This window comes from Dama dama, chromosome 28 (genome assembly GCF_033118175.1).
Source record: "Dama dama isolate Ldn47 chromosome 28, ASM3311817v1, whole genome shotgun sequence".
NCBI lineage: Eukaryota > Metazoa > Chordata > Mammalia > Artiodactyla > Cervidae > Dama > Dama dama.
Window position 1 is genome coordinate 28477974 of NC_083708.1, and position 144179 is coordinate 28622152.

Below are 144179 nucleotides of genomic sequence, written 5' to 3' on the forward strand. Positions count from 1 at the left end.
CAAAAAGTCATCAAGATAATTTTTTGTTTGTTGTTCTTTGCATTTGACATGACTCTCCTTGGGACTGTGTAGGGCAAGGAATTGTTGTCCCCTTTTCATTCAACTGTCTTCCTATTGTTCCTAAGACAGTGACCAAAATCATTAACATAGTGTATAAAGCCCTGCCAATTCTGGCTCCAACTTCTACCCCAATCTCATCTTGCTCCAAACTCCACACTGTCTTCCTTTTAATTTCTTGAATGTTCTTTCCTTTTTTCATATAGTTACAACTACCTGCATCTTCTTCTCTGGTAGCTTCTTTATTTTTTTAGTGAAGTGAAGTGAAAGTCGCTCAGTTGTGTCTGACTCTTTAAAACCAAATGGACTATAGAGTCCATGGAATTCTCCAGGCCAGAATACGGGAGTGGGTAGCGTTTCCCTTCTCCAGGGGATCTTCCCAACCCAGGTCTCCTGCATTGCAGGCGGATTCTTTACAAGCTGAGCCACAAGGGAAGCCCAAGAATACTGTAGTGGGTAGCCTATCCCTTCTGCAGAGGATCTTCGTGACCCAGGAATTGAACCGGGGATCTCCTGCATTGCAGGCAGATTCTTTACTGACTGAGCTATCAGGGAAGCCCTAATCTTTTAGTACACAACTTAAACATTTCTTCCTCAGAGAAGGTCCCCCTGATATCATAGACTATATCATATCCTCCTGTTTTGTTCTATTGTAACAATCTAATTTTTCATCATAAAACCTACCATAGCTGTGATTTAACATTTATTCATGGTGCTCTGACAGCACTCCCCCCCCCCCCCGCCCCGCCCTAGTCCCACCCATGGATTGAGAGCTCCATGATGACAGGATCTGTGTTTTGACCTCCTGGTTCATAGATGGTCATCTTCTTCTGTACTCACAGGGTAGAAGGCTCAGTGGAGCTCACTGTGGTCTTTTTATAAGGACATTAATCCAATCTGAGAGGGCTCTGCCCTCATGACTTCATCATCTCCCAAAGACCTCACCTCTTAAGGATTAGATTTCATCATAAGAATTTCAGGGGCCACAAACATGCAGTCTATGGCAAGAACTAAGATCTGAAAGGGCAACCCATTCTAGTATTCTTGCCTGGGAAATCCCATGGACGGTGGAGCCTAGAGGGCTATAGTCCATGGGGTCACAAAAGAGTCAGACATGACTGAGTGACTAACTCACTCACAAGATCTGATTGTAAATCTGAATTATCTGTAATTTAAATACCTATTTCAATGGGTCTTGATTTGAATTCCATTAAATTTAGTACTGAACACTAAATTTGCAGCTTGCTTGGAACATATTACACGGTTTTGATGATACAGTTTTAGTGAAAGAATTTTTATATTCCTAAAGAGTGGCCCAAATGTCAATAGCATATTCACAGATATGTTTTGCTGTTCCTTCCAGAAATGACTGCTGGTCTAAAAATCAAATCTCAAATTAGTGGTATTTACTCATGGCCAACTATATATATTATACTTGACAAAAATGATATGCTTTAGAAAAAGGACTGAAATTTCTGGGTAGTCTTTAAACAAAACTACAACTTTTTTTTTTTTTGAGAACTCTCATTCAGAGGTCAAAAAACATGTAATCAGGAGACAGTCTTCAGTTTCCAGAAATAATCTTTAGTAGCTGTTTCATTAAAGAATGTCTATTGAAGAAAATATAATAATTTCAAATTATAATTTGCTCAATATTGGCTCCTTTGAACAAGGAGCCAATTATCAACTTAAGTTTCAAATCCTACACAGCTGTTCCCTCACTTTGAGCTAGCTGACCTCATTGTTAACTTGAAAAATTTGATGTGTTCGTGTCTGTGTCTGCACAGCTAAAATTTACATTTCCAATTAAAACAATGCCCAGACACCCATAAAATTTAGGTAAAAGAAAAGGTAATTATGTAAAGTATGCTTCCCAGTAGGAAAAAAAATCACAACCACTTGGCAATAATGTAATATAAAAGTATATGTGCTAGAGAGTCTTAGTACCTGAGTTGCCTTCAAAATTACTAAATTGTTTACTCTTTCTCCATGGGAGGCAGGATTTAGAGTAAGGAAAATCTGGGGTTGTAGAATTAAGCCAACCTTGGTTAAAAATCTCAACTCTCACTTTCTACTCATGTGACCTTGGGCAATTTAGTTAACATCACCGACTCACCTTTCTTCCCTGAAAATGAGGATGTTTTAGGACCATCCTCACAGAAATACAGTAGAGCTTAGTGGGACAATGTGTGCAAAAAGCTCAGTGCCTGGAACATAGTGTGTTTGCAATTAAAGTTATTGTCATTATTTTGATTACTCTTCAGGAAAGAGATTTTCAGTGTTTTCTTAGAGTAATGATTAGATTTATCAATGTGAGGCTTCAAGGTTCCTCTATTTTTGCTTTATATTCCCTTTTCCCCTTCTAGTTATTTGTGAAATAGTGTAAGTATACAGAAGGTGGATCAAGTGTCTTACACAAAATAGAAGCTGTTTCTGACATGTGGTAATCCAGAGGTGGATGGGTGATAATTCAAGGCGGTGGTTAGCCCTGTTCAATGATGTCATCCAGGAACCTGATTTCCTTTCCTTTCCTTTCCTTGTCCACCAGATGAAGTCTTCTCTTGAATGGCTGGAGCTGCTTCACTAGCACCTTGCCCATGTTCTAGCCTTTAGGATAAGGGAAGGAGAAAAATAGAGATCAAACATCTTCCATTTAGAAGACTAGCCCAGAAGTAGCATATTTCAATTCTCTCCGTATCCCACTGCTGAGGATAGAGACATATGGAGACACCTATTTGAAAGGAAGAATGTAAAAAATAGTCTGTTGTGTGATCCTGTGCCAGGAGGAAGTGCAGAAATTCTATTCCTAAAGCAAAGCGGACAGTTAGCAGTCTCTGCCAGAAATAATGAATTATACTGTGAAAGTATTATATTATATTATAATGTATTGTACTGTTGTACTGGGGGCCAACATAACTTTGAACATGACTTGGATCAGCTCAAATAGTCCTGTGACCTTTCAATCACTGAGCTTCTACCAGGCTCAGCTTTCTCTAGGTCTCACTCCCTTTCTTCTTCACTGTTAGGGTACTCCTTAACCCTTCATCACATGGCATAACAACAAAAATCTTCATTGAGTGCTTGCTATGTACTGGACACTAATCCACATGTGTCACATGTATTTGTTATTATTCATTCACCAAGTCGTGTCTGACTCTCTGCGACCCCATAGACTGGAGCAGGCCAGGCTTCCCTGTCCTTTACTGTCTCCTGGGGTTTGCTCAAACTCATGTCCATTGAGTCAGTAATGCCATCCAATCATCTCATTCTCTGTCATAATAATAACAAACTTTATTGAATGCTTACTATGTACTCAACACTAACCCACATGTATAATTTCATTTAATATTCTCAACAATTCTGTGAGGTCGGCACTATCATTATCCTCACTTTATAGACAAGGAAACTGAAGCATGGAAAAGTTAAGCAACTTGAACTGTTGAGGTCTGATTTCAGGTTTCTTAACTCCAGAGCCTAAGTGTTTATGAGAAGAGTGGCAACTAGTTTTTTTTTTAACTAACTTCAAAAAAATTTTTTTAATAGAAGTATCATTGATTTCCAGTGTTGTGTCAGTTTCCTGTGTGCAGCAAAGTGAATCTGTTAAACAGAGACATCTATCTACTCTTTTTTAGGTTCTTTTCCCATATAGGCCATTTCAGAGTATTCAGTAATAAATTCAGACAAAATATAATTATGCCATGCTTTACCCCAAACAATCTAAAGGTTGTGTGTATCTGAGAAGTCTACTTCCCTCCCTCAGCTGTTCAATTTGCTACTTTGAGTGAAATATTTTCCTTTTTATAATTTTAATGCCTGAATTACATGTCAACTACACAGACCATATGAAGATGCATACTCCAGGAAGAAGTGGAAAAGCATCTGTTTACACTCTAAAAAGTAACTCAGTACTTGTTAGGTGAGCATTGCTAGGAAAACAGTATATCATTTGTGAAAAATTTCCATTTTAAGATGAAGGTTGCTATTGAAAGATTGTAATTTGGTACTATGTGTTCATATTCATACTGGAATTGAGAGTATCATTTTAACTATGCTGAAATTGTTAGGACTAACTCAGATATGCAGTTAGAATCATAAAAACTTTACATCTGAATGTACATCTAAATCCAGATATGACCCAGGCTCTGTAAATATTAAGTCGTGGTTTAAAAATTCAGAATGTACTTGCAGAATGTAAAATGCTAGCCTCTATAGACTATAATGACTTTTCCTTTTTCCTTTTCTTGTCTCATTTGTTTTCAGATTACAAATATGGAATTAGACTTTAGCCTTTACTCCAATTTGGCTAGGGTAACTTGCTAAAGAATCAGGCTTGTAGGAATCCCCCCAAATTTTAAACTACAAATTAACAAGCTAAAATACTTCAACCAAATAAGCAGGTATGCTTTAGTGATAGAATCCTCACTAGTGGTGTTGCTGATAGGTAAAAACAAATATGATTTTTTTCCAATCTGTTGTCAAAATGTGCTAACAACTAGGAAAATGGTTTATTTTATAAATGTTTTCAATAGAGACATAATTGAAAAACAATATATATGACATCATAAAATTAGCTACACAGTGATGAATATCATAAGTTTTTGACATGTGCATATTTGAAAGAATCTATGATTTAATTTTTTTATATAATAAAATTGTAAAACTGAATGTATATATAATACTGGTTCTCAACTTTGGCCATACGTTAGAATCACTTGGGATGCTTTGAAAAAAATGGCCTATGAACAATCAGAATCTTGGAGTGAAGCTGGGCATCCACAGCTTTTAAGATTTCCCAAAGATATTACAATGTTCAACCAGGTTTGAGAACCCCTGGAATAAATACTTTGGCTTTACCTACTATGTTGACATGTGGGAATATAGGTAACACCTCCATATATATATGTGTGTGTGTGTGTTTGTGTGCATGTATATTTGTGTGTGAATACATAAATTTACATACACACATAGAGATAATGATAACAAAATCCTATTCCTTACCTTTTAATATGTAACTTTTATTCTGATAACAATAGCATTTATTATGATGAGGTTAACATTTAAAGAGCTAAATGTCAGTGACTGTTATTAGTGTCCTTAAATTTAAACCTCACAATGCCTTATGAAACAGATATTTTTTCCACTTTCATAATTAAGACACTGAGACTTACTTGTCAGTGTCATTCCACTGGTAAGCTGCAGAGCCAGAGTTGGAAGATGAGTCTTCTCAATTCAGATTCTCAGCAGTCAATCATTTTACCTCATGGCATTTAATAGTAATTTATATGTTACTAACTAAGAGGTTATAAGAGGGGAAAATTAATTGGATGATGATGAGGACCACTGTGAAAACATAGATAAGGTCATAAGATAATGATGACTGTTTATGTATTACTTGGTACAAGAAAGCTAATTTACTAAAATCATTCTAGGTTTTAAAATATTTGTTTTTAAATATATTTCATACCCAGAATCTGGGTATGAAAGATCAAGTCCAACTAACAGGAAGAAATCTCAGAGATCATTTGGAAAATTTTAATGAACAGGGTGCTTTCTTATGTATTCTTTTTTGGGAATGCAGGCTGATACATTGAATCCGTTTAAAATAGGGACTTTTTGTCCTTAATTTCAGAAAAAATTTTAAATATTTAGGATAAAGTTTCATGAAGCCTGTAGATGGCAGCAATCCTCTGTTACTGAGTATTTGCTGTTTGGCTGGAGAGCTGGCTAAAGTTAGACGTAGGACTACCATCTGTGGTGGCTATGTACTGAAGTACTCAAGTGAAGGTGTATTCTCTATTTAGCTTTCCAAAAGCAATTTTCTGTTATTGGTTTTGAAAGACTATCTCATACTCTTTATTTGAATAAATATTTGAAACATATTTGTCTGGATCTGTAGGAAAAGCCAAACCAAAGGCAGGTCATTCTCAACTAAAGTAGTATCAGGGAGCATTCGGTTAGCATTTTTGGACACTGTATTTAGGCAGTATGTACTTTTTCTAAATACAGTGACCTGCATGATTTATGTGGAATTCCAAAAGCAATGATCCAGTAAATTTACTAACAGTTTCAGTAAATTTGCTTCACGGATCCCGCATCTGATGATTGCCTTCTGCTCTTGGCATTTTCTGCCTAATATGCCATGTAATATGGTTCAAACCGAGTCTTATTTTGTCAAATCATTCACAGGAGAGGCTAGTGAAGGCTTTAACTATATATTAAACAAAATGAAGCAACTGATGGTTTGGGTTGCATTGCTTTTGAAGGCTTTATTAGAGTTGTCAAGGAAAAAAAAATCGTCCGTGCTCCCATTGCCCTTCAAGCAAATCTACTTAAATATCTTCTGCTCAGTCGCTCAGTTGTGTCCGACTCCCCATGGATTGTAGCCCTACAGGCTCCTCTGTCTGTGGAATTTTCCAGGGAAGAATACTGAAGTGGGGTGCCATTTCCTTCTCCAACTTAAATATCTTGGATGACCCTTATTTTTGTTTTAAATTATGTAGGAATATTAAGATTGCTTTAACTGAGGTAACTGCTTGTGATCAATACCTCTCTTTGCCTTGATTAACTGGTATTGATGAGAAAGGATAGTCCTGTTAATACGTTTTAATAAAATTAGAACATTAAGCTCTTCAGACCCCAAAATATTTGGAATTATTCCAGCACCATTTGAGCTTAAAGAAACAGAGAAATGTTTTGTGGATCTGACCCTCCGTGGGCTGCCTTCTGACAGTCAGATGTTTTGGCATAGCTGTACTATCTAGCTTGGTTTCTGACATCTTTTCTGTTTTTGTCAGTGGGCCAGAATCCAAATAAATATTTTTGGAAGCAGGACACCTTGTTCAAAAGTTGACAAATCCAAGTAAATATTCGTGTTTACCAAGACAAAAAGAGAGATGAGATGAGCCCAAAACACTTACTTATAGGCACTTATTTTCTTTATGTAATTGATCCTAAAGGGAAGATGAAAGCTAATGAGCTCCAGGGACTTGCCCCTTAATTAGTTTTACACTGTTATGGATACAGTGAACATAAAGTGATGCAAAATTTGTATAAATGAATGCCTTTGCAATTCTGACCTGTAAGGGCAAGAGAAACATCTGCTATCTGTTGATTTAGTGAAGAAGTTTCTTTATATAACCATCTCTTGGGATATGATTAGTACCACAGAATCATTTTATAGTGAGATGCTTAATGGAACAACCTTATTCTGTGACAGAATTGTCACCAAACCATTTTTTACATTGTTTAATATCAAAGAGACTATCATGGTAGTCAGTTTGTATCATTTATAGAAATGTTTAATGAACCAGAAAAAGTATCTATTTCTCTATCTTTGCCAGCATTATGTTCAATAATAACACAGCTGAGATAGGATTACGGGTTTCAAATGAATTTTTTTAAAGCCATGAGTCATTTTCTAAAAACCATTTTCTTTTTTTGAAAAATTTACTGATGTATAGTTGACTTACAGTACTATATTAATTTCAGGTGTATAATATAATCATTCAATACTTTTTAGGTTAATACATAAAGTTATTATAAAATATTGACTATTTTTCTCTATGCTGTATTCTATATCCTTATGACTTATTTATTTTGTAATTGGCAGCTTTTACCTTTTAATCCCCTTCACCTATTTCACCCTTCCCTCAATTCCACTCTCTCGAGGTAATCACTAGTTTGTTCTCTATACCTGTTAGTCTGTTTCTGTTCTGTTCTGTTCTGTTTGCTTTGTTTTTTAGATTCCACATGTAAGTGAAAACATACAGTATTTAGCTTTCTTTGTATGACATTTCACTATGCATAATAACCTCAAGGTCCATCCATGTTGTCACAACTGGCAAAATATTGTTCTTTTTGATGGTTGAGTAATATTCCACTGCATATATATATATATAAACCACTTCTTCATCCATTCACCAACTGATGAGCAGTTAGGTTGCTTCCATATCTTGACTACTGTAAATAATACTGCTATGAACATAGGGATACATATACCTTTTCTAATTAGTGTTTTTGCTTTCTTTGAATAAATGCTCAGGAGTGGAGTTGCTGATTCATATGATAGTTCTAGTGCTAGTTTTTTAAGGAAGCTCCATACAGTTTTCCCTAGTGGCTGTAGCAACTCACAATCCCACCAACAGTGCTTGAGTTCCTTCTTTTTTCTTTTTTGCTGTTCTTATTGGAAGGTTTCCACTCTTCTACTCTCCAGGTTTTTTATGCATTCTTTTGTACCACCTAGTCTGCTGTTAATTTCTTCTACTGCATATTTTATTTCAGTTGTTGTATTATTCAGCTCTGATTGGTTCTTTTTATATTTTCTAATTCTTCACTGAAGCTCTTACCAATGATCGTCTATTCTTTTCCCAAGCTCAGTGAGCATTTTTATGACAATTGTTTTGAACTCTTTTTTGGGTAACTTACTTATTTTCATTTCATTAGGATTTTTTCCTGGGTTTTATCTTGTTCTTTAGTTTGAAATATATTCCTCTGTATTCTCATTTTGTTTTATGTGCCCTGTTAATAGGAAATTAGGTGAAATAGTTACCTACCCGAGTCTTGAAGGTGTATTTCTGTGTGGGAGCATTCCTATTTTGTCAGAATGTGAGCATTGACTTTGGGGAGCTGGGTCTTAGGTCAGCTGGGCCAGAGCTTCTCCTTAAGTGCACTGGTGGTCGTGGCTTTGGTGGGGGATGAGGCTGGAGCCACAGTCCAATACAAGCTTTTCCCATAGCACAATAGTAGTCACTGCTCTGGCTGTGGTGGGGTTGGACCTGGAGGGAGTGGAGCTTCAGCCCTGTGTGGTCTAGGAGGTGTGCTGGGGAGGACATAGCTGGTCAGCCAGGGCACCAGGCACTTTTCTTTTTTTTTAAATTTATTTATTTATTTATTTTTTCAGTGGGTTTTGTCATACATTGACATGAATCAGCAATAGATTAACATGTATTCCCCATCCCGATCCCCCCTCCCACCTCCCTCTCCACCCGATTCCTCTGGGTCTTCCCAGTGCACCAGGCTCGAGCACTTGTCTCATGCATCCCACCTGGGCTGGTGACCTGTTTGACTATAGATAATATACATGCTGTTCTTTCGAAACATCCCACCCTCACCTTCTCCCACAGAGTTCAAAAGTCTGTTCTGTATTTCTGTGTCTCTTTTTCTGTTTTGCATATAGGGTTGTTGTTACCATCTTTCTAAATTCCATATATATGTGTTAGTATGCTATAATGTTCTTTATCTTTCTGGCTTACTTCACTCTGTATAATGGGCTCCAGTTTCATCCATCTCATTAGAACTGGTTCAAATGAATTCTTTTTAATGGCTGAGTAATATTCCATGGTGTATATGTACCACAGCTTCCTTATCCATTCATCTGCTGATGGGCATCTAGCTTGCTTCCATGTCCTGGCTATTATAAACAGTGCTGCGATGAATATTGGGGTGCACGTGTCTCTTTCAGATCTGGTTTCCTCAGTGTGTATGCCCAGAAGTGGAATTGCTGGGTCATATGGCAGTTCTATTTCCAGTTTTTTAAGGAATCTCCACACTGTTCTCCATAGCGGCTGTACTAGTTTGCATTCCCACCAACAGTGTAAGAGGGTTCCCTTTTCTCCACACCCTCTCCAGCATTTATTGCTTGTAGACTTTTGGATAGCAGCCATCCTGACTGGCGTGTAATGGTACCTCATTGTGGTTTTGATTTGCATTTCTCTGATAATGAGTGATGTTGAGCATCTTTTCATGTGTTTGTTAGCCATCTGTATGTCTTCTTTGGAGAAATGTCTGTTTAGTTCTTTGGCCCATTTTTTGATTGGGTCATTTATTTTTCTGGAATTGAGCTTCAAGAGTTGCTTGTAGATTTTTGAGATTAATCTTTTGTCTGTTGCTTCATTTGCTATTATTTTCTCCCAATCTGAGGGCTGTCTTTTCACCTTACTTATAGTTTCCTTTGTTGTGCAAAAGCTTTTAAGTTTCATTAGGTCCCATTTGTTTAGTTTTGCTTTTATTTCCAATATTCTAGGAGGTGGGTCATAGAGGATCTTGCTGTGATTTATGTCGGAGAGTGTTTTGCCTATGTTCTCCTCTAGGAGTTTTATAGTTTCTGGTCTTACATTTAGATCTTTAATCCATTTTGAGTTTATTTTTGTGTATGGTGTTAGAAAGTGTTCTAGTTTCATTCTTTTACAAGTGGTTGACCAGCTTTCCCAGCTCCACTTGTTAAAGAGGTTGTCTTTTTTCCATTGTATATCCTTGCCTCCTTTGTCAAAGATAAGGTGTCCATAAGTTCGTGGATTTACCTCTGGGCTTTCTATTCTGTTCCATTGATCTATATTTCTGTCTTTGTGCCAGTACCATACTGTCTTGATGACTGTGGCTTTGTAGTATAGTCTGAAGTCAGGCAGGTTGATTCCTCCAGTTCCATTCTTCTTTCTCAAGATTACTTTGGCTATTCGAGGTTGTTTGTATTTCCATACAAATTGTGAAATTATTTGTTCTAGTTCTGTGAAAAATACCGTTGGTAGCTTGATAGGGATTGCATTGAATCTATAGATTGCTTTGGGTAGAATAGCCATTTTGACAATATTGAGTCTTCCAATCCATGAGCATGGCACCAGGCACTTTTCATTCAATCTTCTGCCTCTGTGCTGGGACCAGGAGTGAGCAACTCTACATTCATGCCTATAACAGCAGAGTTTCAGTTTCCTTTAGTCCTCTGCTAAGTCTCACTGGTTTTCAAAACCAGGCCAGTGCCCTCATGTTCCTGAGTCCAGACCCTAGGCCACAGTGCCCAGTGTGGGGCTAGAACCCCTTGTTCCTTGGGTGGTCGCCAAGTCTGTGACATGTCCCTCCTCCTCTGGGTTACCTGCAGGGTGGTGGTGGTTCCTGTGGGTCCCAACTGGATTGCTTCTCTTCTCCTTCTATCAGTCTCAGTTGCATTCTTGGATGTAGAAAAGGCTTTCTGTCAGTCCTCAGGCCATTCTCAGAGAGTTGTTCTATGTGTAGTTGTAGTTCTGGTGTGTTTGTGGGAGGAGCTGAGTTCAGGGTCTTCCTACACTGCCATCTTGATCTTGCCTTCCCTAAAGGCCATTTCTCGGAGCCATGAGAGGTTATTTCTAGTTTTAATTAAATATCAGAAACTTGAAATTCATGAATTAATTCTTTCATTCAACAAATATTTCAGTGCCTACTTTATGCAGCAATGTATAAGAGAAACACAGGACTCACCCTTATGAAATCTGGGTTTTACCAAGTAAGAGGAATTAAATAACTAATTTCACAGAGTACTTTAAAATTATAACTGTGCTTTTATGTTGAAGGAGAAGTACAATTTATCATTAAAATATATAAAAGAAAGATATAATCTGGGATTTCTAAAAAAGAGTCCCTTAAGAGTTTATTTTTACTTCTTTATCTAAAATAAAATAAGATGTGAACACCTACATAGTTTACCTGTTTCCACTGGTAAATGAAATCTTTGCATTTACATAAAATGCTTATATAGCAACTCAAAGAGAAAAATATATAAGAAAGTAGGAAAAAGAAGTTGGCATATTCTGTTAGCAAAAACATGGATATGTTGGTGTTATGATCCTTAATAAAAAATCTTATGCAGGTGAGATGGATATATATTTAATTAAACAGGAGAAGATACTTTTGTTTTTAAGAAATGAATTCAACTTTCATTAAATCAAATTAAATCAAATTTGATTTTTTGTAAGATGATTCTTATAAGTGGATTAAGCTTTTCCGAAAATGAACAGGTTGAAAATTAAGTGAATATTTCCTTAAAAAAACATGCTGAATTTGAGTGACTATACATTTGTAGAGAAACAAAAACAAATCTGGAAAAAATGTGATGCTCAGCCCTGTGTATAAGTTTGTCCAACGCTTGTGAAAACGAGATCAGACTCATAAAGCATGAACACTTCATTGCCCAAGGGATATGGAAAGCTATTTACACTTTTTAGATTGAATTCTAGTAACTTTTCAAATATAAGGGATTGTTACCAGTAATAGAATTTGATTTTAATAATGGAATAGTTTTTTAAAGCCCCAAAGTTTCTGGAAATGTTTGAAAGCGAGAGAGAGGGAAAGAAAGAAAGAGGCTATCAACAACAAATTTAGTGGAGAAAAATAAAAACATTAAAAGGAGAAACACAAAATGACAAAGCAAAACAACAAAATTCAGTTCCTGAAGATATAGATGAATGAATTGTCCTTTTGATGCCAGAAATGGTTTTTTCACTCTTTAAATATTTGTAAAAAATGTCCTGTCTACGTTTTAGATATGCTACTTTTAGTATACATTTCTATTTTCGTCCACTCAGTCCGTGATGTGTTCTCAAGTCTTGTCAGCCAAGTAAGCAGATTTCTGCTTTTCCCATTAGTCTTATCAAAGATTCTTTAATGATGTATGCTGTCTTATCCAGAATGTTGTTGATTTGGCTGCCAGGCTCCTCTGTCCAGGGAATTCTCCAGGGAAGAAAACTGGAATGGGCATCCATTCCCTTCTCCAGGGGATCTTCCTGACCTAGGGATTGAACCTGAGTCTCCTGCATTGCAGCTGGATTCTTTACCATCTGAGCTACCAGGGAAGCCCCCTATAAAATTTAAACTCTATAATTTGTTCTGAAGTTTATATTAGCCTAGGTAAATTAATCTAAAGCTATTCAAATCCCTCTTCAATTGAACATGAGTTTAAAAACATGGTAGAATTGATCCCAATCATCTTCAATTTTTTTGTGCGGAAGTTATCCTAGTATTGGCTTCTTAAGAATTTTCTTACTTTTATTTTGTATTTAGTTCCTAGAAATCTTTTCTTCAAAGAGATCTTCAGAGAAATCACTTGCTATCCTGTTTCTGTATGATGTACACAGATGCTTGCTCAAAATAGCCAGATTTGAGGATGTTTTGTGCACATAAATAGTAATGGATATCTTTTCTTGATATTTAACACTCATCTTTTATATGCAAACAGGTGCTACTGTTGGTGTTTAATTAACTAGACTTATTTGTTTAGTGAAGAAAGTAATCAAGAAAAGATTTACTAAGTCTTTGAACCCACAGAACATTTTTCTACTACTATTATTCAAAAGATAGTGACCATCTGTTCTCTATCTTCACTGAATCCAGAACATGAGGAAATAAACTTAAATTGCACCATGAGGTAGTTAGGTTAGAATCATTGAGAAATTTCCTGACAGGGTTGTTAACACTAAAACGAATCAGGGAGAGAAGTTGTGAAATCCTCTTAGATTCTTTTTTCCCCCTTATTATTATGCTATTTTGGTCTGTAAGTAATAGACTTCTCCAGATTTAGCTGTCTTTACCTGTGATTTCACAAATGTGTTTCAAGTTTAACATCAGAGGGAAGACCGTATAAAAGTAACAATGATTGAACAATAGTAGAGATTTTTTGGTTTTTTACTATGTAGTAAGCTCTGTGCAAAGCACTTTGAATGCTTTTTGCCATTTGACTACAGTAACAAATCAGATAGTTCAGTTCAGTTCAGTCACTCAGTCATGTCCGACTCTGCGACTCCATGGACTGCAGCACACCAGGCTTCCCTGTCCATCACCAACTCCTGGAGCTAACTCAAACTCATGTCCGTTGAGTTGGTGATGCCATCCAACCATCTCATCCTCTGTCGTCCCCTTCTCCTTTTGCCTTCAATCTTTCCCAGCCTTAGGCTCTTTTCTAATGAGTCAGCTCTTCGCACCAGGTGGCCAAAATATTGGAGTTTCAGCTTCAACATCAGTCCTTCCAATGAACACCCTAGGACTGATTTCCCTTAGGATGGACTGGTTGGATCTCCTTGCTGTCCAAGGGACTCTCAAGAGTCTTCTCCAACACCATAGTTCAAAAGCATCAATTCTTCAGCACTCAGCTTTATAGTCCTACTCTCAAATCCATACATGACTACTGGAAAAACCATAACTTTGACTATGTGGACCTTTGTTGGCAAAGTAATGTCTCTGCTTTTTAATGTGCTGTCTAGGTTGGTCATAGCTTTTCTGCCAAGGAGCAAGCATCTTTTAATTTCATGGCTGCAGTCACCATTTGCAGTGATTTTGGAACCCCCCCAAATAAAGTCTTTCACTGTTTCCATTGTTTCCCCATCTATCTGCCATGAAGTGATGGGACCAGATGTCATGATCTTAGTTTTCTGAATGTTGAGTTTTAAGCCAACTTTTTCACTCTCCTCCTTCACTTTCATTGAGAGGCCCTTTAGTTCTTCTTCACTTTCTGCCATAAGTGTAGTGTCATCTGCATATCTGAGATTATTGATATTTCTCCCGGCAATCTTGATTCCAGCTTGTGCTTCATTCAGTCCAGAATTGCTCATGATGTACTCAGATAATTCAGTCTACATGAATTCTGGGATTAGCTCTTAAGTTGGTAATACCTACCACACACCAAAGAACTCATTGCTGCAGTAGATTTGTCTATCTCTTAAACTTACTATAAGGACTGAAGAGTCCCCTTCTACAACTGTAGTATTCACTTATTTTGAGAGGGACAGAAATGTCACATGGGAGATGACTTGGTCAGGTCACTTTGGATATGTTAGAATGGCATAGAGAACCTATTAATCTCATGGAGATATATCAGGGAACTTGTTATTTCCAATGTCCTATGTTGCCTCTGATGATAATATGATAATGGATGCTCCTAGGTTCAGAGTGTGCTGTGAATAATTCAGTGGGCTGGAGATCATCGTTTTTCCTTCCAAATGGCAGACTGCACTTGAAAAAAAGAAACCAAATGGCTCTCAACGTCATAATGTAGAAAAGAAACCCATGCTTTCAATGGGCTCTAGACATTTGAAGCCCAAATACCAATATCCATCTCACTGCCATTTCTTCTTCTTCTGAAGTAAACCCTTCCCATTAGGTTTTCACAATGGGTAAGTCTTAGATCTTTCCTAAGTTTGTCAGTCCTGTGTGATGAAGCTTATTTTTGTATTTTTTCTTTGTTTTCTTTTGATTGTGAAGTTTAGCAACAGGGATGGGCTTTGATTACACAACCTTGTATGCATGCCCAGTGATTTCATTGATGGGAGATGTAGTAAGACCAACTGAAAGAAATAATTATGATGGAAATATGTAAGTCGGCAGACAGTTTTTTTGAATCCCCTGAGCTGATGAAAAGAAAGAACATTTTCCTTTTTTTTGCCAAGGCTTCCGAAATGCACTCGTTTTCTTCAGCTATGCTTGCACTACTGTTGCTGTTTCCATGAGTGCTAGTCTAAGTTTCATGAATATTAGTTCCCAGAGTAGTGAACAAGAAGTCCAGAACTCTGAGTTCTAATCAAGGCTTACCATTTGAGTCACCAAGATAAAACTGATACAGTTCTCAAAATTGAAACACATTTTCTTTGTGGCTTCTAGGTAATTATAAAAAACTTAAATTTTTTTTTCAGAAGAGCAACAATAAAAAAGTGTACAGAGATATCTATAAGGCCAGATAGTTCTTACATAATTCTTAGAAGGTAAATTAAGCACCTTTAAGTGAGTAAATAATTTACTAGGTTTTGTCATTGATCTTTTGCCTTTGTGTAAATTTTTCTTTTCTTTTTTTCTTCTTTTTAGAATTGTTGATAGAACACTAATTCTCATCCACATGGACATGTGGACTTAAAACTTTTTGGCTTACAAGAGGGCAGTATAATATAGTGCACATTTGTTTGAGCTCTACAGTTAAATACTCCTGGCTATCAGCAGTGTGAATTTGGGCAAAATACCATGCTCCTTTCGCTTGACTGGGAAATGGGAATAATAAGGATATTTAGGAAATTGTGAGGATTCAGTGAGATAATTCAGATAAGACCATTAACACAGTTCCATCCCACAAGTTTTCACTCCATGAATACTGTTTCTCTTCCTCATCTTACTCCTAATCTTTCTCCTCCTCTCAAGGGTACTTTAAGTCATAGAACTCTTAGAAGCTGAGAGCTCTGACTCCAGCAAATGAACATGTGACTACATATCTTAGATAACTGAAGAAAAATTATTCAAATGATTGATTCATAATGTAGATGACACGGTAGAAAATTTTATACTTTATATGTTGTTTAGTTGCCTCAGTCGTGTCCGACCCTCGCAATCCCATGGACTGTAGCCCACCAGGTTCCTCTGCCCATGGGATTTCCCAGGCAAGAATACTGGAGTGGGTTGCCATTTCCTTCTTCAATACTTTATATATATATATATATTTTTTTAATACTTTATATATTTAAAGTCTTTTATTTTGGTTAAAATGATGGTAAAATGAAGACAGGACTTTAGCTGCATCTATAGCTATGCTTTATGATTATTTTAAAAATTAATTTTGTACTAAACTTTTTCCTTTGAAATAAATTCAATTTACAGAAAAGTTGCAAAGATAATACAGAGAGTCTCCATATCTTCATTATCTATTTTTTTCTATTACTATTTTATCTAAATAAATGAGGAAACCAACACTGATACTTTGTATTAACTGAACTCTAGATTTGATTCAGCTTTAACCTGTCTTCCCTGAATTTTTTTCTATTCCAGGATTCAGTTTTGGGATAGAAATTGTTCATAATTTTCATGTCTCTGTCATCTCTGCTAGTTTGTGAATACTTTCCTTATTTTCCATGATCTTCACTTTTTTGAGGAATACTGGTTGGAGATTTTGTACAATGTTCCTCAATTTGTGTTTATCTGTTATATTCTCATAATTAAAAGGAGCTATGGTTTTGGGGAAGGATACTAGAATGTAAATGCCATTCTTATCACATCCTAAACTACATGCTATCAACACAGCTTATCACTGTGTGTGTTGGTGTCGATCACCTGGCAGAGTACTGGTTTCCCTCTTTCTCCATGGTAAAGTTACTTCCCCCCTTTTCATATTCTGTTCTTTAGAAGCAAAATTAGAGAGTACAGCCTACCTTCAGGTGACAGGGGGTATATTTCTATTTTAAGATCATTTGTTCAGCAGATGACTACACCCAAAACACAAGAAGAGTGATTTTCTTAGAAAAAAGATATAAATAAGTTAAATGAAACTGTGGACTTCTCAACTTTAATTGAGTCCAATAGTAAAGTATGACATTCAGAGCAGAAATAATTATTTTCCTGTCCATCAATTGGGGTGAATGGAAGCAAAGCTGATGGAGACCAATTTCACACTGATGTGATATAGTAACTGCATCCAAGTAATTGTGAAGGCATTGAACTAGATCTTAAGAAAGTGGGTCATTATATCCCACCATCATGCTGGCCATATCCAGATGTGCAATCCCATTTAGTGATCAGTTTACACTAATCTTGGAAGAGATTCAGAAAACTAAGATCATAGCATCTGGTCCCATCACTTCATGACAAATAGATGTGGAAACAGTGGAAACAGTGGCTGACTTTATTTTTTGGGGCTCCAAAATCACTGCAGAAGGTGATTGCAGCCATGAAATTAAAAGATGCTTACTCCTTGGAAGAAAAGTTATGACCAACCTAGACAGCACATTAAAAAGCAGAGACATTACTTTGTCAACAAAGGTCCGTCTAGTCAAGGCTATGGGTTTTCCAGTAGTCATGTATGGATGTGAGAATTGGACTATAAAGAAAGCTGAGTGCAGAAGAATTGAACTGTGGTGCTGGAGAAGACTCTTGAGAGTCCCTTGGACTGCAAAGAGATCCTAAAGGGTCTCCAGTCCATCCTAAAGGAAATCAGTCCTGGGTGTTCATTGGAAGGACTGATGTTGAAGCTGAAATTCTGGTATTTTGGTCACTGATGCGAAGAGCTGACTCATTTGAAAAGACCCTGATGTTGGGAAAGATTGAAGGCAGGAGGAGAAGGGGACGACAAAGGATGAGATGGTTAGATGGCATCACCGACTCAATGGACATGAGTTTGGGTAAACTCCGGGAGTTGGTGATGGACAGGGAGGTCTGGCATGCTGTGGTTCATAGGGTCGCAAAGAGTCAGACATGACTGAGCAACTGAACTGAACTGAAATGGAAGAGATAGCAATGATTTTTCTAATGTAAACAACCTTTGACTTGGACCCAACAGCTCCTTTTTCCTGCACTATTAATTATTGAGCCTATTATGTGCCTGGAGTTTTTCAGCATTTTTAATACTTTACTTTGCTAATTAAATAAGTTTTATAAAGTAAGTGTTAACATCTCCTTTTTATAAGGAAATTGAGACTTAAAGAGGTCAAGTAACTTGATCATACAAGTACAAGCTGGATCTGGAACTTAAAATAAGTTTTCTCCATCCCAAAGTATATGGTTTTTCCACTATATATGAATTATATATATGTATAAAATATACTTAGAAGTTTTGTCATAATAGCTAAAAGTCAGAGTGAGGGACTTAATAGTTATTTTAATAATCTCATTAAATTTTTTCTATAATAATTTAAGATTAATAGCTATTTCACATGGATGCAAGAGTGATTTTGTGGTCACAATATACCTGCATCCAAGTATATTCTGAATATTATTATATTTCCAAAATTTTCCAGGTTGATAAAAATTCGTTATGTTAGAAGCATTTAGCTGAAGGTACTGCTGGAAACAATCTTATGTTATTTTCCTCAGAGTTCACATTTGCTGCTAATTTTATTTTTATAGTGAAAGTAGCAGCAAAAAAATGTTTGATAGGTACAGAGAAAAATCAAATCAGAGTCTTGTGAATATTGTTTGAGAGAAGTTAATTTTTAGGTCTCCAGTTCCTAATTCTCAAAGATATTTAAAATATTATTAAAAGCCATCGAGTATGGAAAAATCCATAAATTCCTGTAAACCCTTGTAAAATAAATTTCCTGGTAGCTGAACAAAGAGCTGAATTATACCCAAATATGCAGGTGAAAAGTCCACTCCCTGTACCAACTTGGATAACCCTAACTAGTTGAACATGAACCAGAATAACTGGTTACTTCTCTATTCCTGTGTTTCTTCTGGAATAGTTTTATATGGCCTGTCACTATTCAAATTCATTATAAGCTTGCAGTAAAGTTTGCAACTCAGAATACAAGTGATTTGAGGTACAAGGGAAAGGGGAATGCTTTATACATTTCATGGGAAGTTATGACAAAAGACCTGGAGGAGGACAAGGTACCCCACTCCAGCATTCTCGCCTGGAGAATCCCGTGGACAGAGGAGCCTGGCAGGTTACAGTCCATGGGGTTGCACAGAGTTGGACTGCACTGAAGCGACTTATCATGGCATGTTGTTCAGTTGCTCAGTTATGTCCTACTCTTTGTGACCCCAGGGACTGCAGCACACCAGGCTCCCTTGTCCTTCACCATCTCCTGGAGCTTGCTCAAACTCATGTCCATTGAGTCAGTGATGACATCTAACCATCTCGTCCGCTGTCATCCCCTTCTCCTCCTGTTTCAATCTTTCCCAGCATCAGGGTCTTTTCTAATGAGTTGGTTGTTTGCATCAGGTGACCAAAGCTGGCAGGGCATAGGATATGATAAAAGTAAAACAAATAAAAACAATCGAGTAGGCTTCAAAGTGGCAATCTGGAGAAATCTTGAAAAGTAGAGTAGCTTCTCATTGGTTTATTATGGTCCTGATTTTCAGTGTCTTTTCCTAAATCACTCCATTTGGGATTCAACAAGAGAAAACACCAGGCAAAAGTTTAAAGTATGTAACATTCCTTTTTCCATCTCTCCTTATTGCATGTATTACAGTTTTTCCTTCACCCAAATCACTTTCTATTATTATCTATCTAGGCCACTCTTGCAAGTAAAAAGATAGTTTTAAAATGTTGGTATATGTTTCTTAGAGTCTGTATTTCTAAAGTCAAACCTTTAATAAGAATCTAGATTAATGATATGTTTTCATACATAGTGGCCTCTGGATAAGAAAAACTTTTCAGCAATTAGCCTGTTAAATCATTCAAAATTTATCTATTTCTGCCTGGGACTGATATTTTAAAAGTTGTCTACTTTATCTACCAGAAACAAGACAATTTATTTATTCAATAATATATATCAAATACTTACTATATAAGAGTTAGGTATCAACTCACAGTGATCAACATCAGACAGAGGTCCCTTCTCTCATGAAGCTTATATTCTAGGGAGGCTGCAATAATAAAACATATTTGTTGTTTAGTTGCTAAGACGTATCCGACTCTTTTGTGAGCCCATGGACTGTAGCCTACCGGGTTCTTCTGTCCATGGGATTTCCCATGCAAGAATATTGGAGTGGGTTGCCGTTTCCTTCTCCAGGGACCTTCTCAACCCAGGCATCAAACCTGTGTCTCCTGCATTGGCAGGTGGATTCTTTACCACTGAGCCACCTAAGAAAGTCCAATAAAATATACACACACAAGTAAACATTTGTGTGTAAAGTGGAAAGATTTAAAAATAGGAAAGCAAATTGTACATGTATAAAGTGATGGGATTGTAAACTTTTATTCCCTAAGGAATAAGTTTGGATCATACATTATAAGAGTGAAGAAATATTGATTGTTCATAGGTATTTAGGTTATTTTTTTTCCAGGCAGAATATGTGGTCCTCTCTGGTGTCTCAGATGGTAGAGAATTTGCCTGCAATGCAGGGGACCCAAGTTAAATTGCTGGGTCAGGAAGATCCCCTGAAGAAGGGAATGACTACATACTCCAGTATTCTTGCCTGAAGAATTCCATTTAGATTATTTTTTCCAGGCAGAACATATAGCTGACTTCAAAATTCTCTTTTAATTCTGTATTCCACTTATGCTCAAAATGGCACATGGAGTTCTCCAAATTCAATAGAAATTAGAGTCTCTTTCTGGAACAGTGACAAATGTGTGGGCACTTCTCCTAGGATTTGGCAAGTTTTTCTTGGAGACTTTTGATATTAGGGTAGAAATCAAAGAGTCCTACATTTTCCTTAATTTAGTCAGCAAATATTTATTGGGCTCCCTTTATGTGCTAAGCACTGGTTATACACATTGTGAAGCATGGTGCAGACAGAGCTCCTAAGTTCATTGTGATACAGAACTTATAACCTGGTAAGAAATATAGATAATAAATCATTTCAACTGTTAAGAGAATCAAGAAAGGTGAAATAAAGGGCACAATGAGAATACATCACAATATATGACACAGAAACCAGTGGTCATTTAAAGACTTTTGGAGAGGTAGAGTTAATGCTGAGACTGTAGGAGGAGTAGAAGTGAGCCTGTAAAGTGTTGGAGGGTTTCTGGAAGATGGAGTACGTGGGCAAATTGAGAGAAGGCAGAAATAATCAGTACGTCAAAGCATTGCAGGCAAGAGAGATTGTGGTGAATATGAGGAGCAGAAAGATTGGGAAAGCAGGAAAAACCAATGATGGAAATGTAGCCCTGATTCTCTTACACTTTATAATCCATGTTAAGATTTTATTTAACTTTATCCTAGGAAGTGGGAAGTTAAGCAAATGTCTTAATGGGTAGAAACATGACACAATTAAAAAATTAATTTGCAGAGTAAAAAGTGGATGAAATTGGCTATGATTGGAGAATAGGAATCTGTTATTAGGATATTGCAGAAATACAGGAGAGAAATCCTGTTAAGTTGTTTGACGATGGTGGAAGTAGTGGAAATAGAGGGATAAGAAATAGAGGAATAAGAAAAGCAGGAGCTTGGTGATGGTTAATATTTGTTATGCTCAAAATGTCTCAGTTTGGCCAGGGTCTAAGAGATAACTTAAGAATCAAAAGCATTCCTGGGTATTAGAGAAGGAAGATGTTTCTCAGCAAACATGTGTCTGAATACTTTAAGGCAGGTAGGCAAAGAATTTAATAGCTTTTGTCACAAATTCTGTATGTGTTTTGAGTGGCTCCATATGAGCTCAAACAATTTTATAGACATAATCAAATAAACACCAGAGAAGAATTTTGAGTGAAGTAAACTGCCAATAGTATTATTTGCTCCCTTTTGAAAGACTATATAGCTTCTTTACTTTTCCCTGACTTTTGAGAAGAGATGCTAGTCTTGGACCCTCTGATATCAATTAAATAGGTTTTATAGCCTTGCTGAAACCTTGGTTGCATCCTCAACCCCAGTTCACTAGGATGTGTGAGCATGCATGCAGTTGGCTGTGGGCTTTTGGAAGATGGCTTGACTTAGAAAATGTTAAGAACAAATTGAAGAGTTTCTTAACAGCAGTATCATGCCTCTTATAATGTGTGAAATCAAAATTTCTGATGCTCTTTTGCCGCCTTTTGCCAAAAATTTAATTTGGACATCAGCTTTTCAATTGATGACACCTGTCTACTTTACTGAAGACATTCGACAGCTTCTTTCTTGGGCAATGGTGTGTCAATCTTGGCAGGGATGGTTTGCAGACAAGTGAATATGGGAATAGCATTCTCATGAAAATAAACTCTAGCACAAATGGCAAGAGATACAAAGCTCATTAAAAAGATATGGAAGCAGCCTAAATGTCCATCCAAGGAGGAATGGTTAAGAAGATGTGGTACGTATAAGCAATGACATATTACTCAGCCAAAGAAAGGAGTGAAATAATGCCATTTGCAGTGACATGGGTGGCCCTAGAGATTGTCATACTGAGTGAAGTAAGTCAGATGGAGAAAGGTTAAGTATCATATGATATCAGTTTATGTGCAATCTAAAAACAACGGTACAAATGAATCTATTTACAAAGCAGAAACAGAGTCACAGAAGTAGAAAACAAACTTACGGTTACCACAGCAAGGGATAAACTGGGAGACTGAGATTAACATAAACACACTACTACCTGTAAAATAGATAGCTAATAAGGACCTATTGTATAGCACAGGAAACTCAACTCAATTCTCTGTGATGGCCTATATGGGAAAAGAATCTAAAAAAAAAGAAAGAGTGGATATAAGTGTATGTATATAACCAATTCACTTTGCTGTACGGCAGAATCTAACACAACACTGTAAATCAACTATACTGCAATAAATTAATTTAAATATAATTTTTAAAAGGCCATTATAAATCAGGTTATAGACCAAAAATGACTTGAGCATGTCAGTAAAATAAATGGAATATTTTTTTGCGATTCTTCCTTTTGCTTGGGTATCTATATTCTTAAAGCTGTAAGGTATGATCTCAGTTTAGTGCTTTGAGAAGCAGAGATAAAAGTGAAGAGATTGCCTCTGAAGGGTAAAAATGTATTTGAGATATGAGGACAGGACATTAAAAATATTATGGTCTGAATAAATTTTTTAAAGCAGATGAAATATAAAAATAATTTACAACACTTTTTTATCACATACAATTTGAGATTTTACTGATCATTCATTCCAAATGTTTGCTCTTTTAGACCTTCTTTACTTAGCCCTGGTTACTTTTTCACAAAGTCAGCAGGCCTATAAAGCACTGCAGAGTTGTTTATCTTTGGCAGGTATGTGGCTCAGTGAAGTGAGGGCAGAGAGGAGAGCTCTTTGTTTAGGTCAGTGCAAACATATTGCCATTCTTATACTTTTGGGGGAGATTCACCGAAGGTTTTTTGTCCCTATTATTCTACTTGAACAATCTTGTACGTATAGTTAATGATGGACTGACAGTGGCTAGATCTGGCTTACATAGCAGTGGACGGAGAAGCTTACACAATAGTTATGACAAATGTCAGAATGCCTTGACCCAAAATACTGCCCTTCCGTAGACTCTCATGCCTCCAACTCCACTGACATATGTTTAGTTTGTAACATTTATCCTGCCCCTAATTACCATATTGTAATAACTATTTTAAATGGTAAGAATACTACTTTCCCTGAGAAGACATTGACATTCAATATGAACTCATTGATAATGATTAATTTATCTGATTACCTATTATCATCTGTTGTTACAGATCTCAGTTTAGGTCATAAGAAAAACAAAAGCTGATTTTGGTTTGGCAGAGAAGAATAGAAATATTTGAAGCTAGAGTTGGCATGATCTCATGATGAGAGTTATAGGGGGTGCCAAATTAGGCCACGAGGGGGCAGCTTGCCAGCACTTGTACTATGTAGTTCTAACAAACTGTGAGTTGGGCAGAAATGATGGACTAAGGCAGGGTGTTATTGTAGCATAGCTAGCTAAAGCTAGTCTTTGGAATACAATAAATCTGGGATAGCATCCCAGTTCTGTCACTTAGTAAATGTGTGGCCTTGGGAAAGTCACTTAACCTCTCAAAGTTTTGATCTATAATTATTTTATGCATTTTGTACAGAAATCCCTAAGTATGCTTTGAGACTGGATAATTTAAGTGACAGTTCATAAAAATATTTAGCCATAGTATTCAGAGAGTGATCCTCCTCCCTTTTTAGACCATTACTTTGTCTCCCAGAGACAGAATCATGGCTTTTTAGAAGTAGGGACTTTATTGTTATCTATAATTCTTGAGAACTACTGAAATACATCACATTTAGAGTGACCACTTAATGCCTCTCAAATAAGGACATCTTTGAAAGTGAGAGGAGGCACTTAAAACAACTAATACATAATAACTGAACTAGAACAGGTATAAACTGGAACTCCCTCAGTTAAACCATTTCAATCTAATGATCTCAAATGCTTGCATAAGATAGAAAGGTTTAGAGAAAAATTGCCTAGGGATCTAATAGAATCTGAAAAGAATAAATAATTTCGCTTCTCTTTCTTCCTGAACTGTTAATAAAAACTGTATCAGCATAATGCATTTTTGACTTATCCTCCTCTATGTAAAATATTGTTTAAGTGATTCATATATCTATACAAATATTTTAGCAGATATACTTTTCTCTTAATTCAAGTTGATTTGTAGTAAGAAACTGAACCAATCAAAACACACTGGTATGGTTACATTTAAATATATCTACACTTTAAAAATAATAAAGCTGATTGACTTTAATTTTCATCCTGTTGATGAATAACTGACATGTCAGTCTGAACTTGGAGGCGATAACAGTGTTAATATTAACAGCATTAATATCAGGTTTCTAATTTTTGAACCATTAGACTTACTTACTTTCTCATATCTGTATTTCTTTTTGAGTTAAACAGAATTTATACAATTGACAGCTAAGGACTCCATAAACATTCTTTGATTATTGATTAATAATTTCATAGAGGTAAGATGCTGGTGTAAGTATCATTCATATTCTATTCTAATACCTATATTATTTTAAGTGTCTTAAGCAGGTAACTAAATACAAATATTAGCATAATTTACTAGTTAACTAAGAATTTGGGTTGTTTCAGAAATGGTTTTAAGAAATAGTACAGGAATATCTATATTTTAAAAAGATGATTGAAAACAAACAAAAGGAAATTAAGATTAGAAAGAAAAGATGACCTCTGGAATGATGGTAGAACATAAAAACATAGGTCATGAATGTATATCTGCTTGCTAGAAGGGGTACATAAATATGTCCCTAAGCTTTAGCAGTCAAAAAAAAAAAAAGAGCAAAACATCGTGAGGTCCAACAATGAGAAAGACAATAAGCAAAAAATAAAACCACTGGTCCCCCAGACTATGTACTCATACTGAACATAGAGAACTGTTTCTCCCATGAGAAATGTATATACTATGACTTCCTTCCCATTTCCACAAGATTAGTTATATTATCATCTAATAATACCAGGGTATCTGGTCCTATCATTTCATGGCAGATAGATGGGGAAACAATGAAAACAGTGACAGACTGTATTTTCTTGGGCTCCAAAATCACTGCAGATGGTAACTGCAGCCATGAAATTAAAAGATGGTTGCTCCTTGGAAGAAAAGCTATGACCAACCTAGACAGCACATTAAAAACAGAGACATTACTTTGCTGACAAAAGTCCACAAAGTCAAAGCTATGGTTTTTCCAGTGGTCATGTATGGATGTGAGAGTTGGACTATAAAGAAAGCTGAGCACTGAAGAATTGAAGTGTTTGAACTGTAGTATTGGAGAAGACTCTTGAGAGTCCCTTGGACTGCAAGGAGATCAAACCAGTCCATCCTGTAGGAAATCAACCCTGACTATTCATTGGAAGAACTGATGCTGAAGCTGAACCTCCAAAATTTTGGCCATCTGGTGCGAAGAGCTAACTCATTAGAAAAGACTCTGATGCTGGGAAAAATTGAAGGCAGGAGAAGGGGACGACAGAGTATGAAATGGTTGTATGGCATCACTGACTTGATGGACATGAGTTTGAGCAAGTTCTGGGAGTTGGCGATGGACAGGGAGGCCTGGCATGCTGCAGTCCATGGCGTTGCAAAGAGTCGGACATGACTGACTGACTGAACTGAACTGAACTAAATAATACCAGACAACCTTATTTTCTCTTCCTTAAGTTAGTGATTCCAAAACTAAAAAAAAAAAAAAAAAACATCCGTTACATTTTAACCCACTGATTCAGGCAAATTGCCTGATGCTTTAATTGTACTTTTCCTATATGAAAATATGTGCACAGATTACAATGTGAAGTAAATATTTATGAACTTCCATCAGATTGTTAAACATAAATGCTCATATGAAGGCATAATGTTTTAAAATGTAGGCTTCAATTCCTCTCATATAAGTATCTTTTGTAATTTATAGGCTACTCTAGCCTTCTTCCATATAGAAAACACTATTCTTCTTTTTTCAGTAGCCTTAAGATTGAAAAAGCTGGTTTAGAGAGCTGTGTTCCATGGTATATGATATTCCAAGGGGATTAAAGGGAGAGAATCTTGGCCTGTGGATCTTTCATCTGTGAGTATGAAGTAGATTTGTCCTATTTGAGTATCAGGGTTGCCTCTGATAAAGAAAAGTCACCTCTGTAAATGTGAGTATGACACAAAGTGTACTCTTAATATGCATTTAAAATCAAGACTAAGCAGTTTTTTAAAATCATGCATAACACAAACTGAATTGGAGAATGGACAATCATTTGGCAAAATAAAGCTGAAAATAAATGTTGGCATTTAAGAACTTCAATAAATATCACCCCTGTCCTCCTCTGGGTTTGTAACTAGTGGAAATGCAGACTTAAGACTCCAGTAGATGAAGATTTTGGAGAACTAAGAATTTGAGACGGCATTCTGACCTGTGGCCAGAGTTAAAGCTCTAAAAATGTAAATAAGCTATGATGTCTCCCTGGGTCTGTTAAGTCTGCTGAAGAGATAAGTAGCTATGTGTCCTGAGAAAACGATGCTCCAAATAGGAGGATCCAAAATAAATGCTGTTAGATTTGGTTTCATATAGCAGAAAACTCAAAATAATAGAAGCTCAAACAAATGAAGGTTTATTTTGCCCTTATGAACAAGAAGTATGGAGAGAGGTTAAGTTAGGTTGTGTATGGGGGGACTGTGTTCGTTATGGAGCTGGGGTTCTTTGTTTATTTGCTGTGTTACCCTTGAAAACGACTCCTTCTTACAAGTCTTAAGTTTCTCATATATAAAGTCAGTGTGGTAATGCATGCATCAGAGAATTGCTGTCAAAATTGTTAGATTAAACAAGATATAAAGCGACCCTCAGAATAGGCACAGTGTATGTTATTTAACTTTTAGGACTAACTGATGAAAGTAAGAAAGTAAGAAGACTCAGGAATAAAAAGTATGTAAGGAAGCAGAGGTAAAACTACAGTGACAGAAAATAGAGCAGTCACTAGGGAAAGCGGGTGGTATGGCGTTGACTCCAAAGGGAGGTGGGAATTTTGGGGCATGATAGAATTATTATAGGTCTTGATTTGGGTGGTGATTATGTAACTGTAAATGTTCATCAAAGCTCACAGAACTCTACATTTAAAAGGGTGAATTTACTGAATACAAATGATGGTGTAGTTTAAAAATAGAAAAAAAATCCATAAAGTAGAGCCATAAAATTAAAAATTTGATGAGTCCTTTGATGTGTAAGCATATACTGATACATGCATATATAAATTATGCACTTTTTATAATTATACACTTTTTTGCTTAATCTGGAGATGGACAGAATTAAATTATAAGATAGTCCTAGATTTTTAGATCTGGAAGAAAATTCATAAATTGTATAGACTAACCACATTAAAAACTAAGAAATTTGAGGTCTGTTAAGAAAATGTGATTGGCAAAGAAAGGGCACCAAGCTATTTCTTTGTTGGCAGAGCAGTATTTAGACTCATGTTTCCTATTAGAGTTTGATGCATTTTACTATGTCATAATTTCCTTCTTCAAATTTTTTTTTAGAACAGTCATAATTTTTTAAGTTAAAAAGTTACTTTTTCTTTAATATTTAGAAAAATATTAATACTAATCTTAATTGCTGTATACAGAAATTGAAACATCTATCACTATTCCTAACTACAAGCCAGATGAAAAATATAGGGAAATTTGAAGTTGGTATTGAAACTCTTATAAGTCACATGAATACCAGAGTAGCTATGCCACTTTAACTATGTGTGACTGAGTGCCCACACTTTATTAAATCATCTCTCTAGCTTTGGTATAAAAATTCTGGACAAGATGTCAAAAGACTAGGATCCCATCTTAGCTTCATCACTAGTCAGCTCTCATTTCATGAGTAAATCTTACTCTCTTGAGCTCCTAGTTCCCTCATTTGGTTTGGACTAGATCAGCACTTTCCAAATATTAGGAAACATTTTAAAAATGAAATCTAAATCATAACCCTAACATCTTAATGATTAAAGAAAATAAAACTGCTTAATTTGAAGCACAGTGAGGAGTTTCTGGTCCCTACCATTTAGCCTCCTCCACCAACCCCTCTTCAGGCTACTTTGAGATATCTTTCTGTTGTCCTAGGGTGCCAGGAACACAGTTCTAAAACTCCTACAGAAGAAGTCCTTACGGTTCTTTTCTCTTTTAAAATACTCTAATTTGTGAGACCGAGAAATGAAAGGAAAAGAATAAGGCATTTTCCCCCCTAGCTTTAAGAAAGATGAGAAATCACAGATATTATGCAGGACTTTTTCAATGCAGTTGTGGATTGTTTCATTGAGACTTTAACCTTTGGCTTAAAAAAAGGATAAAAGAACAAAAGAATAACTATCTTTTTGTTTGTAGTATATTTGGGTTGTAGAATGTTATCAACAAAGTTTGCATCAGGGATATGTGTATACTGGGGCCACAGTAACTTGGGCTAACACCTGCTGCTATCAGTCTTGTATATCCAGCATTAGTCCAATAAGAAAGCTTGGGAGGATCTATCAGGAAATTTGCTGAATATCAGTGAAATCAATACTTTTGCCTGATTGTCCTTGGTCAGACACATGTTGATAATGGATAATAAACAGACACACAAATAAATGTTCTATGATGATAATCAAAAGTTAGAAGTGAGATTCAGTACAAGAACACAGTGAAGAAAAATTTCAAATAAGTTGATGGTGTGATAAAATGATTAAAAAAATATCATGGAACTAAAGGGTAACAGCCTAGATGCCCCAAGATTGTATAAACCCAGTAGCTCAGATACATACCACAAAATTAGCTTGTTTGTCCAGAGAAACAACACTGACCCCATAATAGTCTTTTGCTACATACTTGGGCAAAATTGTCACCAACAACAATGTTTTAACACAGATGAAAGTAGTAGAGATGAGATGAAAGAAGTTTTAATTTGAATAACTGTATTTTGAGACATAGACAAAAGGCTGTGACAAGGAAATCCTAAAACACAGTGACTCAAAGTAGATGTTTAATGTAACTAACCAGGGAGGCTGTTCAGTCATTTAGGAACCCAGGTTCCGTTTATATTGTTGTTCTGCTATTCCCTAAAGTTGTCCTCAGCTGCTTGGTGGAACTGGACACTGTTTGCTTTATAGACTATGAGATGTGGAAAGAGAATTAGAAAGCAAGTGATTTTCTCTTTTAAAGACAGAAGACCGAAATGGCTCATGTTACTCTTGCTTAATTACTATTGTGATGGTTAAGTCACTAAGTCATGCCCGACTCTTGTGACCCCATGGACTGTAGTTTGCCAGGCTCCTCTGTCCATGGGATTCTTCAGGCAAGAATACTGGAGTGGGTTGCCATTTCCTTCTCCAGGGGAACTTCCCAACCCAGGAAATGAACTCAGGTCTCCTGCATTGCAAGCGAATTCTTTACCAATTGATCTACAAGGAAGCCCTTAATTGCTATTAGCAAGAGACAAATCACATGGTCACATGTAGCTGCAAGGGATGCTGGAAAACTATTCGGGTGATCATATCTTGAGGAAAAGAGTGTTCCTAAAAGGAAGGATAAGAGAAAGGAAATTAGAGGATAGTCTCTGCCACTGAATGTAAACCCAGTATGTAATGAAGTTTCATTTTGTAATAGAGGAAATGCTTCTGTGATAGATTAATGGAATAAATGAGGCCCTTTGACTGAAGGAAAATGAGAGACATTTGTAAGAGAGAGATAGGACTTTCTATTTACTTTGTAGCATGATTGTTACAAATGGAGAGCAGTGGAGTTCTGATGTTTATATCATCTTGGTGTAGAGTTCCTTTGAATCATGTGTGGGACTCAAGATCCACTTCAGTTTGTATTTTCTGGTAGTTTAGGGTGCAACTGGTTAATTTCTTGCAGAATCTGACAAGGCCAAAAGGAGATAAATTTGGTTTTATCTTCATCAGACTTCTCTGAGGGAATGATAATTACACAAACATGTTAAATTGACTATTCAAATTCTTAAGTATTCAACTTCCTTTTGGAAAGAAGACACAGAATAAATCCAATCCATTGGGGGAAATGTGTAAGTTATCAATATTTGACTACAGGGATACCCTCAGTATTACTGACTTAGGGTTAGCAGACTAAATACGGTATATAGGGTTGGCACTCATATAGGGTGCCCCTTGAACAACTTGTTCCAGGCTTCTGACAATTTCTTTTATAGTATAGCTTGTACCATATATTTAGTATAGGATAAATTTTGGTAAATTAAACTTTGTGTATTTGAAGTGCTATACAAGAGTTAAGTAGAATCTTTTATACGTGAATTTTAATCACTTTTTAAGGTCAGGTTTGCAAAGAGCATAAATGCTACAAACTTACTCTCTCACAGAGCTTCTCAAATTCCTGCACAGACTCCTACAGAGTTATTTTGTTTGTGTTTGAAAGATCATATCTTGACTTCTCCTATGAAGACTTTGAAAATTTTTGCAGCTGGGGTGAACCTATAGCTTGCTGGGGAAAATCAACATGAAGCAATTGCTCACTCATCCAAAAATAAGAGTTCTAACAGAAAGGGGTGGTAACTGCTGAAAAAGTTTGCTGCCATCAAATGATAGATGTGCAGGAGAAATAATTCTGCTGATACATAATAATTTTTAAAAGAAATTCTTTGTGTTTAAGGATCATTTTTTTTTTTTTTTTGCTTTTTCTTAAAAGGAAAATTGCTTTCCTAAATGAAAACAAATCTCAACTTCTAAGGGTTAATATCCTGCTGTTTGTTACTTACACGAAGTTATGTTGAGATACCATGTTGCGTATGGAATTTCTTCACTTAAAATCAAAGTTCTGTGAGTGAAAGAACGAGTAATAATAATTAAACATATAAACATATTATATATTTGTAGAAAAATTTCTAGTAAGTGAATAAAAGAATAATCTTTGCGATCCCAAGGACTGTAGCCTGCCAGACTCCTCCGTCCATAGAATTCTATGGGCAAGAATGCTGGAGGGAGTTGCCATTTCTTTCTCCAAGGGATCTGCCCAACCCAAGGATTGAACCGGAGTCTCCCACATGGCAGGCATATTCTTTACTGTCTGAGCCACCAGGGAAGCCACAAAAGAATAATCACAAAACCCCAAATGGCCAATAATTTTCCTGCAATTGAATGGTTTTCAAGTGAACTCCAAAATTTGATCCTGATATGTAGACTAAATCTACAAATCATGTCCTTATTTATCAGAGATATTTTCCCTGTAATGCTGATAACAAGAGTCTTTAATTCATCTGATTATGGAAAAGACCACCAGAAATGCTCAGAAGGTGCGAACAAAACCTTGTGTGCACCAGGACCCAGGGAAAGGAAAAGTGACCCTACAAGAGATTGAGCCAGACCTGCTTTTGAGTGTTTGAGTGTCTCCTGTGGAGGCACAGGTCAGCAGGAACGTGCAGTGGGGACAGGGGCCCTGGCCGCAGCAGACCTGAGAGGTGCAGTGTGTGGCATAGGTCCTCTTGGAGGAGGTCACCATTAGCCATACTACAGAGCCGCTGAGCAGACAACCCACAAACTAAAGAACAATTATACAAAAGAAGTTCTCGCACTGTTACAAAAGTTCTAGAGCCCATAACAGATTTCCCAACCTGGGGATCTGCAAAAGGACTGAGAACCTCCAGGGACACAGACTCTCAGAGGGCACAACGAAAACTTGTGTGCACCAGGACCCAGGAGAAAGAGCAGTGACCCCACAAGAGACTGAGCCAGACTTGCCTGTGAGTGTCCAGGAGTCTCTGGTGAAGGCTGGTGGGCTGACAGTGGCCTGCTGAGAGATCAGCAGTCCTGGGAGATGCAGCGTGCTGGCATAAGTTTTTTCTTTTTTTTTTTTTGGCATAAGTCTTTTTTGAAGGAGGACACCATTACCACCATTACCCCTATCATAGTTTGGCCTGGTGCCAAACTACAGGGAGGGAACACAGCCCAACCTATCAGCAGAAAATTGGATTAGAGATTTCCTGAGCAGGACCCTGCCCACCAGAGCACAGCAAGACCCAGTTTTACCCACAGCCAATCCCTCCCACCAGGAAGCTTCACAAGCCTCTTATCCTTATCCATCAGAGGCAGACAGAATGAAAACCACAGTCACAGAAAACTAACAAAACTGATCACATGGATCACAACCCTGTCTAGCTCAGTGAAACTATGGCCCACTGTGTAGGGCCACCCAAGATGGATGGGTCATAGTGGAGAGGTCTAACAAAACATGGTCCACTGGAGAAGGGAATGGCAAATCACTTCAGCATTCTTGTCTTGAGAATCCCATAAACGGTATGAAAAAGCAAAAAGATATGACATTGAAAGATGAACTCCCCAGGTTGGTTGGTGCCTAGTATGGTACTGGAGAAGAGTGGAGAAATAGCTCCAGAAGAAATGAAGAGGATGAACCAAAGTGGGGAAAAAAACAAAACAAAACAGTTGTGGATGTGTCTGGTGTGAAAGTAAAGTCTAGTGCTATAGAGAATAATATTGCATAGGAACCTGGAATGTTAGGTCCATGAATTAAGATAAACTGGAAGTGGTCAAACAGAAGATGGCAAGAGTGAACATCAACATTTTAGGAATCAGTGAATTAAAATGGGCTGGAATGGGCGAATTTAATTCAGATGACCATTATACCCACTACTGTGGGCAAGAATGCCTTAGAAGAAATGGAGTAGCCCTCTTAGGCAACAAAAGAGTCTGAAATGCAGTACTCGAGTGCAATCTCAAAAATGACAGAAGGATCTCTGTTCATTTCCTAGACAAACCATTCAGAATCACAGTAATGCAAGTCTTTGCACCAACCACTAATGCAGAAGCTGCAGTTGAACAGTCCTATGAAGACCTATAACCTTCCAAAACCAACACCAAAAAAAGATGTCCTTTTCATCACAGGGGACTAGAACGCAAAAGTAGGAATTCAAGAGATACCTGGAATAACAGGCAAGTTTGGCCTTGGAGTATAAAATGAAGCAGGCAAAAAGCTAACAGAGTTTTGCCAAGAGAATGCACTGATCATAGCAAACACCCTCTTCCAATAACACAAAGGACAACTCTATACATGGACATAACCAGATGGTCAATATGGAAATCAGACTGATTTTATTCTTTGCAGTTGAAGATGGAGAAACTCTATACAGTCAGCAAAAAATACAAGACTGGCAGCTGGCTGTGGCTCACATCATGAGCTCCTTATTGCCAAATTCAGACTTAAATTGAAGAAAGTACAGAAAACCACTAGGCCATTCAGGTATGACCTAAATCAAATCCCTTATGATTATACAGTGGAAGTGACAAATAGATTCAAGGGATTAGATCTGATAGAGTGTCAGAAGAACTATGGATGGCGGTTTGTGACATAGGAGGTGGTGATCAAAATCATACTCAAGAAAAAGAAATGCAAGAAGGCAAAATGGCTGTCTGAGGAGGCCTTACAAATAGCCGAGAAAAGAAGAGACGTGAAAGGCAAAGGAGAAAAATAAAGATATACCTATCTGAATGCAAAGTTCCAAAGAATAGAAATGAGAGATAAGAAAGCCTTCTTCAGTGAATAATGCAAAGAAATAGAGGAAAACAGTAGAATGGGAAAGACGAGATCTTTTCAAGAAAATTAGAGATACCAATGGAATATTTCATGCAAAGATGTGCACAATAAAGGACAGAAATGTTATAGACCTAACAGAAGCAAAAGATATTAAGAAAAGGTGGCAAGAAAACAAAGAAGAACTATACAGAAAAGATATTAATGACCCAGATAACCAAGATGGTGTGATCACTCACCTAGAGCCAGACATCTTGGAATGCAAAGTCAAGTGGGCCTTAGGAAGGATAACTACAGACAAAGCTAGTGGAGGTGATGGAATTCCAGCTGAGCTATTAAAAATCCTAAAAGGTGATGGTGTTAAAATGCTGCACTCAATATGCCAAGAAATCTGGAAAACTCAGCAGTGGCCACAGGACTGGAAAAGGTCAGTTTTTATTCCAATCCCAAAGAAAGGCAATGCCAAAGAATGTTCACTACAGCACAATTCACACATCTCACATGCTAGCAAAGTGATGCTCAAAATTCTCCAAGCCAGGTTTCAACAGTACATGAACCGAGAACTTCCAGATGTTCAAGCTGGATTTAGAAAAGGCAGAGGTAGCAGAGATCAAATTGTCAACATGCGTTGGATCATCAAAAAAGCAAGAACCTTCCAGAAAAAATCTACTTCTGCTTTATTGACTACGCCAAAGCCTTTGACTGTGTGGATCACAACAAACTATGGAAAATTCTTCAAGTGATGAAAATACCGGACCACCTTAACTGCCTCCTGAAAGCAACAGTTTGAGAACCAGACATGAAACAACAGACTGGTTCCAAATTGGGAAAGGAGTACGTCAAGGCTGTATATTGTCACCCTGCTTTTTTAACTTATATGCAGAGTACAATACATGAAATGCTGGGCTGGATGAAGCACAAACTGGAATCAAGATTACTGGGAGAAATATCAATAATCTCAGATATTCAGATGACACCATTATGGCAAAAACAAAGAGGAACTAAAGACTCTTGATACAGGTGAAAGAGGAGAATGAAGATGGCTTAAAACTCAACATTCAAAAAACTAAGATCATGGCATCTGGTCCTGAGAGGGTAACAGGCAGGAAGGCCAGGGGTCGCTAAACTAAGGAAAGAGGCTGCAAGTGCCAGACATTTTTATCTCTCTTAAGCGGCAGGAGGAAACAAACCAGCGATATTTTTTCTTCTCTATACAAATTTAAAAGGAGGTTTTTCTTAAAATGCTGTGTTGCCATGACACGTGGTTTCACCTGAAGCTAACTACTCTCAAACCTTGAGTTAACCAATACATTTCTTTTTCTTATGGAAATGTTGTCTTAAGCTATGACTCTATCTTCAAGTTGGTTCCGCCAAATGGCCCAACCTACTTACTCAGGTATCGTTCCCCTAATCTATGTAAACAAAACTATTTGTTGGTAATCTGCCCTTCTACAAGATTCAAGTCAATCGTTTTATGGCCAGAGATGAATTATCTGGTGCCATTCTAAGTTTTATGACATTCCTTTCTTTTCATTAACAGATTGTGAGTGACTATATAACAATAATGTATCCTGCCTAAGGACAGTCTTTGGATTAAACCCTCTGGCTAATTCTGTTATCTTAAAACACAAATTATGGGAGTAGGTCTGGTCTTTACAAGGATGTATCTTGCCTGAGGACAATCTTTGGATTAAACCTTCTGGCCAACTCTTAAAATGTAAATTATGGGAGTGGGTCTGGTGAGGTTTTTGCAGCCTCCAGACATTCTTTGGATTCATTGGAGAGTCTATAACTCCATTGCTAATACTAGCAAAGGGGTACTCTTTTGCCCCCTTCTGATGCCTATGTCAGAAGCTTTCTCTATCTCCTTTATACTTTAATAAAACTTCATTACACAAAAGCTCTCAGCGATCCAGCCTCGTCTCTGGCCCCGGATTGAATTCGTCTCCTCCGGAGGCCAAGAATCCAGCGTCTTATCGTTCAGCAACAACCTTTAAGTCCCACCACTTACTTCATGGCAAACAGATCGGGAAACAATGGAAACAGTGACAGACCTTATTTTCTTGGGCTCCAAAATCACTGCATCTGGTGACTGCAGCAATGAAACTGAGACGCTTAATCCTTGGAAGAAAAGCTATGACCATCCTAGACGGCATATTAAAAAGCAGAGACATATTCTGCTAACAAAGTTCCGTTTAGTCAAAGCTATGGTTTTTCCCTTAGTCATGTATGGATGTGCGAGTTGGACTGTAAAGAAAGCTAAGCACCGAAGAATTGATGATTTTGAACTGGAAAAGTGTCTTGAGAATCTCTTGGACTGCAAGATCCAACCAGTCCATCCTAAAGGAAGTCAACACTGACTATTTATTGGAAAGACTGATGCTGAAGCTGAAGCTCCAATACTTTGGCCACCTGATGCGAAGAGTCGACTCATTAGAAAAGACCCCGATGCTGGGAAAGATTGAGGGCAAGAGGAGAAGTGGACAACAGAGGATGAGATGGTTGGATGGCATCACTGACTCAATGGATATGAGTTTGAGCAAACTCTGGGAGTTGATGACGGACAGGGAAGCATGGTGTGCTGCAGTCTGTGGGGTCACGAAGAGTCAGACACGACTGAATGACTGAATTGAACTGAACTGAGGCAAATGAAGAGAAACTACTGCATCATTATTATTGCTCATTTAGCACTATGTGAATATATTTCTTCATTTGGTGATGGTTTATTTATACAAAATACTGGAAACATTTATTTGATTATCATCGTATTAATAATTGCAGACAGATTTAAATGATCATGATTGTCATCTTGACAATGTGTAACTTCATGTAATTTGACCAGGATCTTCCTGTCAGGAGCTTTGAAAACCTTTGCACCTGTTTAATACTCCAGAATAGTCTTTCTTTAAAGCTCCTGGATTTTGAGCTTCCTGCCAACTGTTTGTCCCTGAGGCAGTCAGTGTTTTATTTTAATTCTGTGTCTTCCTAGTGCTCATTGAATTAGGTATTCAGAATTCCAATAACTCGAAAGATATCAGACATAGTGGGTCATACTGAAACTTGAAAAATGACACATTAATATTAGTCAGAAGAGCTGTGGCTTTGAATCCCAGAAGAGTGAAAGGGTAGCAAACTGGAAAATCCTCACTCATCCATTTTCAGACCCTCCTGTCTCTTTCTTCAAAATCATTCTACAATTTCTCTGCAGTTAGAAGGATGACAGTTCATGTATTTTGCAAAATGAAGTAGTAGGCTCTGGTAGCTTGTGAAATCCATTTTTTTTTTTTTTTTCAAATTTATAAGCCAGTCTTGAACAGCAGTTGCTATTAGTATTTTAAATGTCCCAAGATCTTTATTGAAACATGAAACTTAAATGCTTTCACGGTTTTTCTGCTCATAGTTTAATTTTTTACTTTTATTTCCTAAGTTGAATCTCGAATATGGAGTGATGTTTGTACTTTCTCTTAGATATAAAGTTGAAAGGCGAGGGGAAATGGGGGCTTGATTAATTTATATTTTAAAATTTTGACTGTATAAAGAAAAATAATAATGCACAGAACAGGATAACAGTGGACTGTCTGGACTAAATCAACATTTCAGCAAAAAGTAGTGCTTTAAGTTAATGATTTCAAAGCTCCAAGAAGACCCACTGAGAAAATTCAGGCTTGAAAATATGACACAAAAGTGCCAAACTAGTGGAATAACATAAAACCTGAATGTTGGAGTAGGCATTATCACTGATGGTAAAATAGCCATAACTGAAATGATTAGAAGGGATTATGGGCAGTCCAGAGAAATAAAATTAAAATGAAAGGACTATAAACATTAGACTTTAATCTTGTGGTTCCAAGTTTAAGCCAAAGTAGTAGCCAGGCAAAACTGTGGAACTATTGTGGGGAAAAATAATTTTTCTGAAATGCTTTTTCCTCAGTACATGCCCCAGAATAAAAATATTCTTCTTTCAATGGAGAATTGTCAACTTGAAAATTCAAACGTAGTGTGCAACACATGGGCCTTATAGGTAGTACATAATTAAGGAGTTATAGTTAATATTAGACAACACTTGAATTGTTGTATATCGGGTCATGGGAAAGCTTTTTATAATCGTACTTCAAAAGCAGAGAAGCATGCAGAAGCAGAATGCTGACCTATTTAATTTTAAGTTTAGTCAATTTTGAAAGGAGTCTGTTGAATATTAAACAAGATTTAAGGTTGTTTAAAACGCACTTTACTTGGAGTTAGAAATATCTGTGATTTTAAGAGTATTATAATGTTTACTTTTGTTGAGTATTTTTATCTTAGCAAAATGCACAAACCTGTGACTTAATAGCTTGGAGTTTCCATTGGAGTTAATTTCCTCCATGTCTTCATGGTTCTTATGTACTGTGCTAGGATTTTAGTGACTTGCATTTGAATCAGATATCTTCCATCAACTATACATGATTTTGACAAGTCTTTGGCCTTTTGCACCTCCATTTATTTAAAAGTGCTGGATTAGATTTTTAAGGTCTCTTTTTGTTTGAAAGTTCTATTTAAATTTCTCATAATTTATGATTGCTGACATTAAATATAATTATGAAAGTCTGAGTATGGCATAAGAAAACAATTTTTAGTTATCTGGAATATAATAAGAGAAAGCCTTTGAATATTTGGGTGTACCTTGCAAATATGAGAGATAATTTTGAATAATGCTTTACCAATTTGCCTGCCTTTAACTCTATGATTCTTATTTGGACTTAACTGAAGCATTCTTTCAGACATATAATAAGAACATTAAACAATCTATAATTTATGAAGAAAAAAACAAATGTCGCTTACTTTAAAAAATATCAAGATTATTTGCTTTCTTCTATTTGTAATCTATCTATCTATCTAGAGAGAAAAGAGAAAGAGAGTAAGGAAGTCTAGGTAGACAGTGTTGAAAGAGTTTAGGGTTAGACATAAGAATCGAAAAAGGTGTAAAGGTCTAATGAGTCAGAAAAAAACTTCCATGGTAAGACATGGTCACTGTGTCCTCTTTTGCTTTGGAAAAAAACTTCTTTATATTTTCTTCAGGTCAAATATTAGGTATAATAAGTTTGTAGGACTTAAACAACTACTACAGTATTATTCTGAGTCGGGTCAAGGAATGAGGTAAAGGAAATTAAAAATCTGGGTTTGACTTCTATGGGAAAGAGTCCTGGTTCTGGGAGCCAAATTGGACTCAGTGAGAGAAATTAAAGTATACATTTTCCTCCTGATTTATAGATTACTGAAACCTAAGAGAAGAGCCAGTTGCTAGAAAGAAAAGACTAAGCAAGAAAAAATTCCAAGTTTCATAAATTTTGAAACTGATATTCTAATTGGTTCAAATTTCTTGGTATATAAAGAGGTTCTTTAGAGTGAATGAAAACCAAGTGAATACTTACAAAATCATAGGTAAATCATGGCCAAAAAAGTGAGTGCTACTGATAATTAAAAAGAAAGACAAAGCCCATTAAAAATACGAAACCTCAGAAGAAGTTAAGCAGATTAGGGGAAAAAAGATGTTTCTAAGCCATAAGTAGGACACTCAAGAGGAAAGTCTCAGAAATCCAGTGGGAGTGATGAATAAAAAATGCCTGGTGGATTTTTATGCACATTTTTTCAGTTAAATATAAAGACAGCAACCTATGCGGCTGTTACAATATTCTTATAAGTAATTCTACTAGTGTTCTAAAACTGCCACCTTAACTTGCAGGTAATAACATGGCAGTTTAGAGAAAGATCCAGTTTTCAGTAGCGAGAGTTAACAAATACTTTGAAATTAAGCAGTCATGGCTACTTCAATTTTTATTATATTTAGTATATTTTGTTAGTGTTTTTTCAGATATTTTAAAAATAGTTGGACATTTTGAAAATTATCTTTTTCTGAGAAGATGAATACAAATACTTCTCGGAACATGTCACATGTTTAACTCTTTGCATACTATTTCCCCAAGGGATATGAGCCAGTACAAAATGCAATAAAGTTGAGAGATTTGTGAGAAAAGTATATATATATATAATAATAAGAGATCTATCCACCCACTTTTATCACATTATTCTGTCTGTCAGAACACTTTACATGGTCTAAAATCTGTCACTGTTTCCCCATTTTCCTCATTTATTTGCCACAATCTCATGGAACCGGATCCCATGATCTTAGTTTTTTGAATGCCAATTTTTAAGCCACCCTTTTCACTCTCCATCAAGTTGGTGATGCCATCCAACCATCTCATCCTCTGTCATTCCTCTTCTTCTCCCACTCTCAATCTTTCCCAGGATTGGGGTCTTTTCAAATGAGTCAGTTCTTTGCATCAGGTTGCCAAAATATTGGAGTTTCAGCTTCAACATCAGTCCTTCCAATGAATATTCAGGACTGATTTCCTTTAGGATGGACTGGTTGGATCTCCTTGCAGTCCAAGTGACTCTCAAGAGTCTTCTCCAACATCACAGTTCGTTCAAAAGCATCAATTCTTTGGTTCTCAGCTTTCTTTATAGTCCAACTCTCAAATCCATACATGACTACTGGAAAAACCATAGCTTTGACTAGATGAACCTTTGTTGGCAAAGTCATGTCTCTGCTTTTTAATATGCTGTCTAGGTAGGTCATAACTTTTCTTCCAAGGAGCAAGTGTCTTTTAATTTCATGGCTGCAGTCACCATCTGCAGTGATTTTGGAGTCCCCCAAAATAAAGTAGCTCACTGTTTCCATTGTTTCACCATCTATTTGCCAAGAAGTGATGGGACCGGATGTCATGACCTTAATTTTCTGAATGTTGAGTTTTAAGCCAACTTTTTCACTCTCCTCTTTCACTTTCATGAAGAGGCACTTTAGTTCTTCTTCACTTTCGGCCATGAAGGTGGTGTCATCTGCGGTTATTGATATTTCTCCTGGCAATCTTGATTCCAGCCTGTGCTTCATCCAGTCCAGAATTTCACATGATGTACTCTGCATTTAAGTTAAATAAGCAGGGTACAATATACTGCCTTGTAATACTCTGAAACATCTATTTCTGCTTCATTGACTATGCTAAACCCTTTGACTGTTGGATCACAACAAACTGTGGGAAATAAAGAGATGGGAATACTAGACTACCTTACTGCCTCCTGAGAAACCTGTATGCAGGTCAAGAAGCAACAGGTAGACACCGAACAACATAGTGGTTCAAAATTGGGAAAGGAGTAAATCAAGGCTGTATATTGTGACCCTGCTTTTTTAACTTACAATTCATAGTAATTTAATAAATATGAAGTATTTGTTCTTTTAAGCTGGTAAAAATAGAGCCATGAAAATGATTTGAATTGGCAAAAAGATTTTATAATAAACCTGTATATTTCTAATATCATCTATGACTTTCAGTTTGGCCAGATTTTCTCATTTTTCTTAAGTCAGTTTACTCTGTTCACCCTTCTACTTCTTTCTTTACTTTTTCAATAATTTCAATTACCTTTTTATTGATGTCATTATTTTACTTGTTTTGGTTTATTGTTATTTTGCTTTTCCTTAACGTCTGCATGCGTGCTTAGTCACATCTGACTCTTTACAACCCCATGGATTGTAGCCTGCCAGGCTCATGTGTCCATGGGATTTCCCAGGTGAGAATACTGGAGTGGGTAGCCATGCCCTCCTCCAGGGGCTCTTCCTCACACAGGGATTGAACCCGCATCTCTTGGGTCTCCTGCATTGGCAGGTGGATTTTTTACAAACTAGGCAAACTGGAGGTCAAGGTGAATATTTATTTTACATTAAATTGCTTTTGTTTGATAACAGATACTTTTCAGCTATCATCTGAGCCCTATTTTAGTTGTGTCATATGAATTAGTAGAATGTTTCTAATTGCCTCTAAAATAATTTATAATTTGTTTTTCTCTTGGATTCATGAAAGCTTTTTAATTTATCAAATGTTTATCCTTTATTATAAACTTTCATTGAATTATATTTAAGGGATGAGACCTATGCAATATATCTTTTAAAAACTTTTAGAATTTTTAAAATGTGACGTAAAATTGGTGTATAATTTTCAATGAACACAAGAATGTATTTTCTCTGTTTTGAATGTACTGTTATATATATATCCTATCAATTAATTTAATTAATTAAATAATTAATATTCTCAATATTTTAACTGCTTACTCTGTAAAATTATGAAAAAGATACATTTCTATATTTATATTTTAATCAAGTTAATCTTTTCATCTCAGGAGTTCTTAATTTTAAGAAATTTTCATGTTGCTTGTTGCTTAAAAATGTATCTCTATTTTATCATCTTGATGAATTACATCATTTGCCAGTATGTTGCAATATCTCCCTTTTCTGTTTCAATGTCATTACTATAAATTTTACTTTATTTAATGTTAATTATTTAATTATGACTGTGCATGTGTGTGTGTGCTCCGTTACTCAGTCATGTCCAACTCTTTGCAACCCCAAGGCTCCTCTGTCCATGGAATGTCCCAGGCAGGCAAAAATACTGGAGTGGGTTGCTGTTTCCTTCTCTAGGGGATCTTCCCGATCCAGGGATCAAACCAGGATCTCTTGTGTCTCCTGCATTTGCAGGCAGATTCTTTACCACTGTGCCACCTGGGAATCAAATACTAAACATCTAATCTTTTCATTCTGTTTGCATTCACCCAGTTTTTATTTTTGATGTCTCATTGTCACTGACTTTGTTGTAGTTTTCAAAAACAACAAGGATGTATTTTAAAAATAAAACATAGTTTGATTATCTGCCTTTCTTTAGGAGAAAACAATCTTCTAATAATATTTATCAAAATGGTTGATGTGTGTGCTAAGTTGTTTCAGCCATGTCCAACTCTTTGGAACACTATGGACCATAGCCTGCCAGGCTTCTCTGTCTGTGGGGTTCTCCAGGCAATAATACTGTAGTAGGTTGCCATGCCCTTCGCTGGCAGATCTTCCTGGCCCAGGGTTCAGACCTTGGTCTTGTTTCCTGCATTGAGAGATGGCTTCTTTACCATTAATACCACCTGGGAAGCTTATATTTCTTCTATCTCATTTTATTTTTGCTTAAAAATTTTCTGGTTTGGTCAAGTTTTAGTTTATTCCTTTCTTTTCTTACCTATTTGAAGTTTAATGGCTGTCAAATTTGTTGCTGTAATGCATTCACTGATTACCAAATTAAAGGTCAATTATATTCTCATCGCTGAGGACACATGGTGAACAACAAGAGTTAAGGTGTTTGCCGTCATGAACTTTATATTCTGGTGAAGGCAGCTAGATTATCAACCAACCAGAAAATAGGCAATAATTTAATAAACAAGAAACTATTAGATGAATACTGTAGAGAAATCAAATAGAGAAATATACTAGGTGACGGGGAGGCTTAGAAGTACCTTCTGAGTTCTGCCACCTTCCCTGCTCTGTCAATAACACCTTGATAAAAAAAAGGCAGTGGCATGGTCACCAACTTCTCAGAATTCCCGATGCTTTTCATTAAAAGTGTTTCATTAAAAGTGTTACTCATTTAATTAGTTTTTTTAGGCCACACTGGTTGGCACGTGGTATCTTCTCTGTGACCAGGGTTCAAAACTGTGACCCCTGCAGTAGAAGCTCAGAGTCTTCATCACTGAATCATGGAAGTCCCCCAAAGCTTTTCCTTTGCCTTTCTAGACTGGCAAATGCACAGACTCTCTCTCTTTTTTCCTCTCTTTTTAACATAATGTACATATGGAACTTGCATTGGGGAAAAGAGAACATGTGTCTTTCGGTAAGACTAATTTTTTTTTTCCCTTCAGCAGAACTGAATGTTTTTCCATTCTGACATTTCATTAATTTTGCTTCAAGGAAAAGAAATGAGTTGATTAAAAGTGGAAAAAATGACAGTAGCATATATATTTATTTCATGTCAAATTAAATCAATAAAAGATGTTAAGATTATCCTGTAATACTTTCATCATTTGTTGAGATCTTGAAGATTTTTTTAAAGAAAGATGGCCAACAAGATGATTTACACCATAGTTGTAAAGTGCTGATTGATACCACAGCTTCTATTGTGACAAAATATTGTTATAATTTTAAGAGAATGATTACATTAAGATCAGAGTAGTATAGTTAATGGAGACTTAAAATTTATCTACGTAGCACTATAAGAAATCTTGACCAGTTGAAGCTCTCATGTTTACCATTAGTAAACCTTAATTTTTTATAGTGTTTGCAATAGTGTTAAACAATATTTGCAAAGGTTTAACTATTAATTTTCCAGACAGTTGTCATTAATGATTCAGTTTTATGAAACATTGTTTTTTTTTAACCCTTTAAAAAATCACTGGGATAATTTTTAGAGTAAAATAATATAAGAGCAATTAAAATTATCTTAAATTCTTACCTGGCTAGCACTCAGTTCAGTTCAGTGCAGTTGCTCAGTCGTGTCCGACTCTTTGCAACCCCACGAACCACAGCACACCAGGCCTCCCTGTCCATCACCAACTCCTGGAGTTTACACAAACTCATGTCCATTGAGTCAGTGATGCCATCCAACCATCTCATCCTCTGTTGTCCCCTTCTCTTTCCTCAATCTTTCCCAGCATCAGGGTCTTTTCAAATGAGTCAGCTCTTCGCATCAGGTGGCCAAAGTATTGGTTTCAGCTTCAACATCAGTCCTTCCAATGAACACCCAGGACTGATCTCCTTTAGGATGGACTGGTTGGATCTCCTCACAGTCCAAGGGACTCTCAAGAGTCTTCTCCAACACCACAGTTCAAAAGCATCAATTCTTTGGTGCTCAGTTTTCTTTATACTCTAACTCTCACATCCATACATGACTTCAGACAAATATTTGTATGTCTGTGCAACTCTTAGAGAAAATCCAGATTTGGCTTTACTCACTGTATTACATGATAGTTGGTTTGATGTTATTGAAAACTTTGAGATACTAAGTGTTTAGAGGGGTTTTGATTATTAACGGGCAAACTTCAAAAGGCTTGGATGTTTGGTTTGGATAAAGCTTGATTAGTTTGAGATGGCTATTCAGATCTCCCCTCAAATCTCTTAGGGCTACTTTCCAGGTCCTCCCTATTCATTCTTCACCTGTCTCCCAAGAAAGTTGAGTTTCATGGTTTTAGAACTGCAGTTCCTAGATAAATATTCTTGAAGATTGTCTTTAAAAAGATTGACAAGTCATTTGATCCACTATTTTTTAGAACCTTTATATTCATCGTCTTCATACGCAGATAATTTTCTTTTCCTGTTATCAGGATCATGGAGTTTTAGAACTCTATGGGAAGCTTTGAGATCATCTAGTCAATGCAGCTACGTGCGTGTGTTAAGTCACGTGTGTTAAGTTTACTTTAAGTCATTTCAGTTAAGTCCGATTCTTTGCGACCCCATGGACTGTAGCCTTCCAAGCTCCTCTGTCCATGGGATTCTTCAGGAAAGAATACTGGACAGGGTTGTTATGCCCTCCTCCACGGGATCTTCCCGACCTAGGGATTGAATCCAAGTCTCTTAGGTTGCATAGGCGGGTTCTTTACCACCAGCGCCACCTGTGAAGACCAGCTAGTCAATTCAGTTATACCTGTTGGGAAAATGAGTTCTCTAAGCTACTTGGGGGCTCAGATGGTAAAGAATCTGCCTGCAATGTGGAAGACCTGGGTTTGATCCCTGGGTCCAGAAGATCCCCTGGAGAAGGAAAAGGCTACCCACTCCAGTATTCTGGCCTGGAGAATTCCATGGACAGAGGAACCTGGTCCATATGGCGTCGCCAAGAGTCAGACACGACTGAGCGACTAAGCACATAGAGCTACTTTAAGATCAGTTGTCGAATGGAGTACAAGTAGTTCAAATAAGAGGGTAGTAAGGGACAAATCAGATAATATGTTAAAAATATCTGGCCATATTAAGCTATGCACAGTACACACAGAGACACTTTTTACTTCCTCCTTTTCACATAGAATGAGTTAGTAGATAAACGTGGACTGGCTTCTGCCTCATGAATCCTCTTTTGACCACAATTCCTAAAATCCTCTTCCTTAACTCTCTCTTGATCTAAAACCATTTTGTTCTTTTTTCCTCTTTCTTTCCTTGATAATTATTTTTCTCTTTGCCTGTTCAATCTTTGCCTTTCTAGTCATATGGATTTTTGTCATATATCATTTTCCAGGATTAATAGCCAGAATTTCAGGAATACAATCAATACTATATACTGCACACTTCTTAATAATCCATCTCAAAGAGATTAGCATAATGGAATTAAATTATATACTTTGTAATTTTTATGTTCAAATGTATCCCATATAGAAATTATGTATATTATAGAGATCATTGAAAGCAAATATTTTCCCTTTGATTAGACTGACTGTAGAATATTTTCTATATATCAGCTATTATGTTAAGCCCTTTCTTCAATCATTTTTAAAAATCCTCATAGATTTCTAATGAAACACATATTTCCTCTATTTGAAACACTCTGCTACCTGATAGTCACATAGGAGGTTTTTCCTCTGGTTTCACCTCAAATATCTTCTCAGAGAAGCTTCCCATAATATCTCATCTAAAATGTGTCCCAGGCTCTCTTTAACATGTCATTTACTTTTATTTCTTACTACCTGTCATATAAATATATAAAATTATCTTAGTTGCTTCTCTTGTTATTATTTCCCTCCCCTGACAACTGTAATTTAAGCCCCATGATATCATAGATCTTGTCTGCCTTGTTCATTGCTGAATTTCCAGCACCCAGTATGATGCCAAGTACAAATGGATGTTCAATAATTATCAATGATTTCATGTTATTTCAACTGAACCACATCTAGTAAGGCTGATTAACTCACTCAGTTAAAGAGCTAGTGAGGGGCAGAACAGTCTGTCAAACTCATGTTTCCATCATTTCAACATCCATGTTTCTCACCACAACTTTTGATTGCTCTCAGACTATTTTTAGATTTTACCTAAAAAGAGAATGAAAACAAAAGCCATTGCATTCTTGTGTAAGCCAATTCAGGATCACACACTTTCAAATATCCTAGACATAACTGTTACTACTAAACAGCCATGTGTGTTTTCCAGATTCTCGTATTTATTGCATATATACGTGATGATTTAATTAGAAGACTTTTGAGAGTCCCTTGGATGGCAAGGAGATCAAACCTGTCAATCTTAAAGCATATCAATCCTAAATATTCACTGGAAGGACTGATGCTGAAGCTGAAGCGCCAATACTTTGGCCACCTGATGTGAAGGGTTAATTTACTGGAAAAGACCTTGGTGCTGGGAAAGATTTAGGGTAAGAGGAGAAGGGGCCCACAGAGAGTAAGATGGTTGATGGCATCACTGACTCAGTGGACATGAGTTTGAGCAAACTCAGGGAGATAATGAAGAACAGGGTATCCTGGCATACTGTAGTTCATGGGGTTGCAGAGAATCAGGCATGACTTGGCAACTGCACAACAGTAATTAGTCATTAATGGGACATTCATTTCTTCCCTTAGTTAGTAGGAAACTTCAAGGAGATATTTTGGATTTTTTTTTCATTTTGTGACCAGTTTTTGAACTCCTCTTATGTTTAATCATTCAGTACTCTGTAGCTTACAAAATAAATTATAATAGTTAATTGGTCCAATAATTTTTGCATTTAATGTTTATGACATACATTATCAGGTCTGACTACAGTATTTGAATAATTTGTGAGGTACCCAAGCTTAAAATAGTTTCTTTAATAGTACCCTTAAAATAGTTTCTGATTTATTGTTATAACAATCTGGGAGCTGGAATTTATTGGTATTATGTTTTCAACATCTCTGGTACCACCATGTTATTACTCAAAGAATTAAGATTTTAGTCCTTGAAGGAGAACAATGTTGACATTTCCTTCTCTATAACTCATCTGTGAATGAGCATCAACCATTTATAAGGAGAAGGAATAAATTAGAAGTGTTATATATTACCATTAATTGAAAAACAGAAATATATATTATTTCTTTTTTAAAGGAATTTTCTATACATTTGCTTTATATTTTGCTAAGTTGCTTTTTCAAAACTGGAGATGATGTCATAGAAGCAATTTTAGTTTGAGAGTCTTTTCTTAGGTAAACTAGAGAAGTTTATTAACAGATACAGATGTATAGGAAAATTAACTATAACAATTAAAGCAGTTTAAATCTATCTTATTCACAATATTGGGGTGAAAGAAACTCAGAAAACATGTAATTCCAGTGAGTCAACTATATAAATATTTTCAATTGAGTTGGTAACAAGAGATTTTTAAATATAATCTAAAAATGAAGACTGTAAAGAAATTTACTTCTGATCTCCTTTTCTGAACACTGATTTTATATAAAAGTTTCATGAAGAAAACATTTGGGTATATGTTATTAGGTCATTGTTTTTACATAATTTGTGGTTACAATAGGTAGATTCTGTTAAGAAAGATGCATGCTAAAGGCTATCTACTACAGGAAATAAAAAGCCAAAAACTTGAAAGAGGCTTCTACTTTATCAAGACAGTCATAACCCTGGAACTACAAAGTTTTCAGAAAGATTTAAAGGTTACATTTTACCCTAATTGACATTGATATTTTCCTCAAAATATTTTTAAATTTTAAAAATAAATAAAAATCTATAATATACCTTAGCTATTTTAAAGGAAACTAATACTGTTAAAAACTTATATACATGAAAAACATTTAAAGTATAACAATGATGGAGCATATTAGAGTGTTCTGGGCTTATTCAGTTTCCTAAAATAATTTAAAATTCATTAACCTGATTTTACTATGGAGATCTTTTTTTTACATGAACCTCTATTTTTTGATTTTTATAAAACCTATTTTAGAGGTTAATGTTACTCTTTAGTGCATGTAGTTATATTTCAATTATATATTGTGAGTTCTGCCTCTTTGTGAGGTCGACAGTAATATTTTATAATTAATCCTGATGAAAAGTTATTTAATTATACTTCATTTGTTTTGTAAACTAGACTTAGCAACTGAACAACAACAAGCTTTTCTTAGTAGTAAGACAATTTTAATTTATTTAAGTACAAGAAGATATATATTTGCCAGCATAAAACAGAAGGCCAGTCATACAGGATTCATTTTACAAGCAGTGTGCTCATAGAAGCTATAGAAGAATTAAGGCCAACTAAAGTAATTTTCATTAGTTTTCTTGGTTCATCTGTATTTACACAGTAGCCAAACCAACTTTGTTTATAGCAGTATTTAAAAAAATTTCTATGGCTCACTATGGGACCTGCTCTTTCAAAGAACCTCAATAATAATGTAGGAGATTACAGGTTATTTGGGATAAACTCATTCTTGAGAAGGCTACTCTCTTTATGCTGAAAAGCATATCTCTCTACCCATGAATGTCTGAAAATCTGCTCTTTGCACTTCTATCTATAATGCTCAATGTTGAATGTATACATATTGAAGTATTATCTCCTCATACCCGTCAAAATGATGATCAACAAAAAGAACACAAATAAATGCTGGTGAGGATGTAGAGAAAAGGCAGCCCTGTTCCCTTGTTCCACTCTTGGTGGGAATGTAAACTGATATATCCACTGTGGAAAACAGTGTGGAAGTTTCTCAAAAAACTACAAATAGAATTACCACATGACTCAGCAATTCCACTCCTTTGTATATATCCAAAGAAACCCAAACACTAATTTGAAAAGATACATGCACCTCAAAGTTCACAGCAGCATTATTTACAATTGTCAGGATTTGGAAGCAACCTAAGCATCTATCAACAGATGAAGAGATAAAGATGTGGTATATAAAACACAATGAAATACTACTCAGTCATGCTGCAGCAACTTGGATGGACTTGGGGGGATTTATGCTAAGTGAAATAAGTCAGACAGAAAGAGAAATACTGTGTGATATCACTTATACGTGGAATCTAAAAAATACAGCAAACTAGAGAATCAAGCAAAAAAAGAATCAGACTCACAGAGAACAAACTAGTGGTTACCAGTGGGGAGAAGGGAAGCGGGGAGAGGCAATATAGAGGTAAGGAATTAAGAAGTACAAACTATTATATAAAATAAGTTACAAGGATATATTGTACAATATTGGGCATATTGCCAATATTTTATAATAACTATAAAAGAGCATTAGCTTTAAAAGTTGTGAATCACTATAATGTACACCTGTAACATATAATACTGTATATCAACTATACTTGGAAAAAAAAATGGCTGTAAAGCTTAACTGAACTGAAGAAAGATAAAACTGACCACTTAGAGTGTTCTGGTTCCATTGCTTAAAATGATGTTACACCATTCTAAAACTGTTTGATGCTGAAATATGTTCAACTTCAGTATACACTTGTTGAATTTTTCTTATATTGGGACACTAGATGAAAAGGAAAGGTCAAAGATGGCAAAGTTAGTCAGCACATATCTTTAACTAGAGTTGAGCATGTGAGTATGAAAAACATCAACTGTCATTCTTGGAAACAGAACTAACTGAACCATCTTAAGAGGTAGACTCAGATCAAATCAATGACAGCAAAATCTTATTTCAAATTTAGTTTCATTTGCAACTAGGCTTTTAGATTTAATTCTTCTTTGATTTCTATATTGTTTTTTGTTTTTTCCTTAGTTAATTTAATTATTATGCATCTTTCTTTGTTGCTTCTTGCAGGGGACTTTTATGAATGATCTAGTTCTGATTTTCAGTGCACACCGTGTTCTTTTGAAAGATTGGATTAGTATGTGTTATATTTTCTCCCTTTCCATTTCTTGAAGCTTACTATTTTAAAAGCTTTTGAAGATAGAGAAGCTAATGATTAATTACCTTGTTTATGAGTAAGGTTTAACAAATGTTGGCTGGTAGTAATAACCCATAAGTTATTAATGATAAAAAGTTGAGAATTTATATACCAATATCATGAATGCTCACTGAATTGAGAATGATAAGAGTCCTGAGGTTCTTATAGCTTTAAGTTATTGTTGTGTCAAGTAATAAGGATCCCAGAATGAAAAATATGTTACTTAATTCCATAAGAAAGACAAGTTGAAGCAACCAATTTTGTACGGCCTAAAACATCTGTCATTAATAGAGGCTATAGTAATTTTTAACTAGCTATATTAGTTTTTTAAACAGTTTCTAGAGATTAATTAAAATGACAAAAAGAGACTTACATTGCCAGAAAAAGATATGTTAATTAGTGTCTAATGAAAAGCTTTTGTTTTTAAATGCCAAAATATTTGAGCCAAGATTAAGAGATTTTCAGCCAAGATTAGATTATTTTCCAGTCATAAAATGTGTCAAATTGTAACTCATGTTTATTAGTGTAGCTTTCATTTTTTTATAAACCTGAATAAAATCTATGTAGAATTGGCAAGTAATTTTAAAAGCTAAATATAACTCTATAAATTGTGATTTGGAATTTCATTTGGATCTTATTTCTTAAAGCCAAATAAACTCATAATTCATAGCTTTTAGAATTTATGAAATACTGGTTTAAAATTGGACAGCTTTTTGATTCTCTTTGGAATAATCCAGATCTCAAAGTAATCTATGTGTGAGAAAAAATGGACTATTTGAAACATTATGAAAGCTTTACGAGGTTTAATTTTCCAAGAGGAAGTAAGCAAATTTAACCTTGTATATCTAGTTGGCTGGACTATATTTAAGATAAATTTCCAACCTCATAAAGATGTATCACATTAAAAAGTCCAACTTTTTTGACAATTAGCTTTTTTAATAGAAATTCTGTCAATTCTATTTGTTTCAATGTTTTGAATGCTGATGAGCATAAAGAAAATCTATATTTGAGAATAAAGTAAGTACTTTGAAACAAAATCCACATTCTATTACCAGAGATACTCCAGAAATGTATCATAATAATTTTACTATTTCCTTCGGCTTATTTTGGCTCCTAGTTTGGTCTTCTATTTTAGCTTCTATAGGTGGAAGCTTAAAATATTGATTTGAGACCTTTGTTCTTTTTTAATTTAAACATTTAATGCTAGAAATTACCTTTTAGATACTGCTTTCACTTAATTTCATGAATTTTGATATGTTGTATTTTTTTTTCTCCTCAGTGCAAAATATTTTATAACCTCATTTATGCTTTCTCCATTGGCCCATAGCTTCTTAAAAGTGTTGCTTAAATTATGAACATTTGGTGAGTTTCCAGGCAACTTTGTAATACTGATTTCTAGTTTAGTTCCACTGTGATCATAAAACAAACTTTGTATGACTTAGCTTTTAACATTGTTAATGTTTGTTTGTGTCCTGGTATTTTCAGATGCTCCATGGGCCTGAAAAGACTATATATTCTTCTGCTTTTATATGAAATGTGTCAGTGTGAATGAAGTCAAGTTGATTTATAGTGCTGTTACTGAGGCAGGAGGTACATGCCCCCATGCCCAGCCCCACAGGGTAAAGCAATTGGAAATTCATTCCCTATGGACTGAAACTCCAAGACAAGAATAGCAGGACAAATAAGGGAGGAGGCTGGGCCCTGCCCACACCACATATTTCTCATTCCCAAAGTCAGGAGATCTCCTTAACCACAAGTGCGCAGAAAGGCTCCTCGGAGGTCAAAGGAGGAGTAATATCAAGAGATGCTTTACCCATAAAATTCATCCTGGCTGAGAGATGTGCGTGTACACATGGAAAGATCCTGCGATATACCAAATATGGACTGTGAACCAGGCAAATCAAAATGATTGACCAAAAAACTGGAAGAAATGCCCCTATAAGTGATTTAAATTGCCATGAGAGTGCAACTCAGGGACTCTCCCTCTGAAACTGCTTATGTATTTATCCACATGTACTATTCTCTTTTTCCTCTTAATAAATACTTATAAATAAAGAAATACTTAATAAATACTTTACTACTTTCCATCTTTGTGGAAATTCTTTTTAGCAAAGCCGAAGGGCCAGGGCCCTTGCCACTGACCACTGGTCTAGTGGCTAGAATCTGGTGTTCTCAACCTGGCCTCAGTCTCTGGCTGGGAACCCAAGCCTGGCTCCAAGTCATTGCAGGCCGAGGTATCTCAAGATCATTCTGATTTTCTTTATCTTTACTGATATTCTTTCTACTGGTACTAACAATGATTGAAAGAGAATTTGTTGAACTCTCCAATGATAATTTTATCTTTCTAATTTTGTCAATTAAAAATGATTTATTTAGTTTTGGCTGTGCTGGGTCTTTGTTGCTGCGTGAGGGTTTTCTTTAGTTGTGATAGGTGCGGGCTACTCTCTAGTTGCAGCGCGTGGGCTTTTCATTGTGGTGGCTTCTCTTGTTTTGGAGCACGCATGGGCTCTAGCATGCACAGGCTTCAGTAGTTGCTGCACATGGGCTTAGTACTTGTGGCTGGCTGGCTGCAGAGTGCGAGCTCAGTAGTTATGGCTCATGGGCTTAGTTGCCCCACAGCATATGGGATCTTCCTGGACCGGGGATTGATCCCCTGTCTTCTGCATTGCAAGGCAAGGTGGATTCTTAACCACTGGACCACCAGGGAAGCCCCTTCCTTTTATTTCTAATTTATTTGTGTTTTAGTCAAAGGGATTTCTTTTTAAAAATATTTAACAGCTTTATTGAGGTTTATTTAACTTATAAAAGGAAACATACATATTTATTGTGTACTATTTGATGAATTTAAAAATATAGAAACGCCCATGATACCATCACACAATCAAGGTAATAGACATATCTAGCACCACCCCCAGAGTTTCCTACGTCCTTTGTTTTTTCCTTGTTTGTTTTTGGGTAAGAACACAATAAAAGAGTTATCCTCGTAACAAATTTTGAATTGCACAATGTATTGTAACTATAGGCATGATATTATATAGCAGATATCTAGAAATTATTCATCTAGTATAACTGAAACTTCATACCCATGAAAATCAACTCCCTATTTCCTTCAACACTTTACCTCTGGTAAGCAGTATTGTATTCTATGCTTCTATGAGACTGACCAGTTTAGATTCCCAAGTAAGTGGAACCAATGGGTATATATTCAACAGAACATTGAGGAGCTATTGCACTCCCATATTCAACACATTATTCACAATGGTCAAGACACAAAAATAGCCCAAGCATCCACTAACAGATAAATGGCAAAGAAAATGGAACACTATTCAGCAACCCCCAAAAGAAGGAAACTCTGCCGTCTGTGACAACATGGATGGAACTGGAGATTCTAATCAGAAAAATAAACCAGTCACAGCCATTGTTTAATACAGCAAGTTCCTCAGACCTCTGATAAACATCAAACTGTGAGAGCCACTCTACTAGATTGACCTAAGTAAGTCTAAAGGGTTTCTGCAACACAGTCAGCTACTTCTTTTCTGTCTAACTTGACAATATCTGCCTTTTAACTGAAGTGTTTAGACTACTTGCATTTATGTAATTACTACTTTAGTGATAGAACTGGTATATAATTACCATCTTGCTTTTTATATTCTACTGTCCCATCGTTTGTCTCTTTTGTTCTTCCTTCATTGCTCTTTTCTGGACTGATTTGACAATTTTTTTATGATTTTATTTTATCTACTTTGTTGACTTATTTGCCCTACCTCTTTTTTAAGTGGGCTTCCCTTATAGTTCAGTTGGTAAAGAATCCAGTGATTGGTCTAGAGTTTGCCACTACTTCTTAATTAACTATAATTTACCTTCAAATCTAGTTTATTCCATTTCCTTCATTTCATCTTTTATGCCATCATGGTCATACATTTTACTTTTCCATATTATAAAAATCCCCAAATATATTGTAACTACTTTTGCATTTGGACAGTCTTTTATATTTTTAAAGTGATTAAGCATGAGGAGAAAAGTTTTTGTATTTACTTTCATCTTTATTATTTCTAGCACTTTGCCTTTCTTTATATGAATTTAAATTTCCATCTGGCTTCATACTCCTGATGAATTAAGACATTCTTTTAACAGTTCTTGTAGGGTAGGGCTATTGGCAATGAATTCATCCTATTTGGTTGGACAGAGAAATATTTTTAATTTTATCTAAATTTTTAAAAGATTTTGTTTCTTTTTGTTGAGTATACAATTCTAGGAGGCATTTTCTCTACTGATATTTAAAAAATGTCATTCCATTGTCTTTTGGTTTGTATAGTCTTTGATGAGAAGTCTGCTATAAACTTTTATCTTTATTCCTCTTTGTAATGTTGGTTATCTTCAAATATTACTTCTATTGTTGTTGTTCATTTGCTAAGTCATGTCCAACTCTTTGCAGCCCCATGGACTGCAATAAGCCAGGCTTCCCTGTCCTTCACTGTCTCTCAGAGATTACTCAGACTCAAACACACAGAGTGGATGATGCCATCCAATCATCTCATCTCCTGTTGTCCCCTTCTCCTCCTGCCCTCAGTCTTTCCCAGCATCAAGGTCTTTTCCAGTGATTAGGCTCTTCGCATCAGGTGGCCAAAGTATTGGAGCTTCACTTCAGCATCAGTCCTTCCAAAGAATATTCAGAGTTGATTTACTTTAGGACTGAGTGGTTTGATCTCTTTGCTGTCCAAGGGACTCTCAAGAGTCTTCTATAGCACCACAGTTTGAAAGCATCAATTCTTTGGTGCTAAGCCTTCTTTATGGTACAACTCTCACATCTGTGCATGACTACTGGCAAAACCACAGCTTTGACTAGATGGACCTTTGTCAGCAAAGTAATGCCTCTGCTTTTTAATATACAGTCTAGGTCTGTGATAGCCTTTCTTCCAAGGAGCAACTGTCTTAATTTCATGGCTGCAATCACACTCCAAGGTGATCCTGGAGCCCAGGAAAGTAAAATCTGTCACCATTTCCATTTTTTCCCCATCTATTTGCCACGAAGTGATGGGACGCGATGCCATGATTTTAGTTTTTTGAATGTTGAATTTTAAGCCAACGTTTTCACTCTCCTTTTTCGCCTTCATCAAAAGGCCGTTTAATTCTTATACAGTTTTAAATTTCTTTGGGGATACAAATTTTATGTATATTAGTGCACTTAATATTGTTCTACACCTCTTGGCTATTCTATCTGCTTTCTCTTTTCTTTCAGTTTTAGCTTGGATAACTTCCATTGACCTCTCTTCAAGTTCACTGATTTTTTCCCCCATAGCTATGTCCTGTATGTTGATAAACATGTCAAAGTAATTTTTCACCTCTGAAATTGTGTTTTTTAAATTTATGATATTTCTGACTTTTGTTTTACACTTCAGTAACACTGCTTAAAATTCTTGTTTTTTATTGTATATAGTTCATTTTTTTCTAAGTGCTGGACTATGGTGCTGGAATATGATGTATATTCACTTCAGTGATATATGATGTATATATATATTGAGACTGAAGTGAAAATTATTTCCTCTCAGAAATCAGCCCATCTCTTCTGGCAGGTTGTTAATATGGAGAGTTCTCCAGATCTTCTCAGCACTTGAGCTGGGTTTGGATTTAATTGTTGCTGTGCATGCGCTAAGTCACTTCAGTCGTGTCCGACTCTGTGCAACCCTATGGGCAGTAGCCCGCCTGGCTCCTCTGTCCATGGGGTTCTCCAGGCAAGAATGCTGGCATGGGTGGCCATGCCCTCCTCCAGGGGATCTTCCTGACCCAGGAGTTGAACTTATGTTTCTTATGTCACCTGCATTGGCAGGCAGGTTCTTTACCACTAGCACCACTTGGGAAGCCTTTAACTTTTATTGCATTACAGGCTTTATATTTTTAAAAATATTTTATTTTAAAATTAACTTATTTATATTAATTAGAGGATCGTTATTAACAATATTGTGATGGCTTTTGCCATATGAATTGGCCACAGGTATACATGTGTCCCCTTCCCATTCTGAAGCCCCTCCTCCCTCCCTCCCCACCCTATCCCCTGGGCTATCCCAGGGCACCAGCTTGGTGTACCCCGCTTCACGCATCGAACTTGTATACTGGTCATCTATCTTACATATGGGAATGTATATGTTTCAATGCTATTCTCTCAAGTAATCCCACCCTCTCCTTCTCCCACGGAGTCCAAAAGTCTGTCCTTTACATCTGTGTCTCCTTTTCTGCCCTGCATGTAGGATCATCAGGACTGTCTTTCTAAATTCCATATGGAGAAGGCATGGAGAAAAGGGAAACTTCTTACACTTTTGGTGGGAAAACAAACTGGTACAGTCACTATGGAGAACAGTGTAGAGATTCCTTAAAAAACTGGAAATAGAACATATGATCCAGCAATCTCACTGCTGGGCATACACACCGAGAAAACCAGAGCTGAAAGAGACACGTGTACCCTGATGTTCACTGCAGCACGATTTACAACAGCTAAGACATGGAAGCAACCTAGATGTCTATCAGCAGATGATGGATAAGGGAAATATAATACATACACACAGTGGAATATTACTTAGCTATAAAAAGGAACACATTTGAGTTAGTTCTAATGGGGTGTATGAACCTGGAGCCTATTAAACAGAGTGAAGTAAGTCAGGAAGAGAAAGACAAATACTATATATTAACACATTATAGACTTTAAATTTCTATAGCAGTGGGTATGGACTTAACAGAAGCAGAAGTTATTAAGAAGAGGTAGCAAGAATACACAGAAGAACTATACAAAAAGGATCTTCATGACCTGGATAAACATGATGGTGCAATCACTCACCTAGAGCCAGAAATCCTGGAATGCGAAGTCAAGTAGGCCTTAGGAAGCATCACTATGAGCAAAGCTAGAGGAGGTGATGGAATTTCAGGTGAGCTATTTCAAATCCTAAAAGATGATGCTGTGAAACTGCTTGTACTCAATATGCCAGCAAATATGGAAAACTCAGCAGTGGCCACAGGACTGAAAAAGGCCAGTTTTCATTTTAATCCCAAAGAAAAGCAATGCCAAAGAATGTTCAAACTACAGCACAATTCACACATTTCACATGCTAGCAAAGTAATGCTCAAAATTCTCCAAGCCAGCCTTCAACAGTACATGAACCATGAACTTTCCAATGTTCAAGCTGGATTTAGAAAAGGCAGAGGAACCAGAGATCAAATTGCCAACATTTGCTGGATCATCAAAAAAGCAAGAGAGTTCCAGAGAAACATCTACTTCTGCTTTATTGACTAAAAGCCTTTGACTGTGTGGATCAAAACAAACTGTGGAAAATTCTTAAACAGATGGGAATACCAGACCACCTGACCTGCTTACTGAGAAATCTGTGTGCAGGTCAAGAAGCAACAATTAGAACCAGACATGGAACAACAGACTGGATCCAAATTGGGAAAGGAGTACGTCAAGGCTGTATATTGTCACACTGCTTATTTAACTTACATGCAGAATACATCATGAGAAATGCTGGGCTGGATGAAGCACAAGCTGGAATCAAGATTGCCGGGAGAAATATCAATAACCTCAGATATGCAGATGACATCACCTTTATGGCAGAAAGTAAAGAGGAACTAAAGAGCCTCTTGATGAAAGTGAAAGAGGAGAGTGAAAAAGCTGGCTTAAAACTCAACATTCAAAAAACTAAGATCATGGCATATAGTCCCATCACTTCATGGCAAAAAGATAGGGAAACAATGGAAACAGTGACAGACTTTATTTTGGGGGGCTCCAAAATCACTGCAGATAGTGACTTCAGCCATGAAATTAAAAGACTAGCTCCTTGGAAGAAAAGCTATGACCAAACTAGACAGCATATTAAAAAGCAGAGACATTATTTTGCTGACAAAGGTCCATCTAATCGAAGCCTTGGATTTTCCAGTAGTCTTGTATGGATGTGAGATTTGGACTACAAAGAAAACTGAGCACTGAAGAATTGATGTTTTTGAATGTTGGTGTTGGAGAAGACTCTTGAGAGTCCCTTGGACTACATGGAGATAAAACCAGTCAATCCTAAAGGAATCAGTTCTGAATATTCGTTGGAAGGACTGATGCTGGAGTTGAAACTCCAATACTTTGGCCACCTGATGCGAAGAACTGATTCACTGGAAAAGATCCTGGTCCTGGGAAAGATTGAATGCAGGAGGAGAAGGGGATGACAGAGGATGAGGTGGTTGGATGGCATCACCAACTTGATGGACATGAGTTTGAGCAAGTTCCAGGAGTTGGTGAAGGACAGGGAAGCCTGGCATGCTGCAGTCCATGGGGATGCAAAGAGTCAAACACAACTGAGCAGCTGAACTGAACAGTGCTAGCAGCGTTGCCTGCAGTGCTGAAGGGTTTTTCTCGGTATTCTTTTTCCACATTTACTTTTCAGCAGTCCTCCATGCTGACACTACAGCGTGATCTCTCTCCATTTTTTTACCCTTCTCCAGATTGTTACTGATTGCTGCTCATGTTAGAGGAAGAGGGTACTCTATTATTCTGGTCTGTTTTCCTGGTGGCTTGGATGGTAACGAATCTTAGCCTGCATTACAGGAGACCCGGGTTCGATCCCTGGGTTGAGAAGATGCCTTGGAGAAGGGAATGGCTACTCACTCCAGTATTCTTGCCTGTAGAATTTCACGGACAGAGGAACCTGACAGGCTACAGTCTGTGGAGTTGCAAAGAGGAGGACACGACTGAGCAACTAAGCATGCTTGTGAGCCTCATTTTTAGGTAGGATCTCTGCTTGTGGGCCTTGGAGGTGCAGTTTTGATAGACCAGGTTTTCTAATTTCTGCCAATCAAACCCTGTCTTATGTATTCCAAACTGTTTGGATAGGAGAGTGTTTTCTGCTTATTCCCCACTGGTAGCAGACCTCGACTTTGTATGAGTGTAGGATATTGAGTCCAAGAGATTTACCTGTTCCTCTTTCACGAGCGGGAAGATCTTCCTCCTTCCCTTTGCTCACTCCCCAGAAACAGTGGACATGTCAGTTCTATAGATAGGAGGACTTCTTTACCCCCCCCCCCCCCCCCCGAGGCAAATGTGTTATGCCTCTCCCAACTCCCCTGAAACAGGATTTTTGCCTGGATCCTAAGGGCAGTAGCACTTGCTGCCTCTGTTCCAGCAACTTAATGCTTTTACATTTTATAAGAGAAGGGCCTGAGAAAATACAGTTTTGTATCTGTTCCCCAAGGGGAGCCCTGCATACTGTGGTTACTGAGGGAAGCTCTCTCCAGTTTTCTGCCTTGATCTTCAATTTTCACGAAATTGGCTCATTGGAAAGTGTGCCTGAGTGTAAAATATCCTTGTTTCTAGGGATTTCAGTTTTTCCAAATTTATATGCTAGTCCATTCTCAGCCTTTAAGAGTTTGTTAAAGTTTAGTGTTATTTACCCCAACTCACTTCTAAGGTGATATCTCATCCTCTCATGCCTTGCCAAAGGTGAACATGTGTGTGTACTGTTTCTCCTTAGAGGGCTTGTCACTCGTCGGAATTCAGAGTATTTGCCTGCCTTACAAACTCAGCTCTCCTACAGAAATGATTTTGTGGCTAATTTGATTTTTTGTTGTTGTTAGGTTGATAGCAGCATTCTTTTGTGGTTTTCTGAATCCTAAGGAGATTCAGAACCTCCCCGAATCTCTATAGTTGTTTTAAAGCAGCCAGTTAGTGGAAGAGATGCATTAACTTAACTAATCTTAACAGAAAAACAATAAAATATATTAATAGTACAGTAAATTTGAGACTTAAAGAATACTAAGCATATCTTTAAAATAATTGTGATATTGAAATATGGCCAATAAAATTATAGAGTTGTACATAAGAAAGCCAGATATTGGTACCTGAAATTGTTAATGTATATAATGAATTATGTGGCATTTCCTATATTTCTATGGTTATATTCATAACAAAAATATTAGTTTTACTTTATGCTGATCAGGTAAGTTTCTTGGGGGAAATAGAATGTAAATTTTAATTTGAAGTATATGTGACTTGAATTAGGTAAGAAAGAGGGATGGGCAATCCAGGTGAGAAAAACAGCAAGTTCAAAGGAATGAGAATAGAAAATGAGAAGTGAGATTATAGTATATTAAAAAAGCACACAGATATTAGCCTCATTTTGTTTATCTGTATCAAAAGTTGGCAAACACAACCATGAGCCACATCCAACCTGCAGACTGTTTTTGTATGACCAGTGAGGTAAGAATGATTTTTAAATTGTTAAAAGGTTGCAAAAAAAAAAAAAAAAAAAACAAGTTGCTGGAAGAGAAGGATAGGAGAGATAAAAGAAGATGAAAAGGAGGATGTGACTGAGACTCTATGTGGCTTGCAAAGAATAAAATATTTGCTATCTGAACTTTCACAAAAGAAGTTTTCCAACCCCTGATCTGTATAGTTTTCTTATTCTTTGCTATTCTATTACAGAGAAATAGATATTCCCTTCAAATTTTTAAAATCTGTACTAAATATAATTGCCATATTATCAAATTCCTCTTTAATCTGCTTTCAATTGATTTATAGAATTAAACTGCTTATAATTATAATCTGAACTCATATTTTTGCACAATACACATTTGTATGGTTCTAATTCTTTAAACGTGAATTTATAATTTAATAGATCACATATTTCCACATAGTTTTTACATTGCCCTTTCTTTTGCTTGTTGGTGAGCCAGATACAACCATAATTTCAGTTTTCAAACTGCTGTAAATCCATGATGTACTTAAGGGGCTTGACAGGACTTGTAAGGAAAAGACAGGACCATGAGATGACTGTAACGTACAACAAATTGGTGAAACAATAGACTGACACTGGATTTTTCCCATGAAGATAATTTTGACTTTCTGATTTCTTCCTTGCCTTCCTTGTCTTTTCTATTCTTATTTGCCATGTTCTATCAGATGGCTGAGACAACCACATCAATTAGACAGGGCCAATTATCTAAGCCTTTTTTCTTCTTTCTCTCTTTCTGTTTGATGATGGTAATGCCTCTTTACACACCCTCAGAAGATGTGTAGTTACAGGAGAAAAACTAAATCTGATATTCTGATTTTTCTTCAGGTACTGATTTTTAAAAATTAGTTAAAACAAACAAAGAGACTGTCATTTGGATGATAACTGTGGGATTTGATTAAAGCACTTCATACTTGTCTCTATCTTAAGGAACACCTAATACCAGTAATTAAAAATAAATTACGCTTTCATAAATATTGCTTAAAATTTCACTTTTATGTAGTCAGCTCTTCAGCAGAAATGTGTTCTTAACTGATAAAATATATCTTACAGTGTGTTTTTAACTGTTTCACCTGCATTTTCAAATATGCCATAGAAATAACTTCTTCATGGGGAACTTCAGTTTGTTATGTGAATTTGTTCAGTGCTTGGCATGAACAGGGTGAAAAGACCAGGAACATTACTTTCTGACCTCTTTTGCTCTCAGCAAACAGATACCAAAGCACAACAGGAAAATATCTGTTCTTTGTTTCAGGTATTTTATAAAGCAGCTATTAGTCCTGAAAGTCAAATCTGATAATTTTAAATCCCCAATGTAAAGACCAAAAGGTAATGTAAAATTCAAAGTAAGATTAAGGACAAAAGGAACATGAATTCAGTTTTATTGGTCGTCTTAGTGGATTTAACGAAAGAATTTCATAACATGCTTTTTGCCAGTTCATTGCTGACTCTGTGGCTTTGATGACTCCTGGCACCCCCATAAGTCTAATGGACTTTATGGTGAGGAAAACCGACTCTTGTTGTTAAGATAAAATGTCAAGATAAACTTGGTAGGTTTTTTGTTAAGACAGAAATTTCAACCTTGGATTAAAAACACAGGAGAGGAAAAATAATCACATATTTCGACGTTCAACTTACAGATGTGAAGACCTCAAAATTATTTTAACATCAACCTGTTGACTAATGGCCATGGTCTCAAATATTTGATCTTAAAATTTTCTAAATCCTTCAGGCTTAGAAAATTACTAACATTTTCTTCTTAGCCTTGGGCTCAGCAGTAAAACTGCACATTTTCAGCCTTCATCATTTTCGATTGAGAGATTTATTCATTTATTTTTTACTTGGATAAAGAAGTATTAGTAGAAAATTGTATTGTATAATTCTAAAGATCATTTCTAAGAAACAATTGGTTGACATGCTATTGTCTAAACTGTATCTTTCTGAAATTTATACATTGAAGTCCTGATCCCTCATGTGACTTATCTAGAGATAGAGTCTTTTGCAGATAATTAAAGTTAAATGAGTTAATAAAAAGGAGGGGGCCCTAGTTTGATCAGACTATGGCCTTATAAGAAGAGGAAGATCTCTGTGTGTGTGTCTCCTGCATGTGAGAGCACAGTAAGGCAGCCATTTGAAAACTAGGAAGAGCACTCTTACCAGAAACTGAATCCTGCTGGACCTTGATCTTGGACTTTCCAGGCTCAAAAAGCTGTGAGAAAGCAAATTTCAGTTGTTTAAGCCACTCAGTCTATGGTATTTTGTTATGGCAGCCTAAGCTAACTAAGATAATTAATTTGCATTCAGTGGCTCTCTTTTTTCCAGGATATATGAAAATAAATACTTGAAATACTTTAAAAGTCTGCCCCCAAAGCAAAAAATCCAGCAAACAAAATAATAGCCTAGGGATGTTGATGAATTGATTCCGTAGCTAAATCACCTTTCAGAAATTATTCATAGCACAAAAGACAACTGCCTTATATAGTTAAGAATGAGCATAGCATGGCTTTCCTCCTTCCAACAGACCAGAACTTCTTAGAAACATATTTTACTATTCAAAGGTGAAGGCTCTCTTTCAACTTGTGCACTGCAGATACTTAGTTTAATAAAGACTCAACATTATGTCCAGTAAGTCAAAGATTTGTTTGTTTAGCTGCCAAGATGCTTCTGACTCTTTAACAATCCTATGGGCTATAGCTGAGCAGTCTCCTCTGTATGTTAGGATATAAGCTCTTAACTATCTGAAAATTTCTTTCCTCTTTCTCACTGCCTTTCACTCATGCAATACCTTTCTTTGCTTCAAACAAAGTTTCCAATAATTTATCTGATCTTTGTTATATTTGTATGATTTGACTTTATGATAATAAGTTCAACTAATATTTTGCTTTCTTTTTTGACTCTGAAAAGCCTTACCAAATTACCTGTGAAATAATAGTTACTTTTTAGCCTCAAATTTGCTTATGTGCAAGGAAGGGAATGTTAGAAGAGATGGAATTTAAGGGCATGAAAAGAAAACAGCACGCTGTTGCTTTAGGCATATCAAACCTTCCTCTAACTTGATCCAAGTTTGTAAGGATATCTGCAAATGGTCAAACAACCTTTAATTTCTAATTATGAATTATGGAATTAGTGAAGACGGTATATAGTTCATGTTTAAAATACATGATAGAAACTACCAAATGAAACTTCTTTGTGTAAATGAACATATGGAAGTTCCAGATTACAGCACAGTCAACTTGGAAGAAAAGAAATTTGATACTGTTGGACTACTTTATATCCTGGACGGTGACAGGAAGGATGTCTCCCATGCACATGTTTATCACTCATGATCATGTTCATGATCATGATCAAGACTGGTGCAATGGTGGGAGTAGAGTGATCTGTTTCTTCTTTTGTTTGTTTGCTCAGTTTAATTTCAATGAACTTTGAATGAACTTAAATGCTTTGACTACCAAGAGGAGCCTGGTGGTGAAAATACCAAATATTCTTAAGAAAACTACAAATACAAATAACTTTGCCTTCAAATACCAACAGGATAGAGGAGTTGTCTGAGAATAGCACTGGCAGAACACAGTCTGTCTCCTGTGTTCTGGAGTCCTGGACTCCTACCTAGCTGGGGGACAAACTTAAATGCTTATACATCTGTAATGGGTACACCAGGGTTTCCCTGGTGGCTCAGATGGTAAAGAATCTGTCTATAATGCAGGAGACCTGGGTTCAGTCCCTGGGTTGGGAAGATCCCCTGGAGAAGGGAATGACAACCCACTCCAGTATTCTTGCCTGGCGAATTCCATGGATAGAGGAGCCTGTTAGGCTGTAATCCATGGAGTTGCAAAGAGATGGATATGACTGAGTGACTAACACAGTGGGTGCACTAGAGTTCTTTATGCCTCTGCTTCATCATATGATTGGATTTTTTCCCTCTGCATTGAGTCCTGGGGTTGAATCATGAACCTGTAATCTGAGATGGGATGTGAGAGGGAAATTCTGGCAAAAAAGGGTAGGGAAATAAGAGTCCACTGATTTAGTGGAGTGAGGGGAAGAGGAGTATAGGTTTAGCAAGATCAGGTGGCATAGTTCTTTTGCCATGTTCCTCTCCCAATCCAAAGCTTCTTACCCTCAAGATCCATTCTCAGGGTGGGGTAGGGGTTTGCAGGAACATCAAGACAGATGTACAAGGTCCTAAGAAGACAAAGCAGAGTGAATTTCCTTCTCTAAAAAGACTAGGGAAAGCAGCAGTTCCAAAAGAGAACTACCAAAACTAAATCACAGTCACCCACGCAGGGAGCAGACCAGAGGAGCCTCACCCCAGAGGAGACCAGGCAGGAGTCCCAGGTCTCTTTCTGCTGCACTGACGCCTACCCCAGACCTTCGTGAGGATGGTACACATACCCTCCCCGAGTCAGATGTCTTCTGGACAGAGAAGGATGAGGTGCCTAAACTCTCCAAGACTTGATCATTTCCCTAAAACACTAAGCCATTCAAAGATCCATTTAAACGAGGCCAAATACAGAGCTAAACTTCAAATAGTCCAAGTACTTGAACTAAAGGAGACGGAGATTTTGTTAATCAACAGTGACAAGGTTCCTTGTTACTGAGAGGGGTCAAGAAGATTATGTTAGCTCTAGAAATTAAGGCCATCTATTTATTTGCCTATCTGAGTACAATGTGAATAAAATCATAATTCTGATATATGACTGGAAATTAATAAAATTGTGAATACTGTATGGTGGGCATAGGCCCCTTTTCTGGGTGATATCTCACTTATCTTTGTTAAACACATACTTGACCTAGCTTTGTGCATATATTGGTCTTTGAAACTTTCTGAAGTAAACAAATGTTTGCATTGACTCAATACATTTTTTGTATTTTCTTAACCCCCGATTTTAATGTACTTATACATTTGAGGTGATTTTGAAAAATTTATTTTGCCAGATGTTAAGGAATAATGTGCTAGAGAGAACACTGGACAATGAGACAATGAAGGTATATGGTTTTTACCCTTGACTTTGTCACTTACAGCTGTGAGGACCAAGGCAAGTGCACTAAGCTGGCTGATTATCACTGCTTTATCTACACTACAGAAGCAACTGTCTTGCATAGTCCATTTGTGAGATGATTGTAAGAGTAAGTTGTATAATGTTTGTGAATGTATTTTGAAAATTGAAATTAACTTTATCAAGGAAATATGGAAAGTATTAGTTATTGAAAAACTTTTTGACTTTAATTTAGCTATTCAGTATTTTAAAACTTTTTTTGAAATAATCTCAGATCTATATAAATGTTGCAAACATAGTACAAAGAACTCTTAGAAGCTTCCTAGTCAAATCTGCTAATTTTTAATATCTTGCAATATCTGCTTTGTTATCTCTCATGTATATATCCATATATTATCCATGTATATGGTTTTCTGAAAAAATATTCTAAATAAGCTGAAATTACATTATGCTACTTTGCTTTTTAAAACTTTAAAGTTCATTTCTTTAGATTAGGAATCTTTTCTTATATGACCATAATATAGACAACAAAACCAGAAAATTTAACATTAACACATTAATTTAATCTGTAGTCCATATTCCAATTTCATAAATTGTCCCCAAAACATCTTTGACAGCAGTATTTCCCAGTCTAGAATCCACCTTTTGTCTTTAGCTGTCATGTCTCTTTAGCTTTATTTAGCTAATAAATAAACAGGTTCTCAGCCTTTTTTGGGGAGGTCTTTCATAAGAATATAGGTCAATTATGTTGTGGCATTTTTCTGTTTGGATTTGTCTTGTGTGTACTCATTACTAGATTTAGGTTACAGATTTTTGGCTGGAATGTCACAGAAGTGATGACATGTCCTGCTCAGGGTACTGTATTCTAAAGCAGATGAATGAATTTTGCTCCGTACAAGAGATGCTAGTTTGAACCGTGGCCAAAGTGTTTCCATTTTATCCATTGTATAGTTACGATTTTTCATTTCGTAATTAAGTGATTTATGGAGAAATGTTTTGAGACTGTGTAAATATCTTCTCCATAGAATTCATTTCTCTCCTCCATTGAGTTTAGCATTCATTGCTGATTTTTGCCTGAACAAATATTTACTCTGATGGTTTCAAAATGGTGATTTTTAAATATAATTATTCCTTCTATATTTATTAGTTAACATTTTACAGAAGAAAAAGCTTTTACTTCTCCTTTATCTATTTATCTACCTATAAATTTATTGTCAACATGGATTCATGATTTTTATTTTATTCAATGAGTTAAATTCATTACTGTCTTTATTTGTTGATGCTCAGATATCTACCTATTTGATATTTTAATAATTTAAGAGATTAAGATTGTTTTTTCATCAGCTGTACAGATTTACATTATTTTTTGTTCCATCAGTCTGGAAGCCTCAGAAAGTATATTCCTATCTATACATTTGTGTGATATTAAGTATTTTCTGAAAACTAGTACACAAAAATTCTTTTCTCCATCCATGTTCTAAACCAACTGAAACAGAAACATCATGTTTAGAGAGAATGAAACAATAGTTTTCTCCTTTAAAACTGTTGGGGAACTTACTAAATTTGTTAGTTCAGAGGGCTTTCTCAAATTTCATCCCTTATAACAGTTACCTAGTCATCGGTTAGTTGGGCAATGAGAGGCATTCCTCATGAGGCCTGTCTCTTTAAATTTATGGCATAGAAGAGCAGATGAATGTTTGATTTTAGTTAGCAGGCAGATACCAAAGAGGGAGAAGAATTAAATGGGATTTGAGCATGTGCAGTTCCTTCTACAAAATTCACCACAAGATCAACTCTCTTCTTGCTATGGAGACGAGCATGTAAGGCGGTAGTAAGAGAGGGCAAGAGTGTTACTCTGTAAGAGGTCTCCCTACAAGAAAGCATCTGGATTAGGGAAGAAGTGTTTCCCTGAATGCTTGGATAAATCACTGCACTTCTTTCAGCCTCAATATTTTCATCTGTAAAAAGATTAATTCTGTTATCCTATTTATTATTTGAAATGTATAATTATAAAAGACAAAGTGAAAGTTGCTCAGTCATGTCCAACTCTTTAACACCCCATGAACTGTATGTAGCCTGCCAGGCTCCTCTGTCCATGGAATTCTCGAGGCCAGAATACTGGAGTGGGTAGCTGTTCGCTTCTCCAGGGGATGTCCCCAACTCAGGGATCGAACCCATGTCTCCCGCATTGCAGGAGGACTCTCTACCAACTGAGCCACCAGGGTAACCCAAGAATCTTCGAGTGGGTAACCAGTCCCTTCTCCAGCGATCTTTCCCACCCAGGAATCGAACCAGGGTCTACCTGCATTGAAGGTAGAGTTGTTACCATCTGAGCTACTAGGGAAGCCCATAAAAGACAATCCCCTTCGTGGACTTAAAGAAGAGGGCCAAGACCTTATTTTAACTCCAGCATTGAAAGCCTGGGCAAAAGAGAATGACTTGTTTATGGAGAGTCTTAAAGGCAGAGTAAAGGGAGGTGGGAGGAAAACCAGGAGCATGCAGTATTGCAAAAGTTAAAGGAAAAGTGTTTTCAAAGAGAATGGTGAACGGTTTTGGCTTTTACTGCTTAAGACTCAAATATAATGAAAACGGAAAAGTAGCTTTTGTGTTTAGCAATATGGCATACATTGATTGCTGTAGTGAACGTCTGATATGAAGAAGTATTTGGGAATAGACCTCAGGCTACCAAAAAGTAGGAAAGAAGTGAGGAAAGGGAAGTTGTGAACATAAACCCACATTCCTGGGAAATTTTGCTCTTCAGGGAAATAGGATAGTAGCCAAACGAGAATTGTGGGAAGGTTGCAAAGATGAGAGAGATTTGAGACTGTTTATAACACTGACAGAAAAATGGGGCAAGTGGAGAATACAAAAAGTAAAGCATCAGAGAACGGACTCTAGCACACAGGTTAGGTATTGGTCTTGATAAGAGGAGAGGCATCTTCCTTATTTTTATCAGTAGGCCCAGATAGAAGCAGGTTTATAGATTCCCTGTGGGGAGTTGCAGACCCTATCTCATGGTTTGTACTTCCTTTGCTATGTAGGAGGCATGATAACTTGCTGAAAATTAAATGGGAGACTTAGGATAGATTATGGGGGCACTTGGAGATTTCATTAGAATAGAAGAAATTAGAATGGTTGTGAATAATTAGCTGACAAGAAAAATAACTTGGCAGACCAAGACAGAGAGCCAGTTAAGGCTGTTGATTCATGCTTCATGTACAATTCTGTCTTCCTTACTAGAATGTTAACATTTGGGAAGTTAAAAGGTATGGTTTTCTAGACTTGTCTTACTCAGCCAACAAAACATTTTATAATTAGCAATATTCTCCTTAGTTAATAAAGTATAACATTTTAGTTATCAAGATCTCTGGTAAGCTTTTCCAGTCTTAAATTTAAACTATTGGAACTATGTCCTGTTTTACATATTGTAGTTCAGTTTAGTTCAGTTTAGTCGCTCAGTCCTATCCAACTCTTTGCAACCCCATGGACTGCAGCACGCCAGGCTTCCCTGTCCATCATCAACTCCCGGAGCTTGCTCAAACTCATGTCCATCGAGTCGGTGATGCCATCCAACCATCTCATTCTCTGTTGTCCCCTTCTCCTGCCTTCGATCTTTCCCAACTCAGGGTCTTTTCTAATCGGCTCTTTGCATCAGGTGACCGAAGTATTGGAGTTTCAGCTTCAGCATCAGTCCTCCAATGAATAGTTAGGGTTGATTCCCTTTAGGATTGACTGGTTTGATCTCCTTGCTGTCCAAGGGACTCTCAAGTCTCCCCACACCACATTTTGTAGTAAAATAATTTAAATACCATTAGTAAACTCTTAAATTTCAATTGATAGCATAGTTTCAAAGTTATCTATAGGAACTTTAAAACTAAATAAGAAACAAAACAGCCTGCCAAAATACATTTTAATATTTCTAAGCAAATGAAATGAAGCAAATCATTCACTGTTCTTTAGACTCTACCTTATTTTACACAAATGTTTCAGTTCCTTATATAATTTACTTAAATTATTGAAGCTTGAACCTTGATTCTTGAGCTTTTCTTTGTAAAATGAAAAAGCAGTATAATTTTCCATACCTAGATTGGGAGTTAGGTCAATTAGTGGGATAATTTTTGATATTACTGGATGTTTATATGTTAGTTAAACACTAATGATTTCAAGTTTTCCTATAGTAACAAAGAATACTTAAGGATAATTAAGATAGGAACTATTTTCAGGATTCTGTCTTTTCTCAGTTAATTCAGATGGATCTTTCTATATTTTAGTGCCCAGAAAAAAGAAGTGGGTTTTTCATTTTTTCAGTTTGTAACGGATTTTAAAACACAATTGTAAATGTCTTTTTAGTGGATTTTGGTTTGGCCTGCTAATCCCTTTCTGCTCTACTTCAGTTTTACATTAAAGAAATTCATGTCCTCTGGCTTATGTAACCAATTCATTATAAAATCATCAGCTTTCCCTCCTTCCCCCTCTCCCTCTGCCCCCACCTCTCTCTCTCACCAGTTTTTAGTATCCTTAAATCATACCCTTAGACTCCTGATACATCAGTGATGGGCAAGATTTTTATTCACAGTAAGTTAGAATATCCTAATGATTACATTGTTTATATTCAGGTTTGATTTTACTTTTTAATATTTTTACTACTTGGTAGAGATCAGCTCAACAGCTGGATCTTAATTTTATTCATCTTTTGAACTTTTCTTTTTGTCTCCTTTGACTTGATCTCTGATAACCATCTGAGAGAATGTGACAGTGGTGGCTGGATTCTGAGACGTGCCTGGATTCTGGCTTGGCTGATTGTATTTGAAGTTTCCAAGTGGTTTTTTTAAAGAATCCGAGGTTCCCTCAAAGCCCAAATATGGCTTGCATGTATTTCTGTTTCTATAAAGACATGTATTGTGAGAGAAATTGGAACTCTAGGAATGTTTACCCTCAAATAATTTAATAAGAACATATTTTGGGTTTCTTTAATTATTTACATTTTCAAAATCTTTCATGTGCTTTAGCTCACTGAGTACACAGACTTGTCAAAGTATGCTGCTTGGAGTGGAGCAGAAGATGAATGCTTTTGGGATCAGAGAGCTAATTCTCTTTCTCTTATTCAGCAGTTTTAAACTTTTTAGAGTAGTTAGCTATTGAGGTTGTTCATAATGAGTCAGTTTCAATAATGCACAGAAAATAAGTGTGTGCGTGAAAGCACTCTCACAGACACCTGTTAGATTTCAAACAGTTTTCCTATCCAGGGTCTTATTTTTTGACACCTGCCCAAATATTGGAGGTCCATCTTATTCTTATTCTGTGGTCTTACATTCCTCTGAAAACTGGAGAGTTTAATTCTTTCATCTCTCACTTACAAATAAAAAAATTTAAAATTCATTACTCTATAGATTCTCTACTTGAAATGAGATTATTTTTATTCATGTTTGTTTAAATCCTGCATCCTTTCTAATATGGCTTGAGGATCCAAGAGTTTAGAAAATAGAATTCAGAAAGCTAGATGCAGAATATAATTTATTACACTGAATAGAGTCCTTACAGCAATAAAATATGTATTTGATTTTTTTTCTCTTTTTAATCTGATTTGGAAGAGGGAAATAAAAATTCAATAGGCCTGAAGTCATTCAGTGATATTTATATACTTGTGGAGAAATATAACACTAACTACAGAATCTAGAATACAAGAATTGAAAGACACTTTCCATCATCATATAGACTGAGGGTTCAGATATATTCATTTCTTAGGAGAAAAATGTTTAATAAAATAGATTTACTTAAGTATAAATATGGCATCCCTACTTAAATCTTACTAACTGAACTTAATTTGCTCTTTTGTTATGCTATATTTTATTATTCTCTATTTCAGAACTTTTAGTCTCCTTAACTGTTTGGTTAGGTCTCTGAAGGCAGGAACCCTTCTGTATGCATCTTTGTATTTCCTAAAGCACTTTGGAGAAACTAGAGACTGAATTGAGACTGAATGGCTTTCTATAGTTAACTTGTTTTTCTGTTGCTGTTCAGTCGATAAGTCGTGTCTGACTCTTTTTGACCCTGTAGACTGTACCACACCAGGCTTCCCTGTCCTTCACTATGTTCTGGAGTCTGTGTTTTAGTACTAAAGGCAAAATTTTGCCTGTGATGTTTTGTGTACTCAGCAGAGCTTAAAACCCTGTTTTGACCTGTATGAAAGACCAAGAGCTCATCTCTTTTCATGGTCACATCCAGTTTACAACTATTTACAGAACAATCATGGATGAAAAATCAAGATATAAAGAAGGAACCGCAGGGAGACGGGTAGGAGGGAGAGAACAGTTAAGTTCCATAACCCCAGGTGGGTGACCCACAAATGGGAGATAATTACAATTACAGAGATTCTCCCAAAGGCATGAGGGCTCTGACTCTCAAAATAAGTGCCCCAGCCCAGGGTTCCTGCACAAAGACGATCAGCCCCCAGAACATGACCATGAAGGCCAGCAGCACTTACCTTCTGGAGTCCCAGAAGACTGGCGGAAATAGAGTCCATTCTCAGAGGGCACACACAAACCCTTCCCTGATGTGAGACCCAGGTCAGAAACAGTCATTTCAAGGAGACTGCAGATAAGGAGGGTCTCTTACCTCTGAGCACAAAGGCACAGCCTCATCCTAGTGCACAGCCTGGAGGCTCCAGGACTGGGACGCAGGTCAGGCATCTACTGGGTGGGGACACCGCCCTCATCAACCAGCAGGTGGGCTGCTTAAAGACTCCTGAGCCCACAGGCGCCCCCGATACGAACCTGTCTAGCAGAGGGCCCAGGGCCCCCGACCGCATATCCCAGTCAGCGCACAGGCACGGGACCCGGGACCCCGGGGACTCTGCAGCCAGAGAGCCCAGGACCCAGCCCTTGCGGGCTGCAGAGCTGCCATGGTCCTGGGGCTGTGGGCTCCTTAGTGGTGAGTGGGGTCAGGGCGGGGTGACCCTCGGGCTGCTGACATACACTGGTGAGTGAGGCGGGCGCCTGAAGAGAGTACCAGGTGGACAGAGCCAGGCCCAGGGGTCACTGAGCTGGTGCTGGCCCCTCGGTGGGCAGAGCAAGGTCCCAAGGTCTCCCACAGCAGTTCTTCGGGTTTCTGGAATTGGGGTCGTCCTGCGGGTGGGCGTCCTGACACCTACCAGATAGCTCCTGGCGTACCCAGTTTAGTTCCGCTGCCCTGGTCAGAGGGGCCGGGTCCCAGGCTCTCTCCTATGCAGGCCGTGTTCCCAGGTGGCCGGGTTCTCAGGGGCTCCTCACGCAGGTGGCCTGTCGGGTCAGCGGTACCGCGAGAGGATCCCAGTTCCGGTGCCGGCGGGCTGGTAGGCGGGGCCAGCTTCCGGGCCTAATACGCTTCAAGGGAGGGCGGCTCCAAAATGGCCGCTGGCCCTCACCTCATGTTTGTGGTACCAGGTGATCTCCAAAACGGTTATTGCCAGTGCTGCGTCCCCAGGGTGAGCTCCAATTGCCTCCGGCATCTCCAGGAGACTCTCTTAGACCGACAGGTGGGTTTGACCCAGACAACTTTCATGGTACTGCTTCCGACCTAGGTCCAGAGCCTGTGAGATTTTGCCTGCATCCTGCAAGAGTGGAGTCTATTTCTTGCAACCTTCTGGCTCTCCCAAAAGTAAGCACCTTCAAAATCAAGCGTTCTGGGGGCTGGCCTTCCTTGTGCAGGCTGGGGATGGGGAGCTCAATGTGGGGCGCTGACCTCTCACTTCTCTAGAAGAACCTCCTTAATTGTAATTATTCTCAAGTTATGGGTCACCATCCCTTGGTATGGTTCTTGACTATACCACATCTCTGCCCCTCCTACCTGCCTACTTGTGCTTTCCTCTATTTTCACTTGTAGAAGATATTTTCCTGCTAGGCTTCAGGGTTTCCTTATCAATAGTTACTCTGTAAGTAGCTATAAGTTTGCTATCCTTTTTCCTGGTCATCCTTTTCTACCATCTTGGCTACCAACCTGTCTTGGACTAGCATTCTTTTACTTTGTCAGTTCTTTAATGCTTTTAAGTAGGTTTATGTGAGTTCGATCCCTGGGTCGGGAAAATTCCCTGGAGGAGCGCATAGCAACCCACTACAGTATTCTTGCCTGGAGAATCCCACGGCAGAGGACCCTGGCAGGATGGAATCTGTGGGGTCGCCCGGAGTCGGACATGTCTGAAGCAATTTAGCAACACGCACAAATATTTTATCCAGAATTTTTGCTGGTTGATTTCTTTGGAAGAGTTTTTCTGAATAACCTTGCCTCTATTTACAGAGCAGCAAGATGCTCATTGTGTTAGTTTGTTAGGGCTACAGTAACAACCACAAACTGGGTGATTCACAGCAATAGAAATGTATTGTCTCATAGTTTTGGAGGCAGAAAGCCTAAAATCAAGTTTCAGCAGGGCTATTCTCCCTTTTAAGGTACTAGGGAATGATCTCTTCCAGATCTCTCCTGGCTTCTAGTTGCCTCTGGCATTTCTTGGCTTGTGGCTAGCTGTTTTTTCCCTCTCTCTCTCTTCCTGTGATGTTCTCCTGTGTCCATGTTTGTCTCTGTGTTCAAATTTTGCTCTATCTATAAGGACACCAGTCAGATTGGATTAGGGTTCATGCTAATGACCTCATTTGGACTTGATTACCTCTGTAAATACCTTATTTCCAAATACAACATTCTGAGATACTAGAGATTATTTATGTTAGGGAACTAACATAAGCTTTTTGGGGGACAGGATTCAAATCTTAATGCTCACCAACTCCATTTCCTTCTCAAGGGCACCCACAGGCAAGATTTCCTGATCCCTATTTCAGTTAGGTCAGGCCATATTCTTGGTTCTGGCCATATGAATGTGGTGGGAATGATGTGTACTGAGCCTGATCATAGACCATGTTGGATGTTTTTCTTCAGCTTTGCTGCTCACTCACTGGCTGCCTGAATGTAGAGGGCGCTGAGGAAGTGCTGGAAGATCTCAACAACACAAGATGGAGAAGCCTGATACCGAATCACCAGGGAAGGTCAGTTGCAGTTGGAAAAACCCATTTGGACTGTGATATGAGTGAAAAACATATGCTTGTTGAATGAAGCAATAATCAGTGGTTAAGTCTTACTCTTGATTCATAGCCGCTTCTATTGTGCCTCTTACTTTTGAGTTGTTTCTTTTTGATCTCAAAGTCAAAATATGTCATTTGAAAAGCCTTTCTTTTTGACCAACATCTTGCTTTGTTGAGTTCTAACACAGCAGGTTTTTGTAGCAAATAAAGCACTTTAGTGAAAAAAATTCACCTCTATTTTCTCAGGAATTGATATTGTCAAAATAGTTTCACAATAAACATAGTTCCATTTACTTTATATAAATCATAAAAGCAATATTATAGTGTAATAATGCTCATGCTTATTTGCCAATTAATACTTCCAGATATAAATTAGATATTGTCTTATAGGATCAGTTTTTTAATATAATTAAATTTTTAAAATATGTTGCTATACAATGTTATATGTTATAGGTGTACACTATAGTGAATCACAATTTTTAAAGGTTATACTCCATTTATAGTTATTATAAAATATTGACTATATTCCCTATGTTGTACAATATATCCTTGTAGCTTACTTTATACCTAGTAGTTTGTATAACTTAATCCCTTACCCCTATATTGCCCCTTACCTCTTCCCTCTTCCCAACTGGTAACCACTAGTTGTTCTCTATATCTGTGACTCTGCTTCTTTTTTTAAAATTATTTTCACTAGTTGTATTTGAATATATAAGTGAGTCTGCTTCTTTTTTGCAACATTCGCTAGTCTGTTGTATCTGTATTTATATGTAGATTCCACATATAAGTGATATCATACAGTATCACAGGATCAATTTAAAAGATAGTGTACCTTATCGAATTTATTACTAGCACTTTACCTTGGAAATAGAACTGTGATTTTCTAAGTTTTAGATAAAATAAGGGGTTTACACACACACACAAACACACACACACACACACCTCTATGTATTACTGGATTTTGTCCTGATATAAAATATCTCAACTTTAAGATTTGCATGTATACAATGTACTGAGTCAATTCTAGAGCACAGAAGTGTGTTCGTTGAGTCTGGTGCCAAATAGTGGAAAATGAATGAAAAATAAGAACAAAGGAAAAAATAAAATTGAAAAGTATCAGAAAATGATAGCTAATAAAATAATTGAGAATGTTTTTAAGAAATTTCTAAGTAGGCCACATTTCCTTCCATGTTACACAGCACCAGAAACAGTTACCATTTTAAAACCTGTGATTTTACTTTTAAAGATTATTTTGCTTCATCTTTTCTATTATAAAGGAGGAAATAATTTCAACTGGGTGTGGTAATAAATTACTATTGCTTTTTGAATAGCTGAAGTCATCTCATTACTCACATATGTAAAATATTACCAGGTTAAGTAGCTACCCCGTTGTGGAGGATATATATTTTTATTTCAAGATATAAAGTCCTATTATACTGTAATAGAAAAAAGTTCAACAAGTAAAATTCTCAGTGTAAGAAAGAATTTACATGGGTATTTTAAGGATTGAATATAGCATTAAAGATCGGAGGAGAATTAATCTTCCAAGAAGAGTAGTAGAAACATATTTCTTTGTAATATTTAAAAACCAGGCAAGGCAGAACATTACAAAATGGGTGTTAGAAGATAATCTGGTATACTCAGGGATATGGAACGTAAAGCCTGAGATACCTATTTCAGCCTTCACCAAGTTTTACTGCATATTATGCTTGTGGAGGAAAGGAGATGAGGAAAAACTACAGCTCTTAAAATATTTTTCAGTATAAAAGTTTGCCTCTTACAGTGCAGCTAGGGTATAGAACCACTGTCTCATTGTATAGGAGTTCATTTCTGATAGTCATTAATGATATTTCTTTATATGACACACCATTTACTGGAACAAATATGTCATTTTAGACAATAATTTAAAAAGATATATTCAATGGAAAATCCTGCTAGTGGTTTGTTCTACTTTAAACCCACAATGAATTGCTATGCTCCAGTACTTGTTTTTCTGAGTCAAATTAAGACAGGTTGTTCTCCATAAACTGATCAGGAGGTCAGTCAAGTAGTAATATCAAGATCTTCTATTGTTTCAGAGACCTTGAGTGGTCAGGACAGAATTTTTAATTGAGTGACTGTTTAAGTCTTGGCAGTTGCAGTTAACAGAAATAAATTTTGCATGTTAATTTGTTGGTAAATTGAGATAGGTATTAGAACAGTAATCTCAAATAGGTTGCTTAGAGCCAACAACTTGGATTATGGGGTTAAAGTGATTATCTGAAATGTGATACTTATAATTGTGAATTACTTTTTTATCAGAAGGCACAACCTGTGTTGTCAGCCAAGTTCTAGCAGTAGAAAGTTAGCGTTTGTGGTCCACACTGTTCAAGTCTTTTGATGATGGCTGACCCAGCCAAATAGGGTGACTATATTGCCCTCACTTTGGACTTAGCTACTGAGTGAAATAAAATAATCTTGTAAAACTAAGTATATTTGACAGTTTCAAAAGCAGATGCAAATATGAGATACTCCATAAATAATTATTAAAAATTCAAACAACCAATTGTTGGACATCTGACTTTTTTTACATCACAATTTTAATGAAAATAGTCAATAACTGAAATGTATGTACATTTCCTAGGCTTTTTCTATACCAGTAACTTAAATTATAGGATAGGTAGCCAGAAAACCATATTCAGTGGCACATGAAACATTTCAGTCACAATATTCCACAACGGTAAAATGTTTGTTAGAACCATACATATATGTGTTAAGATAATAAATAAGATATTTGGCTATAGAATAAAGCTGAGAAGATAATTGAGGCTATGTGCTTGTGTGTGTGCGTATTAGTTGTTTAGTTGTGTCCGACTCTGCGATCCCGTGGACTATAGCCCTCCAGGCTCCTCTGTCCAGGGGTTTCTCCAGGCAAGAATACTGCGGTGGGTTGCCATTCCCTTCTCCAAATTGAGGCCACAGAGCAAAGTTAAAAAAAAAAAAATCTCTGAACCAAACAGACACTTAGTTATTTGGCAAAATCCAACTTTTTCATAGACTAGCTTTGTGAACTTGAACCATTTGATGTGTCTGTGCTTCACTTTTCCTATTCTTTAATAAAAGGAGTAGACTAGATCAAGGATCCTCAGTGTTTTTGAGGAATAGAGTTTTATTTAATTTTACTGGAGCTTGAGATGGTGATAGTCATACTAGAAGGCAAGAGAAATTTATGACTGGTAGAAATCTATGTATCTGGGAACGTAGCCAATACTGGGTTTTGTTAAGTGCAGTCTTTTAATATTGGACATGAAGGTAGGTAGTTGGGGAAATCTTGTGGATAAATAGAATGGCAGGAGAAGTTTCATAAGATCAATAGCTTAGGGCCATCAGACAACTTTAAAATAAAACTCATTGTAAACTTGGAGCTAACCAAAATAATTAACATCTAAATTTATTTTATTATTTTAAAATGCATTTGTTGAACAGTTACATTTTAAAAGTGAACATGGAACTATTTATGAAAAGTATATCTAAAATACTATTTTATTTATAAAATTACATTTTATAATTGAAAACTAGTAAGAAATATACTGTAATTTTCTTAACCATCTTTTAATTAGTATCAAATAGCACTATAAAATTAAAAATAAGTTTTGAGTAAATTTGAAATAAAATAATTAACTTGATGGTCAATTAAAGTAATTGCAATTTATCATATGTATTTGGACAGTCTTATTTTATTACTTTATTGATGGTTACCATTGTTTGTCCAGTCACTAAGCCATGTCTGACTGTTTGTGACACCATGAACTGCAAAACACCAGGCTTCCCTGTTCTTCACTGTCTCTGGAAGTTTGCTCAGATTCATGTCCATTGAGTCGATGATGCCATCCAACCATCTCATCCTCTGTCATCCCCTTCTCCTCTTGCTCTCAATCTTTCCCAGCATCAAGGTCTTTTCCAGTGAGTAACTTCTTTGCATCTGGTGGCCAAAGTATTGGAGCTTCAGCTTCAGCATCAGTCCTTCCAATGAATATTCAGGGTTGATTTCCTTTAGGATTGACTGGCTTGATCTCCTTGCTGTCAAAGGGACTCTGAAGAATCTTCTCCAGCACCACAATTTGAAAGTATCAGTTCTTCGTTGCTCAACTTGGTACCGCCTGAGCTACCGGCGTGCTTCCCTGGTAGCTCAAACAGTAAAGAATCTGCCTACGATACAGGAAACTCAGGCTGGAGCCCTGGGTTGGGAAGATCCCCTAGAGAAGGGAATGATTACCCACTCTAGTATTCTTGCCTGGAGAACCCGTTGGACAGAGGATCCTTGTGGTATACCATCCATGGGGTCACAAAGAGTCAGACATGACTGAGTGATTAATACTTTCACTTTCACAGCCTTCTTTATGGTCCAACTCTCACATCTGTAAGTGACTACCGGAAAAACCATAGCTTTAACTAGACAGACCTTAGTCGGCAAAGTGATGTCTCTGTTTTTTAATATGCTAAGTTCGTCATAGCTTTTCTTCCAAGGAGCAAGCATCTTTTAATTTCATGGCTGAAGCCACTATCTGTAGTGATTTTGGAGCCCTGGAAAATAAAATCTGTCACTACTGTTTCCTCTTTTTTCCCATCTATTTGCCATAAAGTGATGGGACCAGATGCTCTGATCTTAGTTTTCTGAATATTGAGTCTTAATTGAGCCTTTTCACTCTCCTCTTTCACCTCATCAAGAGGCTCTTTAGTTCCTCTTTGCTTTCTGCCATTAGAGTGGTATCATCTGCATATCTGAGGTTGTTGATATTTCTCCTGGCAGTCTTGATTCCAGCTTGGGATTCATCCAGCCTGACATTTTGCATGATGTACTCTGCATACAAATTAAATAAACAGGGTAACAATACACAACCATGACGTACCCTTTTCCCAATTTTGAACCAGTCTATTTTTCCATGTCTGGTTCTAACTGTTGGTTCTTGACCTGCACACAGGTTTCTCAGGAGACAGGTAAGACGGTATTCCCATCTCTTAAATAACATTTTTTTTTATTTTGCTTAAATTTTGTTATTTTCTTTCAAGTTTATAGGAAAAATGTTTAGTACTAAGTATCATTATATCTATTTTATAATGAATAATCTGGGGCTAAGAAAAATTACTTGTCCAAGGATTACTTAAGTAAGAGGCAGAACAAGAATTCATATCCAGGTCTCCTTGACACTGAAATCTGTGCTTTTAATCAGCATGGACTCTACTCCTTACTTATGTATTTATTTCACAAATATTTATTGAGCCCCTATAATATTTGAGACAACTATCTGGGCACCAGCTCTGTGGGAATAAACAAAAGCATGAAGAAACCTTGCCTTCTTAGGACTTGCAAGTGAAGGGTAAAATCACCACCAGCAAATCATTTTCATAGCTTATATGGCAAATGAAGTTTCTTCTGTTTAATTTCTCAGCAGTGCTTTATTATAAGACATAGATTACAGACATAATACGCTATTTGTAAGCTGAACAGAATGAGAATCATAGAGTAGATTTACAGCAATCTCTTCTGAGGAGAGCAAGAAAAACAGACATTTCAACTTTGCCTTTAGATTCACGGTCAGGTTGATGGAAACAGATAGCCCCAGGTCATTCACCTTAAAACCTAAATAAACAAACAACTGGCCAACCAGAGGTATAGAATTGGTATAGAATTTAAAGGCTCAAGAGACAATTTTCTATGACAGGTTTATCTGGGTTATCCTTTAATGAACCTTAATGAAGTCTTCTCTATGTACAGTCAGGAAGGTCCCCTGGAGGAGGACATGGCAACCCACACCAGTATTCTTGCCTAGAGAATATCATGGACAGAGGAGCCTGGTGGGCTACAATCCATGGGGTCGCAGAAAGTTGGACACAACTGTGTGACTAACACTCTTCTTTCTTTTTTATCTGAGAATAAATAAAAGACACGAAAAAACCTTGCCTTCTTGGAACTTGCAAGTGAAGAGGGGGAGACAGAAATAAGCTAACTAAATAAATCAGTTATGCAGTATGTTAAATTATAATGATGCCAAAGAGCAATAAACCAAGGGAAGGGAAGAGAGGGTGTTCAGGGGGACAATTGCAATTTTAAATAGGATTTTCAGAGAAGGACACTATGAGAAGATAATATATGAGTCAAAACTGGGAGGAGCTAAAGCAAACTTGTCATGGGGTTACATAACAAATGAGGATTCCAGCAAGGCAAATAGCAATTGTGAAGGCCCTGAAGTAGGGGAATGCCTAACAAACTCAAGGCACATAAAGGAAACCAGGGAGACTAGAGCACCGTAAATGCATGAGATGTAGAAGATAAGATCACAGAGGCATAGGGAGCCAAGCTACACAGGACCTTGTAGCTGTTGCAATTGCTCTGATTTTCTCTAACTGAGATAAAGGGCTTCTGAAGAATTTTGAGAATTGTGCATAATCTGACGTATATTTTATCAGTGTTGAGAAGAGTGGAAAGGGGAGAAAGGGTAGAAGCAGAGAAAACCCTGAAGAGGCTATTGGCAATAATTCAGCGGACTTAGAATAGTGACTAATGTGGGAAATAGTGGGAGGCAGTCGATTCCAGGTATATCTGGAAGGTAGAGCTAATGATGTTTGCTGTGGATGTGATGTGAGTTGTGAGATAAAACTGTAAAATGTTTTCTCTGAACAGCTATTAATACAAGTGTGGAGTTGCCCTTAATCAGCATGGGAAGAGCATGTGTGGATAGAGGTTAGAGATAAAGAGTTCAGTTTTGGATGTGGAAAGCTGAAATATCTCTTAAGACATCCATGTGGAAATAGGATGTATAGTTGGGCCTGGGGTCTAGGGAGACGTTCAGGCTATATTGGAAAATATGAGTTACATCAGAGACTGGACGAAAGGGAATTAGTGAGGACACAAAAGATATGCAAGAATTGAGCCTTTGGGTATTTCAACATTCAGAGGTTGTTGAAGAGCTGAAGAGGAAACTTCAAAGCAGAATAAAAAGTATGGCCAAAAAGAGGATAACAGGGATTGTAGTGACCTGGGAGCAAAGAAATGTTTATAGTCAGAGGAGTGACTAGTTGTATGGACAGCCGCTGAGGGATAAAGTAATAGAAGAACTGAAAAGTGGCCCTTGGTGACCTCAAGAACAACAGTTTAAGTAATGTGGTAGGAGAAAATCTTGAATATTTTGAGGAGTTTTACTTTACAGAGAAGGGAGTGTAAAGAGTGTTTATGGGAGGAGGGAAATAAGTAATGATGGTGAGAAATTTTTTTTTTCAACTTTTATACACTGATGGAGCAATTCAAAAGGGGGAGAAAGGCTGATGATGTAGGAGAGAAAAGTGAGAATTGCTAAAACAGTGTTCTTGGGTTGGAGAGAGTAAATGAGATTAGAAAGCAAGTGAAGAGGCTGGCATTTGCTAAGAGCAAAGAGTGAACAAAGAGTTCATCCATTTTAACCAGAGGGAAGAAAGAGTAGATAGGAGCAGATTCAAGTATCTGAGATGAGGTGGTGATGCTTTATGGATTTTTTCTTCTGAAGTTTTCAGTCACTGAGATGTTGGCATATAATATTACATTAACATACAGTATTCAGATTAGGTAGATAAACCTCAGGTATCTTGAATTGGAGACTTACTCAACTTAAAATTTACAATTAAAGACTAGAATGAGGCATAAACTGAGAATGAAACCTTTTGAAAATTGTAGCAGATTCACATTGTATCCATTAGTTACTTTTTTATAACTATAATAAAAATTTATACTTAATCATGGAAAGAGTTATTCTCTTCTAGGTCTTTTTTCTTCAAAAACAAGGAGGTGGTAATCATAATTATCAGCCTTATTTTTGAAGATCATGGGCAGCAGTAAATATAATGTTCTTTATGTGAAGGTTATAAAAATCATCAAAGGATGATGAATAATTTCTATTTTATGAGAGAATAAGTGACCTTTTCAATGATGTGAGTCTGTGGGAGAATGAATAAAATTCACATTTGTATATTAAAATTCTAGATTCCAGCTATCTGATAACATTTCTTGTCAAACTATTCTAATAGCTCCTATTACTTTGGGGGAATGTTTAAATAAAGCCTTTAACAAAAATAGAGAAAATAAGCTTTTCCCTTTCTCTATACTTTGTGCCAAAAGGACAAAGGTTTATATCATACCTTTCTGTTAGCAGGTACCAAAAGAATTTATAATGTGAGATCTATCCAAGAGGAATATTCCCAAAGTTTGCTAAAAAAAGAAAAAGTAATTTAAAAATAGTCTACATTTAAACTACACTTAGAATGTTCTGCAAGCTTAAAAGGATGTTTGGAGTCAGGTTTTAAAAACAGTGGGATTTACTGTAATAGGTTTGGCAACAAAATCAGTGCAGTTCATACAACTGATGAATTGATGCAGACCTAGCTGACTAACACATACCATGTGTTTGCTTTGGCAGAGAATTTGGAAAAATAATTTGGAGAAAAAATTATATTGTTCAACAGATTTCACTTTTGTTGTTGTTTTGTGGGATTCTTAAAAATTTTCTAATCAGTCTTGCAAAGGTAGGTTTTTCAAAGGTCTTCCCATTGATTGGAACCGGATTTGGATCTTTTATAAAACAAACAAAAAAAGATGTACGAGGATAATTCTATTCATTTCATATGTTTCTTTTAATCACCCACTGCTCAGAAATAGATTTATGACTAGTCATTTCTCAATTGATACCATGTTTATGAATTTATTCTAAAAACAGTGCTATAAAATGCCCCTTATCAGCATTTCTGATATAACCATGGCATATAAAATCTTCTATTTAAACTTTGATGGCCAAGAATAGCACTGTGTTTTGCAGTGATGATTAAATGTGCTATTCTAAGACTTTGTTTTTAATTTTAGAGTTCTGTTGTCATTTTGTTGTTCAGGTAAGGTTAAAGCTTGTTTCTTGTGTAAAGTAGGTTATTTAAATATTGCTACAAGTTTTCAAAGGAGTTTTTTGGTTTATTAGAATATTGGAATTCTCAGTGTTCAGTAAAATCCAGAAATATTGATGATGTGATGAACCCGAGTCTGGAAAGAGCTCTGATTCCATTTTACAGGGTTAAAAGTCACTTCATAGGCTCTTCTATTATAAGACAGATATGTTTATTACACTCCTAAATTGTATTCAGGAGCTAGACACACTATTTTCCACTATAGATTAGCCTGACTTTCCATGCCATGTTGATAAACCATGAAATTCAGGAGATACTGGGATATTTTCCGCAAGGATGCATGAATTCCTAAATCTAGAGGCAGCTCAGTGTAGCATATGTTAATGTACAGTGTATTACATGGGAAAGAGCTGCAGACTGATAAAACAGGCAGCTGATATTCTGAAGTACACACAAACATTGAAGATTATTCCATCTCTATTTTTTCATGTCCTTGAACAAATTGTTAACCACTGTGAAACTCAGGTAGACCTGTATATAAAATAGAGATACTGACACCTACTTAATTTCCAAGGTTGCTGTAAAGATAAAAGAAACTCTGTACTATGTATTGCACTAGGTACATGGAATCCTTCTTTTCCTCCCACTAGTCTGTAATCTTAACAGTAGGACTGTGAGGAGCTTTATGTAGTCACCATCAACTCATTCTCATAGGTGCTGAGAGAGCATTCAGGGGAACTAACTGCAAGACAATGGAAGAGGTGCCTTTTATCTAATCCATACAACTTTCTGAGATTGGATTTATTATCTCTATTTTATTAATAAGAAAACAGAGGATTAGAGAGTTAAACCCAAAGCCATATAGCTAGTAGTATCAGAAGCTGGAATTCACAACAGAATCAACTGCCTTTGAAAGGCATACCTTCCTAGAGGTTTCTCAGAGAAGTGGGAAGGGAGGACTTTTTTTCAAAGTCATAAATATATGCCATATGTTTTCCAGAGGCATGATCTCACTTAATTTTCAGAATAACTCTATAAGAAAAGCATTATCTTTCCCATTTTTCATGAGAAGAAACTCATACCCAGAGATTAAGTAACTTTCTTAAGGCCATACAACTATTAATTTATCAAGCAGTGATTCAGATCCAGCAAAAATCAGTTCAAATCCGAAAAATAGTCCAAAACCAAAAGTCCAGTTCCAAACTTACACTTTCCCTGAAACAACATGCTGCCTGGAGGTATAGGATAAGGAAGAGTGAGAAGTCAACAGTGGGATAAATATTTGGGAAATGTGATTGGATTGCATGTTGAGGAAGAGGATGGAAACAGAGATGAGAAGCCAAGATTGAGCTTTTGCTGGGGAGGGGGGCAGGGACCTCAATTTATCTTCCCTCTTCTTCCATACCTCCGGACTTCTACTACAGGGCAGGACTTTCTATTCCCTGTGCTTTCCATACTTTTCATGCTTCTGTAACTTTGAGCATGTATTTTTAAATTTATTTTGAATTGAAGGATAATTGCGTTACAGAATTTTGTTTTTTTTCTTCTCTGAGTAGAATGCCACTTTTTTTTTTTTCTGGAAAATATCTCTTTAGCTTCAAAAATACAGTTCAGAATTTATTTTGCAAATCTTTTGCTGATCCAATCAATGTTCAGTTGGATGCTTTTCTTTTTAGTTCAGCATTGTCTCAGATACTTAGCTCAGAAGCATCATTTTTGTGACTCTGGAAGCTTGAAATAGAGTTGTTGAGAACTGATTGTCCTGAAGATTTTCCAAACCCGTATCTAAGTGTGGATTGATAATTCTTTCAGATAATTCTAAATGTATAAACTCCTTAGATTTTAGGACAAGAGAGAAAGCTTTACAGACAATACACACAGGTAAGATCTGAAACCTTGCATAGTGTTTCAGATATCACTGATACCACACCATTTCTACCCTCAACATAACCTACTTGATATCTCTCACTATGCTTTGTGCATGATAAGCAATATGGAACAATTGAAGTTCAGAGGAATTAGCACAATTATGTAAATTAAGAGAAGTATGATCAAGATTAGAATGAACTAGACCCTGGTGGTATGTGAGCCTTTGCTGGGAAATGGTGATTCTGTCACTTTGATTTCCGAGTTCAACATCCTGTTTCCAGTGCATATCTATCAACACCTTCACCATTATCTTTTTAAAAAGAATTACTATTGTATTACAGATGTTTTCTTTTGGTTATAAAATTTTGATTCAGCAGTAAAGTTAGATTTACTGACTGGAAGAGTAAGGACTGTTCACTTTTTCCCTGCTTCATGCCAACTCTATAGTGTGTGGTTGAGTAGGACAATAGATATTCATTGTTTTTCAGATACCATTATTTTTTTCCAGTCAAACATTCATTGAGAGTCATGAGCTTTACAAGTGAATTTATGACTACAAACATAGTGATAAATTCATTAACACTTAACTTTATCTGCTCCATTCACTGAATGTCCCATATGTACAATCAGGGTCTATTAAATAGAGGAAAAAAAAAAAAAAAAAGAAGAATAAAGACTTATTAGGGACAGTGGGGAAATGCAGAGCTAGCAACCAACTGGTAAATCTGGAATATTCAGGCAATGATAAATGGCTTATTTGGCTTTGTTCATGGCCCCTTACTTTACTTTGGGCTATAGTGATCAAGGGAAAAAGTGAAGCAAAGATCTATGACTTGATTTAATCATGAAAAATAAAAATGTTTGTCTTTGAAATATAACTTAGGTCATGGTCTCATAGTTTTGTGGGCTGGTGCTAATGCTGAAAATTCAAGACTGTTGCTTTTGTGATTCTTGGTCAACAGTCAATGCGTGGCTTGGGCTCTAAAGTCCTAAAAAGTGGGCTCATTATGTAATGAATATCTCCAAGCTGGATGAGCTGAAGAGTTTCAAAATGGGTCTTTGGTCTGGCATTTCTGCATTATTTGTTAAGCCCACAAAATGTAGATTTTTATCTCTAACTTCTGTTCACTCACTTGTGGCCAGTTTAGGAAGTAGTTTTTTTTTACTTCCTCAGTGAGAACTGCAAGATTTTTATTGGTACAACTTGGCCACTACTTAACAGAAGCAGCTTGCTTATATTACTTCCTGAATTTTTATTTTTAAGACCAACATTTATTATCCCTTAAGAATTCCTTAGCAGCTTTCTTTCTTAGGGATTTTTTTTTTCCCCCTGGAGGAACAAGTCAGGGACTTAATTAGGCTAATAATTTCTTACCCATGAGGACGTAATGAATTTATCCTCCACTTAATAGCCTTTGAAGGAAATTACTCAGTACTTAGAAATGGAGGAAATCAGGCTATAAGAAATCTTTTCTAGGAGGCTACATTTCTCAGGTTCTCACCTTAAAATATCCATTTGAATACTATTAAATTATACTCTATGTGATAAATTGAGGCTTTCTACTTAAATCTGCCTACTCTTTTAGGAATGAGAAGTATTAAAAATTCTATTTTGGCTGAGTAAAGAAATGTTAATGACCTGTCTGGCAGTTGAATTTAAACATGCTAGCTTGTTACTGTATTGCCAAAACAAATCAATTTAGTCAGGTAACACTTCATTTTTTGGGGTATCATCAAGGGAGTGAGTTATTCCACTTAACTGAATTTCCCACATAAATGCTTCAGAGTTATCTTTTAAAACATAAATCAAAGCATATTGATTTCTTGTCGAAGTCTTTCAGTGACTTCCTCTTGTCTATAGAATAATGCATTGCTTTATAATCTACCATTCCAATTTCATCTGCCTTCAATTTCCCTACCACCTATTTGTTGTGGTACAGTCGCTCAGTCATGTCTGACTCTGCGACTCCATGGACTGCAGCGTGCCAGGCTTGCCTGTCCTTCTTCATTGAGAATCCATCTACCACTTTAATTTGCTCACCATTCTCTAGACCTATCATACTCTTATTTCTTTGATTTCCAGATGCTGCTCCATGTGGTCATGACCTCATCAGTTTATTGTATCTCTTCTATTTCCAGAACCACAATACATGTTTCCAGTATGGAAGCCATCTGTATGAGGACTCTTTATTTATTTATTTATTTTAACATATATACTTATTCCTTTATTTATTTTTTTTTTAGTTTTTTTTTTTTTTTTATTAGTTGCAGGCTAATTACTTCACAACATTTCAGTGGGTTTTGTCATACATTGATATGAATCAGCCATGGATTTACACGTATTCCCCATCCCGATCCCCGCTCCCACCTCCCTCTCCACCCGATTCCTCTGGGTCTTCCCAGTGCACCAGCATATATACTATCTATGGTGAAACAGATCACCAGCCCAGGTGGGATGCATGAGGACTCTTTAATTTCTGTGTTAGCTTTCCTCACTAAATGGAGAGCTAATTAATAGTGGCCAGGGTACATGCCCCTCTCCACTTTTTTTTTTTTTCTTTCAATTTTCATGTCTTTAGAGACTCATTTAGTGCCTGAAAGCCAGTGATACTATATTCATTTCCTGTGGGAGCTATAACAAATTGCCAAAACCTGAGGGACTTAAAATGAAATTTATTCTCTCACAGTTTTAGTTTCCAGAAAAGGGGAATTCAGGTGTCAGCAGGGCCATGCTCCCTCCTCCAGAGACTCCGGGGAGAATCTGTTCCATGCCTCTTCTAGCTTCTGGTGCCTCTCGGCAATCCTTGGCATTCCTTAGTTTGTAATCACATCACTTAATCTTTGCCACCATCTTTACATCATCTTCTCCTGTGTGCATCTCACAGGAGTTTCAAAACTCCATCTACCTCTCTCTTTTTATTTATTTATTTTGCTCTTTTTTTTTTTTTTAACCTTTTTCTTATAAAGAAATATACGTGTTTGCATTTAGGGCTCACCTCGGTAATACAGGAGAAGTTCCTCCTCTCAAAATCCTTAACTGAATCATATCTTTTGCCATATAAGGTAATGTCCAAAAGGTTTATGCAATTAGAATGTGGAAAAATCTTTGGGAGCCATTATCAGTCTATCACAGATACTTAATGTATTTTAAACTGTATTACTCATTCAAATGCTATAATTTTCAAAATATAAAAGCATATTTGAAAGAGTATTACTAAAGCATATCTCATGCTTAATTGCTTCCTAAACTAGAACATGGTATTCAGACCATATTATCATTTTTTTTTATATGAATATTACCTGATTTTTAAAATAAACTGTGTTTTCAGTCATGGGCCAATCTTATGCTTCTAGAATATTTAGGAAAGCACTTTCACTGCTTTCCAGATATATTCAGACTACAGTAGTTATTGAGTATCTATCTAATGTGAAGCTGTACATAGAAATAAAATTCAGTTCCTTCTTCAAAGAAGGTACTGATTAATGTGGAAAATAGACATAGAAGCAGAACTATATCAATAAAATCTGCAACTGTTTTTTGACTAAAGGGTTAACAGAACTTTTCAGCTTTATGTATGAGCAGTTAATATTTGGTTAACTTTTTTTCTCTGTTACCCTGGAAGTCTGATAAAAGTAATGTATCAACTGTAACATTACTTTTTGATAACATTGGTTATGGTAAAATTTGATTGATTAGCATATTGCATTTAAACTTGTAACAAGTATGAATTATCCATATTACAAAGACATGAACTATATGTCCATTGATAGATGAATGAATAAAGAAGTTGTGGTACATATATACAGTGGAATATTGCTCAGTCATAAAAAGGAACACATTTGAGTCAGTTCTGATGAGGTGGATGAACCTAGAACCTATTATACAGAGTGAAGTGAGTTAGAAAGAGAAAGATAAATATCATATTCTAGCACATATATACAGAATCTAGAAAAATGGTACTGAAGAATTTATTTATAGAGCAGCAATTGAGAAACAGGCATAGAGAATAGACTTATGGACATGAGGAGAGGGGAGGAGAGGGTGATGTATGTATGGAGACATGTATGAGATGAGAGATGTATGGAAAGAGTAACATGGAAACTCACATTACCATATGTAAAATAGATAGCCAATGGGAATTTGCTGTGTGGCTCAGGAAACTCAAACAGGGGCTCTTTATCAATCTAGAGGGATGGGGTGGGGTGGGGTATGGGAGGGAGGTTTAAAAGGAAGGGGATATATGTATACCTATGGCTGATTCATGTTGAGGTTTGACAGAAAACAACAAAAATCTGTAAAGCAATTATCCTTCAATAAAAAATAGATTAATTAAAAAAAGAATACATGAACTATAAATAACTGAAGAGGACATTGTAAGAGGATTGACAGGAAGTGCTAAGGGCCTAGTTGGGGTTGGAGATGAGAGTTCGTGATTAATCCAAGTCATATAGTTATGTGATTTTTCTCCAGCAAAGCATGGTCATCCAAGTATAAAAACAAGCAAGGTGAGTTTGTAGTATTCTTCAAGGTTAGAGTTTTGCCTGGTTAGTTTCACAGAATGATTTGGGTACTAGGGACTTAGAGATACTAGCTAAGGAAGTTCTGGTGATGAACCATGGGCTTCAGGGAATGAAAATCAGAAAAGAACTGATAAATTGGAAGGAAACGGAGGCCTCAAGGGTCTTTGCCCTTCTTAGTAATAGAAGAGGTGTTGTCAGCAAGGGCATGAGAAACTGAAAGGCAAAGAAAGAGTGATGGAGGAAGAGTCCTTTGAAAGAGACCAAACAGGGAACCCTGTGGTGACAAGGATGTGCGTTGGGAGGGAGTGACTGAAGCAGACAGTAGGTTGAAAGTAGCTGAAGCTCAGACATTCAAAAATTATAATGCTATTGCGTAGTTGGGTAATATGACTAGATGTTAAGATAACTCAAGATAACAAAAGCACTTGGAGTGGAGACAAGACTATAAGTCAAATAGCAAATTTCCAAAGAATTGGAGGAATTACTCAGCAGTCGGAAGGAAGAGACTCAAAAAACAAGGAGTTAGTACATAGAGACAGAAGAGAATTAAAAGACTAGAAGAGAAGCAATGCTCTTTCCAGGATCTGAGGTGGCTGATAGGTAGAAGAGACACCTTGCACTAGAGATGGTGATGTGGGAGAGGAGGATTTGTTTATAATAGTGAAGTAGAAAAAGCGCTTTCAGAAGGGAGTGGTGAGTATTTACAGTGGACCAAGATTCCAGAAAACCCTGTGACATGAATTTGAGTTTCAAGAGAACAGTAGGAAGAGAGGCAATTAATTGTGCAGAAGTTGTAAAGAAAGTATAAGGTAGTTAGGTGATGAGCCATTTTTTTCAAAAGGCTATGTTCAGGAAAAGTCAGTTACCAAAATTGAAGAAGGAAAGATGCATGGTTGGAGTTCATGGCCTGAAATATCCCAACTTTGAAGTCACTTCTTTGGGTGTAGGGTCCTCAGAGGTAACAGCAGAGCAAGTGAGAAATATCACAAGGTGGTGAAGGATCAGCCTCAGCTCCAAGTGGGTGGTGAAGATCTGATACAGCAGTCACCTTTTATTGCTCTCAGCAGTAATAGGCATTTTCTTAAAAATCTACTGCTTTGTAATCCATTTTGAAACTGGAATTGTTATTGAAAGGCATGAGTGGATCTAGCTGCTCACTGCTCAAAAGCCAATAAACAGGTCAAGTTGGTGGAAAGGAAACTTTGCTTCATTTCAGATGGTAGCAACTGGAGGGGGAGGGGTGATACACGTCTGTCCAAAGGCTGACTCCCCCTGCCCAGCCCTGGGCACCAGTTGGGCAAGAACTTTTATAAACAGAAGTTGGGGGACAGGCGTGGCAGCTACATGCAGTAACAGCTCATTCGTCTCTGACAGTCATCTTTGAATTGGTCGTTGGTGGTCTGACCAGTGTCATCTTGATTGTTTTAGGTACAGTTAATCTTCAGTTGCAGGGTCTATTTGTCCCCATTTCTCTGAGATCACTTCTTGGAATTGTGGCAGCTTATGTGCTGGGTACAGTCTGGTCATCATGTAGTTACTTCTCCACCTGGTTTTTTGGTATCTATAAGACAACTCACAGGATATTTCTCAGCATATTATCTGTAGACCTTGAGAAAGAGCAAAAGACTCTGAATATGCTTAATGACTATATCATTATTATTCAGTCTCCTTTGACTCCTGTACAATGTTACAAACCACCACTGTCTATAGTTCTTTAGGCACTCTATCAGATCTAATCCCTTGAATCTTTCTCACTTCCACTGTATAATCATAGGGATTTAATTTAGGTCATACCTGAATGGTCTAGTGGTTTTTCCTACTTTCTTCAATTTAAGTCTGAATTTTGCAGTAAGGAATTCATGACCTGAGCCTCAATCAGCACCTGGTCTTATTTTTGTTGACTGTATAGAGCTTCTTCATCTTCGGCTGCAAAGAATATAATCAATCTGATTTCAGTATTGACCATCTGGTGATGTCCATGTGTTGTTGGAAAAGGGTATTTGCTATGACCAGTATGTTCTCTTGGCAAAACTCTGTTAGCCTTTGACCTGGTTCATTTTTCACTCCAAGGCCAAATTTGCCTGTTACTCCAAGTATCTCTTGACTTCCTACTTTTGCATTCCAGTTCACTATGATGAAAAGGACATCATTTTTTTGGTGTAAGTTCTAGAAGGTCTTGTAGGTCTTCAGAGAACCCATTCAACTTCAGCTTCTTCATTATTAGTGGTAGGGGCATAGACTTGCATTACCATGATATTGAATGGTTTGTCTTGGAAACAAACAGAGATCATTCTGTCATTTTTGACATTGCACCCAAGTACTGCATTTTGGACTCTTTTGTTGACTATGATGGCTACTCCATTTCTTCTAAGGGATTCTTGCCCACAGTCATAGATGTATTGGTCATCTGAATTAAACTTGCCCATTTCGGTCCATTTTAGTCCACTGATTCCTAAAATGTCAATGTTCACTCTTGCCACCTCCTATTTGACCACTCCAATTTATCTTGATTCATGGACCTAACATTCCAGCTTCCTATGCAATATTGCTCTTTACAGTATTGGGCTTTTCTTCCATCACCAGTCACATCCACAACTGGGTGTTGTTTTTGCTTTGGCTCAGCCTCTTCCTTCTTACTGGAGCTATTTCTCTACTCTTCTCCAATAGCGTATGGGGCACCTACTGACCTGGGGAGTTCATCTTTCAGTGTCATATGTTTTTGCCATTTCATACTGTTCCTGGGATTCTCAAGGCAAGAATACTGAAGTGGTTTGCCATTCCTTTCTCCAGTGGACCATGTTTTGTCATAACTGTCCACCATTACCTGTCCATCTTGAGTGGCCCTGCACAGCATGGCTCATAGTTGAGTTAAACAAGGTTGTGATCCATGTCTATCTGAATGAATAGCGTGATTGATTCTATCTGGATGAAAACCTCAATCACAGAAAGAACCAGACGTGGAAACTGGTTCAAAATTAGAAAAGGAGTATGTCAAGGCTGTATATCATCACCCTGCTTATTTATTATATGTAGAGTATATCATGTGAAATTCAAGGATGGATGAAGCACAAGCTGGAATCAAGATTTCTTGGAGAAATAATGATAACCTCAGATATGCAGATGACACCACTCTTATGGCAAAAAACAAAGAGGAACTAAAGAACTTCTTGATGAATGTGAAAGAGGAGAGTGAAAAAGTTGGCTTAAAACTCAACATTAAAAAAATTAAAATCATGGTATCTGGTCCCATCACTTCATGGCAAATAGATGGGGAAACAATGAAACAGTGAGATACTTTATTTTTGGGGGGGCTTCAAAATCACTGCAGATGGTGACTGCAGCCATGAAATTAAAAGATGCTTGCTCCTTGGAAGAAAAGCTATGACCAAACCAGACAGCATATTAAAAAGCAGAGGCATTACTTTGCCAACAAAAGTCTGTCTAGTCAAAGCTATGGTTTTTCCAGTAGTCTTGTATGAATGTGAGAGTTGGACTGTAAAGAAAGCTGAGTGCTGAAGATTGATGCTTTTGAACTGTGGTGTTGGAGAAGACTCTTGAGAGTCCCTTGGACTGCAAGGAGATCAAACCAGTCAATCCTAAAGGAAATCAGGCCTGAATGTTCCTTGGAAGGACTGATGCTGAAGCTGAAACTCCAGTACTTTGGCCACCTGATGCAAATAATTGACTCATTGGAAAAGACCCTGATGCTGGGAAAGATTGAGGGCAGGAGGAAAAGGGGACAACAGAGGATGAGATGGTTGGATGGCATCACCGACTCAATGGACATTAGTTTGAGTAAGCTCTGAAAGTTGGTGATGGATAGGGAAGCCTGGCATGCTGCAGTCCATAGGGTCACAAAGAGTTGGACATGACTGAGAGACTGAACTGAACTGATGGCAGTTCTATTTCCAGTTTTTTTTTTTTTTTTTTAATGAATCTCCACACTGTTCTCTGTAGTAGCTGTACTAGTTTGCATTCCCACCAACAGTGTAAGGGGTTTTCCTTCTCTCCACACCCTCTCCAGCATTTATTGTTTGTAGACTTTTTGATGGCAGCCATTCTGACCAGCATGAGATGGTACCTCATTATGGTTTTGATTTTCATTTCTCTAATAATGTGTGATGAGCATCTTTTCATGTGTTTGTTAGCCATCTGTATGTCTTCTTTGGAGAAATGTCTGTTTAGTTCTTTGGCCCATTTTTTGATTGCATTGTTTATTTTTCTGATATTGAGCTACATGAGCTGCTTGTGTATTTTGGAGATTAATTCTTTGTCAGTTGCTTTGTTTGCTTTTATATTCTCCCATTCTGAAGGCTACCTTTTTACTTTGCTTGTAGTTTCCTTCATTGTGCAAAAGCTTTTAAGTTTAATTAGGTCCCATTTGTTTATATTTGTTTTTATTTCCTTTACTTTGGATGGTGGGTCAAAAGGATCTTGCTGTGATTTATATCAGAGGGTGTTCTGCCTATGTTTTCCACTGAGAGTTTTATGGTTTCTGGTCTTATGTTTAGATCTTTAATCCATTTTGAGTTTATTTTTGTGTATGGTATTAGAAAGTGTTCTAGTTTCATTCTTTAACAGGTGGTTGACCAGTTTTCCCAGCACCACTTGTTAAAGAGATTGTCTTTTCTCCATTGTATATTCTTGTCTCCTTTGTCAAAGATATGGTGTCCATAGGTGCGTGGTTTTATCTCTGGGCTTTCTATTTTGTTTCAATGATCTATATTTCTGTCTTTGTGCCAGTACCATACTGTCTTGATGACTGTATCTTTATAGTATAGTCTGAAGTCAGGCAGGTTGATTCCTCCAGTTCCATTCTTCTTTCTCAAGATTGCTTTGGCTTTTGAGGGTTTTTGTGTGTGTGTGTGTGTGTGTGTGTATGTGTTTCCCTACAAGCTGTGAAATTATTTGGTCTAGTTCTGTGAAAAATACTGTTGGTGGCTTGATGGGGATTGAGTTGGATCTATAGATTGCTTTGGGTAGTATACTCATTTGCCCTATATTGATTCTTCCAATCCATGAACATGGTATATTTCTCCATCTATTTGTGTCATCTTTGATTTCTGTCATCAGTCTTTTATAGTTTTCAATATATAGGTCTTTTGTTTCTTTAGGTAAATTTATTCCTAAGTATTTTCTTCTTTTCATTGCAATGGTGAATGGGATTGTTTCCTTAATTTTTCTTTCTGTTTTCTCATTGTTAGTGTATAGGAATGCAGGGGATTTCTGTGTATTAATTTTATATCTTGCAACTCTACTATGTTCACTGATTAGCTCTAGTAGTTTTCTGGTGGTGTCTTTAGAGTTTTCTATATAGAGGATCACGTCATCTGAAAACAGTGAGTTTACTTCTTCTTTACCAATCTGGATTCTTTTTGTTTCTTCTCTAATTTGCAGGCAGATTCTTTACCATTTGAGTCACAAGGGAAGCCCATACATTATGGGCTGATTCTAAAATCAAGATAATTAACATATCCATCACATCATGTAGTTAACTAATTTTTGTGATGAGAATGCTTAAGATCTATCATCAGCAACTTTCAAGAATGCAATATTATTATCTATATTCTTATAGGTAATATATTATCTAGTAACTTTGATATTATTAACTGTACTCACCAGCAGATTGTATTTTAGATTCTTAGAACTTATTCTTATAGTTGAAAGTTTATATCCTTGACTTACATTTCCCTATTTCCCCTTGCTTCCAGTTCCTGGAAATCATCATTATGTTTTTATGAAATTTTCTTTGTAAGATTCCACATACAAGTAATACCATATGGTATTTATCTTTTTCCTGACTTATTTTATTTAGCATTATACCTTCCAGTTTCATCCATGTCATAAATGGCAGGATTTCATTTTCTTTATGACTGAGTAATACTCCATTGTGTTTGTATGTATGTATGTGTGTGTATGTGTGTGTGTATGTATATAAAAACTTCCCAGGTGGCTCAAATGGTAAAAATCTGCCTGCAAAGCAGGAGACCCAGATTCGATCCCTGGGTCATGCAGATCCCCTGGAGAAGGAAGTGGTACCCATTCCAGTAGCCTTGCCTGGAGAACTCGTGGACAGAGGAGCCAGGTGGGCTGTAGTCTATGGGATCTCAAAGAGTTGGACACCACTGAGTGAATAACACTTTCACCACATTTTCTTTATCCATTCATCTATCAGAGGACATTTAGGTTGTTTCTATATATTGGCTATTGTGAGTAAAAATGCAGTGAACATGAAAGGCAGATATCTCTTTGATTTCACTTCCTTTCGATATTTATTCAGCAGTGGGATTGCTGGAACATATAGTCATTCTACTTTTAATTTTTTGAGAAACTGCCATGCTACTGTTTTACATAATCAGTTCAGGTGTGTCACTCATGTGTGTCTGACTCTTTGTGATCTAATGAACTGCAGCTTGCCAGACTTCCCTGTCCATCACAAACTCCCATAGCTTACTCAAACTGTTGTTCATGGAGTTGGTGATGCCATCCAACCATCTCATCCTCTTTCACCCCCTTCTCCCACCTTCAATCTTTCCCAGCATCAGGGTCTTTTCCAATGAGTCAGTTCTTCGCATCAGGTGGCTAAAGTATTGGAGTTTCAGCTTCAACATCAGTCCTTCCAGTGAATATTCAGGACTGATTTTCTTTAGGATGGACTGGTTGGATCTCCTTACAATCCAAGGGACTCTCAAGAGTCTTCTCCAACACCACAGTTCAAAAGCATTAATTCTTTGGCACTCAGCTTTCTTTATAGTCCAACTCTTACACCCATACATGACTACTGGAAAAACCATAACTTTGACTAGATGGACCTTTGTTGGCAAAGTAATATCTCTGCTTTTTAACATGCTGTCTAGTTTGGTCATAGCTTTTCTTCCAAGGAGCACGCATCTTTTAATTTCATGGCTGCAGTCACCATCTGCAGTGATTTTGAAGCCCCTCAAAAATAAAGTCTCTCACTATTTCGATTGCTTCCGCATCTATTTGCCATGAAGTGATGGGACCGGATGCCATGATCTTAGTTTTCGAATGTTGAGTTTTAAACCAACTTTTTAAAGTCTCCTCTTTCACATTCATCAAGAGGTTCTTTAGTTCTTCTTCGCTTTCTGCCATAAGGGTGGTGTCATCTGCATATTGAGGTTATTGATATTTCTCCCAGAAATCTTGATTCCAGATTGTGCTTCATCCAGTCCATCATTTCACATGATGTACTCTGCATATAAGTTTAATAAGCAGAGTGACAATATGCAGCCTTGATGCATCCCTTTCCCAATTTGGAACCAGTCTATTGTTCCATGTCCAATTCTAACTGTTGCTTCCTGACCTGCATACAGATTTCTCAGGAGGCAGGTAAGATGGTCTGGTATTCCCATCTCTTTAAGAATTTTCTGGAGTTTGTTGTGATACACATAAAGGCTTTGGCATAGTCTATAAAGCAGAAATAGATGTTTTTTTGAAACTCTCTTGCTTTTTTGGTGATCCAGCAGATGTTGGCAATTTGATGTTTCTTGTGCCAATTTACATTACCACCAAAAATATATGGGTTCCCTTTTTTCCACATTCTTGCCAACATTTATTCATGTATATACATATGAATGGAGGCTCTCTCGACATTTAAGATGTTGGAGTAGAAGGACGTGCATTCATCTTCTCCTGCAAGAACTCCAAAATATAACTTGCTGCTGAAAAACTGTTGACAGGAGAATATTGGATCCCACCAAAAAAATATACCGCACAACCAAGGGCAAAGGAGAAGCCCCAGCAACATGGTAAGAGGGGTGAAATCACATTTAGAATCAAACCCCATACTCACCAGAGATGCTCGGAGGGCTCAAACAAAACCTTGTGTGCACCAGGAGACTCCACAGAGACTGATCCAGACTTGCGTTTGAGTGTCTCCTGTGGAGTTATGGGTCAGAAGTGGCCTGCTGCAGGGGCAGGGGCTCTGGGTGCAGCAAACGTGGGTATGGCATAAGCCTTCTTGAAGGAGGTTGCCATTAACTCCACCATAGAGCCACCAGAAATTACACAGGACTGGGGAAACAGACTCTTGGTGGGCACAAACAAAACCTTGTGCGCACCTGGACTCAGGAGAAAGGGGCAGTGACCCCACAAGAGACTGATCCAGACTTGTTATGAGTGTCCAGGAGTCTCTGGCAGAGGCCTGGGTTGGCAGTGGTGCAGGTTCGGGGGCACTAAATGCAGCAGTGCATGCATGGGACCTTCTGAAGGAGGTCGCCATTATCTTCATTAACTCCACCAAAGTCTCAGGTCAAACAACAGGGAGGGAACACAGTCCTGCCCATCTACAGAAAATTGGATTAAAGATTTACTGAGAATGGCCCTGCAAATCAGAACAAGACCCAGTTTCCCCCTCAGGCAGTCTCTCCCATGAGGAAGCTTCCTTAAGCCTCTTATTCTTATCCATCAGAGGGAAGACAGAATGAAATCCAGAAACACGGAAAACTAATTGAACTGATCACAAGGACCACGGCCTTGTCTCATGCAGTGAAACCATGAGTCATGCTGTGTAGGGCCACCCAAGATGGATGGGTCATGGTACAGAGTTCTGACAAAATGCGATCCACTGGAGAAGGGAATGGTAAACCACTTCCATATTTTTGCCTTGAGAACCTCATGAACAGTATGAAAAGGCAAAAAGATAGGACACAGAAAGATGAACTCCCCAGATCGATAGGTGCCCAATATGCTACTGGAGAACAGTGGAGAAATAACTCCAGAAAGAATGAAGATGCTGAGCCAAAGTAACAGCAACACCCAGTTGTGGATGTGACTGCTGATGGAAGTAAAGTCCGATGCTGTAAAGAGCGATATTGCACATGAACCTGGAATGTTAGGTCCATGAATCAAGGCAAATTGGAAATGGTCAAACAGGAGATGGCAAGAGTGTACATCGACATTTTAGGAATCACTGAACTAAAATGGACTGGAATGGGTGAATTTAACTCAGGTGACCATTATACCTACTATTGTGGGCAAGAATCCCTTAGAAGAAATGGAGTAGCCATCAGAGTCAACAAAAGATTCCGAAGTACAGTACTTGGATGCAATCTCAAAAGTGACAGAATGATCTCTGTTCATTTCCAAGGCAAACCATTCAATGTCATGGTAATCCAAGTCTATGCCCCAATCAGTAATGCTGACAGAGCTGAAGTTGAACGGTTCTGTGAAGACCTACAAGACCTTCTGGAACTAACACCCAAAAAGATGCCCTTTTCATTATAGGGGACTGGAATGCAAAAGTAGGAAGTCAAGAAATAACCTGGAGTAACAGGCAAATTTGGCCTTGGAGCATAGAATGAAGCAGGGCAAAGGCTAACAGAGTTTTGCCTAAAGAGTGCACTGGTGATAGCAAACACCCTCTTCCAGCAACACAAGGGAAGAGTCTACACAGGGACATCACCAGATGGTCAATACTGAAATCAGATTGATTATATTCTTTGCAGCTACAGATGGGGAAGCTTGATACAGTCAGCAAAAGCAAGACTAGGAGCTGACTATGGCTCAGATCATGACATTCTTTTTGGCAAAAATAAGACTTAAATTGAACAAAGTAGGGAAAACAACTAGACTATTCATGTATGACCTAAATCAAACCGCTTATGATTATATAGTGGAAGTGAGAAATATATTCAAGGGATTAGATTTGATAGGGTGCCTGAAGAACTGTGAACGGAAGTTCATCACATTGTGCAGGAGGCAGTGATCAAGACCATTCCCGAGAAAAAGAAATGCAAAAAGGCAAAATAGTTGTCTGAGGAGGCCTTACAAATAGCTATGAAAGTAGAGAAGCGAAAGGCAAAGAAGAAAAGGAAAGCTATACCCATTTGAATGCAGAGTTCCAAAGAGTAGCAAGGAGAGATAAGAAAGCCTTCCTCAGCGATCAATGCAAAGAAATAGAGGAAAACAATAGAATGGGAAAGACTAGAGATCTCGTCAAAAAAATTAGAGATACCAAGGGAACTTTTCATGCAAAGATGGGCACAATAAAGGACAGAAATGTCATGGACCTAACAGAAGCAGAAGGCATTAAGAAGAGGTGGCAGGAATACTCAGAAGAATTATACAAAAAGGATCTTCATGACCCAGATAACCATTATGGTGTGATCACTCACCTAGAGCCAGACATCCTGGAATGCAAAGTCAAGTGGGCCTTAGGAAGCATCACTACGAACAAAGCTGGTGGAGGTGATGGAATTCTAGTTGAGCGATTTAAAATTCTAAAAGATAATGCTGTGAAAGTGCTATATTCAATATGCCAGCAAATTTGGAAAAATCAGCAGTGTCCACAGGACTGGAAAAGATCAGTTTTCATTCCAATCGCAAAGAAAGGCAATGCCAGAGAATGTTCAAACTACTGCACTTTTGCACTCATCTCACATGCTAGGGAAGTAATGCTCAAAATCCTCCAAGCCACACATCAACAGTTTGTGAACCATGAAATTTCAGATGTTCAAGCTGGATTTAGAAAAGGCAGAGGAACCAGAGATTAAATTGCCAACATCCGTTGAGTCATCGAAAAAGCAAGAGAGTTCCAGAAAAACATCTACTTCTGTTTTATTGACTACACCAAAGTCTTTGACTGGGTGGATCACAACAAACTGTGGAAAATTCTTAAAAATATGGGAATACCAGACCACTTTACCTGCCTCCTGAGAAATCTGTATGCAAGTCAAGAAGCAACAGTTAGCACTGGACATGGAACAACAGACTCGTTCCAAATAGGGAAGGGAGTAAATCAAGGCTGTACATTGTCACTCTGCTTATTTAACTTATATGCAGAGTGCAATGTGAAATGCCAGGCTGGATGAAGCACAAGCTGGAATCAAGATTTCTGGGAGAAGTATCAATAACCTCAGATATGCAAATGACACCACCCTTATGGTAGAAAGCGAAGAACAACTAAAGAGCCTCTTGATGAAAGTGAAAGAGGAGAGTAAAAAAGTTGGCTTAAAACTCAGCATTAAAAAAGCCAAGATCATGGCATCTGGTCCCATCACTTGATGGCAAATAGATGGGGAAAGAATGGAAACAGTGAGATACTTTCTTTTTTGGGGCTTCAAAATCACTGCAGATGGTGACTGCAGCCATGAAATTAAGACTCTTGCTCCTTGGTAGATAAGCTATGACCAACCTAGACAGCGTGTTAAAAAGCAGAGATAGTACTTTGCCAACAAAGGTCCATCTAGTCAAAGCTATGGTTTTTCCAGTAGTCATGTATGGACGTGAGAGTCGGACTATAAAGAAAGCTGAGTGCCAAAGGATTGATGCATTTGAACTGTGGTGTTGGAGAAGACTCTTGATAGTCCTTTGGACTGCAAGGATATCAAACGAGTCAATCCTAAAAGAAATCAGTCCTGAATATTCTTTGGAAGGACTGATGCTGAAGCTGAAACTCCAATACTTTGGCCACCTGATGCGAAGAACTGACTCATTGGAAAAGACCCTGATGCTGGGAAAGATTGAGGGCAGGAGGAAAAGGGGACGACAGGGGATGAGATGGTTGGATGGCATCACTGATTCGATGGACATGAATTTGAGTGAGCTCCAGGAGTTGGTGATGGACAGGGAAGCTTGGTGAGCTACAATTCATTTGGTCACAAAGAGTCGGAGACGACTGAATGACTGCACTGAGAGACTCTCTCTCTATATATATAATGAGGCTTCCCTGGTGGCTCAGACGGTAAGGAATATGCCTGTAATGTGGGAGACATTAGAGACTCAGGTTTGATCCCTAGGTTGGAAAGATCCCACGGAGGAGGGCATGGTAACCACTCCAGTATTCTTGCTTGGAGTATCCCCACGGACAGAGGAGCCTGGTGGGCTACTGTCCATGGGGTCACAAAGAGTCAGACACAACTGAGCGACTAAACATACACACATACATACATACACACTGAAACAATCCTAAAGAAGTAATTAAAACTTGTCATTTCTTTGTAATTATAAATGTAGTGGAAAAAAACCAGGAAAGCTTGATAATAGTCTTTGAATATCTTACAGAAATAATTTTCCATATATGATAAGTTTTTAAAAAAATGTTAAATTTGTGATTTTTTTATGCAGGCTAGTATATGAAATCTCTTTAATTTTACTAAAAGTCTAGAAATGAAATATATTTTAAAAATTCTTTTCCAAGCCATATTCGTGTATTTAATTAAAGTAATTTCAATTTATTTTAGGCAATAAATCACAACTGAGGAAAGGGACCGCATTTCTCATCATTTTTATATTCTTATAAATGTTTATTCTATGCGAGCATGATTATTAAACATGAAAAATTAGTTACTTGCATGAAGAATTATCTTTTCTCACTTGTTATGTCAATTTTATGAAGTTAGAATGAGAATTATTCTTTATTCCATACAATGTTTGAAGATAAAGCCATTATTGCTTTTGCTCCCTCAGACCTGGAAAAGTTTATTATGATCAAAACTTTAAATTAAACTGAGAGAATACAATGACTCATAAGTAGATAAAAATGATGTTCCTTAGCTTATTCTTAAAGTTATTCTTAGAAGTTTATTGGAATATTATATATATAATATAAATACATATATAATGTATATAATAACATGTATACACATACATGTATAATTCATACACATGTTTGTTTTTTTCTTTTTTTTTCATTTATTTTAATTAGTAATGTTATCATCATTAGCTGTAACTTTTATTATGGAAATGACTGATATAATATGGCAGATGATATTATCTTTTTATAAGAAATGATTGCAGAATTTGAATATAACAGACTCTGAGATGACTTGCCAGAGTGAAATGCATAAAAGTGACATTCTCCCAAATAAAACAGTTCCTTAAAGCAGCATTCCTGAGACTCTGCAAGTATTTAGCTATCTTGTGACTAGGGATTTAACAAGAAAAGGGTACTATATTGGATTTCAAACTGGTTTGGATTAATTAAACTGAGTTGTTTAATAACATTTTCTTTTAAATAACTGGGAGGGGACATTTTCTTTGCAAATTCTAATTCTTTGGCTCTGTTATCATGTAGGATCTGATATTAAACTGGCTTGACATTTCATTTCTAATTCCTGGGCAAAGATTGCAGCAGTTTAGCTTGTGCAGAAAGGTGCATGTTTTTTCACTGTTGACATTTCACTTGGTCATTTTCTTTGTCTTTGAAAGAGTGACCTCCCAACTTTGCTCTTTATCTCTTCTTTGTCAATTTCTTCCTCCCTCAGTCTCTATCCTCTGGAAATGCTTTCATCAACAAGCATAGCCCTGCCAGCTAGCGAGCTAATTCTAATCTGAGCAAGAAGTGCGTTAAAGCTTATAAATCCACCAAACCTGGAATTATTCCTGCTATTATCTGGGGCTGCAAACTAAACTGCACAATCTTTGCCCCAGAGGGAGACATTATCTTTATTTTTCTGGTCAGGAAACAAATCTGCTCCTGCCCTGGAGACACTGACTTCCTGAGTGCTCAGTAAATTGAATGGGGCTTGTCCTTGCAGATGGACTTGATTCATACAACTGATTTTCTGCTTAGATTTTTTGTCTAGGATGGATTTCTGCCCCAAGCATAGTTTCCTTCACTGGAACCCTTACATCTTACCTAGTTTTTCTAATCTCTTTAACAAAGATGCTATTCTTTTCCTCACCCTCATCATCTCTGCCTTATATCTTGTCCTTTTGCGAATGGGCTGATGACATGGACCCCAGAGGCCGAAGACCTACATTTGAATCCGATTTAGATATGAATATATGCAAACATGTACCAAACACATTCATCACACCTCTTTGGGCTTTTGTCAGACTGTCCAGCAAACCTCAGGATCTATCTTATTTCGATTTTTCCCTCAGTTGGTGGGGAGTAGTAATTCTTCATGGCATTTCTATAAGACTGTGACAGCTTTTTTCCAGGGTATCTTTTAAAAGATGTTTATATATCAAACGGTCTTAGAAGATAGAGATAGAGTCTTTATATACACTGTAAAGGTAGAGGGCAAATTTGTTTCCTGAACAGGATAGTAAAAATATTATCTTCCTCCTGGTGGCTGAGATGGTAAAGAATCTGCATGCAATTCAGGAGACCCAGGTTCGATCCCTGAGCCAGGAAGATCCTCTGCAGAAGGAAATGGCAACCCACTCCAGTATTCTTGCCTGGAAAATTCCATGGATAGAGGAGCCTGGCAGGCTACAGTCCGCAGGTCTGCACAGAGTTGGACATGATTAAGTGACTAATACTTGCTTTTCTTTCTTGGACAAAGAATGATATATTGTTATCTGACAATCTGACATTGTTGTCACTCTGTAAGACTGAGGATTTCTTGAACTCGAGGTTCATAAGCTGTGACCAAACCCAAATGTGTGCCCAGCATTCACCTAGGCCTCTCTGCACTGACCTATGGTGTTTGGGGCTTGGGGGAGAACTGCCTGAACCATGAAGCTCATGCTGCTTGCTGTGCTATGAAGCCCTTTTGCCTCTGACCCAGGAGTCTTACGTCTTCTGCTAGCATGCGTGAAACTGAGAAAGGGTAAAATTTCAGACCCTTCACAGGTTTTGCAGTTACTCCCCTCTTTCTCTGTGGAGTGGGAAGAAGTACAGGCTTTAAACTGTAACAAAATTCAAATTCAGTCACTTCTCTGCTTTGTGATCCCATGCAGTTCATTAAGCCCTGTTTCAGTTTCCTCATTCATAACATGAGCTAACATTGTCGAGGATTAGAAAATGCATGTGTAAAGAAATCTATATGTGTATACAGCTTTGTGTATTTCATGGATCGTAGAGATAAGGATTGAAGCCAGGGCATCTGGTTCCTACAGCCATGTTCTTTCCACTGTACCACATAAATCTGATAGGAAATACCATTTAATATATTAACTCTTTTCTTTCTCCTGTTTTGCTAATTTCAGACATAATTATTAAAAAGAAACTTCATGTATAGAGTTAATTTTTCACCAGATATTTTCAGAGAACAGGAGGTATTTATATTAACTTGGAAGTATTGGTTGAATTGAGAATTATATACTTCCTGGAAAATGACATTTTGCATACATTATACATTTGTATAATGTATAATGCATAATGCTTTTCTACCTAAAATTTAAAGAACTATATTCCTTTAAAAACTTTGCCTCTTCTTCTGTTGTATTACAGATGATATCCAAACAGATTTTGCATTTAACTTTTACTGGTTGAAATTCTCAAATTTCAAAGCAACTAACACAACACAACAACAACGACACGCTTTATCTGTAGATATAGTCATACTGGAAGACTAGGGCTTCAGCGTGAATTTTGGAGGGACACAAACTTTCAGTACCTAACAACTATGGTAATATTTCATAGGATAATTTCTTAGAAAATCCTTAAGTGCAGGCCAATAGCAGTATCCCAAGTACATTAGGGTAAACGCACTATTGATGTCTGTTTCAGTAATAGCTATATCTATATTTGGAAACAATGTAAATATGTACTAGCAGGATATTAAGTAAAGAAATTTTTATATTTTCATACAGTGAATATATGTAAATATTAAAACTCTGTTTTCAGAGGATCCTTAATTAGTCGGATAATCATGAAATGAATGTTAGTGAAAGAGTGAGGGTGCAATCTATTTCTGTCTTCTGTATCCCAATTGTAGTAATGTGTCTGTAGAGGAAATGCAAGAACAAAAAATTAACAATGATTAACTCTGGGCAGAGAAGTTTGAAGTAATTTCATTTTCTTCTTTATATTTTAAAAAAGTTCCCACTTACACTGATTACACAGAATGTTTATGTTATCAGTGGTGGAAAACAGTAGATGTTTTAAAAAAAATCATCTGACTTGTGACCATGAAAGAAATCCAACTACTGGCACAACGTTTAAGGCTCCAAGACCTGTTTCTAGTCCTTCTCTCTGGCTTTCCTTTCTCTTCGTAGATCCCATCCCCTCGCCAAACTGAACTTCTTGCTGTTAGATCAATAAGTATTCATGCTTTTTTTATTTAACCTCTGTGCTCATGTGGTCAGATTTGCTTCCACAGTAACACTTCCCCTCACTCTGTTAAATTCTACCCAGTGATACACTCCTCACTCTTTACCCACTTAATGAAATTGTCTTTACTTCCCTAAATGCCCCTTGAACAAACTTCCAAGTTACTTTTGACTTCTTATGGCAGTAATCAACTTACAAGTAAACATTATTCATTTAAATGATTTTTTAAAATCTCTTTAAACTCAAAGTTCCTTTTTGTTGTTGTTGTTGTTTAGTTGCTAAGTCATGATTCTTTTGTGACCCCATGGACTGTAGCCATCCAGGCTTCTCTATCCATGGGATTTTCCAGGCAAGAACACTGGAGTGGGTTGCCATTTCCTTCTCCACGGGATCTTTCTGACCCAAGGATTGAACCCATGTCTCCTCTGTTGGAAGGCAGGTTCTTTACCACTGAGCCACCAGGGAAGCCCCAAAGTTCCTTAAGACCAGTCTTTTTCAACGCATTTTGTGTCCTTCATGGTGCTCAGCATAGATATAGCAGATGTTTCAATAATCTACTGCTGGGTAACAAGCCATCTAAAACTTAGTGACTTAGCAAAAACAACTGTTTTGTTTCTTTGGGGCTTACTTGGTCACTGCTCCACATTATGTTAACTAAGACTGCAGAGAATTCATATGGCCTGAAACGGGGAAGATGGCTCACTAACAACCTGGTCATTAATCCTAGCTGCTAGCTGAAAGCTTAGCTGAGCCTGGCCTCCTCACAGCATGGTGTCTGGGTTACAGTAGGAAGCCTGTCAAGAACAAGAGTGAATTCTCTGAGTCAGCAAGCACAAGCTGCCAGTCCTCTTAAAGACCACACCTGGAATTGTCACAGCACATTTCTGCTACCTTGAGATAGTCAGATCCAGCGTAGATTTAAGGAAAGGACAAATAAGTGCTACCTGTCAATGAAATGTGCTGTGCTTAGTCACTCAGTCTTGTCCGACTCTTTGAGAACCCCATGGACTGCAGCCCTCCAGGCTTCTCTGTCCATCAGGATTCTCCAGGCAAGAATACTGAAGTGGATTGCTGTGCCCTCCTCCAGGGGATCTTCCCAACCCAGGGATCGAACCCAGGCCTCCTGTGTTGCAGGCAGATTGTTTTTTTACCATCTGAGTCACCAGGGAAGCCCTTCAATGAAATAAGTGACCAAGACTTTGCAGCCACATTGTATAACCACAGCAGGTAAACAGGGTCATTTACTCAATCAATATTATGGAGCATATATTATAATATGAACATTATTTTAGTTACTGGGATTATAGCAATAAGAAAAAAAAAGGGGGGAAACCAAACAGACAAAACTCCCTGCTCACTGTGAATTTTTAGCAGAAAAGAAAGAAAATAAAAAGTAAATGTAATACATTAGAAGATGATCACTACTATGAGTGAGGTGAGTATGTCATAATGTTCCCATTGCCTATTTGTCCCCACGTAAATAGTGATAGCATCCTTGCCCATCTCAAAGTGTTTTGATTTGGATAAAAATGTATTTGGACATTCTAGCTATGGTTAAAAAAAAAATGAAGCCGAGAAAGGCATAGGGAATATAAGGATTGGGGTCTATATTTATAAATAAGATGATCAATAAAAATGTCATGAAAAAGTGACAGATGAGTAAAGATCTAAGAGGTAGGGAAGTGTGAATGTATTTATATGCTTCGGCCCAGTGAAAATTTGAAATTTGTATGTAAAAATGAAGAAAAAAATTTTGTTGTACTTTCTAGATTTATAGGCTTTTGCTTCTTCTAAGTTAGTGTGTGTGTGTTATGCCCAACTCTTTGTAACCCCATGGGTTGTGGCCTATCAGGCTCCTCTGTCCATGGGATTTTCCAGGCAAAAATACTGGACCAGGTTGCCATTTCCTTCTCCAGGGGCTCTTCCCAACCCAGGGGTCGAACCTACATCTCTAGTGTCTGCTACCTTGCAGGCACATGGTTTACCCCTGTGCCACCTGGGAAGCCCCTACGTTAGCATACTCTGCAGCTCATTTGATTAATCCAAGATACTCAAGTCCCCTTATTTGTTTCTGGAAGTAGAATTTGCATGTTACATAAAACTTATGTTGGTATTGAAATAGCTTCTGAGATAAATTAAATTTAGGTTGGGCACATGCTTACTTACCAAAAAGGAAAAAAAGCAGGACCAAAGCAGCTATTTCTAAGAGCCAGTTGCAGATTTTGCAGCATATATTTGGACAAAATTATGAAATATTAAAGTTACTCACCAGGGGGTGCTATAGTTATCTGAAATGAAGTACAGCAGCACTGCCCAATCTCAAGTATGCCCAAGAGTTTAGACTTAGGCTTTGGGAAACATACTTTTTTAAAATGTTCTCCTTTTTTCGTTTTTCTTTCCTTCTTTTCCATTATCCTTGTGTTACCTCCAACAAATCCACAAAATGTATCACCTTAATGATGCTTTATGTCAGCTAATATTAAAATCAGTTGAGTTCGCTTGAACCATAACTACTGATAACAATCATGAATCATAAACACACAGATAATTCACAAAATGATGCAGGTATAGCTAAGCAAGTTTGATCTGCTGAAATACAAATCCTGCCTAAAAGTTGCATTACATTTTTACCATGGAAACCACTAACATGTGGTTATCACATAATTTCTTCTCAATGAATCAATACATAATTATATAAGTAATTAACAGATTTATGATGATGATAGTGAGCCTCTTTCCATGGGGCTCAAAGTTTATATTCAAATGGGAGAATAAAAATATCTTTGCACCATAACTTATGATGTTATGAACCAATATGTTGCTTTTCCCCATAAGCTAGAATGAGTTGGTTTTACTGCCCATAAATGTACATAATAATAGTACTTATCTCAAGAGGTTGTTTTGTGAATTACAGAGATAATCCACATGAGACCTCTAACACAGTGCCTGGCACATAGTAAATCCTTATTGCTGTTGTTTTTTGCAGATCTAGAGTTGGACTGTCTGGGTTCAGATCCTGCTGTACTACTTAGTATCTGAGTAACATTGACTAGGTTATTTAATCCTTATGTGCCTCTTAAAAAAAATAAAATGGTGATAATTGTAGCATTTATCTCAGGTTCATTGAAATATTTAAATGAAACAGTACATATAAAGCATTTATCACAGCGACTTTCTCAATAAACAATCCATGATTATTATTAACAAATGACTATACCATTTGATCAATTACAACATCTATATTTCCCAGATTTTTCTGTTCCTCTAAAATACCCATCCATGTTCTATTGTTCTATTTGATTTCTCTGATGCTGACTTTTCTTTCCTGGGTTTAAATTGTCTTTTTTTGCTTACTCACTTTTGAGTTCCCTTTCCAACCAGGTACACTATCTGCCACTCTATCTGCTGACACAAATGTTGCCCAAGCGTCCTTGGACAGCTTCAATGGTCCTTTCATGGAGGTATCGAAATGTATTTCAATTCTTTACTGTTATTTTTCCTAGTAATCAAAATAATCATTTCCATTAAAATACGGTTTGGAAAGCTCACAGATGCGCAGTTGAGGAGAAAAAAAAGGCAACCATTATATTAAGAGCTTGTGTGAATTTGGTTCTGTCACTTGATCACTATAGGGTTTTGGTCCACATGCTTTTTTGAAAGATCAGGATCCTTCCCCAGTGTCAAGGTCACTTCAGGCTCCAGTTTACCACCTTTAGCAAATTCTCATTTGAATTTCTTCTTTGTATCTGTTTTGCTATGTAGCTATAGTTATATAGTTTTATAGTCATATGTAACTATCAAAGCATTGACCTATAGGGGAAATCAGTATCTGACTTTGAGTTTCTTCCAAATATCCTTCTCTTACAAGAGCTCTGCTTGTGTGAGTCTAAGTGAAGGTCTTAGAGAACCAAACAGAGGTTACTTGGACAAAGCAATTCTAAAATTGAATATTAGGAATTCTTATTCTTTAGAATTCCTGGGTGATTTGCTCGTATAATTTGGCTCTTTCTCCTACTACATTTCTTCTCTTATTTCTCTCAGCAGAGAAGGCAAACAAGTGTACCCACTTTCTTTGGCAGAATAACTTGGATCTCATCAAAGACATTGATTTTTCTGTTTCACATTACTTTTCCTGTTTATCTCATGAATATTTTCCCATATAAATAGAAACTTTGTGGGCAATATGTTAATGGCTACATGTTGTATTAGAGTACATCATTTTCTTAATCAGCAGTGGTTTGGACATTAAAACATTTGATTTTTTTACTATTATAAATTAACCTGAAATTAACACTTTTTTGTGAGTTTGTTTTTGCTCACATCTCATATTATTTCAAGAATACTTAGTTTGGTGGTTACTCAATAAAAGCATGATAAAAATAAATTTTTTCCTGAAGAAATAAGTCTTTAGTCATATAAAATGCAATTATTGAAAACTTGGAAATTTTCAGAGCATTTTATTGTTTTTTCCTTCCCTTTCATTTCAAAAGCAGTTCTTACCCACCTGTGTTGATATTTCCTGAAAAAATTGGTTCATTTCATATCTTTGCTGTGGAAGTTTATACTACCTGTGGTGGTCATAAAATAGCAGGTACTATTAGCATATACAGAACACTGTATTTGTATTATTTTTCTTATCCTCCTATCTTCTACATATTATTATCCTACCTCTTTTGGAATAAAGCGTGTTTCAACTCACAACTCATTGAGTACTCTACTCGCGCATTCCCCACCCCCCAGCTCTGTTTCTGGACACAAGAAGGCCTTTCTTAGTGTCCTCACCAAGGGCTGCAACAGCAGCGGACTTACTGAACAGGATGCCTCCCCTTTCCTCTTCCACAGCAGCGTAAAGAAGGCCATCTACATTAAGTAGTAGTATTGATGCATCATTGTGTGGTTGGAGCAGGCTGTGAGTGGGGGACGTGCAGGGTCTCTTACTGGCAACACTGCATTCCTGTTAGTGTTCAAAGGACTGGGGATAGTGGCAGAATTCTACTTGAAGTGACTGCGACTGGAAAGTTACGTGTGCTAGTTAGAAAGAGTTAGTGGAGTTGAATGATCTTGCATTGTTTTTGGGGAATAATTTTCCCTGATTGACCACAGCTGATGTCTAGAAGATGATTCTTTCCTACTGTTAAAGAGTAGGGTAAAAATGGCAGTGAAATGGCAAAAGGTAAATTTTATATATACTCATAATTAAGGTGTGACACAAGTGAAGTTATTTCGGTTGGCAAATCACTTGCTTCACTTCTATTGCCCTTTACTTCCATTCTATGTACTATATTCAAAGAAATAAGAAGAGAATTGTAATTTCCAATCCAAATGTAGTACCAGCTTGCTTCTGGTTCAAGATGGCAGAGTAGAAGGGCGTGCACTCATCTCCTGTGAGAGCACCAGAATCACAACTAGCTGTTGAACAACCATTGACAGGAGGATGCTGGAACACACCAAAAAAAGATACCCTATGTCCAAAGACAAAGAAGAAGCCACAGTGAGACGGTAGGAAGGCCACAATAATGATAAAATCAAATCCCATACCCACCAGGTGGCTGACCCACAAACTGGAGAACAATAATATCAAAGAAGTTCTCCCACTGTTGTGAAGGTTCTGAACCCCACGTCAGGCTTCCCAGCCTGGGGATACAACAAAGGGACTGGGAATCTCAGGGAATCTGACCTTGAAGCCCAGCGGGATTTGATTACAGGACTTCCACAGGACTAAAGGAAACAGAGACTCCAGTCTTGGAGGACACAAATAAAACCTTGCATGCACCAGGAATCAGAGGAAAGGAGCAGTGACTCCACAGAAAACTGAACCAAAACCACCTGCTAGTGTTGGAGGGTCTCCTGTGGAGGTATGGGTCAGCAGGGGCTCATCACAGGAATCGGGGGACTGGAAGCATCTGTCTGGGAAGGTCCCCTTTGGAGTAAGCCCTCTTGGAAGTTGCCCTTAACCAGAATATAGACCCCAAGGCTGGGTCACCTCAGGATCAGCATATAATTGGATTAAAGCTTTACTGAGCAATGCTCTGCCCATCAGAGCAAGATCTAGTTTTTCCCACCACCAGTCCTTCCCATCAGGTGGCTTACACAAACCTCTTAGCTTCCTCCATCAGAGGGCAGACAGAAGAAGCGAGAAGAACCACAATCCCACAGCGAGTAAAACAAAACCATGTTACAGAAAGTTAATCAACTTGATTAAGCAAAAAGTTATGTACCAGATAAAAGAACAAGATAAAACCCCAGAAAAACAACTAAATGAAGTGAAGATAGGCAACCTTCCAGAAAAATAATTTGGAATAATGATAGTGAATATGATTCAGGATCTTGGAAAAAGAATGGAGGCAAAGATTGAGAAGATGCAAGAAATGTTTACCAAAGACCTACAAGAACTAAAGAGCAAACATACAGAGATGAATGATACACTAGAAGGAATCAATAGCAGAATAACTGAGGCAGAAGCATAGATAAATGACCTGGAGGACAGAATGGTGGAAATTACTGCTGCAGAGCAGAATATAGAAAGAAGAATGAAAAGAAATGAAGACGGCCTAAGAAACCCTCTGGGACAACATCAAATGCACCAACGTTCGCATTACAGGGGTCCCAGAAGGAGAAGGACATGGCAACACTCCAGTGTTTTTGCCTGGAGAATCCCAGGGACGGTGGAGCCTGGTGGGCTGCTGTCTATGGGGTCACAGAGTTGGACATGACTGAAGCAACTTAGCAGCAGCAGCAGCAGAAGGAGAAGAGAAAGATGAAGGACCTGAGAAAATATTTGAAGAGATAATAGCTGAAAACTTCCCTAACATGGGAAAGGAAATAAGCAACCAAGTCCAGGAAGCACAGAGAGTCCTGGGCTGGATAAACCCAAGGAGGAACGCACTGAGACATATAGTAATCAAAGTGACAAAAATTAGAGACACAGGTAAAATATTAAAAGCAAGAAGGAAAAATGAAAATAAAATACAAGGGAACTCCTATCAGGCTATCAGCTGATTTCTCAACAGAACTCCACAAACCAGAAGATAATGGCATGATGTATTTAAAGTGATGAAAGGGAAGAAACTACAACCAAGATCACTCTACCCAGCAAGACTCTCCTTTAGATTTGATAGAGAAATCAAAAGCTTTCCAGATAAGCAAAAGTTAAGAGAATTCACCACCACCAAACTAGCTTTACAACAAATGCTAGAGGAGATTTTCTAGGAAGAAAACAAGATAAGGAAAAGCCCTACCTAAAGAAAATAAATTCCAAACAATTAAGAAAATAGTAATAGGTAATCAGATCATACATATTGATAATTACCTTAAATGTAAATGAATTAAGTGCACCACCAAAAGACATAGACTGGCTGAGCAGATGAAAACATTTGCATGTATGCACTTTTACTTACAATATCACACTGCTTGATCCCCCAAATTGTTTGTAATTATTTTATATTGTTGGCTTAATCATATTCCCATTAGGGCTGTGAATTGTAATTATCTTTTATTTTTTGTCTGACTATCGATTGTGAAAACTGATAAACATCTATTACTATTGTGATTATGTAATGATTACTCACTTAATACCATTGTATTACGATTGGTCAACAGAAAAATTATAGAATTCTATTTTACCAAAGCTACCATTTAATAGGAAAACCTGTAATCACTTTTTAAAATCCATATGCATATCAGAATTATCTTGAAATTTTTTGAAAAACACAAATGCCCAAGTATTGCTTTTTTCCCCCAGAGCTCCAGATATGTTTCTAATGAGCAGCCATGTTTACAAACAACTGTACTGTATGAGCATCTTTTACTTTTATCTAGTTTGTTTCACTTTTTCTCTTTCATATTCAGTGCTCCCATTTCATTTAGTTTATATTTTCCAGTTTCTCCATCTCTTCCTTTTTTTTTAATGTTCTCTCTCAGGCCTTTATTAAATGTAGTAGAAAAGTTTTTTATACACATATATATAAAATATATATTTTAGAATTATAAATTTTTGCCTAATTAAAAAATTTATGATATTTTGATTCTACTTGTCTGACTTAGTATGAATAGAATGTTAGATTTCTAATTAAAAAAATAGATATGCAACTGGGATCAAAGTTTACTATATAGCACAGGGAGCTATAGTCAATATCTTGTAATAACCTAAATGGAAAATAGTTTCAAAAATAACACATGTGTATTTATCTAACTGAATCATACATACAAAACAGAATTCTACTTTTTGAAATTTACTAATGTTTATCTTTTTGCCAGTTTTTCTAAATGTCCTATGGACATCTAATAACTGTATGAGACACAAAATTGCAAATCTATTTGTGCAGGAAATGATTATTATAAAGTAATTAAATATAGATCTATTATATTTAAATTGTTAATGATATCATTCAAGATGCTCCTATTCTTATTTTTTTCTGCCCTTGATAAAATATTCTTAGAAAAATGTTAATATGTCTATGACTATATATTTTTTCTTTTTACTTATATTTCTTCTGACTTTTGCTTTATGTATCTTTGTTTCTTTGTTATTAAGGTATCTAATGGTTTATGATGTCTATCCTCTTTGTGAAATTGTGCTTTTTTTAAATGAAAAAATTCATCATTTTTTCATTTAAAAAAGAACAAATGTGGTACAGTGTAAAGGTTGCTTTGAATACATGCTTTTTGCATTCTCCTTATACACACGAGTCATTTTTCCTCATAATCCATTTGTCTGGATGGTACATGGCATGTTAAAAAAAAGCAGGGATTCAGATCCCTGAAGACTTCTACATTAAATTAAATGTGTACACTGAAATGGGCAAGTGGGAAGAATAGCATGAATTTTCAGACCTCTCACAGTATATGTGTAGATGAATCGTGTTTAATTTAATAGGCAATACTGTTAACTTCTCAACAACTCCCCCAAGAATCTCTTCTGTGTTGGCCTTTCCCATCTATCAGAATCAATGTGTTGCCAGACAAAGAACCCTGGCTCATTTAGGGTATGTGGGTCGCTTGTTATACTGGCAATGAAGACTCTGGTTAGAAAGTTTATTAGATTTAGAGATTGATGATTGAGGTCTGGAGTCTGAGTTTTATGAATGCTTTGTAGCTTTCAGCTTTAATGACTAACAAGGGATGTATTCCTTAGGCTCCTGCTGTTAGATGACACAGGCATCAGAAAGAGACTCCTAATTAAAATGAACCAAAACCATTTTGCTCTGCGTTCTGGGGATTGGTTCAAACAATTTGGGAATGAACAGACTTTTTGCTTGAATTGAATCCAATAATTTTGTTTAGATTTGGAAGAGCTCTTGGAATTTCTCTTCCAATATTTAGTGGGCACGTTAGAAACATTAGTAACATTTGTCAGGGGGAGACTTTTCCACTAGCAGAAGTTTGGGCTAGTGTTGGGAGCCAAGATTTAGCGACCACAGGGACTTTCTGGTGAAGATCAGTGGTTGCTTGTACCCCTAGCAGTGTCTGGTATTGCTGTCTGCTAAACCAGAATTATGTCTCCAGTATAATTCCCTTGTCTGAAGGCTTCCTAAGGCCTATCCCATTTTAAGAATAAAAGTAATGGACTCTAGAACAATGAACACCTATTCTGTACCAGGAAATGCTCGGTTCTTTATATAATCTTACTTTAAACATGCCACAAGGTAACTAATAATATTTCTATCTTTCTTTTTCTTTTTTTTTTCCACTGGAGAAACAGAGATTTAGAGAAGTTTAAAAGTATATCCTGTTACTTAATAAGAGACAAAGTGAGGATTCCATTTAAGTCTTTGATCCAAAGCCTGTGCTTTTAGCTCCTGTGTTATATTGCTGCTGCTGCTGCTGCTGCTGAGTCGCTTCAGTCATGTCCGACTCTGTGCGACCCCATAGATGGCAGCCCACCAGGCTTCTCTTTCCCTGGGATTCTCCAGGCAAGAACACTGTATTATATTAAGTTTACCTAAATTGGTTGTATGAGGAACTATAGTAATTGAAAGACTGAGTGCCTAATACTTTGTATTAGTTATTGATTTAAGTGTTTGCCTCCATGTGAATTTTCAAAACCTCCAGAGCATTTACCTGAATGTGCCAGCCTGCCTTGTTTCCACATGTTGCCGTGTTCCAAATATGAGCAGAGGGAAATAGCTGAAGGTCAGTGTGATGATCAAACTGGATAAACCTGCTGTGTTGGCCTCTGGCTGAAGGCTTGAGAGAATAACAGCACTGACGATTTTTGTTTTATGATGAGTATAATTATATTTTTAATAACCGTCAAGTGACTAAAATATCTTTCCTAGATATCATAGCATCCTTTAAAAATAGTCTTTTTTTTTTTTGTTAAATAATATTTGTTGCTTTCATATGATATCTTTTTTCCTTTTTATCCTTAGTGCTTTTATGGTCTCAGAAGGTGTATTACCACAGTGTCTTTTGAGGACAGACGGGATAAGAAGTGTTAGTTTTTGTCAGTGATGCCAATTTAACCAGTTTGAATATCCAACCTATGAATTTGAAAATATAAACTGAAAAATACAAGTGTAATGTGAAAATGTAGTGTGAAAGGTATACCTAGATTTTTTAGATTTGTCTTTGATGTACCTAATTAACAAAGTAAGAGAGCCTTATTCCTAGGAGGCTTCTGAGGGTGTCATTGAATTTCACTTTGGTGCACTTAGCAAAAATATAGGGAAAAGATGACCTAAAAGAAATGATTGATTCTTGTTAGATTGCATTATGGAATTACTTATCTTTTGCTCTCAGTGTCATTTTAAAGTTTAAGATCCTTCCATTGCTTGGTTTATTAAGGTTAGTTAACAAGCTATTGGAAATGTAAACTTAAGAGTCAGTTCATAGGATATGAAAAAGGGAACTCTTTATTACTTTACCCTCTTCTTTTTCCATATAGATTTTTGTTTTATTTAAAGGTTAAAAGTGTATAATTTTACAAGAAATGGCCATGCCAAATGTCCTTATATCAATTAAAGTCAACAAATTCATCTGGGACATTGACTTTGTGTCAGACATTGATTGAGGTACAACGTGCTCATTGGCTACTGTCTCCTCTATCACTGGGATTAATAATCCTTCTTCATAGCTTCAGTCTCACCTCAAGTTCCTGTTTTAAGAAAGAAAGAAATGAAGAGTTTTATTTTCTTTGTTATCTCTGAACCTAATACCTTGGTACCTGTGTACCAGTCCTACCCTCATGTTTTCAAGTGCTGGGCTTTCTTCCTATGAGTTTCTATTCTACACAGGTACCCTTTGCTGGAGCTTCTACCCATTAGTAGCCTCATAGCTTGCACAGATCATCGAAATTTGTGTGGGTTCTGGAGAGAGGGTCTCATGTTCCTCCTATTCTGGGCTTACTTCATGGTTTTTGCATGTGTTTTTTGACTTGCAGTCTATAAAAATATTCATATTTGGTACCAAGTTTTTAGTCAGCAACACAGAATACAGGTACTCCCAAATTTAGTTGTCCATAATCTAAATTATAGGTCTCCTAAGCCTTTGCGATTTTACTATGCACTTGCAAAGATTTCTAGTTTTTAAAAAATCTGAACAAAACAGTATAATTTGTCCTTTAGTTAGATTGTAAATATTCTTCACTAGGCTTCATTTCTTTAGTTAATTTTTTTGCCATTTTTTGATCAAAGTTAAATGGAACACTGCCTCTAAGTTATATGTTTATGTGTAATCATGATATAATCCTTAGGTTTTGGATATAATTATTTTGTAGCACTCTTCTTCAGCATGAAGTCAAATGAGGACTCTATTCCTAATTAGGACTTTAGGAAAAGTTCATGCAAGAACCTAGGAATTATTTTGAATCTTAGCCCTTCTGCTTTCTAATCATCTTTTTCTTAATGATACTGTTTCTTCTGTGTTATTTTCCTATTGCTTTGAATTTTCTGGAGAAACAAATATCACTTATGTGAAGGGAAAATTGTCTGGTGGAAAGTTTATTCAAAGAATCTAATGACCATTGGGGATGGCATTGATTGCTGATATCTTAGTGATACGGAGGAGATCTTAGTGGCAAGTCAACTTAAGAGTAAGATTTTTTTACAGTGACTGAGATCTAAAAATTAGTGAAAAAGTTTAAAATAACACATTGCATACGTAGAAGAGGAAGAATTCTCCTCGACTCCCTTTGGGCCTCTAGCTAGGCCAAAGAATTAAACTAACATAAGACAAATTAACAGGGGGAAAGTACAAGTTTTATTGAATTTTTACATGTACATGAGAGCCTTCACAAGAGGATCAAAGCTCGAAGAAGTGACCAGAGCAAGAAATTTTTATACCTTTTGCATGAAGAAGATTCATTTGTGAAGAACTGACAAGATGAAGGGATTTGAAGAAGTAACTAGGGAAATAAGGGTTAGTTTAACAAGTTTACAGCCTTAAATTTACTGTCTTTGGTGATAAGGTTGTCTTCTATTTTTCTGTCATGGGGGGTGCCTTTTTCATAGATTTATCTCCTGCTTTCAGGAGTACAAAGGAGGGTCAGAATGACCTTCTTGCACTGTCATATTTGGCTCAGTATTATAAGTTGTGCAGTTTTGGTTTATATGGGGCTCTTATATAGAAGCAAAGTCTGATGCTGTAAAGAGGTTATTGCATAGGAACCTGGAATGTTAGGTCCATGAATCAAGGCAAATTGGAAGTGGTCAAACAGGAGATGGCAAGAGTGAATGTTGACATTCTAGGAATCAGCGAACTAAAATGGACTGGAAAGGGGGAATTTAACTCAGATGACCATTATATCTACTACTGTGGGCAAGAATCCCTTAGAAGAAATGGAATAGCCATCATAGTCAACAAAAGAGTCTGAAATGCAGTACTTGGATACAATCTCAAAAACGATAGAATGATCTCTGTTCGTTTCCAAGGCAAACCATTCAATATCATGGTAATCTAAGGCTATGCCCCGACCAGTAATGCGGAAGAAGCTGAAATTGAATGGTTCTATGAAGACCTACAAGACCTTCTAGAACTAACACCCAAAAAGGATGTCTTTTTCATTATAGGGGCCTGGAATGCAAAAGTAGAAAGTCAAGAAACACCTGGAGTAAGAGGCGAATTTGGCCTTGGAGTACAGAATGAAGCAGGACAAAGGCTAACAGAGTTTTGCCAAGAGAACACACTGGTCATAACAAACACCCTCGTCCAACAACACAAGAGAGGACTCTACACATGGACATCACAGATGGTCAACACCGAAATCAGATTGATTATATTTTTTGCAGCCAAAGATGGAGAAGCTCTATACAGTCAGCAAAAGCAAAAATGGGAGCTGACTGTGGCTCAGATCATGAATTCAGATCACTTAAATTGAAGAAAGTATGGAAAAGAACTAGACCATTCAGGTATGACCTAAATCAAATCCCTTACAATTATACAGTGGAAGTGACAAATAGATTCAAGGGATTAGATCTACTAGACAGAGTGCCTGGTGAACTATGGATGGAGGTTCGTGACACTGTACAGGAGACAGGAATCAAGACCATCCCTAAGAGAAAGAAATGCAAAAAAGCAAAATGGCTATCTGAGGAGGCCTTACAAATAGCTGTGAAAAGAAGAGAAGAAAAAAGAAAAGGAGAGAAGGAAAGATATACCAATTTGAATGCAGAGTTCCAAAGAATAGCACGGAGATAAGAAAGCCTTCTTCAATAATCAGTGCAAAGAGATAGAGGAAAACAGTAGAATGGGAAAGACTAGAGATCTCTTGAAGAAAACTAGAGATACCAAGGGAACATTTCATGCAAAATGGACTCAATAAAGGGCAGAAATGGTATGGACCTAACAGAAGCAGAAGAATACACAGAAGAACTATATAAAAAAGATCTTAAGGACCCAGACAATCACGATGGTATGATCACTCACCTAGAGCCAGACATCCTGGAATGCGAAGTCAAGTGGGCCTTAGGAACCATCACTACAAACAAAGCTAGTGCAGGTGATGGAATTCCAGTAGAGCTATTTCAAATCCTAAAAGATGATGCTGTGAAAGTGCTGTACTCAATATGCCAGCAAATTTGGAATACTCAGCAGTGACCACAGGATGGAAAAGGTCAGTTTCCATTCCAGTCCCAAAGAAAGGCAATGCCAAAGAATGTTCAAACTACCACACAGTTGCACTCATCTCACACGCTAGTAAAGTGATGCTCAAAATTCTCCAAGCCAGGCTTCAGCAATATGTGGACCATGAACTTACAGAAGTTCAAGCTGGTTTTAGAAAAGGCAGAGGAACCAGAGATCAAATTGCCAACATCTGTTGGGTTATTGGAAAAGCAAGAGAGTTCCAGAAAAACATCTATTTCTGCTTTATTTACTATTCCAATGCCTTTGACTGTGTGGATCACCACAAACTGTGGAAAATAATTGGGCATACCAGACCACCTGACCTGCCTCTTGAGAAACCTGTATGCAAGTCAGGAAGCAACAGTTAGAACTGGACATGGATCAACAGATTTGTTCCAAATAGGGAAAGGAGTACGTCAAGGTTGTATGTTGTCACCCTCCTTATTTAACTTATATGCAGAGGACATCATGAGAAATGCTAGGCTGGAGGAAGCACAAGCTGGAATCAAGATTGCTGGGAGAAATATCAATAACCTCAGATACGCAGATGACAGCACCTTTATGGCAGAAAGTGAACAACTGAAGAGCCTCTTGATGAAAGTAAAAGAGGAGGGTGAAAAAGTTGGCTTAAAGCTCAACATTCAGAAAACTAAGATCGTGGCATCCGGTCCCATCACTTCATGGCAAATAGATGGGGAAACAGTGGAAACAGTGAGAGACTTTATTTTTCTGGGCTCCAAAATCACTGCAGATGGTGACTTCAGCCATGAAATTAAAAGATGCAGACTCCTTGGAAGAAAAGTTATGACCAACCTAGACAGCATATTAAAAAGTGGAGACATTACTTTGTCAACAAAGGTCCGTCTAGTCAAGGCTATGGTTATTCCAGTGGTCATGTGTGGATGTGATTGTTGGACTATAAAGAAACCTGTGCGTTGAAGAGTTGATGCTTTTGAACTGTGGTGTTGGAGAAGACTCTTGAGAGTCCCTTGGACTGCAAGGAGATCCAACATGTCCATCCTAAATGAAAACAGCCCTGAATACTCATGGGAAGGACTGATGTTGAAGCTGAAACTCCAAAACTTTTGCCACCTGATGCGAAGAGCTGACTCATTTGAAAAGACCCTGATGCTGGGAAAGATTGAAGGCAGGAGGAGAAGGGGACAACAGAGGATAAGATGGTTGGATGGCATCACCAACTCAACAGACATGAGTTTGAGTAAGCTCTAGGAGTTGGTGATGGACAGAGAGGCCTGGCATGCTGCAGTCCATGGGGTCACAAAGAGTCAGACATGTCTGAGCAACTGAACTGAACGGAACTGATAACGTTTATGTGTCTAGATATATCTATTTCTCCTGCAATACAATCCTGTTTTAACCAGTAATAAATGATAATAACTCAGTGCTTTCAAGGACAAGTCCCCCCACTTTATTCATCAGAAGTGTCTTGTTTAATATTGGAATTTGCTTGTCATATAAATTTTACAATCAACTTGAAAAAGTCTTTGAAAAACTTTGTTGGAGTTTTGATAGGAGTTTTATTAATTTTGCAGATGTCTTTTTGGAAATTTGACATTTTGTTGAATATTAAATTTTCCTTTTCTCCAGCAAGTGATTAATAAGTACAATAAATGGGACACTTTTTGTTTGTCTTTTCATTAGTGCTTTTTAGTCCTCTATATAGTTATTGTACACTTTCTTAGATATATTCTGAGGTACCTTATATTTTATGTGCAGATATTTGTGTATGTATGTTGGATATAAAAGTGTGTAGTATAATTTTATATATATAGATTTAAATCCATGTAAGAAGCCTGAAACCTGATGTGCTGCAGTCCGTGGGGGTTGGAAAGAGTCGGATAAGACTGAGTGACTGAACTGAAGATGTAAATACACCTTTGTGTTACATATAAATTATTTAAATTATAGCCACATAATTTAGCAATTTAATTAGTACTAATATATTGATTTTTAAATCTGGCCTGTTTGCTAACTGCTTATATAATTTAAAACAATTATCTGGTAGACTTTTTGGGAGGTTTACTTTGGAGATAAGGGGGGTTTCCCTAGTAACTCAGATGGTAAAACATCCACCTGCAGTGCTGGAGACCGGGCTCAATCCTTGGGTTGGGAAGATCCCCTGGAGAAGAAAATGGCAACCCACTCCAGTTTCCTTGCCTGGAAAATCCCATGGACAGAGGAACCTGGCAGTCTACAGTCCATGGGGTTGCAAAGAGTTGGACATGACTGAGCGACTAACACACATACTTTGGAGATAAAAGAAATAATGTTTGATTAGTAAAAATACATTTCTTACTCTTAAATCTTATTTTATTCTTCCATCTTTTCTTAATAACTTTGCTAAGACCTCAACTCTAATACTTTGTCCTTGATTTCAAAGTTATGCTACTGATTGCCATTAAAATATTTATGATTGTTCTTTTAAAAAAGCACTTTACTGAGGTATAACTTACAGATGATAAAAGTCACATTTTAATAAGTATGATTTTTAGGTTTTAGAGTTGTGCAAATATCTCCACAATCTCGTTTTAGAACACTCCCCTTGCTCACATTTTCAGTCAATCCCCACTCCCATCTTCACAACTAGGCAACCACTGATCTACTTTTTGTTGTTATAAATTTGTTTTTTCATACTGTTTCACATAAATGGAATTATATAATATGTATTTCTCTTGTATCTGGCTTTTTTTTAATTAAAATAACATTTCATTGTATGAGAATAGCACACTTAATTTATCCATTCTTTTCTGATGGACAACTGGATTATTTCTAGTTCTCACTGTTTAAGTAACATTGCTATGGACTTTTCTGTATATGTATATTTGTGCACATAATTTTTCACTTCTCTTGGGTAGATTCCTAGGAATGGAATGGCTGGGTTGCATAAGTTTATGTTTAGTGTTTTAAGAAACTGCCCAAACTAGCTTCCAAAATGGTTGTACTGTTTTATATTCACAGGCAATATATGAGGTTTCCAGTTTCTCCACATGCTTGCCAATACTTAGGTAAATTGGACCTCACCAGAATTAAAAACTTTTGAGCTTCACCGACTCTCACAACTCAACAGTAAGAAGAAAAAACCCAGTTGAAAATGGAAAAATTTTGAATAAACATTTCTCTAAAGGAAAAATACAGAGGCTGATAGGAACATGAAAAGATGCTCATATTATTAATCATTGAAGTGAAGTGAAGTCACTTAGTTTTGTCCGACTCTTTGTGACCCCGTGGACTGTAGCCCACCAGGCTCCTCTGTCCATGGGATTCTCCAAGCGAGAATACTGGAGTGGGTTGCCAGTTCCTTCTCCAGGGGATCTTCCCGATCCAGGGATCGAACCCAGGTCTCCAGCATTGCGGGCAGATGCTTTAATCTCTGAGCCACCAGGGAAGCCAGTTATTAATCATTAGGGAAATGCAAATCAGTATCACAATGGAATACTCCTTCAAATTCACTAGGATAACTATAACAAGGACATATAAGAAGTATTGGTAAGGATTCGGAAAAGTTTTTTTCACACAAAAGCTTGTACACAAATATTGATAAAAGTTATTCTTAATAAACCAAAGTGGAAACAATCAGTCACAAAAGACTAAATGTTGTATGATTCTATTTATATAAAATGTTCAGAAGAGGCAAGTCTGTAGAGACCAAAAATAGATTAGTGGTTGCCTAGGGCTGGAGAGAGTTAGAGACTATGTAGTTAGGGATTTTTAGTATGTGAGGGTTTCGTTTTGGGCTAACAAACATATTTTAAAATTAGATAATGCTAATGGTCACTTAACTCTGTGATTATACTGAAAATCATGCGATTGCACACTCTAAAAGGATAAATTTAATAGTATGTGAATTATGGCTCAATAAAAGTATTATAAGAATCAATGGATTATAAATATAACAGTTTATTTCTGGACTGTCAATTCTGATGAGCTAATGCCTTGAGGTAATGCCATGTTTATATGATTACCCTTGCTTTAATAATAAATTTTGAAATCAAATAGTATTCCAACTATGTTGTTTTTTTTCACAATTGTTTGTGAATATTCTACATTTACACTCACATACAAATTTTAGGATTAGATTGTCATTTCCAGAAAAACAACTACTACAGATGATAAGAGGTGCATTGAATTTATAGATCAATTGGCAGTAACTGTGTTGACAATATGAAGTCATCCAATTCATGGTCATGGAAAGTACCTTCATTTATTTAGATCTCTAATAATCTCAGTAATATTATATGATTTTCAGTACACACATCTTACATGCTTTTGCTAGATTTAGTCCTAAGAATTTAATTAAATTAGAGGCTACTGTTATTGTTTTCATAATTTATTTTTAGTATTTTCATTGCTAGCATACTGAAACACAATTGACTTTTATTTTGTTGATCTTGTAGCAATAGTATGACCTTCGTTAATTTATTTATTGGGTCTAGTAAATTTTTTTTGTGTGTGGATATTTGCAGATTTTCTACAAATAAGAGTATGTCATCTATGAATAAGAATGTTTTATATTTTTCCAATTATGTTGTCCTTATTCTAAATGATAATTTATTATTATAATTACCACCACCACCACCACCATCATCATCACACATCAATATCAGACATTATTGCTTTGCCCCAGCTGTAAGAGGAAAGCATTCAGGCTTTCACTAAAAATGACTTTAGGTGTGAAATTTTGTGTATATTTCCCCACTAAGAATTTGAGAAATTTTCCTTGCATATGTAATTTTTTGAAAGGTTTTACTGTAGTAGGTGTTAGAATTACCAAATAATGTTTCTATATCTAATGTGATCATGTGTTTTTAATCTTTTAGTTTATTAATAAAGTGTATTACATTAATGGATTTTGGAAGCTAAGGCATCATTGCACCACTAGGATTAAATCTTTTTTTATTATGGTGTTTCTTTTTCTATATTATTGCATTTGTTTTGCCAATATTTTTTTTTCCCAGAAATGATAGTGATTTTATTAAATAATTTTCTTCCATTACTTACTTTCTCATATGTCTCCATCTTGCTTTTCCACCAAGGTTGTGGTTTTTCTGCCGTATTCAGCTTCTTTTTAAAAAATTATTTATTTTTAATTGGAGGATAATTGCTTTACAATATTGTATTGATTTTTGTCATCAGTTCAGTTCGGTTGCTGAGTTGTGTCTGACTCTTTGCGACCCCATGGACTGCAGCATGACAGGTTTCCCTGTCAATCACCAAATTCCGGAGCATGCTCAAACTCATGTCCATTGAATTGGTGATACCATCCAACATCTCATCCTCTTTGGCCCCCTCTCCTCCCACCTTCAATCTTTACCAGCATCAGGGTCTTTTCCAGTGGTCTCTTCGCATCAGGTGGCCAAAGTATTGGAGTTTCAGCTTCAATATCAGTCCTTCCAATGAACACCCAGGACTGATCTCCTTTAGGATGGACAGGTTGGATCTCCTTGCAGTCCAAGGAACTGCAAGAACTCTCAAGAGTCTTCTCCAACACCACAGTTCAAAAGCATCAGTTCCTTGGCACTCAGCTTTCTTTATAATCCAGCTCTCACATCCATACATGACCACTGGTAAAACCATAGCTTTGACTAGATGGACCTTTGTTGGCAAACTAATGTCTCTGCTTTTTAATATGCTGTCTAGGTTGGTGATAGCTTTTCTTCCAAGGAGTAAGCATCTTTTAATTTCATGGCTGCAGTCACCATCTGTAGTGATATTGGAGTCCCCAGAAATAAAGTCTCTCACTGTTTCCACTGTTTTACCATCTATTTACCATGAAGTGATGGGACTGGACTTTTTCCATATATCAGCATAAATCAGGCATAGGTATGCATATGTCCCCTCTCTCTAGAACTTCCTGCCAACATCCCACCCCATCACACTCACCTAGATTGTCACAGCCCTAGTGGTTTGAGCTTGTGTGTCATACAGAAGATTCCCACTGGTTATCTATCTAGTTTGACTTTGAAGAACACCATGAAGCAGGGTAAGGACTAACAGAGTTTTGTCAAGAGAACACACTGGTCATAGAAACACCGTCTTCCAACAACACCAGGGATGAGGCTACACATGGACATCGCCAGATGGCAACATTGAAGTCAGATTGATTATTTTCTTTGCAGCCGAAGGTGGGGAAGCTCTATACAGTCAGCAAAAACAAGACCAGGAGCTGACTGTGGCTCAGATCATGAACTCCTTATTGCAAAATTCAGACTTAAAGAAACTAGGGGAAACCAGTAGACCATGCAGGTATGCCCTAAATCAAACCCCTTATGATTATACAGTGGAAGTGACAAATAGATTCAAGGGGCTAGATCTGATAGAGTGTCTGAAGAACTATGGATGGAAGTTCGTGACATTGTATAGGAGATGGTGATCAAAACCATCCCCAAGAAAAAGAAATGCAAAAAGGCAAAATGGTTGTCTGAGGAGGCCTTACAAATAGCTGAGAAAAGAAGAGAAGCTAAAGGCAAAGGGGAAAAGGAAAGATATACCCATTTGAATGCATAGTTCCAGCGAATAGCAAGGAGAGATAAGAAAGCCTTCTTAGGTGAACAGTGCAAAGAAATAGAGGAAAACAATAAGATGGGAAAGACTAGAAATCTTTTCAAGAAAATTGGAGGTATCAAGGGAATATTGTGTGCAAGGCACAATAAAGGACAGGAATGGCAAAGATCTAACAGAAGCAGAAGAGATTAAGAAGAAGTGGCAGTAATATACAGAAGAACTGTACAAAAAATGTCCTAATGATCCGGATAACCATGATGGTGTGATCAGTCATGTAGAGACAGACATCCTATAGTGTGATGTCAAGTGGGCCTTAGGAGACATTACTAAGAACAAAACTAGTGGAGGTGACGGAATTCCACCTGAGCTATTTAAAATCCTAACAGAAATAGAAGATATTAAGAAGAGGTGGCAAGAATACACAGAACTGTGCAAAAAAGATCTTCACGACCCAGATAATCACGATGGTGTGATCACTCACACTCACCTAGAGCCAGACATCCTGGAATGTGAAGTCAAGTGGGCCTTAGGAAGCATCACTACAAACAAAGCTAGTGCAGGTCATGGAATTCCACTTGAGCTATTTCAAATCCTGAAAGATGATGCTGTGAAAGTGCTGTACTCAATATGCCAGCAAATTTGGAAAACTCATCAGTGGCCACAGGATGGAAAAGGTCAGTTTTCAATCTAATCCCAAAGAAAGGCAATGCCAAAGAATGCTCAAACTACTGCATAATTGCACTCATCTCACACTCTAGAAAAGTAATGCTCAAAACTCTCCAAGCCAGGCTTCAGCAATATGTGAACCATGAACTTCCAGATATTCAAACTGGCTTTAGAAAAGGCAGAGGAGCCAGAGATCAAATTGCCAACATCCACTGGATCATCAAAAAAGCAAGAGAGTTCCATAAAAACATCTATTCCTGCTTTATTAATTATGCCAAAGCCTTTGACCATGTGGATCACAATAAACTATGGAAAATTCTGAAAGAGATGGGAATACCAGACCACCTGACCTGCCTCTTGAGAAACCTGTATGCAGGTCAGGAAGTAACAGTTAGAATAGGACATGGAACAGCAGACTGGTTCCAAATAGGAAAAGGAGTACATAAGGCTTTATATTGTCACCCTGCTTATTTAACTTTTATGCAGAGTACATCATGAGAAATGCTGGGCTGGATGAAGCACAAACTGGAATCAAGATTTCCAAGAGAAATATCAATAACCTCAGATATGCAGATGACACCACCCTTATAGCAGAAAGTGAAGAAGAACTAAAAAACCTTTTGATAAAAGTGAAAGAGGAGAGTGAAAAAGTTGGCTTAAAGCTCAACATTCAGAGAACTAAGATCGTGGCATCCGGTCCTATGACTTTATGGCAAATAGATGGGGAAACAGTGGAAACAGTGAGAGACTTTATTTTGGGGGGCTTCAAAATCACTGCAGATGGTGACTTCAACCATGAAATTAAAAGACGCTTACTCCTTGGAAGGAAAGTTATGACCAACCTAGAGAACATATTAAAAAGCAGAGACATTAGTTTGTCAACAAAGGTCCGTCTAAGTCAAGCCTATGGTTATTCCAGTGGTCATGTGTGGATGTGATTGTTGGACTATAAAGAAACCTGTGCATTGAAGAGTTGATGCTTTTGAACTGTGGTATTGGAGAAGACTCTTGAGAGTCCCTTGGACTGCAAGGAGATCCAACATGTCCATCCTAAATGAAAACAGCCCTGAATACTCATGGGAAGGACTGATGTTGAAGCTGAAACTCCAGTACTTTTGCCACCTGATGCGAAGAGCTGACTCATTGGAAAAGACCCTGATGCTGGGAGGGATTGGGGGCAGGAGGAGAAGGGGACGACAGAGGATGAGATGGTTGGATGGCATCACCGACTCAATGGACATGGGTTTGGGTGGACTCCAGGAGTTGGTGATGGACAGAGAGGCCTGGCATGCTGCAGCCCATGGGGTCACAAAGAATCGGACACGACTGAGCGACTGAACTGAACTGAACCACACAATTGCACTTGCTTCATGTACTAGCAAGGTAATGCTCAGAATCCTTAAAGCTAGACTTCAACAGTACATGAACTGAGAACTTCCAGGTGTGCAAGCTGTGTTTTAAAAAGTCAGAGGAACCAGAGGTCAAATTGCCAACATTGTTGTATCATGGAAAAAGCAAGAGAATTCCAGAAAAACATCTACCTCTGCTTCATTGATTAGGCAAAAGCCTTTGACTCTGTTGATCACAACAAACTGTGGAAAATTCTTAAAGAGATGGGAATGCCATACCACCTTACTTGCTTCCAAAGAAACTTGTATGCAGGTTAGGAGACAACAGTTAGAACCAGACATGGAACAACATACTGGTTCAAAATTGGAAAAGGATTACATCAAGGTTGTATACTGTCACCCTTCTTATTTAACTTATATGCGGAGTACATCATATGAAATGCTGGGCTGGAAGAATCACAAGCTGGAATCAAGAGTGCCAGGAGAAATATCAACAACCTCAGATAATGCAGGTGATACCACTCGAGTGGCAGAAAGTGAAGAGGAACTAAGGAACCTCCTGATGAATGTGAAGGAGACAGTGAAAAAGCTGGTTTGTCACTCAGCTTTAAAAAAACTAAGATCTTGGCAGCTGGTTCCATCACTTCATGGCAAATAGATGAGGAAAAAATGGAAATAGGGATGTACTTTGTTTTCTTTGGCTCAAAAATCACTGCAGATGGTGAGTGCAGCCATGAAATTAAAGATGCTTGCTCCTTGGATGGAAAGCTGTGAGAAACTGGACAGTGTGTTAAAAAGCAGAGACATCACTTTGCCAACAAAAGTCCATATAGTCAAAGCTATGGTTTTTCCAGTAGTCAGTTATGGATGTGAGAGTTGGACCATCAAGAAAGCTGAGCACTGAAGAACTGATGCTTTTGAATTGTGGTGCTGTAGAAGACTCTTGAGAGTCCCTTGGGCTGCAAGGAGATTAAACCAGTCAATCCTAAAGCAAATCAACCCTGAATATTCATTGGAAGGACTGATGATGAAGCTGAAGCTCCAATACCTGGCCACCTGAGGCAAAGAGCCAACTCATTGGAGAAGATCCTGATTCTGGGAAAGATTGAGGGAAGGAGGAGAAGGGGGCAACAGAGGATGAGATGGTTTAATACCATCACCACCTTAATGGACATGAATTTGAGCAAACTCCTGCAGATAGTGAAGGACATGGAAGCCTGGCATGCTGCAGTCCATGGGGTCGCAAACAGTCAGACATGACTTAATGACTAAACAACAGCAACATGTATTTCACATATAGTAATGTATATGTTTCCATGCTCTTCTCAGTTCATCCCACCCTTTCTTTCCTATACTGTATTCACAGATCTATTGTCTATATCTGTATCTTCATTGCTGCCCTGAAAATTGGTCCGTCAGTACCTGTTTGCCATTATTTTATTAAGGAGTTTGGATCTTTTTTTATGAATCATATTGATTTGTAATTTTCTTTCCTTGTGATATCTTTTTCTTCATGCTTAGGTTTCAGAGTGATTGCTGTCAGAGTACCACCAATCACTTTTGGTGGTCTTCCCTTGGCTCATGTTTTCTGAGGAGGAGTTTGTACTATTTATTTTTCAAACAGTTGATAAATTTCATTTGTGAAGTGGTCAAGCAGTCAAGCAACAGTGTAGTGGTTAATCAGGCCACAGGTATTACTACCACAAGTGTTAAGTTGACTTTTCACATATTTTCATAAATTAGTCATGTAAGAAAGACAACAAGTCCAAATGAATTCGGACAGTTTGTTACTTACACAGACAACAAAAGTAGGATCAGCAGAATCTAGTCTCAACTTCCCACAGCTCTCATGCCACAGGATGGCACAGAAGCATAGTTCAGATGGCAGACGACTTATGCAGTGGGTCACTCTGTCGTGAAGAAGTGGTCTCTAAAATGTGAGCAAGCAACTTGATAAACTTCTGTAGAAGGGCTGGGAGGACAAGCTGGAAAGTTCTGCACTCAGCTGAAACCAGGGAGATGGATGAAAATGGTGATAGCAGTCTTCCACAAGATAAGAATGAGAAATTACTTTGTGGCAGCTCCTCAATGGATGTATCTCTCCTTGCTCCAGAAGAAATCATAGGACATTCCACCAAGGCTTGGGTTAGGTTGCAGTCAAGCCTTGCCTATGAGACCTCTTACAAGTCTATAGTTAAGAGCCTTTCTTGTACAAAATCTTAGTACTGGGCTTTTCTTTGTGGGAATATTTTTAAGTACTAATTCAGTTTCTTTCCTTATTTTAGGCCTATTCATATTTTCTATATTTTCTTCAGTTATAAAATAATATTTATTCAGTTAGTTTCAGCAATTTATGTCTTTCTAGGTATTTGTTCTTTTTATCTAAGGTATCTAGTTTTGGTGTAGTCTTAGTTTATTATCTTTTATGTTTCTGTAAGATTGGTAGTAATGCCCCTCTTTCATTCCTGATACTGGTAATTAGTATCTTCTTTATTTTTTTCCCTCTAGTTCTCTGTAGCAACATGTTTTGTCAATTTTGTTAATCTTTTCAAAAGTTAGTTGCTCAGTCATGTCCAACTCTTTGTAACCCTGTGGACTGTAGCCCACTGGGCTCCTCTGTTCATGGAGTTCTCCAGGCAAGAAACTGGAGTGGGTTGCCATTTTCTTCTCCAGGGGATCTTCCTGACCCAAGGATTGAAACTGGGTCTCCTGCATTGCAGGCAGATTCTTTACCGCTTGAGCCACCAGGGAAGCCCAGTCTTTTCAAAGAACCAACTTTCTGTTTCATTGCATTTTTTCCACTTTTCAGTTTTGTGTTCCAGTGATTTTTTTTCCCCACAGTTGTCATTATTTCTTTCGTTTATTTTGTTTATCTGGTATTTTTAGGTGAAAACGTATATTACTGATGTGAAATCTTTTTTCTTTTTTGATAAGAGCACTAAATACTCTAAGCACTGTTTTAGCTGCATTCCACAGATTTTTGTTTTATTTTCATTGAATTTTGACTATCATCTAATGAGTGGGGTTTGATATTGGGTTTTATTTTCAGGGCAAGGCTAAATACATCCAAATATATGTTTTTGTGTATAGAGTTTGGATTGATTGGGTCAAATGTTTTTGTGTGGCAAGGTTTTTGATACTCCCAACTCAATTTTTATCCTTTATACTGTTTTTCCATCAGAGCTAACAGACTGGAATATTCCTAAGTGCCAAGAGCAGAATAGTGCAAAGTTTCTACAGAACTTTGGAAATGATGATTAACTACTTGACAAGAAATTTTTCTCATTCCAAATAATTGGATTGAATGAACTGGCATTTTGGTGAGGCTGTCCTGAGAAGGCACTTTTCCATTTTCTCCTGCTGCCCCCACATCTAAAGAGCACAAGGTTATATGTACAGCCATGTGGGATAGTACTGTGATTAATACTGAATTCTGAAGGCCCTGCTTTTGCTAGTGAAATTATATCATATAGGAGAATAATAGATGTGCATTAAAAGGAGTGTGGTTACATTTTTTCTTTTCAATTTTCTTAATTTTTTTTTAATCAGAAGCAGATTTGAGAATGGTGCTATAATATTTTAATGGTAAATAAAAGCCTCTGAGTGTTTGAGATCTGGCATAACACACTTCTGGAGGTGTTGAAGATACTACTCTTGTCTCAATGAAGAACAACCTAGACCATAATCCTGGCTTCAACTGTTGAAGCCACTTTGCTGTTACTAAGCAGGGAGAGAGAGAAATCAGGGAAGAAAGAAGATTCTGAACATTAAAAATTTTTTAAGTTGCACCATGGAAATAGATTTGGTTTGTTGAAGAATGACTTTCTTTTGACAGTAGAGGAGATTTATGGCAGCAAACTTTTTTTTTATTGCTGATGTTGGCTAGGAAGTGAGTTGGTGAATGAGGTCATATAGTGATCTTATAGTAAGATTAAAAAGAAAATAAACACTAGTGTCTGTTGAACCCTTAATATGAGCCAGGACCCCCTAAGTGGTTCTTTAACCAGGTCTCTTTGCTGATCTCCCTCAACACATGTGGGTTACACTTCTATATCAGCGCTTTTCACTTTGAAACTTGTATTTCAGTTATTCTTATGTGTAGTGTTTCCAATATTACCTTTAAGGGTAAGGGCTGCAGCGTATTCACCTTTGGCCTCTTGCAGTGTCAAGAACCGTGCTTTGCACATAACAAATATTTCGTACATTCCTGTTAAATTGGATTGAAATGAACAAGAGATCACAAGCTTGAATGACACATTTCAGAAAGATATAAGCAGAAAACCATAAATAAATGGCAGAGCAGAATTGCCAAGCATTGCAGAGCAACTCAAAATGTGGTATATTCAAACAAATGAACAAATAAACAGTGCCTTAAAATCTGTTTCAAGAATGAGGATAGCTTTAAAAGGATGACAGTTTTCTAGGTGAGAATACTCTCTCAGCTAAAGTTGTTTATGGTATCACCACATTGTATGGTATACATTGAACTTGTGAATGAAAATTCCTTAATTTCTAAAATAAGTCATGTTCTAGAAATTGGAGCTACCTGGACGATTAGTTGACTAGTATTTTTGATAAATACTATCTCTTAATCCAGGGAATGTATTACTATAGTAATTTTCCCACATGGACTTTATCGTGTGACCTTATATTTGTGACCTAGAGTTTGGAGTCTTGTAAAACATAGAAGCAAGCATTTAGTGTGTTTATGTGTAATAATTCAGATATTTTTTTCCCTCCCATGTTTTTTGACACAGACATTAGATTTATAAAAATTTAAAGAGAAATTTTGTTCAGCTATTTTTTTATGTGCTTAAAAGCGCATTTGATCTTTCTCTTTCTTTCCTTCCTTTTTCCCTCTCTCCCTTTCTCTTTTTCTTTCTTTCCTTCCTTCTTCCCCCGCTCCTTCTCTCCTACCCTCCCTCTTTCTCTCTCTCTATTTCTTTCACAAGCAGAGCGTAAGATAAGTTTTCCTGTGTGGTATAGACAGAAAGAGCAAAGACTCAAGGGAAGATGTGAGTTTGAACTTGAGTTACATGAATTTTGGCAAATCTTATGTCCCTTCAGCTCTAGAATTTCAGTTTTCTCACCTGTAAAATGAAAGGGGTTGAGCTAGAGACTCTTCTAGTTTAATTTTTTTTTTAATTTTTAAATAGGTGTTTAAACTTATAATATACTTCAAATACACTGCAAATGATGGGTGATAAACTCTGTGAGGATAACATACATTTAGCCTAAAATATAAATGTGTTGGTCTAAAATGTAAATGTATAGAAGAGTTCTTTGAGTTTTAATTGTGAGCTTTTTAAGTCTTTGATTTGCTTGCTTTGTGTTTAGTGTCTTCAACATTAGAAAGCGATAACATAAACTTAGAGGGAGGCAGACATGATTTTTATAAGGTTTCCTTGTTTCAGAAATTAAAAAAAAGATTATTGTTAGTATTTTCAGAGATAATTTAGTGTTCTGTGAAGAGTTGTGAAGGTGAAGAGCACTATGTAAACACACAATTTTATTATTAATCTTTGACTGTCAACAATGCTATTCCCAAGTCAAAATATATTTATTGCACTTCTGTTGTCCAGTTCCCTCTCTGAAAAATCATTATTTTTAACTAGCTAATAGCTTTCTATTGTTTAGGATAAAATTGTTTAGCTCAGTAACGTCTCAGCTAAGAAAACCGTGAAACAGCTAACTATTTCCAAGTGGGGGATTTGACACTATCTTGGTCATTAATTCTTCCAAATATTTGGGTAAAGTTATTTCGTTGTTGATATAATAATACTACATGAAAAAGTTAAGCAAAATAAAAAACAAGAAAAAAAGCAAAATATCACTCCAAGTTTTTATAATCTCACAATAGCTGCCATTAGCTTTAGGTAAACATTATTTCAGACAACTCTCTGTACAATAGAGATATACACTCACTCACACACATACATGTAGGTAGGAATCAGTTTTTATAAAATAATATCATATAATGTATTTTTGAAGTACCAAGATTAATTAAAGTATCATATAATAATGGTAGTTTAGAAGTACCAAAATTAGTTAAGGTTTTAACACAAAGAAAGATTAAATGAATGGATTAGTTTGAATAAATATTGTTTACCACAAGAGTTCATGAGGATCCCACTAATATTAAAAACAAGAGATTATAAAAGCATCAGTGATGTCAAAACCTGTTTAATTTTTATATAGTATTATGTGACATCTTATGTGAAGCTAAGAGAGTCCTTAAATTGCATCCAGCCTCCTTATTTGATCTTCAGTGTTTGTATTATTTATATTATTTCTTTTACTTTATCAAATCTTCTAAATCATTCTTTTTATATAGCATAAGTATCACTGATGTTGAGTTTTATGTTTCCTGCATGTGGGGGGATTCAGTACTCGCCAAATACCAGTGATCCTTTTAAACATTTTTTCCACTGAGATCTGTCTTTTGATTTATCTTTTGGTTGGTTGGGTTTTTCACTTTTCTGGAAAGGCTCACAGGTGTTATATTCCAGGACTTTTAAATGTTTCAGCTGGCCATTTTGGTTCTTTCACTATTTTAGGAGATTTTTATATTTTGTCTTTGGACATGTTTTCTGTGCCATTAGTTGAATGCCATTCCTTTTATACTGATTGCCATGGCCTGGATCATCTTTTCCTTCCACGTGTATCACATTTTCTCTACTTAATTAAATTCTTAATCTAGTTCCTTTACATGCACTTGATAATCTCATGACTATGTTTATGTTTGTGGCTTGATGCTTATAATTTATCTATTGGTTTGAAAATGGTGTTTGGCCTCTCTGTTTCTCTGGCTCTGAATCTCTCTCTCTTTTTTTTTTTTAATTTCATTTGGTTGTTTATCTTAGCTTTGAGCTCTCATATTATTGAATTTTTATTCTTTTAAGTTCTTTGATAGCATGATGTATTAATACTTGTAGAGAATGAGCTTCTTTTTATTGGATTTGTTTATTTGTTTTTCTCAAAATAAACTCTACATCTGTTTTTTCATGCCATGATCTCCCCTGACTTTTTTTTAACTTTTTGCATTGTGTGTGTATGTGTCTAGTAAATTTCATCTAGCTTATGCTAAATAGCAGCATCTCTGAACAGACTTCCTATTGGAACTGATTCAGAGGGAGGGTGTTTGCAAATTGTCTTTACTGTATTTGAGAACTGTTACTCCCAGGGAACTGAGTTTTAGAGTCATGTCATAGGAGTTCTAGCCACTTTTTCAGCACCTGCTGGTAGGGATGGGCCAGAAAAGAGGTCTTGTTAAAGCCTGAGTCCAGTCTAGGTTGGATGACCTGACTTCTGTTTTCTGTTCTTAGATTTTGTCTTTGTTCTCTAGGCAGAGTTGTACTCTTATTCCTGTGTCAGTATAATTTGGGGTTTCAGATCATTTTCCCAGTTTGTAGTGAAGCCCTATAAACTAGTGAGCCCTGAAGTTTCTTCTGCATTTGTTCTGAGCCTGAGACCTAGACTAATATTTTGGGCATCTGTTCTTGAGGATTTTACCACAACTTCTTCCTAGTTTCTTCTGTCTCTGTAGATTATGTGGTATTGTTGAGATTTGTCAGAAGTCAACTTTTCTTTTTCTACCAATACAGCTTCTGAGCCCTGGTTAGGAGCCTCACTCTTTTAGCCAGAATCCCATTTTTCTGCTTGGCCATCATTTTTTAATGCTCATGTAATAAAGGGTTTCTTTCATTCTGTGGTTGTTGCTGTTGTTGTGTCACTAAGTTGCATCTGACTCTTTGCAACCCCATGGACTACAGCATGACAAGTTTTCCTGTCCTTCACTGTCTCTCAGAGTTTGCTCAAACTCATGTCCATTAAGTTGGTGATGTCATCTAACCATCTTATCCTCTGTCACCCCCTTCTCCTTTTGCTTTCAATCTTTCCCAGCATCAGGGTCTTTTCCAGTGAATCAGTTCTTCACATAAAGTGGCCAAAGTATTGGAGCTTCAGCTTTAACATCAGTCCTTCCAATAAATAGTCAGGGTTGATTTCCTTCAGGATTGACTGGTTTGATCTCTTTGCTGTCCAAGGGATTCTCAAGAGTCTTCTCCAGCTCCTCAGTTCAAAAGCAACAGTTCTTCGGTGCTCAGCCTTCTTTATGGTCAAACTCTCACATCTGTACATAACTGCTGGAAAAAAAACATAGCTTTGACTATATGGACCTTTGTTAGCAAAGTGATGTCTCTGCTTTCTAATAAGCTAAGTTTGTCATAGCTTTCCTTCCAAGGAGTAAGCATCTTTTAATTTCATGGCTGCAGTCACCATCCACAGTGATTTTGGAGCCCAAGAAAAGAAAATCTGTCAGTTTCCCCATCTATTTGCCAAGAAGTGATGGGACCAGATGCCATGATCTTAGTTTTTTGAATGTTGAATTTCAAACTAGTTTTTTCACTGTCCTCTTTCACCCTCATCAAGAGGCTCTTTAGTTCCTCTTCACTTTCTGCCATTAGAGTGGTATCATCTGCTTATCTGAGATTGTTGATATTTCTCCCGGCAATCTTGATTCCAGCTTTTCATTATCCAGCCTGGTATTTCACATGATGTCCTGTTCATATAAGTTAAATAAGCATGCTAACTGTTGAGTTTTGACCAGCATACAGGTTTCTCAGGAGACAGTAGTACTACTTTTGAATTTCAATGATTCCCCCACCCCCATTTTTGTTCAGTCTCTAAGTCCTGTCCAACTCTTTGCGACTCCCATGGACTGCAGCACACCAGGCTCCCCTGTCCTTCACTATCTCCTGGAGTTTGTTGAAACTCATGTCCATTGAGTCAGTGATGCCATCCAACCGTCTTATCCTCTGTCACTCCCTTCTCCTCTTGACTTCAATCTTTCCCAGCATCAGAGTTTTCCAATGAGTCAGCTCTTCATCTTTATTTCATCAACTTTTGGTAAATGATTGGCTTGCGGTGTCTGACTTCATTCATCCTCATACCTTAGAATCTCTTTTTCACTTCAATGATCAATTAGATTTCTGAACACTCTAATGAAAACAACTACATTTTTGCCTATTTCTAGATATAAAAGCTGACAGCAGGCCTTTAAAGAAAGCTGACTACAAACATCCAAACCCATGGCTGATTCATATCAATGTATGGTAAAAACCACTACAATATTGTAAAGTAATTAGCCTCCAACTAAAATAAATTAATAAAACAAAACAAAGAACTGGCTATCCTCACTCCTCTTACCTGCCTCATTAGAGCTTTCATTTTCTGGGGTCTGTTGCTTCTTTAAATAAACTATTTAAAAAAATAAAATTTTTAATTTTAAAGACTAGTATTCTCTTCTGGATTTAATTACATCACATATAGATTAATATGTACTTTGGCTTTCTATAAACATCTACTTGATTAATTTGGTTAATATTTTAAACAGTATTAATAATGTAGGATTTTATTAGGCCATTCTTAAATATTTATATGCTGGTTGAACAAGAAAGTCTTTTCTATGGTCACTATTGAAGCCACTTTACTGAGTGCAGAAGTAAAACTGACATGTGATTTGCCATTTTTAGATTATGATCTTATTTCTTCTGTTACTGCCTATTTTGATATTTCAGAATAGGGATATTATTTTTGGTTTTAACTTTTAAAGTATCAGTTTAGGACAATGACAAAATGTTCTTTTCTTAGCTGATATTTGGTTCCTCTTAACTCACAAGTTTGGGAGAGAATTTTTAGATTAAAACAAATTCTACCCTGCTTAAGAGTAGAAGGAGTGTTCCACAGTTATTGTTTAACTGGTGAGTTCTGGTTTGGGCTTGTGAGGCGAGCAGAAGTAACGCAGCTTAGATTAGGAGTAGGCCTTCCTACTTGGTCACTTAATACTGACCGCTGGTTGCCAATTAGGAAATTAGGAATGGGGCGGAAACCCCCAGGAAAGTCCCGCGCGCACGAAAGTATTGACCAATGAAATTGCTTTGCAAACGTGTAACCAATCTGCTTCTCACCCTATAAATTTGTGTAACAGCTTGGGCTCGGGGCTCTCTGACTCGCACCACTGCGTTGGTTGCGGGCGGAGAGTCCTGGCTCGAGTCAGTAATAAACTTCCCTTCCTGCGAGTTGCATTGTCTTGGAGGCCTTCTCTCTTCCCGCTCGGGGATTCGGACTTCGGGCATAACAGGCTGAATCTGTGCTTTCACTTTTGAGGATCTGTCACATATTCAGGTTGCAGAGGAAAACAATTCTAACTCAAATATGTGTTGTATTTTTGTTTGTTTACCTGAAATACCAAGAATTTCCAGAGTTTAGAGATACCCACACACTGATACATTTCAAAGGCAGCTGCAGGTTTGGGTTCAGTTGACTGTATTGTAGAGAATATGAAATTTGTGACATGATATCATAAAATCCTTCAATACCATTGGGGAGGAGTGTGTGTGTGTGATTCCGCCTTTTATGTGTGTTATAGATTTGAGGAGACAAAATGCATGCGCTATGCACTGTGTTTTTATTTTCAAGACTTACATACTGCATAAAGAGTACACAGCCCCCCTCTTTGCTTCTGCTGCCATAGAACCCGTGTAGAAGGAACCTGACGAGATGGACAGCCGCATTCCCGCCCAGGTCTACCTCCCGCGGCACACTCTCGTTAGCCATTACTGTCTCTCCCTTCTGTTCTGGTGTCACTGGTCTCTCACAGGTGTTTCTTCCATCTCTCTGTTTGCAACTAGCACTTACTCATACTCTGTGCCCACATTTCTAAATAACCCCTGTATTTGCTTGCATTATGTTTAAGAACAAACTTCCTCCTTTAAACCAATTACTGATAATTTTTTCCCCATCATCAGTGTTTTTACAGAGCAGTTGAATTCTTTGAAGTTCAGGTTTAAAAATGTTGAAAGTCCCTATTTACCTAGTTAACATACATTCTATATGATGTTGCATAGTCAGTATATATAATTATTGACTTTTTATTTCCTTTTATGATATGTTTGAAAGGTTGAGCAAAGAAAAATATTTCTTTTTTCAGCCCTGTTAGGTCTGGATAAAACATGTCTAGATATTTATAGTTAGAAACCTTCCAGTGAAACCACCGTTTATTTTTTTTTTAATCCTTTCACTACCTAGTAATGATATTTAAACAGTGAAGTCATTCCCTGAGTGTTCTCTCTAATCTTTATGTTTTTGAGCACTCTTGTGTAACAAGACAGGAAAGAAAACAGAAGCAGTTATTTTGTGAAAGAAAAAAATCATGAAAGAATTTAAGCAGTGTTTATATTAATTTCTATTCCTCTTTTTAAAGTAAGCACGGTGTTAGCACAATTTTAAATATCCAAATGCAAACAAAGTCAGTTCTTTTCTTTATAAATTTATGGGAAATTCTTCCTAACACAGGATGGATACTATGACAACCTTATAATCTGGATTATACCTGAAAGATATTACTAATATTTGAATTTCCTATTTCATAGATATTAGCATATAGGTACTACTAGTAATAAGAATCATCACAGAATTTTGATATATTTTATGTCAAATTAAAGAAAATTTGCCACTCCTTGGGAGAAGAGATATAATGGGAAAGAAGTGATTAATCTTCTTGTGAAACTCTAAATGAGACTGGCTATTATTGCAATTAAGCTTGAATAAATGGGCTTCCCAGGTGGCGTTAATGGTAAGGAACCCACTTGCCAATGCAGGAGTTGTAACAGACACTGGTTTAATCCCAGGGTTGGACAGATTCCCTGAAGGAGGAAATGGCAACCCCCTGCAGTATTCTTGCCTGGAGAATCCAATCCCATGGACAGAGGAGCCTGGCGGGCCATAGTCCATAAAGTGGACGTAACTGAAGTGGCTTAGCATGCAACATGCAAATGAATCCAGGATGTTAGTTGTGTCTTCCACATTCCAGGCTCTATTTTACCATTTTCTTGGGAGTAGAAATATATGTTATTGCCTATCGTATCTTATTACTAGTGATAGATGAAGGATAGATAGCCGTTGGTGCGGTTGCAGTGCATTTGGTAAAACATTCACAGTATGAACTAGGATAGACTGGAATGTATACTGGTGAGAGGGATTTATTAACTGGCTCATTGTTTCAGGAATTTAGAAATATGAGAGGAATAGTAACTGTAATGACAGAGTTGGATGATGCTCTCAACAAAGATAAAGTGGAGAGTGGAGAGAAAATATTAAGCGATTTAAAGCTAAATATGAAAGGCCAGATTCCCTGGAGGAAGACCTGGCTACACCATGGCATTATATATGGTGATATGTGCCCAGTTCTTTCTCCAAAGGGACCTATGCACATTCAATCAGGTAACTAAAAATGTGGAAAAGGGAATGCCCAAGCATTTTGGGAACTAGATACAGGGTCAAATAGAATTGTTTAATTCTGCCGACTACCCCCTGAACAACTGGTAAATTGTTCATCATATTTCTTCTGAGGAGGAATCATGGAGATTAGCACCACCCTTAGAGACATAAAAACCCAGGATGGTGGTTCCCACTGTATTTCCATTTACCTTACCTTACCAGTCTTGGACCTGCTAAAACCTGGTGGACCCTTGAGGATATTATCAGATTACCACAACCTCAACCAAGTAGTTGCCCCAGTTTTAGCTGCTGTGCTAGGCATGATATTGTTGCCAGAGTATATTTATACAAAGTTGGGCACGTTGTTTGTGGTGATTAATCTGGGGAATGCATTCCTTCCAGTCTTAACAGGAAAGAGGATCAGAAAGTTTACATCTACATAAAACAGATTGCAGAATACTTTTACCTTTCCCCCAAGATACAAACTCTCTTGCCCTCTGGCAAAATGTAAGCTCTGCTACTCTCTGCTAACTACACTCAGCCCCCTTAGTGCTTCTTCCCATCCATCTCAGTCTCTTTAATCTATTCTCAACCTCATAGCACCTTAACTTCTGCTCCTTTTTAACACTGTGACCTTCTGTATGATAGATAACTTCTTCAGGCTTCATTTCTACCTTAATAAATGGGAATAATAATTATGCCTCATAAATGAGATCAGTTTTGTGTTAAAGGCTAGGTAAAATGGATAAGAGGAGAAGGCAATGGCACCCCACTCCAATACTCTTGCCTGGAAAATCCCATGGGTGGAGGAGCCTGGTAGGCTGCACTCCATGGGGGTCACTAAGAGTTGGACACCACTGAGCAACTTCACTTTCCTTTTCACTTTCATGCATTGGAGAAGGAAATGGCAACCCACTCCAGTATTCTTGCCTGGAGAATCCCAGGGACGGGGGAGCCTGGTGGGCTGCCGTCTTTGGGGTTGCCCAGAGTTGGACACGACTGAAGTGACTTAGCAGCAGCAGCAGCAGTAACATGGGTAAGACCTGGTGGCTCAAACTTTTTGATAATGTAATCAGGGTCTGTCTTAGCTTGGGCTGCTCTAACAAAATGCCACAAACTTGTCAACAACACAAATTTCATTTCTCAGAACTCTGGAGGCTAAAAGTCCTCGATCATGTGTGTGGGCATGGCTGGTTTCTGATGAGAGCCCACTTCTGGGTTGTAAACTCCTCACCTCATGCTCATTCTCACATGATGGAAAAGAAGAGCAAACTGGCTCTCTAGACTCTTCTTTTTAAATTTTTTTTTCCATTTATTTTTATTGGTTGGAGGCTAATTACTTTACAATATTGTAGTGGTTTTTGCCATACATTGACATGAGTCAGTCATGGGTTTACATGTATTCCCCATCCCAATCCCCCCTCCCACCTCCCTCCCCACCCCATCCCTCTGGGTCTTCCCAGTGCACCAGCCCTGAGCACTTGTCTCATGCATCCCACCTGGGCTGGTGATCTGTTTCACCCTTGATAATATATATATTTCGATGCTGTTCTCTTAAAACATCCCACCCTCGCCTTCTCCCACAGAGTCCAAAAGTCTGTTCTGTACATCTGTTAGACTCTTCTTTTAATGGGACCAATCCCATTTATGAGGGCTCTACCTTCATGTTCTAATAATAATCTCCCAAAAGCTCACCTCCAAATACTATCACATGGGGTTTAGGGTTTCAACACATAAAGTTTAGGGGAACACAATCCGTTAGTTAATAGCAGGATCTAATGAGGAAAATAAAATGGAATGTGCTTTAAGTAGTGGCAAAGAGGAAATTACCATATGTGATGCTGGAGATGAGAACCAAACAAGGAGTGCTGAGGACCCAGAAATTGACAGCAGCAGAAGTGTTCATCCCCCATTAGGCTTGAAAGACAAAGGAATGAGATAGACGGGTGTTGTTAGAACTCAGACGTTAGGTTGGCTTGATGGAAACTGGAACCACAGTGGGCTTGTCTGGTGGGAGCTGAAGCCAAAGAGGAAATTCAGCCTTTCTCAAAAGAGCTGACAAAAGCAAAGGATGGAGAGATGAAGAGAGAATTACTAGAGTTGCTCTGTTTCCCCTACCCTCCAGTATCTTGCCTCTCAATGACCAGAAGTCAGTTGACATTGAGCCAGGGAAACACCACCTGCAGAGGCCAGCTCAGAGCACAGGAAAAATCTGAAGCCAACAGTGTTTTCATCTTTAGGAGATCACATGACCTAAGGCCACATCGTTGTGGGTAGGAGTGGGTGTGGGGTGTCCCATGGATGTACTGCTTTTGCCACTATCAGCTTTTCTGGAATTAAATTAATTCTGATTTAGGCAGTGAGGAACTGGAAAAGGAAACTAATGGAACACTAAGCAGCAATAGGAGATGAATTTCAAATGCATTATGCTAAGTGAGAGATGCTAGACATAAAGAATATATATACTGAGTGATTCCTTTCATAGAAAATTCTAGAAAAGACAGTAGTGATGGAAAGCAAATCAGTGGTTTTGGGAGGCCAGGGTATGGAGGGAGAGGAGAAACTGCAAAGTGGAATGAGAGAAATATTTTAGGATAGTGAAAATGTTCTTTGTTGTAATTGTGGTGCTGGTTGCATAACTGCATATATTTCTAAAAGTTTATCTAATAGCACATATAAAATTGATGAATTCCATTTTATGTAACTATCAGTAATGCTGACCAAAACAAGTCAAATCAAATATACACAAGTAATTTTAATACATATTTATTTTAAGGGGATGTTAATTGATTTCCCAAACATGTCTCCCAATTTATTATCATTTACTATTGTGTTCTGTTCTCAC